We start from the raw sequence: 106,357 nt of genomic DNA, 5'->3' as shown, positions 1-106,357 counted from the left end.
TTGTATGCCCACCCAAACCCTTGATTCATGCTCATACGCTCCATGCTTGCACACACATTAACGCTCCTATGGGTCTGACTTGTGTGCCCACCCTTCTCATGCCGTGCGGGACTAACTTTTGTGCCCACCCTTCTCATACCGTGCGGGACTAATTCTATGCCCACCTTTATCGTACCATGTGAGACTGCTCACCTCTTTCATTCAGTTCGCGCTGACACATACTACTCGAGTCATTCGACCTAACACTCCCTCTGGCATCCCTTGTGGGACTCTTCGCTTAGGTTCCCACTTCTGACATACCATGTGAGTCTGACTCACCTCATTCATGCCATATGAGACTAGCTCAACACGACTCAACTCATTCCTTTCGTACCATGTGAGACTGACTTGGATGCTCCCCACACTCCTCTGCCACGCCACGGGGTATCAGTAGTCGTAGGAACCAACATTCCTGCGCTACTCCCAGCGCGGCGTGTGCAGTCCATACATACACCTATTCATTCACCCTTCTGCCATGCTTCGAGGTGACGATCTCGGTTGCCACCCGCTGCGCCATTACCTCTGCATGGGCAGACCATTCACACACTTCTTCGCGTTCGGCACTTTCGCTCTAACTTACCAATCATAAGTTAGTCATGCTTGTCGATTGTTGCTCGGCGCGCCAGATTCTCTGCAAGCTGCAGGCAATCTGAGTGGTTGCAGTCGAGACTGCGTTCCACTTCTCCACCGCTTGACACATCCTTTGGACAAGATTATCCGGAGTTGTGTCCCGGCCGCAAACGTCTAGCATTGCTCTTCTTTCGACGTCGAAACGAGGACATACGAACAGTATGTGCTCTGCAGTTTCGTCAACACCTGGGCAGTCAGGGCAGACGGGGACCTCCGCGTGTCCAAACCTGTGGTGGTACTGTCGGAAACAGCCATGGCCTGACAGGAATTGTGTCAGATGGAAGTGAACCTCCCCATGGGGTCTCCCCACCCAGCTTGATATGTTAGGAATCAGCCGGTGGGTCCACCTACCTTTCGAGGAGTTATCCCACTCGCGCTGCCATCTGGCAACCGAAGTCACCCTGGTACGCTCGCGGGCTCCTCTGGTGCCACGTAGGTCAAAACACTCCTCGTCCTCCCGGATGACCAGCCCGACCAGCGGTAGGCCGATATCACCCTGAGACACATCAAGCGGTAGGTGCTCTCCAGTTTCTGCAGGTAACTGGTTACCCCCAGTGCTTTTGCCCAGGACGGGCCGCCGTACCTAAGAATAGATGCGGCAACGCCTGCCAGTAGCCTACGTCTACTGGCGCACACCTTGGAGCTGTTGGACATCATCCTCGATAATGCCGCCACAGCAGTCGAAGCCTTCTTGCACGCATATTCGACATGGCTACCGAAGGTAAGCTTGTCGTCTATGATGACCCCAAGAATCTTCAGACTCCGCTTTGAAGTGATCGCGACGTCTCCCACGTGTACAACTGCATGTTGTGCCGACTTACGGTTGCTGACGATAACCACCTCCGTCTTATGTTGAGCGAGCTCAAGGCCTCTTGCACTCATCCAGTCCGCCACAGTGCTGATCGCGTGTTCTGCGGTTAGCTCTACTTCGGGGATTGACTCCCCGTAGACCTCTAGGGTTACATCGTCAGCAAAGCCGACGATCTTCACACCAGGAGGGAACTTTAGCTTCAGAACCCCGTCATACATCAGGTTCCATAGTACCGGACCCAGGATTGACCCTTGCGGGACTCCTGCGGTAATAGGAACACTTTTCTGACCGGCATCGGTCTCGTATAGCAGCACACGGTTCTGGAAGTAGCATTCCAAGATCCGGTACAGTCCCACCGGCAGGCTAAGCCGGTGTAACGAGAGCGCGATGGCATCCCAGCTTGCGCTGTTGAATGCGTTCTTCACGTCCAGTGTCACCAACGCACAGTATCGAATTCCTCGCCTTTTCCGTTGGATCGCTACCTCTGCAGTCTTGAGGACTGAATTGATAGCGTCCACCGTGGACTTACCCTTCCGAAAACCAAACTGGTTACTCGACAGGCCATCCGTACCCTCTGCATACGGGGTGAGCCTGTTGAGGATGATCCTCTCGAGCAGTTTACCCGTCGTGTCGATCAGGCAAATTGGTCTGTACGCCGATGGGTCACCCGGAGGCTTCCGGCCTTCGGCAGCAGTACCAACTTCTGCCTTTTCCATCTCTCAGGGAAACAACACTCATCCAGGCATCTCTGCATAGCTAGCCTGAACATGTTCGGGTTCGCTATGATCGCTGCCTAAGTGCACTGTTTGGAACTCCATCGGGGCCTGGAGCTTTGTTCATCGCAAGGGTGTTAGCCACTGCGAGTAACTCTTCGTTCGTCACCGGAGCCACCATTTCGGCCACACTCCCAGCGCCTTGCAGCGCAGGAGGAGGCCAGGGACTTGTGGCTCGGGATGGAAGAGTACTTCGATAATCCTCGCCAACCGGTCCGGTGACCGTTCGGGGGTGAAGAGCCCCTTTGGTCTTGGCCATCACGATCCTATAGGCGTCACCCCACGGATTCGCATTGGCACCCTCGCACAGGTTGTCGAAGCACGCTCTCTTGCTGCTCTTGATGGCCTTGTTAAGGGCCAGTCTCGCAGCTTGAAACACTTCCCGGCGGACCGCTCTTTCCTCCTCGGTGCGGGCTCGTTGCGTCCTACGTCTAGCCTTGAGGCAGGCTGATCGTAGGGCTGCAATTTCGGCACTCCACCAGTATACCGGGCGTCTGCCATTTCTTGGCAGGGCTTTCCTCGGCATAGTAGCGTCGCACGCGCGTGATAGGACAGCTATCAGCGCATCCCCGCTTAGACTGTCGGTGTTGGCCTCCAGTCCCAGGGCCGCGGTGAAAACTTCGCTGTCGAAGTGAGTGGTCTTCCACCCACGGACCTGACAGGGATCCCCAGCCCTCGGACGCTGCACACCATAATTGATCTTGAAGCGAATTGCTAGGTGATCACTATGGGTGTAGCCCTCGTCTACCCTCCAGTCTAGGTCCGAGACCAGACTAGAGCTGACAAACGTTACATCTATCCATGACTCGACCCCATTCCTACGGAATGTGCTACTGGCTCCGTCATTGACAAGCACTGCGTCGAGTTTTGCAAGTGCCTCGAGTAACGCTTGTCCCCTCTGATTGGTGCAGCGGCTGCCCCATTCCACTGCCCAAGCATTAAAGTCTCCCGCTATAACGAACGGGCTCCGACCTACTAGGTCGGCCGATAGCCTGTCGATCATCTGGTTGAACTGTTCCATTGGCCACCTTGGTGGGGCGTAGCAGCTACAATAGAACACCCCGTTGATCTTGGCTATCGCGACACCCTCCGCGGAGGAGTGTACAACCTCTTGAACGGGGAACCTTCCCGTTGTGCAAATTGCCGCCGACATAGACCCGTCCGCCACCCAGTTGCCGTTGCCGGCAGGGACGTTGTACGGGTCGGACAGGAGGGCGACATCGATCCTCGACTCCGAGACCGCCTGCCACAGCAGCTGCTGGGCAGGTGCACAGTGATTCAGATTCAGCTGTGTTACTTGCACGGCTTTTTCCGATTGGCTTCTCCGAAGGGACACGCAGGCCCGCCCATAGCATGGTTCCGGGCCTGCTTCTTACTGGCGCAGATAAGGCACCTAGGTGCCTTGTCGCATTCCTGTGCTTTGTGTCCCTCCTCGCCGCAGCGACGACACATCTTGCTTCGGTCTGGGCCCTTGCAGTCATAAGACTTGTGCCCGGACTCAAGGCACCAGTAGCACCTGTCCACTGAAGTTGGCTGGAGCACGCTTACTGGGCATACTGACCAGCCGATCTTCAGCTTCCCTTTCTCGATGACCTTTTTTGGCGTCAGCCACCGGTAGTCTGAGATAGGCTACCTGCGTACCAAAGAATCCCCTCTTAGACGTACAGAGGACCGCTCAACCTCTGTGCCGCACTGCTCTTTGACGGCAGAGACGACGTCTTCCGCGGTCGTGACCTCATCCAGCTGCTTACACTGGAGGGTCACTTCCGCACCCAACGACCTAACCTGAGCGCCGTCACCCAAGACCTCCTGGGCAAGCTTTTTGTAAGCCACCCCGCTGGATTGCGCGCCACGCTTCAGTACCAAGATCATTTCACCGTTCTTGGTACGTCTAACGCTGCGCACAGAGATTGCTTCTGTCAGGGCCTTTGCAGTCCCATTGCTGGTGCCCCGGTTCCAGGCACTTGAAGCAAACTTCGGGTTGCTCGTATATGGCCACAAGGCATACCGACCATTCCACCTTGACGCTCCCTAACTTGACTACCTTGGAAGCGTCCGCTGCAGATAGCCGAACCAATGCTACCTGCGTCCCTGCGAAACTTTCCGAAGCCGAACGGCTGCGGTGGGTGTCTCCACTTCACACTGTCGCCGCAGTGCCGTGACGAGCTCTTCGACTTCGGTGATTTCGTCCAGGTCTTTAACCCTTAGATTCACCTCCGTAGTGAGTGCCCTCACCTTGACCGTCTCGCCTAGAACTTCCTCCGCCAACTTCTTGTAGGCGGCGCCCTTTTGCGAGACGCCGCGCTTCAGTTCGAGGATCATCTCGCCCATCCGGGTACGTCTTATTCGACGTACGTCGGCGCCGAGTTCACCGAGCTTGACGTCACTTCTCATCGCCTTCAAAACGTCCGAGTACTTAGCCTCGTCCGCCGTGATGACTATGGCATCGCCCCTGGAGCGATTGGCGCCTACCCTAGACTTCTTGCTACCCTCATTCGCCTGGGCCTTCTTTTCGGCCCTTGACGTCTTCAGTTTCCTCTTGTTCTTGACCAGGGTCCAGGAGGCGTCATCCCCCTCTATTTCCCTGGTCTGGTGCGGCTGAGAACTTTCAGCCTGCCGTAACCCCTTACCACCGTCTTTCCTGAGTGGACGGACCTTTCCAGGTCCTTCCTCCCCCGGTTTTGGAGGTATCTGGCCGGGGTTCAGCTTACTCGCTCACTCACTCATTCTTAGTCACTCACTCACTTACTCATTCACTCACTGTTACTCATTTACTCCCTGTTACTCACTTTCTCAGTCTTATTAACTCACCTACTCTTACTCCCTCACTCCCTCTTAGTCACTCTTATTCGCTTACACTTTTACTCGCTTACTCACTTTTGCTCACTCGCTCATTCATACCTCTCACTCACTTTTACTCGTTCACTTACTCTTACTTCCTCATTCTATTTTACTCATTCATTCACTCTTACTCACTCTTACTCACTCAATTTTACTCATGCACTCATTCTTACTCACTTACTCGCTCCCTTTTACTCACTCACTCACTTTTACTCACTCGTTCACTCTTGCTCACTCACTCACTCTTACTCACTCACTCACTTTTACTCACTTACTCACTTATTCTTACTTGCTCACTCTTACTCATCCACTCAACCACTCGTCGATTCCAAGGCCACGCTTCATCCATAATCCGTTGCTTTTACTACACCGACAAAGAAGCAACTTCAACCTTGTTGCTCTTGTAGCCATGCTGACGTTGACCGCAAATGCCTCCGGCTCTCTACATTGTGCATGAAAACGTGCTGCACAATCTCCCCCTACCCTTCAGGACTCTCAGGGCCGAAATATATATAGGATAAGGGCCGAAAACATCGAAAATAAAGACAAAATAGTTATAAATTTGTATTGAGTAATTTTTATTGATGTCGTAGAGTCGTGTTTTATATCTGCCTTTTCGACCTACCATCTTTTTTGCCCGGCAGGAGACAAGGGTGGATATGATTTCATGTATCAATTCGGGTATTTGATCGCTTCAAGGCACGGAAAGGTATGATTCCTTCTTACAATGAATGCATTTGACTGGCAGAAAGCAAATGGAGATGTGATTGCTTCATTGAATTCAAGCATTTGCTCGATTTTAGGCAACTGAAGACATGATCCCTTCTATCAACGTGTCCATTTTCCGGCAGAGGGAAAGAGAGGATAGGGGTCGTACACTTATTACGTAAGCAATTTTTCTGGGTTTTTCGACACCTCCTCCCCCCATGTAAGATTATTTTCATACAAATGATTTTTCATTTATATGGAGAGTAAGATATTGACCGACCCCCTCCCCCCATAAGTGCTTACGTAATATGTGTACGGCCCCATACGACTCCTTTTTTCAATTCAGGCATTTACTCGATTTAAGGCAAGGGAAGATGTGATCCCTTTTTGAAGGTTGCATTTTCCCGGTAAATAGCAAAAGAGGATATTTCTCCTTCTTTCGACCTAGCCATTTGCTCGGTTTAAGGCAAGGTGAGATATGATCCCTTCTTTGAAAGATTCATTTGCCCGGCAGAAGGTAGCGAGGATACGACTCAATCTTTCATTACAGACTTTTCTCCCGGTTTAGCGCAAGGGGATCTATAATCCATACCATTCTTTCAAGGAATGCTTTTTCCTGGCAGATGATAAGAGAGAATATGACTCCTTCTTTCAATTCAGGCATTCGCTTTGTTTAAGGCAAGAGGAGATATGATCTCTTCTTGAGGGATGCATTTAACCGGTAGAAGGCATGAGACGATATGATTCCTTCATTCATTTATTCAGTTTAAGGACAGGGAATATATGAACCCTACTTTCGAAGACTACATTTGCCCGACTGATGGTAAGGAAGGTATGAAGCATATGGTGCCAATGGTGAATAAGATAGACAAATAGAAGTAATGTCTTCATGTATGAGCGAATGAGATTTCTTCTCAAAAATATTTTTCAAAACGCATGAGCGAATAGGATTTATTTGACTGATAAAATCGGGGTCTCCAGTAGCCTTGCGAGCAGAGGCGTAGGATTGCCAATCCAGAGATAGCGAGCTCGATTCTTAGTCCTGTCTAGGAAGTTTTTGGGTTAGAACTTTTTTCGACACCTTGGGCGTAGTGTATCCGTTAACGTACAATTGTACTGCCTCACAATATGAATATCCGTTCAATGGTGTTTATTGGCCCTGACGGCAGCGCGAAAACAAAATGGGGGCTGGGTGATGCTTTTTTATTTCACCCGGCAAGGCATATAGGACGTTAATTTCAAAATGCTTGTTGAAACTTTGAAACACGGTTTAGCCGAAAATGGTTTGATTTTTCGGGTTAGAAATTTGATTTACTTTCAAATTAGCAACATTAAAGTTAAATATTTTGATTAAAAAAACATGTGCTGATAAGTAACCAGACATGTAGTTTTCAAAAAAACTAACCCTGCGCATTTAAAAGTTTTCAGTATAACGCTGATAAACACATTTTAAAAGCATTTAAAAAAATACTTCCTATCTTCACCATGTCCAAATACAGTGATTTCACGCACACGTCCATCTTCACCAGATGGCAGCAGCGCAGCTCCGTCAACGGGAATTAGTGTCTTTCGCATCGGGCCGTTTGTTGTTTTTTCTTCTGATAATTCATTCAAAAAACATTATTTCAAGACCTCGAAAATTTGTTCTGAATAGCTCTATTGTTAATATTCGCTGTAAGTCTCGCTTTGTTATAATTTGTTGTCCTTGGAACGGGCAGTGAGCTGCTTAAATCGTTAAAAATATTCCGACTACGATCATATTGAACAATAACAGTTAAATGTAAAAAAAATAAAATAAAATGGTGGGCATAGAAAAGCTTCCAATTAATAACTGAGGAAATGCTTATAGAAAGCTAAGTTGAAAAGCAGGCGAAGTTCCAGATGGAATTGAAGAAGAAAAAGAACTCCTGAAAGGAAGAAATGCACAATTGGCAGGTTTTCTTTACATGGGAAATAAGACTAGCTACCAACGTTAAATTAATTCAATGAAGATTTATCTTGCTAGAAGGTGTGTTAACATTTGAAATATTTCAGTCTTTACAGGCACTTTCTTTATTGTTCTCTTGCCGCATCTTACAATCATGCGTCTAAAGTTTCGTAGTAGAATCAATGAAGCTGAATGACTGAATGTTATTCATCATTCACTAAGCTTTAATAACAAATTATGCCAAAAGACTATTATGCCAAACGACGGGTAAACATAATAATATAGCAGGTATTGCACACTTTCCTGCCTTGTCACGGAATAAAAATTGATAATATTTTTGTAGCATACTTTTCATCTTTCACGATTCTATAGAGAATGAGAGGGGCAGAATTCTAATTTGAAAAATCACCTACTAATGTTCTTTCCTTTTCATAAGTGACTGTAAGGACGTGACCGACGTACTCTCATACAATAGTCCAGGCTTGTACCACCTACGAATTTGTGCGAATTGCTAATGCTAATGCTAATGCTACTGATTTCACTGATTCTGGTCAATCACGGAGTAGCAACCATTGACCTAACCCCTGAGAATGATACCACAATTCACTGGTCATATTTATACATAATCGAATTCTACGCAGATGTACATATTCTTTCAAAATGGAACTCCCAATACCAGTTCAATACCATCTAACGATTGAACGTTATTCTGTAACTATGATGAATAGCACTTAACTGACATCGTTAAAACTTATCTGCTCAATGATGATGTGCCCATCTGGCCTTTCGCAGCACTTCTCACCATACAAGTACCCGTTAGCGCTTTCCAGACTTTTCAAGTCCATCCGATGCTACTATTTTCTTCTTGGAAATTTTCCAACTATACCATTGCTCTGCTTCATCCCTTTGGCATTACATCTCAACTGGGACATGATATGCTCTTTACTGTCTATACTCGGTTCTTTTCGATGCTTATCTGCGAACATGGAAACAACAGTCCAACCCTTTAATTTCTCGAACCCATACCAAGCTATCATGCTTTGCAGCGCAGACGAGCCGAACAAGGTAGCTTGCTCCCGTTTCTAGGCATCATAAATCTGAAAGAGATCAGTTTTATGCTTTCACCATGCCTCGGGATGAATAAAAAGCGCACAGTGAAACGGCAAGAATGAATGTAACGCTAAGAAGAGAATCGCCCCTGCTTGAACAGGTTTCAATATCTGACTTCTTTCGCCACCGATTCCCTTATCCACCGCGAGGATGCTTTCCGATGGCTAGAGTGTTCAACAGCTTGACAGCCACTTGATGGCTGCAGCTGGTAGATGAGAATTTTATCACTTCATTGCTGGCTTTCGTGGTAACTCTCACACTGCCCTCAAAGGTTTGGTTTCGTTGATGCGGTGTTCGCAACATAAATTGAAGTTGGTTCAGTAGTCACAATCACGAATGTAATATCTCATTTCGTATGAGCACAGTTTGTGTGCCAGTTGCTCATTTTAGAAGCTCAATCCCGGAACATGATATTATCACGGGGAGTGGGTAACCAGCCAACACGTGTGTAAGTAATTAAACTCTCATGCTGATATCCTTACTTTCGACGCGAGTAATTCCTTGTCACTTGTCTTAGAAGAAAGGCAGATTGAAGATTTTTTACGACTTATGCTCTTAGTCCCTGCCATTAGATTAAACCACCTACGAAATTAAACTATCGAGTTCAATCAAGAATCAGTTATTACTAGGCTGACCAGATCCTTTTAGTGGAAAAACGGGACAAACGCACTTGCAAAAACGGGACATGTCAAAAAGCTTGTGACAAAATTAAAGAGCTGTAGAAATTTCAAAATTGATGGGCATAGTTTTAATTTTTCCGTGTAAGAATTTCAGAGAAAAGTTTTTACAGTGATTTTTTTCACAATTATAACCTCTTTTAAGAATCTTAACTAACCTTCTAAGCATTAAGCTAGTTGACAGCTAGCCTCGGTATCGATAAGAGTTACTTTTGTTAGCGGCTAGTGGAAACGTAACAAACATAAGAATCGTGTTACTCGACAAAGTCCGAAGAGGCGTTTTGCCAAGAACTACGGTTCTCGTGAAAGTGTCCAGTTTACCGTACTGATGGAGGACTACCGCAGAGACTCCGTCTATCTAGACTTTAGCGGAATGCCAGTCCGCCCTAAACTAGACAAAGTTTACGAACTCATCAGCAAGCAAATCAAGCTCGACGTGGCCAAAGTGAACTGTATCCAGCCAAGCATGACGAAATCTCGAGTCATAATAGAATTAAAATCGCAATCATATGTGGAACAATTAGTAGCTGAGCATAGCCTGAAGCACTCCATCGAGCACAACAATGAGCAGTATGCTATTCCCATAGTTCCATACGACAATGCGATTGAGGTTAGGGTAGCTGATTTGCCTTCCTACGTTTCAACCGAAACAATCACCAAGTACCTAGGCCCCTACGGAGAGGTACTCTCCACGCAAGATGAGGTTTGGAAGAACTTTTGGCCGGGATTGCCGACCGGAGTAAGGCTAGTTCGTATGCGAATACAAAAACAAATTCCGTCTTACATTCCGATACACACGCACACCGCTTACATTACTTACCGTAATCAAATTCGCACCTGTAAGTACTGTGTCCGACCCCTCCACATTGGCCGTACTTGCAATGAAGCACGCAAAGAGCAGGGAGTGGACATCAATAGTCGCCTCACGGCAGCACAGGTAGTTAAAGGCATAATCCCACCACAGGCATCTGAATCAAAAACCGATGCTCAACCACCACAATCAAGTACCCCAAATGCGATGGAAACGATTGATAACCAGAGCACTATCACCAACAAAAGCCTTGTCACGGCAATAACAGATCGCATAATGTCATCAGCAGCGGTGCATGCTACGAGATCCAGATCTTCGTCTTCCATGCGTCCCCCTCTAGGAACATCACAAGCGGCTGGTTCTAGCCGAACAAGCTCTCCAATGAGCGCTGTATAAAACCAAACTTTGAACGCTAACACAAGTGATTTCTTCATATCTGATGATGCTGATGGGGAAATAGTAAACACAGCAGCACCAAAAAGGCATCGATCACCAAAAACATCAGAAACACAGGAAGCTGCATTCTTGGAGGTGAAGCGCAAGAGCAGGAGCAGCAGTAAATATTCCTCTTCTCGGTAAGATTAGCAGGTATATGCCTAGCCGAAGCAAATCTAGATACTGCCACCTTTTTAAAAAAATCTCTATTCGCACTATTGACATCACCGCAACGAACAAGCTATCACAATCGACGACTATCCAAAACAATCACCGAACACTTACATAGACGATTGCTGGGAATGCAGCAAACATTCAGGACTAATTTCAACGAGGGCTTTTATCTCCGTGAGGTAAGCCCTAGTATATGTCTTGTCGAAGTCTACACAGTTACTGCCACCAATCTCAATCAATTTTCAACTCTATTTAATGCACCATCTGAGCAACTCCATTCATCTCGCATCACAACAAACAACAAACGCAACCCATTCACAACGGAGACCGACGTCCAATATACTACGTTTGATGATTATTCTTTTTGTTGGGTAGGCTGCACTAGTATATGTCCGGTCGAAGCACATTCGGATACTGCCGCACTAGAACGAGACTCACTTCTTGCAGAAACGGAACATCTATACACGTCAGCCCGGCGAAACCTGATCACTTTACTCGACACACGACCGCTGGGATTTGGGATGTTTTTAGTCACTTCATTTTCGACACCGGCCGCGACGACACTTACTCCCGGCGAACAACAAGATCAACGTTCCTTGGCGAGCAAACGAACAAATCTGCAGGTAAACAACAACAATAATCTGGATGTAGGAGTATATCTCATGAAATGGTATATGTATTCCTCCGCAAATATGGGTTCCCCGGCTGGGCGTGGAGTATGGCGACTTCAATCGCAAATGCTTGATGACATGGACGTGATGAACGAACTGGCTAGAAAATGGGTTTACTGGGTCAGAGCTAAACGGAATTTTCGAAGTTGGATGGAGTGGTGGGTTATCCATACCAAGCCTAAGCTTATCTCTTTCTTGAAATGGAAAACCTCTATTGTGCACCGTGAGTTTAGAGATGCGATGGAACTATATCGATCTCTGTTGAAGGATGCTTACGAAAATTACCTAGATAACCCGGGGCAACTTAAAACGATAAACCATATAAAAGCTCAAATGCTCTGTCTTCAAAGAAAATTTTCAATGAACTTTCGGAAAACAAACGAGATGTTTTTGTCCGGAGAACCTACGACCCTTTTCCATGTTGCGCAAATACATGGGAAAAGAGCAAAGAGTTTGATATCAATACTGGAGGGTGAAGATGGGGAGGAAATACGAGAACAGTCTCAAATAAGGAGCACTATCAGGTCATACTTTGAAAGTATGTATTCTGTTGCTGATTCAGAAGAACAAAGACAATTTCTGCCAAAAAAAGGATACCGGACAACAATATAGCCAATGAAAATCTGATGCGAACCGCACCTGACGAGGTTAAGACTTAGTAGCTGTGCTAGGAAATCTTCAGGCGTGGATGGATTGCCAAAGGAGTTTTACATGAAAGCGTGGGACATTATCAAAACAGAGTTTACAAATGTTATCAATGACGCTCTCCAAGGCAACTCAATGAAACAATTTCACGATGGGGTTATTGTTCTTGTTCGGAAAAAGGGAAATATCAAAAGTGTTCAGGGATATCGACCAATATCTCTGTTAAACTTCGACTGCAAAGTTCTTTCTAAAGTCCTAAAATACCGAATGCATGATTTACTTCCACTAGTATTGTCAGATCATCAGAAATGTTCGAATGGTAAACGGAGTATATATGAGGCAACATCTCGTATTCTGGATAAGCTATGTCAATTGAAACATCATCGACAAAATGCATTACTCGTATCCTTTGATCTAGACCATGCCTTCGACAGAGTCAGTCACCAGTTCCTACAACGAACTCTGTTGGAGATGAACTTTAATCCTCTGCTGATACAACTTCTTGCAAACATTTGGAATCAATCCTTCTCCAAAATTTTGATAAATGGGCACCTGACGCAGGAATTCCAAATCAAACGTTCCGTAAGGCAAGGAGATCCTTTGTCGATGCTTCTATTCGTTCTGTATTTGCAACCGTTACTTGACGCTATTTCGCAGAAACTCCCAAGAGCCATCTACAATGCTTATGCTGATGATATCTCTATGTTTTTCGATAACGAGCAACAATTGATCCAAGTGACCAATATCTTTTTGGAATTCGGATTAGCATCTGGTTCAATTCTAAACAAGCAAAAAACAAAGGCAGTCATGATTGGAAACTTAAACTTAACAGCGGAAACGGGTGGATTAGTATCGAGAATTTTGTGAATATTCTTGGAGTGCAGTATGGAGATAACATAAAACAAGCACAGAAACAAAATTGGCAGTCCGTTCTCAATGGAATTCGATCACGTCTCTGGCTCAACCATCCAAGGAAATTGAATCTCATTCAAAAGACAATTCTGATCAATACCTACGTCAATTCGAAGGCTTGGTATATGGCTTCAAACTTGACGATCAGCATGGGTTTTGTTAACAAAATTAAAGCAGAAATCGGAAAGTTCATATGGTATGGTCAAAATTTGCAAAGAGTTGCCTATGGAAACATAATATTACCGAAACTTCGAGGTGGATTGAATTTGCATTGTATGGAAACAAAATCAAAATCACTGCTAGTTAACCGTCTGATAAGTCTGGTTTCGCAACTTCCTTTCCTTAGCAGCTTCCTTGAAAATCAAACTGTTTCGGTACCTCTGATCTTTAGCCATATACTCCTAGTAAAACGGAAATATCTAGACTACCGGAAATCATATTGAACGCACCATCGTCATCAGAAATTTATCGGCATCTTCTGTCCTTGGCACCTGATCCTGGTTTTGTATCGGCGGAACAACGTGATTGGAAAATGGTTTTCAAACATCTTCATAGCAGAGAACTTACGTCTAAGCAGCGTTCTAACTGGTACATGGTCATGCACTCCAAAATCAAACATCGGGAATTGCTGTACCGACGAGGCATTATCGATAATCCGTTCTGTGAAATTTGTCCTGAAGAGCCAGAGTCTGTAGAACATAAACTGTTTCGATGTCAAAGAGTGCGAGACATCTGGAGATCCCAGAGAAGACATTTACTGTCCAGAGTACACAATTTAATCAGCTTTGAACCACATGATTTTATTTATCCTGTGCTTAGAAACGTGAATAGGAATTCGAAAAAGTTTATTATTACTACACTAGGAAAATTCTACACTTACCTTCTAGAAACGCCAGAAAATGAATTAGGATTAGATAATTTTGTATTTTATATGGACATTAGTAACTAAATAACAAGACGAAATATAAGGTTTTACAAAAAAAAAACAGCTTGACAGCCACTTGATGGCTGCAGCTGGTAGATGAGAATTTTATCACTTCATTGCTGGCTTTCGTGGTAACTCTCACACTGCCCTCAAAGGTTTGGTTTCGTTGATGCGGTGTTCACAACATAAATTGAAGTTGGTTCAGTAGTCACAATCACGAATGTAATATCTCATTTCGTATGAGCACAGTTTGTGTGCCAGTTGCTCATTTTAGAAGCTCAATCCCGGAACATGATATTATCACGGGGAGTGGGTAACCAGCCAACACGTGTGTAAGTAATTAAACTCTCATGCTGATATCCTTACTTTCGACGCGAGTAATTCCTTGTCACTTGTCTTAGAAGAAAGGCAGATTGAAGATTTTTTACGACTTATGCTCTTAGTCCCTGCCATTAGATTAAACCACCTACGAAATTAAACTATCGAGTTCAATCAAGAATCAGTTATTACTAGGCTGACCAGATCCTTTTAGTGGAAAAACGGGACAAACGCACTTGCAAAAACGGGACATGTCAAAAAGCTTGTGACAAAATTAAAGAGCTGTAGAAATTTCAAAATTGATGGGCATAGTTTTAATTTTCCGTGTAAGAATTTCAGAGAAAAGTTTTACAGTGAATTTTTCACAATTATAACCTCTTTTAAGAATCTTAACTAACCTTCTAAGCATTAAGCCAGTTGTGGAAAAAAACAACAAATATTTCACTCTTCAAAGGGGAAAACACGAAGGAACAAAAAATTACGTATTTCTCCAATATTAAAAAAAATGTGGAACTTTGAATATTTATTTTAATCTACTTATAAACATGCATTAAGGTCTAAGGATTTTATTACTGACTAATATGAAAAACTTTTACAATTTTGATCCCTAAATCCCGCCCTACAAAAATGCATGGGGAACCAAATCCCGTAACACGATTTCCGAACTGTAAACCAGCCTTTAAAGCTGGTGTGGGCATTAAAAGATGAAAAAATAATTTTAAGAAAAAATGTCGAAAGATAAATGCGAAAAGAGTAATAGGGTGGGATTATTGATTTCCCGTGCTAAAACCCTTTTCCATTAATATATGTGTGGAAAAATCTGCGGAACCAGAACCTGAACAAGGAAAGAACATTATTAAAAAGTAATTCTAATTATTTCCATGAATATGGTCGGCGCATGTGAATAAATATGCTAAAAGTAGCATTACATCTCGGAAATCTTGTCCATTAATTTTGTTCATATGTGCTTTCAAAAAGGCCCATACATATGGAAGCTCCTGATCTGTACACTAGTCTTAAAGTACGTGAGGACTGAAATCCGACCAAATTTGCACTCGGTTTGAAACCGCCTCAAACTCGATTTGATTTTGTTCAACTGATTTATTGATGATTATTATTATTTAATATCATCGTTTTTTACTGTGGATGAACTTGAAATATTCTGAATTATTCAGAAAGACTTTGAATGATTCTTAATGTTTCGAAATGAATCAAACGATTGAAAAATATGTTCTAAAGCTACCCTGAAAAAAATAGAATTGTCCTACTTCGCAATATGTAAAAATATCGAAAATAAACTTAATCTGGATATCTGTTTGCCTCTGCGTTTCATTATATTGAAGTTGAGGCGTGGCCTGGTTTTCAGAATATACTTGCCAACTAAGTTACCGATTCCGTTAAATCCACTAATGAAATTTGTCAAATTTTAATGCCATTCTGGAGCTCTTTGGAAGAATCGATGAAAAAACGGGGGATTTTTTAGATTACGACGGGACAGCACAATAAGGTATAAAAAACGGGACTGTCCCGTTAAATACGGTACGTAGGTCAGCCTAGTTATTACTAGCAACAAGTTCTATTCGACGGAAAATACTGCCCCATTCTTTGCTGTTGAGAATTGGCCAGATTGAACTATGGGATCAGAAGTTATGGTCAAAATGGTATTTTTTATACTCAAAACACTCATTAATTTCTTTGCTTTGATTAGAAAATTATTTTGAGCTTTGCTTTTTTTTTGCACGAGAAAGGCACGAACACCGCTAGGTGGATTAAACAGGGTTTTTTGTATAAGAATCTAGCAATTTTGTATATGTCCAGTTTGTAAACCGATTATTAGTTTTAATTTTTCTCTTGTAACTTACTTAATTAAATTAAAATATATAATATGACTCACTTAGTCGCATTCACGAAACGGAGGATGGTTTAACTCAGTACCCCACTCCAATCCCACTTGTTATAAAGACGATAATTATGTTCATATTATGTGTTGAAGTATATGACAGAATTTGTCAAACCTGGATTAGTGATATTTTTAAATTAAAGCATAACTTCTATCTAAAACAGATTAATTTATTTCAATGTTTTAAAAACATGTTCATTGATTAATTGATAGTCACTTTCACTGTTCATGTTTTAGGATTTCCGTATAGTTTCAAGTTTTTGATATTAACCATGAGTTATTCTTGCAGTGATTTGATAATAACGTTATGAAAAACTGTTTCCTTCAATTAATACGATTACATTTACGTACAGCAACTCTGGAGTGAAATGACTTGATTTGTCGGAACGCCTGTTATTCACTTGACAACAAAGTTTCTGCTGGCTTAAGATTGAGTTTTCTATACTGTCCTGAATAAGAAAGAGCAGACTGCACCTCCTTATGAATGTCGCGGATCCTTAACGGTGAGGTTGAACAGTTTCTGGGCAATAATGGAGTACTCGATGTCAATCGGTTTGGTATCGTCGTACAACGAGGGTGCTTCACAGAGGATTGCAAATGTGCCGAATAATGACGCTATTGTAAATAACCATAAAAATAAACGATCCAATACCATCGCCACAAAGCCCCAATCTTGATCCTCCTGCATTAACGTTGGTCGCGTTTTATTTTCGTATCGTAGCAACATTTCCGGAGGTCGAGGTCGTCGGTCAGTGCATGCGAATAGAATAGACCGGAAATGAGTCGAGCGAGAAGGATATTCAGCTGGTGTATGAGATTGTAATTATTCAAAGAAATGCCTTTCTACCGTTTTTGTCTGCCCCCTTAATTCAATAAAATGTACGCTCGGATCGGATGCTTGAAAGTATGGAAAACGTGAATTGATGGTCGCATGGCGGCGAATAAATAAGGGATTTAAATTGTAAGATAATGAGCGTGGCGTATAAAAAAATCAATACAGCGAGTGCTAGCATCGTCGTTCTTGGAAACACTGGTAGCTCTTAGGAGAATGAAATTGGTTCAGGGGCTAGAGTAAATTATTTAAAAAAATATATGTTATGTACTGCCGTCATCTAGTGATGTAACGTATACGCTAATGAGCAATATAACTGTTTTTTTTTTTTTAAATTTTCTCTTTTAAAAAAACGGTGAAAAATATTCGCAAACACAAAGCAAAAAATAAAACAAAGTCAAAAATTGCAATGTTGTTTCATAAGAACTACTACTGCAGAGTATAGTGCCAGTGTACTTTTAAGTGCTAGTGTACTATCAAGTGCGCAAAGTGAGAAATGAGAAGTGAGAAATGAGTGGCGTGAAGTAAGAAGTGAAAAAGGTGAGTGGGAAGTGAGTAGGAAAAATAGATGAAAAAGTGAGCAGTGATAGTGAGGTAAGTCAGTGAGATCTTGGTAGTGAGAAGTAAAATGACTCATGGTAAAATGACTCATACATGGGTAGTGGATACTGTGGGTTTTGAGAAATGATTCTGGGCCATTGAGCCGAATGGCCATTAGGTCGAGTGGTCATTAGGCCGAAAGACGAATGAGAAGTGATGAATGAAAAGCGAGAAGTGATCAATGAGAATTGGGAAGTGAGAAATGTGAAGTGAAAAGAGAAAAAAAGATAAGTGAGGAAAAAGAATTGAGTGTTGAAAAGAAAGAAGTGAGAAGTAAGAAGTAAGAAATGAGAAGGGAAAAATTAGAAGTGATAAGTGAGAATGAGAAGCGAGTAGTGAAAAGGGAAAAGTGAGAAGTGCGATGCGAGAAGTGAGAAATGAGAAGAAATATGTGAGAAGTGGTAAAAGGGAAGTGAAAATTGATAAATGAGAAATGATAAGTTAGAAGTGAGAAAAAGAAGTAAGAAGTAAGTAGGGAAGTAGTGAAAATTGAGAAACGCATTTTTTGAGTAAGAAATAAGGTGCAAGAAGGTAGGAAGTAAGAAGAAGGAAGACGGAAGAAGAAGGAAGAAGGAAAAAGGGAGAAGGAAGAAGGAAGAACGAAGAAGGAAGAAGGAAGGAAGAAAGAAGAATGAAAAAGGAGAATAAAGAAGGAAGGAAGGAAGGAAGAAGGAAGAATGAAGAAGAAAGGAGGAAGCAGGAAAGAGGAAGAATGAAGAATTAAGAAGGAAGGAGGAAGAAGGAAGAATGAAAGAGGAAGAAGGAAGTAGGATGAATGAAAAAGGAAGAATGAAGAAAGAAGAAGGAAAAAGGAAGAAGGGAGAAGAAAAAAGGAAATGTAAGAAGAAAGAAGGAACAAGGAAGAAGAAAGAAGGAATTAGGAAGATTCTTTGAATTTTCCACCGTAAATTATTTGAAATTTCTTCGGGAAACTATTCTAAAACTTCACGGAAATTTCTTCGGAATTTCCACGGAAAATTCCTCGGTATTTCCATGTAAATTCTTTGGAGTCATCGGAATTTCCACGAGAAAATTTTCACAATTTCCACGGAAGATTCTTCGGAATCAGTACTGGAATTTTTCATTTTCAATTAGAGATGTCACGCGATGTTTACATATCTGCCCCTTTCAATATCTATAGAAACGAGAAGGATGAATGGCAAGCTACAAAAATCTCAAAAAATATTTGTCCCGTGACAGGGCATGAAAGTGTGCAATATCTGCTTTGGTTTTGTGTTTATTACCACTTTCACCCCGGTGAATTAAAGGAATATGATTAATTTATCGACTAGTAATTATTCCTTGCTTATATGAATTAAAATAATTTAGAAATTTTAATTTTAAAATAAAGCACAACATCCTTTCATGACTGCCTTTCATGCGAAATTGATCAAAGAACCCACGATTCTTTCATTTGGTCGCCTGAAATAGAAAAAGGCGCTTTGCTCTCTGTCTTATGACGATCACGACTTATTCCAGTACTGTTCGGAATCACAACGGGGAATGCTTTGGATTTTTCTACAAAAATGCCATGAACTTCCACGGAAAGTTTTTCGGTATTTTCACGGTTAATTCTTCGAAATTTCCACTAGAAATTTCTCGAAATTTCTACGGGAAACTATTCGGAATTTGCACGGGAAATTCTTCGGAATTTCGTTGGCGGATTATTCAGAATTTGCACCGTTTTTTAATGAAATTTTTTGGGACTTTTACCGAGAAATCTTCAGATTCTCACGGGAAATTCTTCACAATTTCCACTGAAAGTTATTATTTATCATTATTAACAAGACTTTCGGCCTTTGGCCGGCTCATCTCGTATACTGAAAGTTCTTCAGAATGGCTGAGGGAAGTTCTTTGGTGTTTCCACGCGAAATTGTTAGGATTTTTCACAGAAAAATCCTTTAAATTAAAACGATTAACTCAAACGATTTTTTTAAATTTCCGCTCTTTGGAATTTCGTTTACAGGTTGTTCAAAATTGGAACGGCCTTTTTTTTTGAAAATTCTTTGGAATGTTTACGGCAACATTTTTGTAATCTCACAAGAAAAAGTTCTTTGAAATTTCTTAGGAAAGTACTTGGGTATCCACGGGATTTTTTTTCGCTATGTGAGTGTTGGTTATGTTAAGTGATGAGTGTTGTACAAAGTTGTACCGAAAGGCTATCATTTCAAAGTTGTACCGAAAGGCTATAATTTCACTCCAAAATCGAACTTTTTATAGAAGTCTCGGAGACCCATGATGTCATATACCAATCGACTCAGCTCGTCGAACTAAACAAATGTCTGTCAGTCCGTGTGTACATATATGTGTGTGCACACGAAAACTGAAAAACATTAGCCAGTTTTTCCTATAGTTATTCTTAACCGATATTCTCGCAACAAGTTGCATTCGACATTTGATAACGATCGACCATTGCGTTTAAAAGTGATTAAGAAAGTGGAATCGAGCTATATAAAATTGGTGTCTTGGCTAAATGCGAGAAAGACAGTCATCACTTGGTGAATTAAGTTGGGTTTTGACATCACGATCGATTGTAATCATCGATCATGCATGTAATAAAATACTTCCATCTTTTATTCTTCTGTCTTTTCTCTTCTAAGAAAGCACAAAAAATACATATGCAAAAATAATTAGAATTTCTCGATTCCGTCGCTAAATTTAAATATTTGAAACTATAGAGGAATACATTTTCTACTTAAATGATCTATATTTAAGTAGAGTTATATTGTGCAGCAATGATTAGGTGTTTAGCGAAATTGTTTAATTACCACGAATCTATCTTTGACACAGACAGTTAGTTATTAAATAACGTTGAGAATAAGTAAGAAAGTAATCATCCGTTATTTTAGTTTCTGGATCCTTGTTGCTGCCTATGCAATACATATGCATGAAAGTGGCTTCAATAAGCAGTGATATTGGAAAAAAGCAAAAAGCAAAAAAAATGTATAAAGAACATAATACGAACATTCTAGTCTGAAAGCCTAGCGGTTCTGTATAGCAAATCGGTGGGTGAGCGGGTTAGGGTGAATAGCGAGGCGTTTCTACTTTGATTGAGTTGGCGAATTGCGATGCTAGCACTGGCGTGGTACTGGTAGAGAAAGACTTCTTTTATTTATATAGTTCGCTGTGTTATATGTACCGGAAAGAGAAAAAAGCCGTACGAGGAATACTTACCGCATTAAACTCGTCCTGGCGCTGCATGTGATGCTGTATAAACATAACGTTATGAATGGCCTTCTCCAGTTCGAATGGGTATTTCTTCCTCGGCGCCACATCGCTCAGCGATTCATCCAAACCAGACATTACCGATGGAAGCCCGTTGTACCCTCCTAAGCTACTGAGCCCTCCTCCGAGGGCTCCAACCAGTCCGCTGAATCTGTTAGGTAGAAAGAACACGACCCGACGGAGTCAGATATATAAGCAACAAACTTGAAATCAGCCGTTAGCAGCCCTCGACAGAACGAACCATGATGGTAAAAGCAATTTAATTCTGACGCTGGCAGGGGTTAGACTGGGCTTAGAATTTATCCCATTTGGAGGGCCAATAAATCATCGAACTAACCTATTCGTGGCAGTCGTTGAGTGTAGACCGTTGCACCCCCCAGGCCGGCCTTGCATGTGTCTGATTGAATCCGGGCTTGAACCTCCCGAGTTCGGCTGCATTTGAGAGTGGGCCGCCAGTGCTGCACCAAATTTGCTTTTGCTGATTTTGATTCCGTAGTTTATTTTATTGGCTGCCAGCTCCTGGAATTGAATTTACGTGCAATGCAATTTTTATTGAATGTTAGCTTTGGATAAATAAGACATGCTCCAATAGAGGAACTTGTAGAAAATGGTTTTAGGCTAAACTATATCTTATATTTCATATTTTACCTTAAATTCTTTTTCTTTACAATCATTTTTATTTGATATTTTTGGTAAGAATTCTTGACGCCCAAAATTCATTTACACTGGGGTCGCCTTCTATGTGGTTTATTTTTAGTTATAAATGACCTTGCATTCATTGAAACATTGAGATACCCCACGAAATCGAAGCAAAATCAAGGGGTATTCAAAAAGCTGTGGAAATTGAGGTAGACCGAGACATTTTTGAAAAATTTCCTAAATAAAAGACAACAACAAAAAAATAATTATTTCTCCGAGCGGGTACTGGTGCGTTGGACGATCACTATTGCAGTCGGAAATTCAGTTTAAATATTTTGACAAGTTTGTCTACTGCTATAAATCAATTTGAAAAACATAGTTCTGGAACTATTCAACTGGATATTAGTAGCGAAAAAATGGACCAAATCTTGCTTGCTATAGAAAATATTTTTACCAATATGTAATGGTACAAAAGTTATGTTTAATAGCATTCCGGTAACTACACAACGGATCTCTGACCCTTTTTTATTTTAGAGTGTTCCTAGATGAAATGTTGAGATCACAAATTTTAATATATATTATAAAGGTCTGCAGTCCTTGACTGATTTGCCTAGGAAATCACAGATTATTTGCCCCCTTGTTCTCATGCATGACACCAATAGGAATCATGCGAATGTTACCATCATTAGATAATTTGTCCACGCGCAATTGGATCAGACATCTCGTTTCGGTTTAAATTGCATCTTCAATTATCGAGAACCGGCAGGCAGGGGCCATTAATGATTCTAAATGTGGCTGGCAAGCGTCTGAATTACGAATGCGCTTGATGCACTTCCGGCGCTCGGATAGATGCATGTATGCCTAGGCAAAGCTGTTGCAAATGGCATGAAGGTTCAGCGCCTGACTGTCGAATGTTGTTGGGTTGTATGGTAGGGTTGTTCTCTTTCCGATAGTTTTGATCTTTCTCTTCCGTATTTTTTCAATATATAATTATTTGAAGTCGGTGCTCGATTTAGATTTATAGACGAATAAACAAACGATCTAGTTACCACTGAGCTGTTTTTTCTCCCTCAAGAAAAATAAAACGACAACTGTTTTACCGTTAAGACCTAGAATAGGACAATATCAGACCTCAATTTTCCTAAATCGCACTGCGAGCTTAAAACATCGTTAATTTCAAAATAATCTCCGTTAGGGTCAATCCAAAAACGACGTGATTATATTTTATGTAGATTTGTATCCCATCAACCTTTTCCCAAATGTGGTTTATCGTGGTACTTTGCTAAACACTCTCTTACGACCACGTGTTGTTTTAACTGATGCTCTTGTTTTCCGACGTAATAACATTACTGAATTACTGAATTATTAATATTGACTGCAAAATAAAAATGTTAACTGTTCTTTTCCGGATTTTTTACTGCCACCCCTAGTGCAGACTGTGAAGACAGGATCTGTATCTTGCAATAGAAAAGAGAGATGCTGCTTACCTTAAGCAAATCGTTTGGCACCCGCATCAGGAGCAATTTTGGCAGTCGCAGTATGAAGAACTTCCTGACCCACGGTGCCATCTTGTGTGTGCTCGGCTTGCGATAGTGAATGTTCAGTATAATAATGGTGATCACGACACTGAATCCAACCAGTATCATGGTGAACAGCAGGTACTTGCCGAGCAGGGGCAGAGCCAGCGAGGTAGAAGGTATGATTTCCGATATCAGAAGGAAGAACATGGTCTGCGACAACAGAATGCTGATGCACAATGCAATTTTTTCGCCCGAATCAGCTGGCAAGTAGAACACCAACACTGAGAGGTATGAGATGCCGACACACGGTATTATCAAATTGACTGTGTAGAATAGTGTTTTTCGTCTTAATGTGATGTTGAAGAAAATATCTGCAATGGGAAGGAATAAGTAGAAAGCATTAGAGCGCAATGAATACAAGTAGACAAAAATGCAAGATACGTGAAATTGATGCAGTGAAAGAATGCGTCCCTCGTGAGTCTATGCTTTTAGCTTGGCACCTGGGTATGTTAGATAGATGGGACAGCGATGTTCATATGGTGCACTGTACGTACATACATCATCCAGGCACTCCCAATGTTTCAAACGAATCAACTTAGTAAATAATTCATATATTCGGTAACCATTTTTAAGCTTACTAATTTACTAAACTGAAAGCATTTATGATTCGAGTTAATATACTAAATAAGTTTTCATTGATCAAAGCAATGGATTTTCGTAGTTCAATATGATTTTCACCGAATTCTAAACAGTAGAACTCCCTTCTTCAATTATCAAGAAAATAGGAAAATCTATGTTTTTTTACCGAATAGTTCTGCTGTTAGGATTTTTTGTAAATTTCATTTAAAGTTTTCATTAGGTTCCCGTTCCAGTTTAATACATTGCTCAACTATTCTGGGAAGAGTATGTTCGTGTTACTCACATGTTACATAAATGCATAAATTGTATGTACCGTCAACTGGGGGGAAGATGATCATTTTTAAGACAAAACATGCAATAACAATGTGTGTTTACATTTTGAATCGAAACAAATATTTTCAAAACATGTACTGCTATACGTTGCAATAATCAACAACTTTAGTTTTCTGAAATGCATACGCATTTATTAAAATAAATTAAATTATCACACATTTTTTTGAGTAATCTGGTTTGGGGTGAAGTTGATTAAGACAGCTCTACTAAAATCATTATGACCTAGTAGTCAAAATACACTAGGTTGTTTGTATGAATGTTGAATTTACTACGTAAAGAAGTCTACGAAGTCAATATTTGAAATGAAAATAGCGTCATTTATGACTATCTCTCTCTTTTTTCCACAAAATACACTTTCATGGTTATAATCGAAAAACTCGGATTTCTACCTAGCGGTAACATTACTTGAACGGAGAATATTGTTGACTGCCGTTTCATAAAAAAATTTGGCACATTTGACTGACACATCAAATGATCATCTTCACCTCAATGATCATCTTCCCCCCAGTTGACGGTACTTGACTTTGAAGCCTCGAGGTCACAGCTATGAAGAGCTTATTATGTCTTTCAAAGAAAGACAGAAAAGCTTATTATCTATTAAGCAGTGAGGCGGCAAAATTGTGGTTTTGGGTGTGACAGCAGTTAAAGAAGAAGCGGAAGGAGGTGTGTGTAGGCAAAGTTTGGTTTTACTAACATCATTTTTAATGTCAGATTGGACAATAAGACTTCATCTTTATCATCTTTCGCGTGCACCCGTGTCATTTGTTTAGTGCATGTTTTTCTGTTGGGAGAACCATCCATCATTCACACCGCGAAAATCGGAAGACTGCGGTGGGCCGGGCACGTAGCCAGAATGTCGGACAGTAGTCCGGTGAAAATGGTTCTCGACAACGATCCGGCGGGAACAAGAAGGCGAGGTGCACAGTGGGCAAGGTGGATCGATCAGGTGGTTGGCGAAGTGCAGCCATGGACCGAGCTGAATAGAGAAGTCTTTTATGTGCAGCACAGGCCACTCCGGCTTTAGTCTGATAATAAATAAAATAAATAAATGTTTTTCTACTTACTTCTGTCAACTTTCTTTCTATTGTATTTCTTCTTCTTTCTTCCTATTTTCTTCTTCCTTCTTCCCTTTTTCTTCTTTTTTCTTTCTCCTTCCTTGTTCCATTTTTCTTCTTCCTCTTTCCGTCTTCCAACTTCCCTCTTCAATCATTCTTCTTTCTTCTTTGTTCCTTCTTCATTTTTATTTCTTCCTTATTCCTTCTTCCAACTATCTTCTTCCACTCCCTTCATTATTTCTTCTTCCCTGCTTCTTCTTCCAACTCTAATTTCTTCTTCTGTACTAATTCTTTCTTCCATCTTTTTTCCTCCTTTTCACTTTCTGCCTTCTTATATTTTCCTTCTCTCTTTTTTCTTCCTTCTTCTTCCGTCTTTTTTTCTTTCTTTCTTCTTCCTGGTTTCTTTTCTTTTTTCCTTTATTCTTTCTTCTTTTATCTCCCCTATTCCTTCTTCCTATTTTCTTACTTCTTTCTTCTTTATTCTTGATTTTTTATTCTTTATAATTTATTCTTAATTCTTAGTTCTTTTTTTTAATTTCAATTCCTTATTCTTCATCCTTTATTTTTGTTTCTTCATTAATTTTTCTCTATTCAACCATTTAACTTGCCATTGCATCCCACCGATTTCAGCCTATCGATACATGCAGCCTTCTGATACCTTTCGATACTTTCAGCCTTGTGAGACTTTCAGCCTTTTGAGATTTCAGCCTTTTGGGTTCAGCCTTATGAGTATTCATTATGTGTTTCAGCCTTTCGTAGGATATGATAAGATTTGTTTTCATCGGGAAAAGCTTCGGATGCGTCTCCCGAACACCCAAAACAATTATTTGTGGCATTCGTAGTATTGAGCGTATTGTATCAATTTCGCACGCAAACCGATCAGAGAATGACATACTTGTTAATCCAGCACATTGCATTAAGTCGGTTTATTTGGTTTCGATCAATACATCTAAACGACACTCATTGGCTCCTCCTAAAACAAGTATATGCATCGTGTACAGTAATTTAACTTTGACCCACACAATTTTCCCGATTCCATTTAGCTTGATGATGAAAAAGGATACAAGTTTGTATGATGCCAATCCCACTTGTATCACCCATTGCTATCCAGGGATACCCTTCCATTTAAGATTATATGATGATTCTCATATCCACATAGCATGAAATGTGGAGTATGATAGCCTTTGGTCGCATCTTTCCTCATCTGGTATATAGAAAGATAGCGCGTCAGTCGAGATGCGCTAAGTGTTGAGGGTCCAGGTTGAACAGCCGACTTCGGTCGATTTTTTTGTAAAGTATCTAAAGTTGTCGAAGTATAAAGCATTCCACTCCTCGATGGGAGTATAAAAAATAGATTCAGTATACACACAACACATAACCAAATTTTATTTTCTCGTGACCGGGTACGTAATACAAGGGTCTGCCGTTGACTTAATACAAGCTGTGGATATGTCGTAAATTATGGCAAATTGTACGCGGAATTAATGCATGATTGTAATAAAATGTTGGAGTCTCTGGTTGAGTGAAGAAAACAAATCCTATGTTTTCTGTGCGCACGCAAGAGAACGACGATTAAACGTCAGCAAGCCTTATATTACCACTATACAATGATATACAATGCTCAATTGTGCAATCTACTGTATATTGTAGTAAATGGTACTTGGGGTTAGTACCTTTTCCTTAACAGTAGCAGTTGTATACCTGGCCACGTCCTCACAATCACGGAAGGAAGGGAAGGAATATAAGTACAACATTTACTAGTTTAGATGCAGGGAATTAACCCATACTATCTTCATAGATGTCTAGAAGTTTGTATTAGTGGGTATGGTAAATAATAAGGAGCTCTATTCGACACCGTAAGTATTAAAATAAGCAGTACGTGCGACTATAACGCTGCCACAGAGCTAACAAACTTTATACAGGCTCTATAATAGCCCTATATAGCCGAAAAGGCGAAATAAAGTGCTAATGGTTACCTGGGTATATAGCGTTTGTCAATAATTACACTTATTTAGCTTACATCTAAACAGATAACACTAAATCAACAATTTGGCGCCAATACATTGTTCGAGGCCGCATCTCTCCATTCTTGAATGCCCCTACGCGTGCCAAGTCTTTCTGGACCTGATCAGGCCTGTGCGCAGCTTTCCACGCCGTCTTGTACCTGCCGGATCGGAAGCGAGCACCATCTTTGCAGAGTAGTGGTCCGGAATTCTTGCAACATGCCCTGTCCATCGTACCTTTCCGGCTTTAGCTACCTTTAGATGTTGGGTTCCTTAGCCGTGCGGTAAGACGCGCGGCTACAAAGCAAAACCATGCTGAGGGTGGCTGGATTCGATTCCCGGTGCCGGTCTAGGAAATTTTCGGATTGGAAATTGTCTCGACTTCCATGGGCATAAAAGTATCATTGTGCAAGCCTCTTAGACCTGTTCACCATTTTCAAAAGTGATCCAGATTCAAAGTGCCACCCCTCTATTTCAATGAGTATCTCAAATGGAGCCTCCTGACCAATTTTCAGCCAAATCCATGGAAATTTAGAGGTGCATCAAATGAGATTTGTGATTTTTCAGACTTTCCCATGCAAATGTCGTCTGAATGCATCAATTTTACTCGACATAATAAAAGCATTAGTCCTTAATAGCTTCTTTAGACTATTATCTACCACTTTGTCATTAATACTAAGATGTTTAGAGTGCTTATTCTATGACTTTTTAGTAGGTTTAGCTGAAAAATTTGCCTAAAAACTAAAAAAAAAAATTGGGTGCTTCTGGGGGTAGTGTAAATTTTCAATATATGCCCAATTAAATTTTCCCGTTTATTTCCTTCGAGTGTTGCGGAAGTTTCGTCCATACATCACTTTATTCTGAAAAATAATCTTCGGCATGTAAAAATGCAGTTTTCATAAAATACTCAAAATTTCAATAGGGTAGTCAAGCAAGACCATTCCCCCCATGCTAGATCAAAGTTGACTATGATTTATGAGCAATGTCATCCAGTATGCTCAACCCACTAGTATAGATCTAGAGTGGACTATGTGGTAGTGTCAGGGCCTACAGATCAAGAGGTCTACGGCTCGAAGCGCAGAGTAGATACAATTTGAAAATGGTGAACAGATCTGCCTCATGATATACGAATGCAAAAATGGTAACCTGACTTAGAAACCTCGCAGTTAATAATTGTGGAAGTGCTTAGTGAACACTAAGCTGCGAGGCGGCTCTGTCCCAATGTGGGGATGTAATGCCAATAAGAAGAAGAAAGATGTTGGTGTTATGATGATGAGTTATCTCCCTCGCTGCCTTGACTTTCACTCTCAGCGACAACCTTATTGGAATCGGTCGCAGAGCAGTAAAGGAGGCTTTTGTCCCACTGAAGAGGGAGACGGCGAGAATAGGCTTAACCATTAACTCTACTAAGACAAGAACATGGAGGCAGGTAGATGTAGATGAAGACCTAGTGATGTTGAGGTAGTGCTTGATGGGGATGTGTTTGAAGTTGTTGAAGAATTTGTTTACCTTGCAACGCTTGTGACATGTGACAATGACGTTTCCCGCGAAGTGAAAAGACGTATTGCTGCTACGAATAGGGCCTTTTGCGGATTACGTAACCAGCTTAGGTCCCGCAACATGCAGACGGAAACGAAATTTGCTCTATATAAAACTCTGATTCTACCAGTGGCCCTTTATGGACATGAAGCATGGACGTTAAAAGAGGTGGACCGCTGAGCTTTAGAGGTTTTCGAGCAAAAAGTGCTGCGTAGAGGGAAACTAGCCACACACCGTTTTGTCGTAGACGCATGAATGATGAGCTGTATAAAGTGGTCGGGGTTCTGCCAAACCGCACCAAGCGGCTTTTTGACTGACTTGTGGTATTTTGTTCGTACAAGGAAAAAGGAAACCATTTCATATCAAATCACTCGTACATTTGTAGCGGGATATCCTCAGTTATGGCGTAGAGGGCTATCCGATATGATTTGCGAGCAATCAAACCTGCTAAACAAAATCTTGGCCAGAAAAATGGGAATTTTTTTGGTGGCGCTTGGTGTGATTTGACTGAATCCCGACCAAGTATACAAAAAAGAAAATATTGTGAATCGTACGGCAGACTTCATTGGGCTGGTTACTTAGTGCGAATGTAAAAAAATAGCGAAAACAATATTCAACAAGATCCAGATAGGCGCCGGCGACTTCGTGGAAGGCCACGAAAACGCTGGCTGCACGCGGGGGAATCGGACCTGGGGACCATAAACGTTCGGGGAAACTGGCGGAACATCGCCCAAGACCGACGATTATGGATCTCTATAATACGTCAGGCATAGGTGCATCGACGCTGTAGCCAAAGTGATGAATCTCTAACGCTGAAAAAAATCACTTTAATAAAGAATAAAAAAAGTCGCAGTAGCCAACCAGGTAGGTAGGTACTCTCAGCCACATTAAATGTTCCCCGTAGTGCTGCTTTCACCATTCGATCACCACAAGTTCGTGCATCAAGATGCTCCCCTTCATCCCTCGGCTCGCGGCACGAAGCTTTTGCGGGATGCGTTGAGCTTCTGATGGAATTTGCGTGTTTCTTGAGAACGGCACAGCTGTTCCATCTCCTCGCACTCTGCTTCTTCCAGGCGGCGTTTTTTCTCCTGAAAAGGCGGGGTTGCTGTCTCCGCTTCCGTCTATAACGTTACACGTTCTGCCGGGTACCTTGCGGCAGCGCGACCGCCCACGCTGCGTCGTTCTCCTCCAGAATCTGTCTACACTCTTCGTCGAATCAATCGTTCCGTCGACTTCGTCCCACATACCCGACGTTGTTCTCCGCTGCGTAATTAATGGCTGCTGTGTTCCAACAGTCCCCAAGAGGGGCCCCAATGAGCTCACCCTCTTCCGGCAACGCTACTTCGAGATGGTGCGCGTATACAGTGGCGACCTCAGATTTCCTCAGTCGCCCAAGGTCGTACCGTGATGGCCGTCGATATCGAACATTGTTGATGACGGATAATTTTGGGCGCTGTTTAACCATCACCAGATAGTAGTCAGAGTCGATGATAGCGCCACGATATGTTCTGACGTCGATAATGTCGGAGATGTGCCGTCTACCAACAAGAACGTGGTTTCATAAATAAAGCCTTAAAAAAGCCAGAACGTGGTCGATTTGTGATTCTGTCTGCAGTGCACTATCTCTTAGAAGGAAGCAATGCACTTTCCAATAGTCGAGATCTGTCCTGGCAACGTCCTTGCGAATGCTGAGGAAGGGGAAGGATGATTTGTTGGACAACTACTTAAGAAAGATGTAGAGAACTCTACGACCTCTCATAGGTGCCATGGGAGGTTTTTGGGTTTGTGTGGAAGGTTGTAAACAGTAGGGATCATTTTGGTAGAACGTGAAACACAGAAAGAACTAAGATAGAATACAAAGTAGGAAAGGGAGGAGCCTGGAATTGAACCCACGACCTCCTGCTTATAAGGCAGAAGCGGTAGCCACTAGACCACCGAGCTCGTCAGTTCTGCTCCTAAACATGTACTTCCTCTAAACGTGTACATATTTGTCAAAATGTATGAATCTTGCGGTGAAATTTAGCTCTCAACCTATTTTCGCCAATAAGAATTGTTTTGACCAGTGCCAATTTCTCATTCTAGTTTATAATTCCGTTCAGTTTTCAAAAAAATATAATCTCAAGACCGTAGAACTCACAATACAAAACATCTTTTTTTTTATAAAGTCAATCCTTATTTGCACACATTGTTACTTTTTCCAGTGAAATTGATTCACAGGTGACCATTATAATACAATCAAACTTCCATTTTTAATATTGATGTATCGGACATTATTCTAATTAAATATTCAACGACCAAATAAAGAATAGAAACATGAAATCATATGTATTATAAAAATGCGGCTTCAAACCAAACAATTTTGGAAGCGTTCTTATTATCAGTAGTTCATCACTGTCAACGGGCTTGGGAGCCACCATTACTCGTTGAAAAGAATTCGATTACTTACCGGGGTACGGTTCTGCACAGCAGGGATAGTATTTTTCGTGACGTTCGGCTGGCACCCCCAGTATGTCCCATTCCACGCTCGGGTAGTATTCACGTAGGTCTATTCCAATCTTTACCATATTGTCGGAGTTGTTAAGTTGATTTTTATGCTTCAGATCGATCTGTCGAGTAAAAGAAATGGTAGAAAGGAAATGTCTCAGGGCACTGATTTGAACGAGAAAAAGTATGAAGGATTGTAAAATGTGTACGTATACGTTTCTATATAGCTATCGTAGGTTGGAAGGTCGGTTGGTCGGTATATCCGTTTCTTTTTCCGGAAGCTGTGTTATGAATCTTTCATGGTTTCGTACGAGATGCATCGTATGAAACCACAATTGACACATGCTGACATACGAGCGTCAGCAAATTGAACAAGTTCTGCGGACAAGTTGGGTTTATTCCATCGATGGGCGGCTCTCGAACAACAGGCTCGTGGAATTGGCAGCACGTTAGAGGTAGGAAATGTGTGGTTTGTCAAGAGGTTGACATATTTGCCAAATTGTGGTTATGAGAGATCATTATTTGCTGATATAATGGATACACCATTTACACTAATAAAATCCTTCATATTATGTATCCTTATTTAAAAAAATAATGAATAGATTAAATTCAGTGTTTTAATACTGAATCAACATAAATGTACTTTTAATTACTTCTATTGACATTTGATTCCGCTTCTTCTTCTTATTGGCATAACATTTCCCATTGTGACATTGCCGCTTCGCAGCTTGGCTTTCATAAAGCAATTCCATATTTGCTATCTGCGAGGTTTCTAAGCCTAGTTACCATGTTTGCATTCAAATATTATGAGGATAACACGATGATACTGTTATGCCCAGGTAAGTCGAGGAAATTTTCAACCCGAGAATTTCCTAGAGCGAACCGGGAATCGAACCCAGCCACCTTCAGCATGATCTTGCTTTGTAGCTGCGCATCTTACCGCACTACTGAGGTAGGCTCCTTTTATCTTCAATTCATTTGAATATTTGTTTTGTTTTGTAATTTTATTTGTTTTACATGTCTACTATATACACTATTTTTCACAAAAAAAAAATAACCTAAATGAGACCGAGCGCCCTAATTACTGGCTGGTCTGACATGACGCTACGGACCCTAAACTTTTCCTTACACTCACCAAAGCGCTCGTGTAGTGTTTCAAGTGGAGATTTATATTGAGGATCATCTTCAGGAACTTGATTTGAACTCGTTGAAGTTACAAAACGTGGAGGAATTAATTGGAATAGTACTGCTCGTCCTATGATAGTTGAATGGATGATGTGTTTTCTTCTTCAAGAAACGCGTATTCTACACGGTTGCGGCAAGGCAATAGTGGATGTGATTCCTTTTTTTAAATGTAGGTACTTGTCCGGATTAAGGCAATGGCGGATGTGATCGCTTCTTTAAATGTAGGCGCTTGCCTGGATTAAGGCAATGGTGGATTTGATCCGTTTTTTTAAGTAGCCGCTTGTCCGGTTTAGGGCAATGGTGGATTGAATCCCTTCTTTAACAGTAGGCACTTGACCGGTTTAAAACAATGCTGGATTTGATCCCTTTTTTAAAGTAGGCACTAGTCCGGTTTAAGGCAATGGTGGATGTGAACCCTTTTTTAAAAGTAGGCACTTGACTGGTTGTAGCAATGGTGCATTAATTCTACCTTGCATTAATTCTACCGCTGCACTAGGCACGGTGGCTCCGGATCAGAGAAACGAATGGTATGACGGCGAATGTGAGCAGTTAGTTGAGGAGAAGAATGCAGCATGGACGAGATTGCTGCAACACCGCACGAGGGCGAACGAGGCACGATACAAACGGGCGCGGAACAGACAAAACTCGATTTTCCGGAGGAAAAAGCGCCAGCAGGAAGATAGAGACCGTGAAGAGACGGAGGAACTGTACCGCGCTAATAACGCACGAAAGTTCTATGAGAAGTTGAACCGTTCACGTAAGGGCCACGTGCCACAGCCCGATATGTGTAAGGACATAAACGGGAACCTTCTTACGAACGAGCGTGAGGTGATCCAAAGGTGGCGGCAGCACTACGAAGAGCACCTGAACGGCGATATGGCAGACAACGGTGGCGGTATGGTAATGAACCTAGGAGCACGCGCGCAGGGCATGCGACTTCCGGCTCCGAATCTCCAGGAAATCCAGGAGGAGATCGGCCGGCTGAAACACAACAAAGCCCCTGGAGTTGACCAACTACCAGGAGAGCTGTTTAAACACGGTGGTGACTGGCTAGTGCGCTGCACTGGGTGATTACCAAGGTTTGGGAGGATGAGGTTCTACCGCAGGAGTGGATGGAAGGTGTCGTGTGTCCCATCTACAAAAGGGCGATAAGCTGGATTGTAGCAACTACCGCGCAATCACATTGCTGAACGCCGCCTACAAGGTACTCTCCCAAATTTTATGCCGTCGACTAACACCAATTGCAAGAGAGTTCGTGGGGCAGTACCAGGCGGGACTTATGGGTGAACGCTCTACCACAGACCAGGTGTTCGCCATACGTCAGGTATTGCAGAAATGCCGCGAATACAACGTGCCCACACATCATCTATTTATCGACTTCAAAGCCGCATATGATACAATCGATCGGGACCAGCTATGGCAGCTAATGCACGAAAACGGATTTCCGGATAAACTGATACGGTTGATCAAGGCGACGATGGATCGGGTGATGTGCGTAGTTCGAGTTTCAGGGGCATTCTCGAGTCCTTTCGAAACCCGTAGAGGGTTACGGCAAGGTGATGGTCTTTCGTGTCTGCTATTCAACATCGCTTTGGAGGGAGTAATACGAAGGGCAGGGATTGACACGAGTGGTACGATTTTCACGAAGTCCGTCCAGTTATTTGGTTTCGCCGACGACATTGATATCATGGCACGTAACTTTGAGAGGATGGAGGAAGCCTACATCAGACTGAAAAGCGAAGCTAAACGGATTGGACTAGTCATCAACACGTCGAAGACGAAGTACATGATAGGAAGAGGCTCAAGAGAGGTCAATGTGAGCCACCCACCACGAGTTTGTATCGGTGGTGACGAAATCGAGGTGGTTGAAGAATTCGTGTACTTGGGCTCACTGGTGACTGCCGATAACGATACCAGCAGAGAAATTCGGAGACGCATAGTGGCTAGAAATCGTACGTACTTTGGACTCCGCAAGACGCTCCGATCGAATAGAGTTCGCCGCCGTACCAAACTGACTATCTACAAAACGCTTATTAGACCGGTAGTTCTCTACGGACACGAGACCTGGACGATGCTCGTGGAGGACCAACGCGCACTGGGAGTTTTCGAAAGGAAAGTGTTGCGTACCATCTATGGTGGGTTGCAGATGGCGGACGGTACGTGGAGGAGGCGAATGAACCACGAGTTGCATCAGCTGTTGGGAGAACCATCCATCGTTCACACCGCGAAAATCGGACGACTGCGGTGGGCCGGTCACGTAGCCAGAATGTCGGACAGTAATCCGATGAAAATGGTTCTCGACAACGATCCGACGGGAACAAGAAGGCGAGGTGCACAGCGGGCAAGGTGGATCGATCAGGTGGAGGACGACTTGCGGACCCTCTGCAGACTGCGTGGTTGGCGAAGTGCAGCCATGAACCGAGCTGAATGGAGAAGTCTTTTAAGTGCAGCACAGGCCACTCCGGCCTTAGTCTGATGATAAATAAATAAATTAATTCTACGCATGGGCGTAGCCAGGATTTCGAGAAGGGGGGGGGGCAACTTTTTTGGTCTTCTAAATCGTAGTTTTATAAAAACACATGAATATTTACACATGAAACCAAATCCAAACCAAATCAAAACAATAATGATTAAAACAATAATGGATTTAAAAATGCGTGATTTATTACTCATCACATATTTTTAAATAAAGCGAGAAAAATATTAACGAACTTAGTATTCAGAAAGAATATAAAATCGGCTATAACAATTATTATACAAATCCTGCATTCTTCCATAAGTTTAAGAAAACTAGAACCATACATCTGAATTTCTAAACAAATCCTCTCTGAAATAATATTAATTTTTTTTTGTCTTTATTTAGGAGACTTGCAGCCCGAGGCTGGCTCGTCTCCGAATAATATTTATTATAAAATAAGCAGAAAAATCAATATGCAAGCTTTCTCCAGGAATTCCTTCGAAATTCTATCAGGGACTCTCTAGGAATGCCTCCAGCAACTTATTCGGCAGTGTCTTCAGGAATTCCACCATAAATTTTTCCGGGAATTGATCCGAACATTCCACCATAATGTTCTCCAAGAAAATCTTCACGAACTTCTTTATAAGTTCTGCCGAATTCCCTGCAATAATTCAAATAATTTCGTGCTGTTTCCCATAATTTTTAAGAATAAGAATATTCGGTGGAAATTTCGCAGAATTGCCAGTAAACATTCCTGAGAATTTCACGAAAAATCTTCGAATTTCTTGTGTAAATTCTATAAAATTTTCCGTGAATTGTTTCGAATAATTTCTTGTGAAAATTTCAAAGAAACTTCAAGATTTCCACTGGGAGATCCTCCAGGAGTTTCTCCGAAAATTCCTCATGGAATTCTTCCAGGAGTTCCACCGGCATTTCCAATTTCTCTAGGATTTCCTTCGAGAATTATTCCGGTAGTTCTATCGGCAGTTCCTCTGAATTTTTTTCCGGGAATTTCGGCAGAATTGGAATTTACTTAGGCTTCTTCAAGAATTTATATAGATTTACCACCAGAAGCTCCTCTGAGAATTTCTCTGCGAGCTCCTCAGGGAATTCTCCGGGAGGTCCTTTGATGATGATGATGATGGTCCAGCTACAAACCCCAACAAAGGTTTCAGCTAAACGAGATTTGTCTATAAGATGAACTCTCTTGTTTCCGAAAATGCTTCTGGTAGTTTCCCCGGGGTTCCTTTGAAAATTCTCCCGGGAATTTCTTCAGAAATTCTTCCAGAAAATTCCTTTGAGAGTTCCTCCGGTAATTCCACCAGCAATTCGTCCGGGAGTTTCTCCGGAAATTCCTCCGGGAGTTCCACCAGAAGCTATTCCAGGAAATTATTCAGGCTTTTTTTCAGGAAATCATTTAGGCTTTCTTCAGAAATTAAGCTGGAAATTCCTCCAGAAGTTCTTCCGATAGTTTCTCTGGGAGCTCATCCAGGAGGTCCTCTAGGAATTCTTCTAGGAGTTCCTCCTGAAATTCCTCCGGGAGTTCTTACGGGAGCTCCTCCGGCAGTTCCTTCGGGAATTCCTCCGGGAGATCCACCAGCAGTTTCTACGAGAATCCCTCCGGGAGTTTCACCGACAGTTTCTCCGGGTGTTTCTCTGAAAAGGAACTCCCGGAGGAACTCCCAGAGTAATTTCCGGAGGAACTCCCGAGGGATTTTCTATAGGAATTTCCGGAGAAATTATCAGAGGAATTCTCGGAGGAACTGCCGGTGGAACTTCTGGAGGAATTTATTGAAGAACTACAGTAAGAATTTCCGGAGGAACTCTCGTAAGAATTCTAGGATGAACTCCCAAAGGAACTTCCGTAAGAATTCCAGGAGGAACTCCAGGAGGAATTCTTAAAAGAACCTCCCGGAGGAATTCCCGTAAGAACTTCCAGAGAAATTCTCCGAGGAACTTCTGGAGGAATTTGTAGATAAATGCCTAAAGAAATGCTAAATGAATTCCTGGAAGAAAGCCTGATTGAATTCCCGAAGGAACTACTGGTGGAACTTCAGAGGAATATCCGGTGGAATACCCTAGAGGAAGAGAAAAAAATATTTCTGAAGGAACTTCCGAAATCCCATTTCCCGTGAAATTCCTGCCAAATATCGTCCAGGAATTCCCTGTAAAGTTCCTGAAGGTATTACCGGAGAATTTCTTGGAAAAACTCCTGGAAGAACTCCCGGAGGAACTCCCACAAGCACTTCCGGAGGAATTCCCACATGGAAGTCCTGAACTAATTCTTAGAGAAGTTCCTAAAGGAATTTCCGAAAAAATATCTGAAGGAATTCCCAGAAAATACCAGGAGGAATTAATGCAGAAATTCCCAGATGAAATCCTGAAAGTATTCCCAGATGAATTGCTGAAGAAAATCCCTGCGGATTGTTCCTTAGAAATTTCTGGAAGAACTCTTGGCAGATATCCGAGTAAATTCCGAATGAAGTCCGGAAGGAATTCTAGTACACTTCCGCGGAAAATCTCCCGGAGAAATTCCTGAAGGAATTCCTGGAGAAGTACCTGAAGAAACTCCCGAAAAAATACCTGTAAGAATTTCTGGGGAAATACTTGGACGAATTCCAGGAGAAATTCATGAAGATATTTCTGTAGGATTTCTTGAAGGATGTTCTGAAGTAATTGCGAAAAGAATTCCAGATTGGAATGCTAGATGATTTCGCTATTGAATGTTTGGAGGTATTCCCGGAAAATTTCCTGGAAGTAATCCCGGAGGAATTAAAGGAAGAGTTCCGAGAGGAATGCCCGGAGAAGTTCCTAGAAGAATTTCCGAAGGAATTTCTTATAGATTTACAAGTGAAATTATGGAGCTAAATCGGAGGATCTCCGTCATAAATTTTTGAAGAAACTTCTGGTAGAATTTTGGGAAGAAATTCCGTATGTGTTCTTGACTTTGAACTCTCGAACGCATGCCTGATAGAAATGCCGGATTTTTCCTGAAGAGAGAATAGCCGAAGAAATATCTAGAAGTAAATCTTGGAGAGAAGAAAAGAAATCTTCAAGGAATTTCCTCGTGAATTTCCTAAAAAAAACTTAGTGGGGGGCTTCTAGATAAGGAGGAATTACAATTACATGAGAAGGATTTTCGAAAGATTTTCAGAGGAATTTGTGGATAACTTACCGGAGGAATTCAGAAGTTCCCTGGGGAGCTTCTAGAAGGATTTCAAGGAGAATTTTTGAGTCCGAAATGTTTCGAGTTGTTTTGAACTTTCATATATTATGGATTCTGGGTGCCCTAATAAGTTTTTAGAATCTTTTGAATTTTAACCACCTATTTCTGTATATGATTGGATCGTAAAGTGCACATGTTTGAGGGAATTCATCTCAGTACCCGTTCAATCTTTCCACAATTTAGGGGGGGCGACGGCCCCCCCCTGCCCCCCCTTGGCTACGCCCTTGATTCTACGTACAGTTTGTCATAATTTGCGACAAATGCACCGACTGCATTAAGTCAACGGCAGGCCCTTGCATTAAGTCCCCGGTCACGAGAAAATGAGAACTGGTTATGTGTATGAGTATACACTGATTTTATTTTTACAACAAGGAATGATCCATTGTATATATACCATTCCAAACATAACTTACTTACAAAAAAAATACCAAAGACGAGTGTAGAACTTAGGTCCCCTTCATCAAGCTACACGCTAAACGGAATATTTATCAGATTAAAAGACATTGATAATCCTCGTTCTATGTTATGTGAATGTGATAATATACTCTTAAGCAGATGGGTAACAAAGTCAATGCAATGAGCTGACCAGACCCACCATAGAAGCTCAAAGAAGTTATCCAGTACTATACCAGCCAGTAAATTTATTGTTCTAAAATCATTTTAGTACAGAAAGATACCCAGTGCCACACTAGCCAGTAAGAATATGATCTTACAGGCTAGAGTGGAAATTTCTTGGGTTTCCCTCAGAGTTTTCCCAGAGTACCCAGTGAAGTTTTCCTGAAGAGATTTTCCACGGCTAATAGGTATGAGCCAGTGAGGTCGAGGTCACTGGATATTAATAAAAATTATTCGAATCAATCATTTTTTGCCACGGCTGCACATCTCACACCTAACTTTTTTGAGCTGGCTGGTTATGGTACTGGATAACTTCTTTGATCTCACTATATAAGCGATTTTTAGATGATGAACATGCCAAAAGAAGAAGAAAGAAACAAAAAGAAGACCTGCTCGAAACAGTGGTGGCATTGTGCATCTCGATTCAAACGAAATTGCTATATTTTTTTCTGTACGTGAAGACAATCAATGTTTTATTATTACATCCCGAATGAAACAATGCCATTAGTATGTCTTGTTTCAAAGTTTCAAGGAAATAAGCTATTTCCATTTATTTAAATGGATTTTAAGTGTGGTGTAATACGAGTAAATCTTCAGTTATGTTGGCATATTCGTTTAATAAATCATAAAAAATATTAATAAAGTGGGCCAAAAAAACTTTGTTTAGTATTGTTGATATATAAAGTACTGAAGTCGCTGTTTATGTGTGGAATAAAAATCACGTTAATCTCGAGGTTCATGTAAGAAACGATTTCAACGAAAATATTTTGTTTCTTTATTTTTACGTATTTTCAGTCGCTTTAAAAAAATACATAAAAACATCAGAGGAAAAGCCGCGTAGGTAGGGGAAGGAGGGGCAATATGCCCTAGCTAAGCAAACACTGCTTTGTTGTCTTATTTGTAACGCTATTCATGGGTATTTTTAGATTATGCAACAGTTCAACAAGATAGCTAATTGATACCATTCAAAAATTGACAAAAATCTCAATCATATTGATAATATTCACATTTCAAAAAAGTGGTGATATTTTGTTGCCGGAAAACTCATGAGGCAAAACGCCTTTTAGCTGGCAGCTCCTAGGGAACAAAGCACCACGCGTCGGCGAATCAGCATTCTGGTATGGATAGTACGCAAGTACATTGTAGGTTAGAGCCACTAGGGCATTTTGCCTCGCCAACATGTTAGATGTTTCTACAAAATGTGGAAATTTTCGGTTTTTCCGACCTTCCCATACACCATTTTGAAACTTTTTTCGCGTAATCTACATAATTTTAGATCTAGTTTTGTTACGGCCATCTCAATGACGTCACCGTCAGCATCAATAATTTGCCAATCCATGCGCTGAAGGAAGCCTTTCGAACGGGCTTTATTAATTCTTTACGCAGATAAAGTTATCTCATCTCATACATCGTAAATACATGCGTTTAATAAGCATCTTAATGGCACAATATAAAATTTTGGCTTCACTTTGACAACCAAATCGATTCTATTCCTATCCGCACCACCCAGATGCGGGCAGCATATTAAGCACGGAGACAGTTATCTCTTTTTCTCTCTGTTTAGGGGAAGTGCTACCCCACGTTAAGGAAAATGCCATTTTTATCAATGAAAACCACCATTTCAGCCAGTTTTCATCAGCGCATACTGAAGAACAGCATATCTGCGACTGACTACCGATGACAGATATCTAATTGTACATTTTATTGTACAGAAATTTGATTTTTAAAAAGCACCCGAAAAAAAATTGATTTTGAAACCATGCGGGCCAGTGGATGGGTTAAAACGCGCATGTGCTTATCGTACTGATTTTCATTTTAATTGCCTACATTAAGGCAATTAACCGAATGTTTCAGCTGTTTCGGTCATACGAAATGAGCATGAGCGTACTGCCCCACACCGACCTCAGAAGTTTGAAGGCCCATCAAATCGTTTTAAGACCAATTTTGACGACGATTTCGTGTGGAACATAAAGAACACGAGTAAGCAGCATGGCTCATGGCTCAATTTTTAATTTATCAATGTATAACAGCGATAGAAAGACTACATTTCACCGAGCTAGAATTGCATCAAAACACGCAAAAATCGTTTTTTCGAGTTTTTCATGTGTAACTAGAGAAAAATCATGAAATATATGTATCCAATGTCAATATTTTTCATTACTTTATCGTATAGACCATTGAAAATAATCACAATGGGGATATTTAACCTTATTCAGTGGTGGCGCGTTTTAACCCCTATGGGCGTGCTACCCCCACTTCCCCTACTGCGACTGGATGAAGTCGAACGGAATTATGGCGTTTGAGTGGGTCGCATAATGAACGCAAAATGAACTTTTGTTCGAGTGGACGACCAGCTCAAATGTCAAAATCCATGGGGTGAGTGAATTTGATCAACTCCTGCACAGGTCTATGCCGCAGTTTTCTCGAGTGCAAAAACGTATTGCGCAGATTCCGCCTTATTAGACTCCTGCGCGAAAATTATTTGCGTGAATATTTTCCCCGTGTCACTCACACAATTGAATTAACACGGTTTGCTTTCTTTCGAGTAAACAAAAACACGTGTGTCCGATGAATAACAACAACCTAAAAACAATTACAAAGATAGTTTGAATATATTGGTGTGCACGCTCAAAATTCGAAGCAAAACGAATTTGCGTCAGAGTCTAAAAAATGATGCAACGGGCAATATAAGACCGCATCGTGCTTTCGTGCTGTGCGGTTCTTTTCTCTCTTTGCTAAAGGAAGTTTTTAATACTACCCGAAGTTATTTTAATTTCAATAGTGCTTTTCAGCACTTTTTGTACCTACTGATCCCGTTACGATCTTTGCTTGGACCCGTGCCTTCGTTTTACGTTGGACCCGTTTGTGGAAGTAAAATTCCGACAAGCGGTGGTAATCCTGCATGATTTCATGAAGGAAAAAAAAAATACGTTGAAAACACTGAAAATTAGATGTATTTTCAACTTTAAAAGACAGCCACTTTTTTCCCCCGCATTTCCCCGCGGAGATATTTAGTTGGGGATCATATTTGGGATGTGTAATTTCAGATTCCCACGGAAAATCTTGCGCAAACTTGCGCCATTTAAAAAAAACGCCGTTTTGAAAAAAACGCTTGTGCTCTAAAACTTGTTTGTTTTTCCTTAGTGTGCATCATTGCAACACAAATTTCAATATTCTATTATGATAAACGTTCTTCCCTATTTGTTCTTGATATTTTGTGAATTATTGATACATTATTGATAAAAATGTCAAAATATTAAGCCCTTTTCAAAAGTTAGTCGCGAAATGACTGGAATTGATTTTTAACAACATTTTCCTGTTATGACAACATTAAAAACATCTTATATGCTCGAAAAAAGGAAGAAAATAGTTTTGTCCGCCAGTTTGTAACGTTCGTTCTGACGACTCAGGTAGCATGTCTGCTTCCGACTTTGATTTTCTAAATGAACAATTGCATCACATGATTGATGCAATGTTCAAAGCAAATACCAAAACTGAAGCTGTTCAGGTTGGTATCAAATTTACCCAAAAAATTGTTATTGGACTTCGTTTTAATGAATCCAAATAATTCATTGAAAATTTAAATAGAAATGCCCGCTCTTTAAAGGGTAAGGAAGATTAATTATTCAACTTCCAATCAGTTCACAATGTGCACATTGCCATTATAACTGAAACATATTTAAATCCTGGTCTTTTCATCAAAAGAGATCCAAATTATTTTATTTACCGCAATGATCGTCTTGGCCGTGCCTGTGGTGGGTTCGCCATTGTACTTATTAGACATATTAAGCATAAATTATATTCTTAGTTTGAAACCAAAGCTTTCGAAACCTTGGGAGTTTCTGTTGAAACAAATGTTGGACAATTTTCTTTTATTGCTGCCTGCTTGCCTTTCCAGTGCAATGGGCAGCAAAGGAATTTGTTGAAAGCTGATCTTCAAATTCTAACTCGCAACAAATCCAAATTTTTCATAATTAGTGACTTCAATGCCAAACACCGTTCATGGAATAATGCTCAAAGCAATTCTAATGGTAAAATTTTATTTGAAGATTGTTCTGCGGGATATTATACTATTCAATATCTTGTTTTTCTTCTAGTCGAAATCCTTATACAATTGATTTAGTTTTAGCGGATTCAAGTCAGCTGTGTGGCTAATTGGTAACTCATACTGACCTTGACTCTGATCACCTTCCTGTTACGTTTGAAATCTCAAAAGAAACCATTAACAATCCAATCAGCTCTACTTTTAAATATCATAGAGCTGATTGAGATTTATATAAAACGTATATCGATTGGAATTTTGATATTGATATTCCTCTCGATACCAAAAGTGATATTGATAATGCTCTTGTATCTTTGACAAATTTAATTGTCGAAGCCAAAGGCATTGCAATTCCTAAATGTGAAATTAAATTCAACTCTATTATTATTGACGACGATCTTCAGCTACTGATCCGTCTTAAAAATGTGAGGCGAAGGCAATACCAAAGAACTCGCGATCCCGTATTGAAAGTTATTTGGCGAGATTTGCAAAATAAAATTTTAAAACGTTTCGCTATTCTGAGAAATACCAACTTTGAGAATAATAATAAAGTTGGATCGCAGTTCGAAACCCTTTTGGAAATTAACGAAAAAAACCCTGATTAATCCACCTAGCGGTGATGGTGCCTTTCTCGTTTTTTTCGAGTGAGTCATTTCTACGCACTTTTGGTGAAAAAAAGTATTTTGGCCATAACTTTTGAGCCCATAGTCCAATCCAGCCAATTTTCAATTCTGCATCGAATGCCACTTGTTGCGAGTAAATTCTTTAAAGATAAGTGCCTGAAAAATGAGTGAGAATTTTGTATGTGTTTCTTATGTAAAAAATGAATTTTGGCCATAGCTTCGAAACCCATAGTCCGATCTGTCCAATTTTCAATACGAAACAATTGGACAAGATTCTACGTCGAATGAAACTTGTTGCGAGTAAATCAGCTAAGAGTAAGTGCCTAAAAGTGAGTGAGCTTCGAAGCTTCGAAGACATTCTCAATCAAGAGAATGTTTTTGACCCTTCATTGGGAACTAATTTGGAGAAAGTGAGAACTATTACTAGAAAATTAAAAAATATGAAAGCACTGGGTGATAATGGTATTTTCTACATACTTGTCAAAAAACTTCCTGAGAGCTCTTTATCCTTTTTGATTAATTTATTTAGCAAATGTTTTCAATTGGCATACTTTCCAGATAAATGGAAAAACGCCAATTGTTCTAATTTTGAAGCCGGACAAAAATTCAGTTGATGCTTCTAGTTATCGCCCAATCGCCTTGGCATTCAACCAGTCAACCACTCATTAGCAATTAACAGTTACGAATTTAATTCGGCTAAACAAATCTGAAGGATATTCGACTGCTCTTCTTGATATAGAGAAATCATTTAACAGTGTTTGGCATGAAGGTTTGATTGTAAAATTGATGAATTTTAATTTTCCCCTGTACATTATTAAAGTGATCCAAAATTAATTATCACTGTAGGTAAACTATCAAAATTCTAAATCTGATAGATTACCTGTAAGAGCTGATGTTCCCCAAGGCAGCATACTGGAGCCCATATTGTATAACATTTTTACTTCTGACTTACCTGATTTACCATCAGGATGTCAAAAATCTTCGCTTGCAGATAACACGGGCCTTTCCGTCAAAGGGCAAAGCCTTCTTGCCATTTGTAGTAGATTGCAGAAAAGATTAGATACTTTTTCAACTTATTCGCAAAAATGGAAAATTTCCTCGAATGCTTCCTAAACGCTTATTATTTTCCCACATAAGCCGAGAGCTTATTATTTAAAACCTTCTAGCAGACATACTATCACTATGAATGGGATTTCAATCAATTGGTTTAGCGTTTTGCGAATCTAAATATTTAGGACTTCTGCTAGACATTAACTTTCGAAAATCACATTGGAGGCATTCACTTCAAATGTAACACATTTAATGTATCAAGTGTTTATTCACTGATGAATATAAAATCAAAGCTTTGTCTTAAGAACAAGCCATGTTGTACGCTATGCCAATATGGACTATTTGCTGGAAAACCAGAAAAAAAGGCACTTCTGAGGGTTCAAAATGAAATTTTGAAAATGATTCTGAAGTTGCCTTCCTGGTGTACTGCCAATGAACTTCATAGAATTTTTAATATTGAAACATTGCAACAAAAATCGTTGCAATTTGTTATTTTATATCTTTATATCTTAAGCTAACGACTTTCTCCGCTAGGTTGATTAATCCTCATTTTTAATTTGCAAATAGGCAAATAACAAATAATTCTACAATTCATCAGACGTTCTACAGTCAAACTAAAACTTAATACAGAATGGAAGCCTGCTCTCGATGCTCACATAAGGGACATCATATCCGCTATAAAATGTTGATAAGAGTGCATATCTTGCAGAGGGTTTCATATGTGCACATTTATTTCTTTTTCAGTCTACACCCTGCCTACGGAATGGTTCGGTTACGCCTCTTATCCATTCGCAAAGTGTAGGGCAGTGAAGTTAGATCGTTGATTAACAAGAACGGGACAGATCCGCCATGTGTCGCAGCCGATTGTTGATTATTTTGGCCGGTTTATTGCTGCTGCTGACGGTCGTAAAGCGATGCGGGGCCATCGTCGGTGGAACACGTTCGGCGCCACCACCGCTCGATGATCCGGTAGTATTCGTACGCTATGTTGGGCAATCCTCCCGGGTGGAAGGTACGCGGAGTCGGCAAACGGGTTTATATTCCTTTCGTGGCATCCGTTATGCGGAGGCCCCCACTGGAGAGTACCGTTTCCAGAGGCCGACCTTCAAAAGAATGAGTGGCGACGTGAACGCTATCAATAATGGTCCACCCTGTCCTCAGCCTGAACCTAACAACCCTTACAAAGTAATTGGAAACGAAGACTGTCTGCTGTTAAACATATTTACGCCTCAGATGCCCGACGAAACAACTGGCCTACCGGTTGTTGTGTGGATTCACGGCGGGGGTTATCGCTATGGCTCAGCAGCGCAATACGGCGGAGAACCATTAACTCAAAATGCAGTCATATTTGTACCAATTCAATACCGTTTAGGATCATTCGGTGTGATAGGCGATGGTAGTCGAGATTTTTCTGGGAATCTTGCTCTTTTAGATATGGCATCAGCGGTGCGCTGGGTGAAAGATTACATATCTTGGTTCGGAGGAGATCCCAATCAGATAAAAGTAATTGGGCACGGATCAGGAGCTACCGCTGCCATGATTCTAACATCTTCCACAATGGCTCGCAGTTCAATATCTGGAGTGGGTGCTATGTCTGGATCTTATTTGCAACCAGACTCATATGACAGTGATCCGGTTACGTCACTAAATGAAATAGTGACAAAGCATGACTGTTCAGCAGGCAACGAGACAGAGGTTGTAAAGTGTATGAGAGGCAAAACAGTTGAGGAAATAATAAAAGTTGACAGTGATTTACAAGTGAGTAGATTGAGTGGCCAAAGGGCAGTTCATGCACTGACGGGAAATGTTGGTGTTAGCCCAGCTGTTGAACAGAAAGATGACAGCCGTGGATTACCGGGTGTAATAACTGAAAAACCTGAAGAATCTTTAAAGCGCGGAGATTTTCCAAAAATTCCTTTGCTTATCGGAGTAACTAAAGACGAAACAGCAAACTACATTGATTTGAAAGCAATCGAATCAGTTTTCTCTTCTACAACGAACTTTCTGCAAAGGACTAGTCAAATCGTTGGACTTAATGATTTTCTCAATCCAAACAAATCGGTTGCTCTACTGGATTCGTTAGGCACAGTTTTAGGTTTATCACGCTATCTGGAAATCCCGAGCACATGGGATGTAACACAAGTATTTGGAAAACTTGTGGAAGCAACCACTGACGCGGTGTTCAATCTTCCTGCGGTAATAACTGCTCAAGCATGGAATAAAATGTCGAAAGCGTTTTTCTACAGTTTCGAGCATCGATCGGATAACACCAGAGGGAGCGACTTCCTCAAAGGACTTCCACTAGTGGCAAAATCAAATAACGGTAAGCAAAGCACTCGCATCGCTCATGGAGACGAGCTTGGACTTCTTTTCGATACACATGATGTTCACGGCAACCCTATTGAAAAGGCTGCCGTGAAATCCAAACGTGATATCAATGCGAGACAAGCCTTTGCCACGTTTATTGCCAAATTTGCCCATTTGAATATCAGCAACACGAGGGATGACAGTCTATTTCAACCCTTCATTAGCAAGGGAACTCCATACATCAGGCTAGGTGAGCAAATGACTCTCGAGAACAATTTCAGGTCTGTAGTGAATTTGCGCTGTTCGAGTCAAACATTTTCAATTTTATATGAAATAATTTTCACAGGTATTGCCAACTTTCCATCTGGGGAGCTAAACTGGAAGCACTAAATTCGATTCCGTGTAAGTCTCTGGCCGATGGACTTGGAAACTTTGGAAAAGTTGTAGGCACACTCACCGGAATACTCGGACGACGTCCTGCTTGATCGAGTTCGGAATAGTTTGATATTGTACTTTACGTTTGCATTATGAAGAGACATTGGTATAGCCACGATAAAATATACGGAAATATATTCAATTATTTTTGCTTTAGGCTTTCCGAAGCTATTTAACCAAATGGCCTTCAAATTCTCCGGACCGGTCAAATAGATTATTTTATCTGGTCGATTTATGAGTCCAGAACCTGGGCTAAGCAAACGTCAATTAGCATTTAAAAACTAGCCTAACCAAGTTGCTAGCATTTTTGGTGATTTTCCTAATCATTATACCCTTTCTGTGTGTTTTTAGGCGGCAGATTACTGCTGAAAGAGATCACAATCACAAGAAACAACACATTTTGGAATTCAATTTTTGCATATCGACTGTGATAATTATGAGAATACACCAGAACTTTCTTCAAGGAGCAGTGATAAAAAGCCTAATTAATGGCATTTTTACAAATATTGAAGCTATAGGGTAACGGTGACAATAGTGGAGGTAGTAGATAAAAAATAAATATTTTTCGAAAATTGATAATTATGGGAAATTTACAGTTTTAACAACTTAGCCAATAGATAAACTAATAAATTAGCTAATAAAAATGAGATTGATGTCATATAACATCAACAACTACCAAATATACCTTCCACCACTAGTGGGTACACCGTTCCATTAGTGGCGGTAAAAAATAATTTTGGTTCCCATAGTGGTGCTATCCATTAATTTCTTATGAGACTCGCCACTATAGGTGCAAGGGAGTCAATTTTATTAAGGAAAACCATTGTATTCAATAGTTTTTCAAGTGAAATCTTAGGATAAGTTGCATTTAACATGTTATTCAAAGCACGACGCATCTGCTGAAACCATCGTAAAGTGTATAATTATGATTAATCTCATTAAAACCCCACTACCTCCACCAAGGATACGGTTACCCTATGCACAATTGACCTTCATATTTTTCTTTCTTCATTCAGTTCTCCCCTTGTCCTTTGTTTATATTCAATTATTTTGCAACCGACTTCTAACGCTCACCGATAAGCAAAGAAGCGTATGAGATGTTATCTCATCTGCCCTATACTTTTCCGAATGATGCCAGTAATTCACTAGGCTAAAAGACTGCTGGCTATGGGGTCGCTTTGTCCGGGAAATCGTTCCAACGGGCCGCTTCCCAGCTACTTCATCAACCGAGCCCACCAACTTAGTTTCTTCTTGGATAGGGAAGCTTTCCGGTACGCTCGCCGGTCTTAGTAAATGGACAAGCAGAGCTCCAACTGAACTGAGACTCATGGTTGACGATGGCATTAGATAACAAGATAACAACCATTCAACCAGTCCAGCCAGGATCTGTGGAGAGGGAATGAATAAAAATGCCACCCGGAATTATGCTGGATGAAGGATCCCTTCCTGTACCGTCTGGAGTATGCTTGAAGATGAATACTATCAGATAAGAAAATGGAATCTGTTTATGCTTGCACCCTCCAGTAGTGGCTGTGGAGTTTATCTTGGAGAAAAATATGATTGAATTTGTGATTAACAACAAGCGAGAATCAGGCATGATGTTGGGAAAATATGTAAAGCAAAGATAGGTCTTTTTCTTATCATTACTCAGTGGCTCTACATTCCAATTGAAGCTTGCCCAGCTTTTCAATTAGTGTTCTTTCATTAACACACCCAAACACAAATCGTACAATTATTGTATAATATCTTAAGATATACAATTCTGCAAGGTTTTAAAACAACAAGTGTAAGCTTTTAATACATATATTTACTGTATAAAAATATTTTAAAAAAATAAAAATTTCAATCAATACAACAATTGTATTAAAGTCTTCCGAAATTGTGTATGCCGCATTATTCAGAACTGTAATAAAATCTGCCATCCGCTGGTTGGGTGCAGTTTTTTCTATGTATGCCATTGGAGTCATCATGCCCAGGGAGGGAGTCGAGAATGTTCCCCACAAGAAGACATCCTTGACCGGACCGAGAATCGAACGCACATTTTTCGCAAGAATCGCAAGGTCTGTTGGAAATGAATCAGAAAGCTAGCTACTATTAACGTATATTGTGAAATGAAATGAGAAATACACACGAGAGAGGGAAAAATAGCCCTTCAGGGGATAGACCCGGTGACGGTAAATGACATTTCGGTGTCATGTGAATAATTTTTCACAAGTTATTTTCAATTGTGTACTATATATAAACATGTAGCTCTTAAAGGATTCTATAACTTTGTATAATAGTTCATTGCTCTGAATTTGGAATTGGCGACGTGAGAGTCGAATTATAGTGTAAATGACATTCATATCGTGATATTTCGTAACATTTTTCTAAAATTCCGTTCTCATGCCTCATACTTTGTATTTAGAACAATGACCTGCTTGAAAAAGTTCTAGGATCCCTTAAGCATTACATGTTGATCACATTTTCGAATTATAAATAACTTTCAAAACAAGTTATTCGCAAATTAGTAATAGCAATCCAAATTACTATTTTTCCCCAAGGAAAAAAAAAATTAAAATCGAAACAAAAATTTTTTTTTCGTTTGGAGGAAACATGTTTAGCAATGAAAGCAAACAAATGGGAATTGAAAATTATGGGATCTATCGCCCTAAAGTGTTATTTTTAACTATCTTATGTACTTTTCTTAACACTTTTTATGATGCACGAGAAAAGCACCATCGCTGCTAGGGGGATTAATATGGTTTTTTATCATTAATTCACACTTATTTGCGTTCATTTGAATGCATTGCAGCAGGTTCTGATTATTTTTGATTTTGATTTTTTCTAAGGGGAGACAAAAAAAAACAAAGTTTTGACAAAAACTCAAGAACTCAATGACCGATCGGGCCACGTGGATCACAGATAAATGATAAATTGAAATATAATGGTATTTAGACTATAATTAATATTAAAAATAGCTTCTCACAAAGTCACACTTGCTGCATTCCAACATTCCATGTGTCCAAAAAATGTGTTTAATTTCCTCACTCTTCATATTATTTCCGGTTTCACTTGACATGATAAACGAGATGGGAAATTTATGCTCTACGCTTTTTGTCAGTTCCGCTGAAAGATGCTATTCAACAATATCGAATAAATTTTCCGTCGTTACATTCAGACTCTGAATTTCAGAGACGTACTCTCGGGCGGCCATCGAGAATATAAACAGAAGGCGTCAATCAGCGTCCGAATCATCTTGTTCCGAGAATCCGCAATGCCCTGGAGTTCGCTTGGAGGAAAAATTAATAAGCAATGTCAGAGTAAAATATTCAGCTTATTACATTGTCAAGTATTCATTGGGGGAAAATTGGAACGAAAGTAGAAACTTTATAAAACTTGTCTATAACAGTCTACGTTCCCCGGCAACAGCAACCAAGTGTAATCCTGCAGTGTGGTTTCAGTTCCGGTTAGAGGAATGTGATGCAGGCAGTGGAATGTCGGGGATGTCGTCAACACGAGCGCACCCGCGAGAATTCAACAGGATGATAAGTTGTTATTTGCTGCGTGGAAGTGTTTTGATAGAAAACGCCGAGCGAGCCACAATAAATAATAATGAATTATGGCCTGCGGGATGATGGAGTGTGAGGAAATGTTATTATTCGTGGACTGGAAAATAAGAAAATAGGCAAAGGCCATTTTGTTTTGGTTGGTGGGTGCTGAATACGAATACGTAAACTTTACGGTAAAGCTAATCATATTTCGATTCAGTTGATTAGTTTATTTAGCTTTTGTCAAAGTTTACATTTACAATAATAATTCACAGCAAATTATGTGGTGGTCATCTTCTTTCCATGTGGCTTTATATATTAAGTTGAAGAGAACGAATGGGCCTTCCTCAGCCTTGCAGTGAGATGTGTGGCTTCAAAGCAAGACCATGCGGAAGGTGGCTGTACTCCATTAAGGGATTGGTCTAGGAGATTTAGGATAGGATTGCCAACATGGAAATGGCGAGTTTGATTCTGCCTAAGATGTTTTCGGGTCGGAAACATTCTCGACTCCCTGGGCATAATGTATCCATTGTACTTTGCTACACAACATAATATATTCATGCTCTTTATTGTAATTGCATTTATTTTTATTTATTTATTGACATTTGTCAATAAAAGTACTTAATAGCTGCTCTCATATAGGATTACTTCTTATATATATATATATATTGTATATTAATTGTACCAACTGTTGTATCAAATTAACCATTCACAGAACTTTGAATCGGCCGTTAATCCTTTTCAGAAACGAAACTGTGTTGGTGGTCCTCCTTTCAACACTGTGTCAAAAAATTGTCCGTTCTTTGAAGGCTCAGGTTTATAAAACACATTTAATAAATTCAAACAAACGTCACTTTCGTTTCAGGAAAAAGTACAATGTATGCTTATGTCTTGTCAGCGTTGAATTCAACAAATAAACAATCCAATTTTTTCATTAAGCTCTTTAGGAGAAGAAAGTTACAACATAAAAAAATGACCAATTCGTAAAGATCATCACAAAGGGCAGGGATTTTTTAAACACAATTCATTGTCACATTCTGTGAATGGAAAACACATGTTCTGGATCTTCCAGAGAACCAAAAAAAAATTGTTCAGGAATGTATGAAGACATTTCCGCTTGTTTGAGAAACTACATATGTTCAAAGTACGAAGAGCCATTATGGAGTACTGCTTACAGTTTTCGCACTGAAGGTGCCCCAGGGTGTTGAGTTTTGCCAAAAACTATCGATCTGTATCGAATAAATCAAAAGATTCGGTAACTATTTGTTTAAAAACAGTTTTTTTTGCAATTCCTGATCATAATACCTGGTTTACAGTTCGTCTTTGAGTGATAAAACGGCCTACTTTTCCATACCAACAAAATGGGTGCTTTAATGAACATTATGCAACTCAAATGGGTTGCATAATATCCATTATAGCACTCATTTGGGTGCTTTAATGAAAAACCAACATCGGAACAGTAGTTACATGACTACATTTTGCTGAATTAGCTTGGGATAGTGTTCAGATAGTGTATTCTCTGCATCGCGTAATAAATGAAATAGTTTGATGGACATAACATCAGAATTTTCCAAAGGCGACTTCATCTATCGCTTCAAGGCATGTAGAGCTATGCGATGTGGCACGATAACAAAGAATCTGATTGTTCTCTGCAGAAACATTATTTATTGGCAAGAATTATCATGTGGAGTAAATATTCTTTACTATTTTGGTACAGATTTATCATAACAAAGCTCATTTTTCGTCATTGCAAAAAATAGCGTGTGCAACTCGTTGCAAAACTCGATTTTTTCAGCACTCGTAGTATTTATCCAACTCGGCAAGTCTCGTTGGATAATCGTACAACTCGTGCTGAAAAAATCATCTTTTTGCAACTAGTTGCACAAACTACTATTTGTTGTTTTCTCGAAATTGAGTAAATTGGAGTATGCAGTTTCTCAAACAAATGATTCAAATGGTTCTAAACGATCCCGGTGTTCTGCGTTGAAATTTACGAATTGTCAATTTTTACGGATGTTCTTCCAGGTGGCCACAATGGTCCGTGTGTGAATCACAACAATTCCACACTCAGGGTTTGACGAGAAATGGTTCGAAAAAAATCCTGGCGCTCTAAGATGACATTTTCGAATTTATCACTTTTACGGATGTTCTGGAGTTTCCAGTGGACCACTGGGTGATCAAAACGGTCCGTATGGGGGTCACAACATAAATTGCATATTAAGGTTTCGTCAACAATGGGTTTTAAAAAATCGAGGCACTCTATGATGAAGTTTACGAATTGACTATTTTTACGGATATTCCGGATCTTCCGTGGGACCATGTCTGGGTCACAACATCAATTCCATGCTCAAAGCTTGACGAAAAATGGATCTAAGAGATCCCGGGGCTCTGCGTTGAAATTTACAAACTGTACATTTTTACTAATGTTCTTCCATGATGGCCCAAATTGACAGTGTGAGGTCAAAACATCAATTCCATACTTAGGGTTCGACAACAAACGGTTTAAAAAAATCCAGGTGGTCTACGATTAAATTTACCAATGGAAGGGGTTTCAAAAAATATTTTTTTTTTCGTTTGGAGCAAGAATGTTTAGCAATGAATGCAAACAAATGGGAGTTGTTTAAAATTATGGGATCTATCGCCCTAAAGTGTTATTTTTACCTATCTTATGTACTTAATACATTTTATGATGCACGAGAAAGGCTCCATCGCCGCTAGGGGGATTAATAAGGGTTTTTTGGAAGACAATCAAGAAAAAAATATAGCAAATATAGTGGAATCAAACGAAATTACATAAGTATTTTGGACTGATTCAGGACTTGTGGCAATAGACTGAAGCCGTGGGTTGACGTCGCAATTTTTTAAAGCGTTCATTTTTAGATTGTTTTAGGAGATCTCCGGATTTTTTGCAAGACTTAAATGGAAGAATTTTTTGAATTTTTCCAGAAAAATGTGATGAATTCACTGCAGTAATAATCTGAATTTCGGCGTAAAACTATCCTGGTATTATGAATTCTATTATCGGTATTATGTATAAGTATTTAAAAAAAAATCAGAAAACTTTTCAGTATTTCTACTTTTCTTTTATTTACAGATTCCACGAGAACATTTTCTTTACAGATTCCACGAGAAAATTTTTGGAGTTTCCACAGGAACTTCTTTGAAAATTACACAACACATTTTTATTAGAATTTTCACGGGAAATTATTTCGATTATCAAGGGCTTTTTGCCTTTCTCGTACAACAAAGTTGTACCGAAGGGCTATCATTTCACTCTGATAATGAACTTTTTATAGAAACCTCGGAGACACATAGTGTTATAATATCAATCGATTCAGCTCGACGAGCTGACCAAATGTCCGTGTGTATGTATGTGTGTGCATAAAAACTTGGAAAAACACAACTTTTCATAAAGTACCGTGCGGGACCGAAATCCATACAGCACCGAAATCCGTCCACCTCATGAGATATCAATAAATTAAAGGGGGTTGAAGGTGATCAATGAAGAAATAATTTATCTTATCCTTTTCAGATACGTGGCAGTAAGCTTTTAGGGCCTAGAAATGGAAAGAAGGCTTTGAAATTAAAACAACAAAAATAAAAAAATCGCCGCCTACCAAACGCGGAGTTTTTGCCGCCATTTTGTTTTCGTGTAAAGCATAATTGCACCAAAACTAACTGTGTTTTAATTGGTAATTGCGAATCATTACATAAGATAAGCGGAATACAAATCGATGGGATCGCTTCTCAAAGTGCGTTTCGAACTATTTACAGTGGTAGTTTAGTCAATCAGAATGCTTCAATTTAAATATTTAGTTAAAAAATAGCAGTACGGATTTTGATCCTTTGATTCGAAATCCGTCCACGGTGGACGTACGAGCTAAATGCGAGAAAGGCAGTATCACTACTCGGTGAATTAAGTAGGGTTTTCTTTTTAAATTTCTGCTTGCAATTGTTTGGATATGCACACTCATGGTGAATTCTTCAGAATGTCCTAGGAAACTTTTTTGACATTTCCACTAGGAATTCTTCGGAATTTCAACGGCAATTTCTTCGCGATTGCTGATGGTAATTGTTTGGAATTATCCATAGAAAATCTTCAGGATTTCTGAAGAAACTGTTGAAAATAAATTTCCACGTTTTTTTTTGTATTTCTCACCAAGTTTCCACAAACAAATTTTCTACAGGACATCCTTTAAAGTTTTTATGGAAATTATCTAAAATTAATCAGAATTTCAACGGGAAAACATTTGAAATTTAGAACGATTTTTTTTTGATTTGGAGAATTTCCACTGTAATATCTTCTCATTTTTAGATCAGTGGTGGTGGTAGAAGTCATTTTGCTACAGAACAAATAATGTGGTGCTTAAAACCATTCAAAAATGCAAAAAAAAGTTTTATTATTCGCCTTATTGTACTTGTAATCACTAACAAAGCTATCCTACAAAACTCTGCATGCGCAAGATTTTGATGAAATGACAGATCATTGTTTACTGGACAAACTTTCCAAAAAGTTATTAATGTACGTACATTTGTTTTTTCGTCGGTTTAGTTACTTTTTAGGTAAATAATTTCAATTGTTGATTAGACCTACTTTCAAGTACTGAAAAACCAGGGTTCTTTCACAGGAAGGTTCATTTATTTTGTATGGGTCGTAACGCTCGGCCTGACCCCCTTTTTCCTCCTAGAGCGTTACGTAATTTGTGAGAGGCTCCAAAGGGGCCTTACTAGACGCCGAATAAACCAAGGGTGCAACAACACTGGGTAATGCATGTGTTTTGTATAAAGGTATATGGGCATAACTGATTTTTTTTTATAATGCGCATACGCTGCACGGTTGTTTTTTTTTTGACACAGTGTATGTTTATCATTGCTAGACTTAAGGACAAGCCTTCCGGAATCCAAAATAAAATTCACTCGCGTTTTCAGGGGCACGCCATTCAATATGGAAACCACACCCAACTGTCATTTTCATTATTTCATGCTGCGTCACAGCATGCGTGGAATAATAAAAATGACAGTTGTGCGTTGCTTCCGTTTTGAATAGCGGGCTCTTGAAAACGCGAGTGCAGTCAGTTTTGGATTCCGGGAGGCTTGTCCTTAAAGTTTTTCCTAGGGCTGTGGGATCCGTTCGGTCATTAGCACCCACACGTATCTTTAGACAGAAAGCAGATGCTGTCATTTTAATAACTGTCATTTGTTAAACTTTGCAATATGGTGTTTCGTACTCAATACCAAGCCAGATAGGCACCTTCACTTTGCACTAAAATGATTTTTTTTAAAATAAAATGCATCATGAAAGTTTTTTTGCCTTTAATTGAAAAAAAAAAAGTGTTTTAAAATGCGTATTGATGCAGTAAATTTAATCTATTTTGAGATTCAATGACAATTGCCATCAACATTTTGGCACGAACATTTTTTCATCACATATTTGATAAATCAAACAAAATCTCTGAAGTTGTTATCTCACTTATTCTAACGACGTTTTTAATGACAGGATTTTAGAATTATTCAGGTATGATTGAATGAAATAATGAAATTCATTTAAATTTTTCTTATTTTTAGGCATGTTAGACAATACACTTTTTGCAACACAGCATCGACCGATTTACGCGCAAAAAGTATTTTGTTCCATTGTTTGTTTTTGAAAGTGGTAACGATAGGTCACGTTTGCCTTCTAAAGTTTTTAAAAAAATCGAAAAATTTCGAAAGAAACGCGAGATTTCTTGAATGTTTTTTAAATGTGGTGTATATGAATGAATGCAATAAATGTAAGTCAATAAACAAACCCAACTACCTTAAGTATTATTTTTAAACTTTTTTTTATTAGATTGTTTTTACTAATCTCCATTACGTACGAGAAAGGCATAAAAAAACTGCAGTGTGGTTTTCAGATTAATGAGTGCTAATTACCTATAAATTTACATTTTTGCGAAAAAACGCGAGGTGAGGGCTTGGATGGCCATTGTGGCAGCCATTTTTAGACTCTGTCGTGATTGTCCTCAAATAATTCATTCTTCTTCACTTTTAGCCGGGTTTTCAAGGGTGCTCACAACCCAACCAATGTTTTTGGCAAAATACAAAAAGGCTTTCCATGACCGAACCTCTCCTCTATTATTGGTTTCAAAATGGATTATACGAACACCCAAAAAACAAATCTTACAATTATTGTATACAATCTTGACGTATACAATTCTCTAAGGTTTTAATACAAAAAAAAGTGAGATTTTTATACGGATACTGTGTTGCAATAATACAAAACTGCAAAATTCCAATACACCGATTGTATTGAAATCTTCCGAAATTTGTAAATGCAAAATTAATATTTAGTTATACAGGTTTTTATGCAGAACTACATTAAAATCTGCCATCCGCTGGTTGGGCGAATAATATTAATATTCCATAACGCGTTGTTAGTGGAGCCAGTATCGATTTTTTCGTTTTGTCATGTTCTGCGTCTTACCTGATTTCCATCATACGTCCACGATCCGAATTTCATGAAGCACGTCTGCTGATCAAACGGAAAATATCGTACGTCAATTTCGCATGATGACTTGAAAATGGCTGGCGGTGTCCAAATCACTTTTCCGGTGTAGTGTAAGATTGCCTTCGTCAAAGTTGTCACTACGTACTCGCCATCAGCACTGTGGAGATATAGAGTTGGAAAACATATTTACGGGTTTGTCGGAAGAACGATATTTTTAAAGTGCTTTTTTGAATTAATATTTTATGTATGCGTCAAACGGAGTTTTCTTGAAATGAAGGAATCGCATCCGATATTTATCGTTTTGTCGACTCTTAGAAGCTATGTTGAATAGCTCCTTTATTGACAAACTTATATTCTTTGTTCGAAAAAAAAAAACACAGGTTTGGTCTTCTAATAGTCCGCCACAGTGAAAGCAAACTATTTCAAAGGACACGGGTGAATTAACGTGGTCCAACTTCCTAGAGCATGAAAGAAAAAGAGGGACAACAGCAAATGCAGATGAATATGATCTTGCCCATGGGAAGCATGGCCGGATTCATAGTTGCCATGTGACGAGTTAGTACTATCCCATTTAATTCCATCACCTGATTTCTAATTTCATAGATACGTATTTCGACCTCAACGGTAAGATTGTCTTCAAAGTTTCGTACTTGACTTGACTAACTCATCTTATGACAAGTGAAGACGTTCTACTAAAAAGCTCTAAATAATTATATTTGCATCTTTCCGAAAAAACGGGAAGGAAATTTGGCGACAATTAGGTAGACATATATGCAAAAAAAGGGGTTGGTGTTGCGCATTTGGATTTTACATTTTACACATTTTAAATTCGATCAACAAAATATCAATTGTTGCAAATATGCGATTATGCAACCAGTTCGGACTCGATGGATCACTTGAGCAATTATGAACATCGGCCAAACAATACTACAGACTGTTTTCCAAATTATCATTATAATTTAATACAATTACTTGTGCTTAATTTCGTAATGGCGTATCTGTATTGATAGATTTCGCTTCGTCAGAGATTATTATATGGTTTGTTGGTATGCCGAAAATTGTTATATGAATTGTTGAGATAAAGGACGATTGCATTCATTCCATTCCACCAAAAGCTTACAATAATCTTATTGTCAATCCCAAGCCTTTGCACACAAGGCTACTTGCAGATCCAGTATATGATTGGATCGGATCGGGGGTCTGATATTTTGGTTGTGTTTTCGTAGTATACAGATGCAGTCTTCTGCTTTTCGTTTATGGAACTGTCAGTGTGGACCGCGGTTATCTCTTTCTTTCCCGTGATTACCCTTATGCGGAATTTTCAATGCTGTGTACGAAACAAACTGTGGTGGATGAATACAAGTGTTAGTCCCGTGGATCGGATCAGATAGGATTAAAACATTATGATTGGGGCCCTCCTTAGCTGTGCGGTAAGATGCGCGGCTACAATGCAAGACCACGCTGAGGGTGACTGTGTTCGATTCCCGGTCCGGTCTAGGTCGAGGCGGCAATGTCCCAGTGGGAGATGTAAGGCCAATTGAAAAGCAAAAAAAAAAAAAATCGAGACCCAAAAGCTTTTTCATAAAATGTTGCTATGTTGGCGTGGCGTTAATAGGCGCAAAAGTAAAGAACCATAGGTACCACGCCAGAATTGTATCCCATTTGCGGCAGATGTGTAACAATCGAAAATTATCGGCCGAGTATTCACATAAACAAGCAAAAGCCCGAAATGTTTTGTAGCTGACGCGACGGTTGCATGGAGCTTCATAAATAAAATCCGAGTTAAACAAAAACGATTATCGAGAACGTTCAGGAAGTTGTTTTCGCTTATCGTAAACGGGCAATCCATTGTGCAAACATTTCTGCACGCACCACGTTCTTGCATTGATTTTGGTTTTGAACGACAGTGTGTGCGCTTGGTGCGACACACATATTCGATGATATATAAGAGAAGCTCCCATGAAACCAAAAACCATTGTGCTTCAAACATGGTATATTCATATTTACTAGAATGTGAACAGTTCAAGTATTGCATAAAACAATTTTAGTATGCTGACAGGGTTTATTGCTTTTGCCTAGGGACATAGTGTTCAGAACGACATATTGGTGACATAGTGAATTGATGCATATGAGCAATTTAGTGACTTTCATAAGATTTGAAGCTGTTTTAACGAATCATGCAACTGGCGTTAATCTTAACTTGTTTGCCCAGGTAATAAAATGTAATGTAATAGGGTTTCTTACCCCATTCCTGGCCTAACATGCGTGCGACTGCATTACTCAATTGATATTTATGACAGGAAGCAACTTTTTCTGAACTTTGTTGGCCGTGTAATACTGTAATGGGGTTCACTTCTGCTTAAAAAACAGCTATTTTTTCTGAACATCGTTTGAAAAAGCTTTTATTTTATTTAAATTAACGAGGTGCACCACTCATTTTGTAAAATTGGAAAGAATCGCTCCGGCTCAGTGGTATTGCAACGAGGAGCAAAAGTTTGAAATCAACGTTTCTATTCTCTATAAATAATTGAATTAATAAGGAGTGAAATAAATAGTTGAAGAATATTGACTATTGTCCAAGATAAATGGGAGACTTTTTTAAAATGATCAATCATAAACCTGCGGCTTCCAAACAGTATAAATCATTAGTTTTCTGTGCAATGAGCCGGAAATCAGGTCCATAGGCACAAGTAGTGTCCCATGATATATCTGATATTAATATTAAAACTTTTTTCAAGATAAAACATAGAGCCTTTATTCTATTGTATTATTGTTATGTACAGACAGACATATGCTTTTGCTTGCTGCGAAAAATAATCAAACAATAAGAATCGCCTTCTTTTCTAAACTCGTTTACTTTTGATGAATAATGAAGTGCTGATAATGATTTGAGGTATACAAATTAGTAGGAAGAAAAGCCAACTTTTATTAGCTTTTGTTAACTCTACCTTCTACCTCTACCTTCATTTAAAGCAAATTTTCCTCTCTCATTAGTCTAGTTATTCCCTCAGGTCAACCGATTAGCATTTATAAATAAAATGGTTGGATGCATTAGTTCCAATTGAAAACCTGGGATCAGAGATCAGCGGATACGCTATTTTCGTGATTTCCTGTCGATGATGTCATTTTTGTCGTTCTCGTATTACAAAGTTTTAAAATGATGTACTTAGCTTTTATACGATTTTTGTATTTGACATCCAAGAATTATGTATACCATTTCATGTACACCATTTTAGGTACACCATTTCAGTTCAACGAGATCTTTAGGGGCGCATTAGAACAGTTAGAACATGAAAAATGATCGTTTTGTTTTGTTTGTTTTTCTTCCAAAAAAAAATCTGTGCCGACATTTTAATTTAATTTAGTGCCCAATCAATAAGTGAGATGGGACACTAGACTGGCCCAGGAAACAAAAAATTGTCGAATTCCACGGGACATCCCCCAGGATTGTGTCTTTTGGTGAAAAAATCAATCTCCGAAAATTTCAGCTCAATCGCTCGTTGCATAAGCTGGCGCATTTGATTTAAAGTTTGTATACATGGGGGATATGGGGATATCCCCATATATGGGGATTTCAGTCAAAATATATAGGAAAATACACCTCCAACACTCATTCGATCTGAAAATTGGTTCTGATTGCTCGATTGAGCTCAGAATTGCAAAAGCGGCTGTTGGTATGTTACAGAACAATTCCACAGAACATTGAAAGATGATTAAATGAACACGGCGTAAAAAATTGGATTATTATCGAAGTTTCATGTACCTTTGATTTTTTTTCACAGAAAGTTAGGCAAGATCATTAGAAATGAGGTACGGGGTGTTTTAAAATATTTCATCGGCGATTTTTTGAAAAAAGTTATTTTTATTGTTTTCTTCTCTAATATGCCGTACAAAAAGTCAATTGATAACCCAACATTGCATCAATCATTGTAATGTACCCCTCAAAATTGATTATATACACATTTGAAGCCTTTTTGCGTTTCTCGTATCTATATAGTTAACCTGTTTTATACACGGGTATAAAGTATTGAAAAACATTTTTAAAGTTCAAGCGTTCCTAAAGTATTTTCAGTGTTATTTTTTATGTTTTGAAATCTTTGCTAAAACAATAATTTATCTCTGGCATCTATATTGTTCTCTGATGAATGTTGGTTTTGTAATTCTATCTTCTGACATTTTTATCAGATGACCTGCCCACAGGAGTGCGTCGTATTTTATGAGATTCAGAATGTTTTCTCCTTTGATGATGGATTTTGCTTGTAATTCATGCGTATGAGCCACATGTCTTTTTTGGCCTCTCACCGAGTATTGCACGCTGCATCTTTCGTTAGAAAAATCTGAAAGTATCCGAGGCTGCTTTTAACGTTTCATGTCCATAATTGCCCACCCGAAGAATTGAGAAATTATAAAAAGCGAATTTCATTTCCATCTGAATCATTTTTCTTCACCTGTATTGTACGAAACCTAACTTAGTCTTAAAACTGGTTATGTACGCCAGAGGTAACCCTATTTAAAGCAGACATTCTTCATAGGAAATGTCATTGCCAGTGTTTACAGCATTGTTATTGTTTGTCAGCATTTCAAAGGTTAATTTTGTTTATACATCTTCAAACATATCCCCTTTACTTTCTTAGCACAAACAATACTAAGCTTATCTCTGTCTCTGCATGTAACCATGTACTTCATCTTGGTAGAGCTTATGCATATGCTCCTAGGTTTTGCAGATGAAATTAAGCTCCTTATGAAACGATCGCAGAGTAGTGGTGGAGACTTTTGTCTCACTGAAGATAGAGATGGTGAGAAAGGACATATCCACTCACACTACCAGTATGAAGTACATTGTTACGGATAGAAATAAAAATAAGAGGATGTACAGGAGATGATTGGAAGCGTTGAAGAAATAGTTCACATTGGAATGCTTGTGAAATGGGATAATGATGATCCCTAGTAACATTGTTGTAGCTACTAATGTATAACGGTTTCATAGCACACATAAAGAGTAAATAGTTATCTTCAAAAACATTATTAAATCATAATTATTACTTGGGTGCAAAAAGGGTTTTTTACAGCTTACCAGATTACTTCTCATAAAAGTATAAATGACCCACACAAACATGGAATCAATCAAATATGAGACAGTTGTGCTTGTAGCAACAATATAGCTTCCGTAACATGCAACCGGAAATGGAGTTTGCTCTGTATAACTCCATCCAATAGCCTTTTTCGGACATGAAGCGTGGTAATTACAAGAAGCAGGCCAGTAAGGTTTTGGGGTTTTTAAGCAAAATGTGCTGCGAACAATATTCGGTAAGGTTATTGTACATGGTATGTACCCCACAAATGATGAGACACTGTATCTAGAGGAAAATATGAACCCTTTTAAATATGGCAGACTGACAATGGGCTGGTCTCATAGTGCGAATGTCGGATGAAAGAAATGTGACTACAATATTCAATAGAGAACCATATTTGGACTGGAAAAAGATGTTAATTGCTAAAAAAATGAAAATAAAGCAAAAATAAAAAAATAAATAAAAACATAGTTTAGGAAGGCTTAAATTACAGAAATTGATATTTTTTAAATATTTAGATCTATTTCAAGATAGATTTTCTACTCCAAAAAAGCCTACAAATGTGTACATTTTCAATTTTGAGGATTAATTACAATGATTGATCCTTTATTGGGTTATCAATTGACTTTTTGTACGGTATATTAGAGAAGAAAACAATAAAAATAACTTTTTTCAAAAAATCGCCGATGGAATATTTTAAAACACCCCGTACCTCATTTTTAATTACCTTGCCTAACTTCCTGTGAAAAAAATCAGAGGTACATGAAACTTCGATAATAATCCATTTTTTTACACCGTGTGAACTTTTATTTAGCTTTCGGCTGATTTATTAGGGTCTGATTTGTGTAATTTTGGATTTATTGATCGAATCGAGTCAGACACAATCCTGGGGGAGTGCCCCGTGGAATTCGACAATATTTTTTTTCCCAATCTAAGCTGGGCCTGTCTAATGGGACACCCTACCTATCAGAGGAAAGGCGTCAACACCCGAGCAGGAGGACGAGGGCGAGGACGACCTCGATAACAGTACACCCAACCAGAGATTGTAACACTTTATTGTAGTCTTGCATTAACTCCGCGTACAGTTTGGCGTAATTTGCAACAAATGCATAGATTACATTAAGTCAACGGCAGGCCATTGCATTAGGACCCTGGTCAAGAGATAATAAGAAATGGTTATGTGTTTGCTTGTCTCATTGAATTTATTTTTAAACTCCCATCGAGGAATGAAATGCTGTATGCTTCGACAACCTACAACCCAACCATTATTCCATGAGCTCGTGGTGAAAATTCCAAACCAAAGAGTAGCAGGTTCAACACAACAGATAGAAACGCCAGTGATGAGCGCCATAAACTTGGTGCTTGGGTGTACTTTTTTTCCACTGCTGCTAGCTGAAAGTGAAATTCTCGCTTAACTTTTCAAAAGGACCTAAGTCACATTTTTTTCATGAATTATTTTGAATAGCGCAATCAACAGAACATCATGACAGTTATTGATTGCTGTATTCAAATTAATTCATGAAAAAATGTTACTTAGGTCCTTTTGAAAAGTTAAGCGAGAATTCATCGACGTTAACAGTCGATACCTTGTTGTATTTGCCACACAAGTTCCATATTCGTGCAATGGCAGGCATAGAAAAGCTATCAATTAATAACTGTGGAAATGATAATAAGGAACGTCCATAAATTACGTAAAACTTGAAGGGGGTTGTTCGAAGTGTGACGAACCATACCAAATTTTTAAATGCAGATTGTTGCGGGCAACTCGGTTAAGAGATTTTTTACGCGAAGAAAAGAGAAAATCGGTACCATCGGACGCGTACACACTTCTAGTATTCTGTCCCCGAAACCTCAGATTGACCCTTGGCCAACTTGGATGTTCCTGGTTTTCAGATGTAAAAAAGCATATTTTCTTCGGCGTTTCATTTTATGTGACGATTACTCCCATCATGTTTTATGCTTTCTTCTTTCTAAATGCATCGTCTTGAAAAAACATGAAATTTTAATCCATATATGCATGGTTCTAGATAGTTCCAAAGCCGGCCCCTCCTCGAAGACCCCAGGAATCTGAGTGTGGTGGAGTGTGAAATTATTCTGTAATCATTGCTTAGCTGAAGTTTTGAATGGGGATAGCATATTAGAAGAGTGTCCGCGTCCGATGGTCCCAGTTTTATGAAAAATAGACAGCATGACCCAAGTAACATTTTAATTACTATGTCTGAAACTTGATTATGCATATGTACAACATGTGATAGATTTAGTTCGGAAAAGGTATTGGAGGGTAACCACCTTCGGTGGGGTTTGATCCCACGACCCCATTTTAAGTTTTATAACGCTCTTGAAGACCATAATTTACTCTTCAAGAGTAGAGTGTTATAAAACCAGTATATAACTAAAATGTTACTAGGGGAGTTAATCGCCAGAAATATGTATGGCGAAAAACATCTAACGCCAATTTTCAAGAAAGTAGGAACTTTTCCGATACTACGCTTACCAAATACTTTTTCGAATAAGAGAAAATTCGAGAAAATCAATCTTTGATGCCTTTCGTCATACTGATTTCTGAGCTCCTGAACTCCTTAAGTGCCGCTGTATCGATCCAAAGACTCCGGGTGGAGATAGCTTCCGGTTTAATGGTGCCCTAACGCCCCAAATCCGGTGCATTCGCTTGCCGCATCTAAGATCAAGGCATCGTATAAACCTGGGCCTGATGGTGTTCCAATTGTATTTCTTAAGAAAAACATCACTTTGCTTCTAGAGCCACTCCTCTAAATCTTTAAGCTCTCTTGTTGCAATGGAATTATTCCATCTTGTTGGAAATTGGTTGACATGTTTCCTGTGCCCAAGAAAGTAATCATACGAGACATCAATAACTACCGAGATATAACTTCGCTATGTGCTATTTTCAAGCTATTCGAGATTGTTGTCATGATCATGAAGACCCTCAACACGCATTGCAAGCAGATTGTGAACGTCGATCAGTTTCAAAGCAGGACGCTCAATGGCCACTAACCTGCAATGGCATACAAACAACGTGACCACCCCACCGTAGTCTGCCGTGTTGAATAAGCTTAATAATATCCAGCCCTTTATACTCCTGGTACAAATCGTGATTAATGCCACGCCGCCAGATACCGTTCTCCTGTTTACCGCCGAGTATTGTGCGCAGCACCTTACGCTCAAACACTCCGAAAGCTCTCCGATCAGCCTCCTTTAACGTCCATGATTCATGCCCGTATAAAGCCACCGGAAGAATCAGAGTAGTATACAGTGCGAGTTTTGTTTTCGTTTGCAGACTACGGGACTTAAGCTGGTTACGAAGTTCGTAATAAGCCCTATTTGTAGCTGCAATACGCCTTTTCACCTCGCGGGTAACATCATTATCGCATGTCAATAATGTTCCGAAATACACAAATTCTTCCATCATTTCAAATTTTCCACCATCCAGCACCATTTCGCTACCACCACCACTAATGAACCCACGTTGATTGCCAGCGACCATGTACTTCGTTTTACTGGTATTGATCGTGAGTCCAATCCTCGCTGTCTTCTTCTTAAAAGGCACAAAAGTCTTTTCCACGGCACGGCGATCAATCCCGATAATATCGATATCGTCCACAAATCCCAGGAGCATATGCGATCTTGTGATAATGGTACTGCTTCTTTGCACACCAGCTCTCCTGATCGCTCCCTTGAACGCTATATTCTACAGTAGATTCAAGAGTGCATCACCCTGCTTTAATCCATCTAAGGTAACAAATGACGTCGATATTTCATCCGCAGCCCTTACACTAGATTTCGATCCGTCCAACGTTAAACGAATCAGCCGTATCAGTTTCGCCGGAAAACCATGTTCAAGCTTAATTTGCCATAATTCATTCCGTTTCACTGAATCGTACGCTGCCTTGAAATCAATAAACAGATGATGTGTCTGCAAGTTGTACTCCCGGAATTTATCAAGGATTTGTCTCAGGGTGAACATCTGATCCGTTGTCTGTCACTCTCTGACACTCCACATCGAACCAACCCGTCCTGGGTCGCCTCTGTGCAGTGCCTACGACTTCTCATACTGTTGTGCTCACTGCTCCATGGATCGACTCCCATAGATCGTTGATGTTGTCGCTAACGTTGATAGCACTTATCCGTTCGTCGAGCTTCTGGCGAACGGATAAGTGCTAAGGTATAAGGTACTCAGATACCGAGTTTCCAATCATAGTCCTTATTTCGTTGCCGGGTCGGTTGCCAAAAATAACGTTCTCTTTCTCTTCTATCTCCATTTTTCGTGGTATTTGAGAGGCTTCAGTAAGCTCCCTTACCGAGGTCGCGTTACCTACATCGCGCTGGTGGGGCTGCCACCTTAGGTATAGCTGACGCGATACAGCATTTCGTCGATCAGCCGCTAGGTACCAGGCAGACTTTGTTTGAGCCGCACATCCTGGTGAACAGGCGCTCGAGGCGTACCCCTTCTCACTCTAGCTGGTGTCAGAAGGAGAACAGTGCCCAGGCTGCACTACCAGCTAAGTACACAACCTTTAGCTGGCGGTCTTTTGTGATCGGACGACCCGTGGAAGCGTGAGATAGGAACTTGTGGGGAGCAGAGCTCTGTTGGGCGCTCCGGAGTTAATGGTAACCTTTTCAATTGGTTCCGATCATATACATCTCGGTTCGTTAATTGATAGCTAACCTAGGCCACATCAGGTATTCCTCAAGGCAGTCGATTCATCGAGCGAGTAACTTGCGTGGAAGATTTGGATGTACTGCTGGATTCGTAATTAACCTACTGAAACCATTACAACGGAAACTATTACAACTCGACAACGGACCAGATCTTTACTGTACGGCAAATCCTTCAAAAATGCCGTGAATACCAGGTCCCAACGCATCATCTGTTCGTTGATTTCAAGGCGGCATACGACAGTATAGACCGCGTCGAGCTATGGAAAATTATGGAAGAGAACAGCTTCCCTGGGAAGCTTACCAGACTGATCAAAGCAACGGTGGATGGTGTGCAAAACTGTGTAAAGATTTTGGGCGAACATTCCAGTTCGTTCGAATCGCGCCGGGGACTAAGACAAGGTGATGGATTTTCGTGCCTGTTGTTCAACATTGAGCTAGAAGGTGTCATGCGGAGAGCCGGGTGTAACAGCCGGGGTACGATTTTCAATAGATCCAGTCAATTTATTTGTTTCGCGGATGACATGGACATTGTCGGCCGAACATTTGCAAAGGTGGCAGAACTGTACACCCGCCTGAAACATGAAGCAACAAAAGTTGGACTGGCGGTGAATGCCTCAAAGACAAAGTACATGCTTGTGGGCGGAACCGAGCGCGACAGAGACCGCTTGGGAAGCAGTGTTACGATAGACGGGGATACCTTCGAGGTGATCGAGGAATTCGTCTACCTCGGATCCTTGCTAACGGCTGATAACAATGTCAGTCGTGAAATACGAAGGCGCATCATTTGTGGAAGTCGGGCCTACTACGGGCTCCAGAAGAAACTGCGGTCAAAAAAGATTCGCCACCGCACCAAATGTGTCATGTACACGACGCTTATAAGACCGGTTGTCCTCTACGGACATGAAACATGGACAATGCTCGAGGAGGACTTGCAAGCACTCGGAGTATTCGAGAGACGGGTGCTTAGGACCATCTTTGGCGGTGTGCAAGAAGACGGTGTGTGGCGGCGAAGAATGAACCATGAGCTCGCCCAACTCTACGGCGAACCCAGTATCCAGAAGGTGGCTAAAGCCGGAAGGGTACGATGGGCAGGGCATGTTGCAAGAATACCGGACAGCAACCCTGCAAAAATGGTGTTCGCTTCCGATCCGGCAGGTACGAGACGACGTGGAGCGCAGTGAGCGAGATGGGCAGACCAGGTGCAGAACGACTTGGCGAGCGTGGGGCGTATTCGAGGATGGAGAGATGCGGCCTCGAACCGTGTATTGTGGCGTCAAAATTTTTGATTCAATGTTATCTGTTTAGATGTAGACTAAATAAATGAAAATGAACCATTAATTTAACTTATGTTATTGACAAATCATCAGGAGCTCTTGGATTAGTATTTTGAGTAACAAAGAATTTTACAACAACGGAACCGAGTGAATCAAATCAGTCCAGCGTCGTTTACTCATCGTTTACCTGACTATGGACTACGTTGCCAATTGATTGATCTACAACCCCTGCACATCCACTGAGATGTTTGCGCGGCATAGACCCTCGCCGACATGTTGCAGGGAAGGATGGATCGTGAAACAATCTTCCAGGAAATACATATAAAAGTTCAACCCTGACCGTTGCCTAATAATTCGATGCTGCGTCTCTCTCATCGCCGTACTAATAGACGAATGCAAGTAAAAATAAGAAGAAGACACACGACGGTGTTAACTTTGACAGATCCTACAGCACAACATAGGAAGATAATTTTAAAATGCTTATAATAAATTCTAGACAAATTGTGATTAAAAAAAAGGAAATTTGCAAATCGGGTTCGTGTCGCGTTTAGGTTTGCTAAATGTGAAACCCGACCATCTCAATTACTAATTCTAGAGTTTGGTAGTTCGCCAGTCTCTAGTTTTAGTGATGCTAGTTTCAATTAATATCTCTATGCATTGATGAAATCGATGAATATGCGATGCATTGATCACACCTCCCCCAGTGTTGGAGGAGAGAATCTAATTTAAATACCAACAAGCTTGAAATTAGGACAACTTCAATCAAATGTATCGCAAGCTTTCTGTGTCCACACACCAATCGATTTAAAAATGACTAATGAATATATCGACTCACAGTCTAGTCACCATTGCATTTTTCAATATTATAAGGTAAAAGTTGAATGTTTCCTTAATTGAATCTAATTTAGACGACACATCCAAACGCCTACGGTTTGGTTGAAACAATATGGTTAGAGTTCCTAGACTTTTATCTATTACAAATGGTGATGATTATGAAAAGTACTAAAGCACAGCCAGAAATATTATTCAAATTTACATTTATTTTGATGCACATATTTGTTGCATGTAAATAAACACAAAAAAAAGAAACAGCCGTAATTTTGAAACGATATTAATTCAAAATTACACGATCATGTAAAAATAAAGTAGCATAAATTTTTAATTTAATTGAATATAAATCTAAATTTACACGACGGCTCTAATTACATTAGAGCTCTTATGAATTAGACACTATATAACATGTCGATCAATTTTCATTGTTTTTTTCAGTGAAGGCTCTGGAAGAATACATTGTATGTTCTCTTCTTAAACCGAAATCATTGACACATGTATCGCGAAATTAAAAATGTTTCTTCATATACGCACGTAATAGAAAAGTTCGTCAATATCTTCTCCTGCCGTATTTTAACGCTTGCGAAGCTTTCCTGTGTTTGGTTTTGCTTGGCTAAAGCCCAACAGTTGGCAGTAGTTTGCGTTAGGTAGCTAGTGGTTACAGCAGCGAAATCACATTCAAATATCAGACGGTGTAACTTTCTCTTCCATGTCGTGTATATGAAGGATTGCGGTTTGCAATCTGGGAATTAATTAAATCCCAACGTTCAGAAGTAACGCGAGCGTAACAAAGATAACAAGCTGCTCTGTTTGGCTCTGCTTTTGACTCACCGGTTTTGCTAATCAAGTAAAGAGACATTCGACAGTCAATTCCAGGTGGGTTGGCTACAATCCAATTAGTCACTCACTTTGTCAGCGTATTCCAGTAGTTCTCGGCAATTCAGTTCTATAGATGTTTTCGAAACGAAATCAATCCTTCAGATGATGCTTCACTTTATCATTATAAAAGGTATCAAACCAACCTAGGGAGGAGACCGGTACAATTATCCACATAATTTTACAGGCAAGATTAATGGTCGAACGAGTAAATTATATTTACCTTATTTGTAAATGTATTCTACATTGGGATGCCAAATTCAGCGTGGAACACAACTTGTTGCGTGCAAATCTGGTGTCTGAAGTATTTGTGGGATATAGCACACCATACCCAAACCTGTCTTTATCTTTTATAAACGTGTAAGATGGCTTAGGAATGGCAAAAACTGTCTGAAAAAAAAAATTACACTCATACTTCCAATCCGTTCTAAGGACTGTCGAATACATCCTAGATCCTATTAAGCCCAACTTTCGTAGGCCTGGATTATTTCGTCACAAAGTACAAATTTGCTAAGAAATTACTAATTTGTCAGCCGATCATTTCTGGAACTATAAATTGCAAAACATATACATAAGTGAGAGTTTCTTTAAAAGCCACTTTTGCCATACCTGAAGAATTACGAGGATTTTAGGCTATTTCGGTCTGATCTTGCTTTATGCGCCCATATGCTAGGATCCTGTAGATGTGATACAAGGGAAATTGTGCCAAAGGTCATAAATTATCTGATATAAACGCAGAGCTTCCCCCGATTGGAATTAAAAATATTTGAGATATCATTAGGCCAGCCCTTAAAAAAAATCCCAAATATTCGAAAAAAATAAGCTCCAAATTTACCACGCTGAGTCTGGGTCAAAGTGACCAAATAGATGGCAAAAGATGTTGTACAGTACTTGTACGCATCAATCCAAAGTAACATTTTCCTTGCTTCTCAGTTTCATGTAGGTTTCAGATAGAGTTTATCTCAGCAATTCACTATGCTAGCCTATCTGTTTTATGAACGTGATATTTGGAAAAATATTAGGAAATTATTATAGGTATTCTGCAATGCTTGCTGAAAACACAACATAAGAACAATCCTTTGCTTAGCAAACTATGCATTCATCATTGTTTCAGTACTAGGGTTGTGTCCTTTTATTTCTATTGTTTTGCGTTGCTGGTTGAAGCATGCCGAAATAAGCACGTATGTGTAGAAGTGGCCAAATACTAGCGTTGTCGTATGTTCACCTTAATTAGCGTGTACAGAATGATTTAAACCCTTACGATCTAAGACTAAACACGTGATGCTTTACCCACCATCAGCAGAAAGATCTGAGATCGAAATGCATTATTCATCACACATTGGTAGTACGGGTACTGCCCTATCATTTTTTATTGTGTCCAGTTGACCAACTATCACTTTTGCTATGAAACAACGTTCATTTCCCTTAATTAAAAATAATAAATTAATGAGAAAAGTTCACGTTGGCGCTGTGCTGCTCAACATCCAAACGTTTTTTTTTGTGTCTCACTCTGTTCATTCTCTTAATTGAGAACGCAGCATTCTCTGAGCTCATTTCGAAAGCTAACATCCGAACTTCTAGCCATGTAATCATCGCCACGTATAATTCAATAAAAAATACTGTCACGATGGATCGAGATTGTGACAACGAGCGAAAATTAAGTTGACTCAAACTGCGTTCTCCAGGGACGAGAGGTTTCGAGTAAGGACAATTGCCGTTTACATTTGGCCTTATGGATATTATATGTCTACTTCATTATGCTTTCTTCTTTTTTCAATACAAAACGAACTTTTTAAAATGTTTGAGAGTCAAGCTTCATGTACCATTGAGGTTATGTATGTTTGCAAAAGTGTATCCCTGGCTGCCGGCTGGTCACTGTGTGATTTCACACTGCGTTCCACTTTATTGGTAATAGATAGGCTTTTGAGATATTGGTTGTTATTTTCTTAGTTTCTGTTTTTTGCGGAAAATGCACGTGCTTACGTGAATCAAGCTTCTTTTGCGAACAGTTTAATTCGTCAGATGTGTCACGCCGTTGCATTCTTTATTGGTGTTTTACAATTAGACAATAGGCAAGATTTTTAGAAGTCCAGCATTTGACGATTTTGCTAAGTTTTTAATTCTATATTTAATCATTTATTCGTATTCGAAATGTTTTTAAGCGGCACGGGCGATTTTCCAATGGATTCTTTCATGATAATATTGCTTTCTTTTTTTTCGACCAGTTAGTTTGTAATTGTTTTTATTTAATAAAGGGTGTACGGAATCAAATTGCATCACTTTGAACTACTCGCCAACAACTAGTCTATCCACCAATTGTAATGAAATTTTCAGGGACCGAAATACAATACGTAAGCTTTGACTACGTATAACTGTTTCACTTTAATTCTTAAATACGTCCAAATGCTGAAGCTTTTTCCTTAAATGAATTCATAAGATTTTGTACATGTCCTTAACTAACATTTTTCATCCTGCAATCCATCCCAACTAAAAAAATTAACTAATTTTATTGTCTCAGTCGATTGTTTAACTTAAAAAAAGTCAACTTTACCAAAGAAACCATATTTTTTGACGCCTCTAACTATTACAAAAATCGAAAACAAAAAATCAAAAAAGTGTTGCAGTGTGACCCGGCCTGAACAATGAGATTGAGGCTCTCCCAAAATCTGACAAATATAAGTCCAAAATCGGATTTCAGCGCTTTTCTGATTTTTCTGATTTTGGTTTTTTACTATAAAAGCGACAAAACAGAAAGTTTTTTGGAAAGTTTACCTGTAATAGTCGGATGATCGAAAATGTTGACGTTGGAGTTAGAAACCAATACGAAATGTTGACGCGAAGGCCAAATCAACACTTTATGTTCCGTAATGATCAATTTCTGAGGCTTTCGAAGCTCGTGTTTTCATTCCAGACCACTATCTTTCGATCGGCCGATTCTGGTGATGTTGGGGTCAAAGGCACAACATTGGATTACTAACATCTTTTTATAAGATGTGGAATATGGAGGTGAATGCGCAAGATTTATTTGCACACATCCTGTTCCTTCGGCTGTTTTTTTCGAACTACTGGAAATTCCATAATGAAATTCACGCAGTGTGAATAACACATGCTGAAGCCGTCTTCCACAAAATTTCGTTAAAATCAGCCCAGGAGGCGAAATGTTATCGACTTTTGGAAGTGATGCAATTTGATTCCGTACACCCTTTACATGCTTAGTGAACAATTAAATTAATTATATAAAGGTCTGTCTCATTTTGACATCGATGAAAAATGATTCGATATCTGTCAAAGCTGCATCCCCATTCTTAAACCTCTTTTGTGCATCCAAATTTTAGTGATGTTTTTGCTCTAATTCATTCAATTTTTGACCGATTTGTTTGAAATTTTTTAGACATAAACTGAAAATTATCATAGTTTCAGAAAATCGATCGATTGGACATGTTGGTCCTACGGTTCCGGATTTATACGGAAACCTAGTGGGGTCTGTCAATGGGTGGCCATTTAGGACATTTTTGTCTTTTATGTTTGTTATGCGTATCAATATTGTATCAATATATTCGTGAAGAAAACTTATTTGCGATGCTTCTGAACGAATTTGGAGGCATGATGGCCATACTGGAACCGCTTCCGGGGTTCTAACTGGGGACGTATAACCGAATACTTCGAAATGTATTATAAGCAGGGCTGACAATAGTCATTCTCGTCGTATGACGGACGCGAAATTAAAGTCTTTGTCATAACATCGCATGACGCAACACCTATTCGTTTTCTTCACGATGCATGCCTATCACGAATATAGTCCCGGATCCAAAAGTTATGGCGATTTTCGTCGTCACTTCTACACACAATTGATTGTATGTCATTATAGACGGACTGGTTAAAAACATAATGGCGTCTCAAATAAACAAATAATGGGAACTTTGGTAACATAAATGTATCGATATCATTCATAACGCTTTCATTTATTTATTTATTACCAGACTAAGGCCGGAGTGGCCTGTGCTGCACATAAAAGTCTTCTCCATTCAGCTCGGTCCATGACTGCACTTCGCCAACCACGCAGTCTGTGGAAGGTCCGCAACTCGTGGTTCATTCGCCTCCTCCACGTACCGTCATATGGGGGGAAGATGATCATTGAGGCGAAGATGATCATTTGATGTGTCAGTCAAAAGTGCCTATTTTTTTTATGAAACGGTAGTCAACAATGTTATACGTTCAAGTAATGTTATCGCTAGGTAGAAAAATTGAGTTTTTCGATAATAATCATGAAAATGTATTGCGTGGAAGAAAGAGAGAGATAGTCATAAATGACACTATTTTCGTTTCAAATATTGACTTCGTAGACTTCTTTACGTAGTAAATTCAACATTCATACAAATAACCTAGTGTATTTTGACGGCTAGGTCATAATGATTTTAGTAGAGCTGTCTTGATCAACTTCACCCCAAACCAGATTTCTCAAAAAATGTGTGATAATTTAATTTATTTTAATAAATGCGAATTTCAGAAAACTAAAGTTGTTGATTATTAAAACTAAAGTTGTTGACAACATATAGCAGTAGATGTATTGAAAATATTTGTTTCAATTCAAAATGTAAACACCCATTGTTATTGCATGTTTTGTCTTAAAAATGATCATCTTCCCCCCAGTTGACGGTACCGTCCACCATCTGCACTCCACCATAGATGGTACGTAACTCTTTCCTTTTGAAAACTTCCAGTGCGCGTTGGTCCTCCACGAGCATCGTCCAGGTCTCGTGTCCGTAGAGAACTACCGGTCTAATAAGCGTTTTGAAGATAGTCAGTTTGGTACGGCGGCGAACACTATTCGATCGGAGCGTCTTGCGGAGTCCAAAGTACGTACGATTTTCAGCCACTATGCGTCTTCGAATTTCTCCGCTGGTATCGTTATCGGCGGTCACCAGTGAGCCCAAGTACAAGAATTCTTCAACCACCTCGATTTCGTCACCACCGATAGAAACCCGTGGTGGGTGGCTTACATTGACCTCTCTTGAGGCTCTTCCTATCATGTACTTCGTCTTCGACGTGTTGATGACTAGTCCAATCCGTTTAGCTTCGCTTTTCAGCCTTTTCCTCTCAACGTGGAATGATATCAATGTCGTCGGCGAAACCAAACAACTGGACGGACTTCGTGAAAATCATACCACTCGTGTCAATCCCTGCTCTTCATATTACTCCCTCCAAAGCGATGTTGAATAGCAGACACGAAAAACCATCACCTTGCCGTAACCCTCTATGCGTTTCGAAGGGACTCGAGAATGCTCCTGAAACTCGAACTACGCACATCACCCTATCCATCGTCGCCTTGATCAACCGTATCAGTTTATCCGGAAATCAGTTTCCGTGTATTAGCTGCTATAGCTGGCCCCGATCGATTGTATCATATGCGGATTTGAAGTCGATAAATAGATGATGTGTGGGCACGTTGTATTCGCGGCATTTCTGCAATGGACCTGACTTGCGACAGACCTGACGTATGGCGAACACCTGGTCTGTGGTAGAGCGTTCACCCATAAATTCCGCCTAGTACTGGCCCACGAACTCTCTTGCAATTGTTGTTAGTCGGCGGCATAAAATTTTGGAGAGTACCTTGTAGGCGGCGTTCAGCAATGTGATTGCGCGGTGGTTGCTACAATCCAGCTTATCGCCCTTTCTGTAGATGGGAAGCACGACACCTTCCATCCACTCCTGCGGCAGAGCCTCATCCTCCCAAACCTTGGTAATCACCCAGTGCAGTGCTCTAGCCAGTGCCTCACCACCGTGTTTAAACAGCTCTCCTGGTAGTTGGTCAACTCCAGGGGCTTTGTTGTTTTTCAGCCGGCCGATCTATTCCTGGATTTCCTGGATATTCGGAGCCGGAAGTCGCATGTCCTGCGCGCGTGCTCCTAGGTTCATTACCATACCGCCACCGTTGTCTGCCGCCACCTTTGGATCACCTCACGCTCGTTTGTAAGAAGGTTCCCGTATATGTCCTTACACATATCGGGCTGTAGCACGTGGCCCTTACGTGAACGGTTCAACTTCTCATAGAACTTTCGTGCGTTATTAGCGCGGTACAGTTCCTCCGTCTCTTCACGGTCTCGATCTTCCTGCTGGCGCTTTTTCCTCCGGAAAATCGAGTTTTGTCTATTCCACGCCCGTTTGTATCGTGCCTCGTTGGCCCTCGTGCGGTGTTGCAGCAATCTCGCCCATGCTGCATTCTTCTCCTCAACTAACTGCTCATATCAGTCGTTTCTCTGATTCGGAGCCACCGTGCCTAGTGCAGCGGTTGCGGTGATTCCAATGGCGGATCGAATATCTCTCCAGTCATCTTCAAGAGATGCTGCGCCTAGCTGCTCTTTCGCAGCTCTGTCGCAGCCTGCGAAGCCTAGCGACTTGTAGTTCTATGTTCCAAGCTTCCAATCGTGATCCTTTATTCATCGCCTAGGTCGTTGCCGATTGTATCGAGTCGTATTATCTTCTATGTCGTTCGTAATAGTTGTTTTAAAGGCGGCTTATTGGGCCTGCGCAAACCTCCTGTCTCGTCGGAGGGCCGTCGTGTCAGGGCTGTTTAGTGTCCCACCTTTCGTGCGTTATTAGCGCGGTACAGTTCCTCCGTCTCTTCACGTTCTCGATCTTCCTGCTGGCGCTTTTTCCTCCGGAAAATCGAGTTTTGTCTATTCCACGCCCGTTTGTATCGTGCCTCGTTGGCCCTCGTGCGGTGTTGCAGCAATCTCGCCCATGCTGCATTTTTCTCCTCAACTAACTGCTCATATCAGTCGTTTCTCTGATTCGGAGCCACCGTGCCTAGTGCAGCGGTTGCGGTGATTCCAATGGCGGATCGAATATCTCTCCAGTCATCTTCAAGAGATGCTGCGCCTAGCTGCTCTTTCGTTGGCAGTGCCACTTCCAGCTGCTGCGCGTAGTCTTGGGCTAGTCTACCGTCTTGTAGCCGGCCAATGTTTACCCAGCCAACACAAAGTCGCATATGCTGGCGAATAAGTATACATGGTGTAGGCGATTCAGGTGCATGCCTCCATTTGACTGCATGCAAAATGTATCTATATGACCTCCACTTTGTACACTTATTCGCTATGATATACGATCTTGTGTTTGCTGGGTAGCCGCGGCGGACAACTCCGAAGCGTGTTGTACACCGTCGAGAGTTTCAAGCGCAGGCATACTGCAACGAGGTAGTGGTCGGATTCAATATTCGCACTGCGGTAAGTGCGTACGTTCGTGATGTCGGAGAAGAATTTACCGTCGATTAGAACATGGTCGATTTGGTTTTCCGTTACTTGATTAGGTCATTTCCATGTAGCCTTGTGGATATTCTTGCGGGGGAAGAAAGTGCTTCGGACTACCATTCCGCGGGAGGCTGCAAAGTTTATGCATCGTTGGCCGTTGTCGTTCAATACGGTATGCAGACTATCCGGTCCGATGACCGATCTATACATTTCCTCCCTTCCTACCTGCGCGTTCGTGTCACCGATGACGATTTTGACGTCCCGCAGTGGGCATCCATCGTATGTCTGCTCCAACTGTGCATAGAACGCTTCTTTTTCGTCGTCGGGTCTCCCTTCGTGTGGGCAGTGCACGTTGATGATGCTATAGTTGAAGAAACGGCCTTTTATCCTACGCTTGCACATCTTTGCGTTGATTGGCTGCCACCCAATCACGCGTTGCCGCATCTTTCTCAGTACTATGAAGCCGGTTCCCAGCTCGTTGGTGGTGCCACAGCTTTGGTAGAAGGTAGCCGTTCGATGCCCGCTTTTCCACACTTTCTGTCCTGTCCAGCAGATTTCCTGCAGCGCTACGACGTGGAAGTTGCGGGGATGTAATTCATCGAAGCGAAGCCTAGCGACTTGTAGTTCTATGTTCCAAGCTTCCAATCGTGATCCTTTATTCATCGCCTAGGTCGTTGCCGATTGTATCGAGTCGTATTATCTTCTATGTCGTTCGTAATAGTTGTTTTAAAGGCGGCTTATTGGGCCTGCGCAAACCTCCTGTCTCGTCGGAGGGCCGTCGTGTCAGGGCAGTTTAGTGTCCCACCTAACACCAGGACTTGGGCTTTCATACGTTACTTAAAATTCATTATTTCAAAGGATTAATAAAAATCTTCGCTCGGCAGCTGCCGCTTGAAGAATAACAGTATGAAGTCTTCGTTCTTTGATGTCGTCATGACGATTTGGTTACACGACGAAAGCTAACGTTGTTGCCGGAGACGAGCCAGCCTAGGGCTGAATGTCTCCTTAATAAAAAAAAGATGACGTCGTGCGCGTCATTGACGATGTGTCGAGTAGTAATAAAGACACTTCAAATCGTCGCTACTGTGGCATTTTGTGCTGTGACGATGACTATTGTCAGCCCTTCATGAGGCATATCAATCATCGGTAATTTTTGCCGAAAGTTATATTGAAACTATTTTTTGATTTCTGCTATCAATTTTGATCCTTTTGATCCTGTTGATCCAAACACCTGGACACCTGGAACCAATTCCGGAGACCCTGTGGAAGACTTGAATCCGATTTTCGAAAAGAACATAGCATGCGACATATCAAACTTCATAATTCTCCATGGCAAAAATGTAGGTTAACATTGTTTAGGTCTTGATTCTACTTCTGGCCAATTCCGGGAAAATCCGGAACTCGAAGGAAGCGGTATGGAAGTTTGTTTTATAAGTCAAGGTTCGTTACTAAATCTATTAGTTGTACGCTCATTTTGACTTTTCGAAATCATATCGAGAAAAAACAATCATAGGTATGCCTCTAATATAATTTTCGTGCACCCGGAGCTGAAGGAACTTCCGGCGAAATTGCTGAAGAAACTTTCGGAGAAATTGCTGAATGAGCTTCCGTTGCTATTCATGAAGGATCCGCCGGAGGTATTCCTGAAGGAACTTCCGAAAGAAATTCTTAAGGAACTTCTAAAGGAATTGGAATTGGAATTTCTGAAGGAATTTCCGGAGGAATTGCTGAAGGAACTTCAATAGAAAATCCTGAAGGAAGTTTCGGAGGTATTCCAAGAAGGAACTTACGGTGGAATTCCTGAAGAAACTACCGGAGGAATTTCTGAAGGAACTTCTGGAGGAATTTCTGAAGGAACTTCCGGAGGAGTTGCTGAAGGAATTTCCGGAGGAATTGCTGAAGAAACTTCAATAGAAATTCCTGAAGGAACTTTCGGAGGAATTCTTGAAAGAACCTCCGGAGGAATTTCTGAAGGAACTTCTGGAGGAATTCCAGGAGGAACTTCCGGAGGAATTCCTGGAGGAACTGGGATTGTATTAACTCGTCTTATAACAGGTGAAAACATTCCACTAAAAAGCTCAAAATAATTTTCTTATCAGGTGATATTAGGTTATATTAAGAAATACTCATCACGTTAATATAATTTGCTACTTTAGGTATTGATTTGGTGGCCATACAACGTTTTGGAGCAATAATCCAGATCCAGGTTTTAGCATCTGGAAGGGAAATCAACGTGAGGAAGTTTGAAATGTATTGCATGGAAACAGCGAAGCTCTTGATTGCTGTATATCCCTGGTATTATTTACTCGCAGCCGTACATAAAATTCTAATACATGGTGCACAGATTGTTGACTGCTTCTCGGTACCGGTTGGGCAGCTATCCGAAGAGGCACAGGAGTCGCGAAATAAAGATTTACGGCATTTCCCAGAACATCATACTCAAAAAATATCAAGAGAAATGACCGACATCGATATAACAATTAATTTAACGCTGATTGCAAGCTTGCGCAAGATCAAACCGAGACCTGTACAGCCATTCGTATCTGACGCCAAATACATGCTAGACATTGAAGATACGGATGAAGATTAAATGGTTGAGAAATGAACTACTTAATAAAACTATATGTTATTGCAAACTTAAAAACGTAAACACTGTGGATATATATTTTTGTTGTTGTTTAATGATATTCCCCATCTTCATTGTCTTCGTTTTTCATGAGGGAGCATCCACAAATTACGTAACGCTTAAAGGGAGAGGTGGTGACGGTCCATACAATATTTTCAGATGTTTCATACAAAATGTGTGACATAGAGGGGGGGGATTGGTTGAAAATGCCCTATTTTTGCGATACGAAATTAATGGATCTTCCCTGAATAAAATTGAAAACGATTGTAGTAAATATAAAAAAAAATGATATTTTTGGTTAACGTATAGGCGTCGACGATACAAACAGATTGTTAAGAAAATTATTTTGAGCTTTTTAGTGGAATGTCTTCACTTGTCATATAAGACGAGTTTGTACAATCCCATTTAATTCCACCACTTAATTGTACCATGACAGATACGTATTTCGACCTCAACAGTAAGGTCGTCCTCAGTGTCTCGTACGAGACGAGTCAAGTACGAGACACTGAGGACGACCTTACTGTTGAGGCCGAAATACGTATCTGTCAAGGTACAATTAAGTGGTGGAATTAAATGGGATTGTACAAACTCGTCTTATGACAAGTGATACAAACAGATACAAATGAAACTAATTGGAAAAGGATGCTTTTATACTAAACCTTTGAATAAGCATTGATTCGTCTGACACTTTTTGCAACCTTGCAAGATATTTTGATATAAAAATAAGTTATTTTTTATGTAAAACGCGATTTTTCTTAGGAAAAATTGAGTAATTGACTTGATTTTTCGGTAAAACTAGCGTTTTTTTAGGTCCCACTTGCCCCGGGGTACCTTAATTACTTTTTATAATGGACAGTCACTTTAGCTCGGAGAATTAAGTGACAGAAAAGTACAAAAACAAACTTTTAATGATAGTATAATTTAATTATTGCGAGAGGAGTTCACACCTGGTGTATTTACTTTTCTTGCACTATTATTCTCTATTTTACACGGTACGTTGTTTCTTCAATATAAGAGCAGAGGTCGATAAAAAAAGGTTTCTTTTCGTGCTCTATCTAACAACGTGTTATTGGCCGGGAGCATCTTGTAAAACGTTGTTTCGCGCCAGACACAGATCCCGGAGGAAACACGGAAATGGGCAAAGTTTCTTTGGTTGACTTTTGGCTTTGCATGAGCGCTAACAGCAGCACGAGCTGTTCGTTGAATTTTCGTGTATCCTGTAAGAAGTATGTCCCTTATGGGATTCGGTTGGTAGGTACCAGAAGACGAAGAGATTTAGTAACAGAAAACTAAAAGAGTTTATGAAACATATATACTATATAGACATTTATGTTGCAATATCGTAAATAAGAGTCCGCTCGTTTTATTTTTATTTTTGAATAATAGTTTCTTCTTCTTCACTGCTTCAAGTTGAAACTCGCCTAACTTTCAAGTGTTCTATACTCCTGTCAGCCTCGAGAATAAAGGCGTATGTTTGCCAATTACGCGAGCTCAATTTTTGGTCCGATCAAGGATGCTTTCGGGTGGAAAAAATTCTAAAATATTCGAAAAGTATCATAAAACTTTGAAGGGAATTATAAGTTTGAAAATGATCCCTGAATAAACTATATTTTGCGAAGAGATAACTTTTATACATATTGAACACGAAAATATTAGTTTGTGCAACTAGTTGCAGAAATATGATTTTTCAGCACAAATTGTACGTTTATCCAACGAGATTTGCCAAGTTGGATAAATCACTCGCGGCTTTCGGCAGTCTCTTCGTAATACTGTGAAGATAGTAAATGTCACTAATGAGCGGGATTGAATAACCACAGTACCACCTAGAGGTAAAAAAGTGAAAAGTATTCATTTTCCCATATATTTGGTCGATTTTTCCATATAAACTTCATGCTTATTGAGCATTCACTTAGACTTGACGGATCTGGCTGAATTTTTTTTATAGTACTGCCGTAATCTGACAAAGTGACGTATACGCCATTTTCTAAAAATAGTGTTAACGAGTAGTAAAGGTTTTTATTTTTTTTCATATAAGAGTGGTCTCATACCGAGGATTATATTCCAATGAAGCGTTTGTATGAGTGAAGTGAAGCGTTTGTAACGAATTCGTTTCCAGTAAACTGTATCAATACGCGAAATATGAAAAAAATGGTTGCATTTATTAATTCAATTATACAATTCTGAAATAAAATAAAAAAATCTAGAAGAAATAAAAGAGGCACAATTTTATTGGGAAAATTACCTTTCCTTATACTTAGTGTATAAGAAAGACAAAATCGACCTGGCGGAGGTGGTGCCTTTCTCGTGCATTATAAATTTTATTGAGAAAAACAAAAAGGCTAAAATAGTATTTTAGGGAGATAGACTTTATCATTTACAATGAGTTCCCAAACAAAAATGTATCCAAATGAAAATGTTATGAATTTCTGGGAAACTATGAGCATAAGCATTTTAACCGTGCAATTCATTGTTGCTACTTCCTGCTACATATTTTTGCAACTAGTTGCACAATCTAACATTTTCGTGTATAAGAGTTTTTAGATTTTTTTCAACTCGTCGACGCAGACGCATGGCTGTTACTGGAGCAACTCCAAAGCTTTTTTTTCCTGTTCGGGTGTGCCACTGCGACCAATTATTAGATCTATTGTAGCGTTACCCGTATCCTTAGTGTTTAAGTGCATGTCGAATTACTCCAGTGCTATTGAGAAGCAATGCAGTATCGGTTTCGATACAGTTGTTGTTTTGTTTTCTCAAGACCACCATGACAAGGTCCCGCTATTTAGACCCTCATAGAGAGCAATCCCATTGAAGGCGCGCCCCTTATCAATAGGAAATCAATCCTTTCTTGAGAAAACAGAACAGTAATACTGTTTTTGGCCATGCATCGGAGCCCTAGCCACATCTTTGTCTTGCTTCTAGAATATCACCAGTGAAACTCTTAAAACCCTTTTTTAGCTCTGTCTACAAGACCATTTCAAGCAAGAGAATTTGTTCAGTAATAAGAACTTCCGTGTGTTCCTCTCACTACCATTGTTCACCAGTTCAAGAAGAGTTAATACGTATTTAAACCCCTAACTCGATTTTTCCAGCAATCAGTTCAGCCTAGGACCGGGTATCGAGGTTTTTTAACTAATTCTTTTAAAAAGTTGTTTCCGCTGCTTACAGTTTAGCCTCAAACAAGAGGAATTCGAGTCTTTCAACTGTCTGCAAGGTAACATTAATTATGTTTTATTTCTGAGATTGCTGTTGGTAGCGAGGACTATATACGATGAATCCTTAATTACCACAACTTATTGCCCTAGCTAGAAAAATGGATTAGGCTAGGGCTCTGTTTGGTAGATCTTACAACGCAACACACTACGTCAAAGTGATCTACCGTGTTACGGGAAAACTCCAAAGCTTAGTTAGGTCAGTATGGCAACCGACCTGAAGGAAGCTTGCACCAAGCCAGTATTGCACGAGAAGAAGGCTACTAAGATCCGTCGGGAGAAGGTTGAGCATTAGGGTGGTTCAAAAAATTGATTTTGCTCCACAGCGCGAAGGCGCCATTGGCCCAGAAGGGGAGTGCCCGTAGAGGAAAGGGCACACCTTCCAATGGTAATGGCAGGAAGGACAGAAGCGAAGTAATTATCGTCAAGGCTGATGGTAAGAGCTATGCTGACGTTCTGAAGGCTTTGCGGGGCGATAAAAAGCTCACTGGCCTAGGGGATGATGTCAACCGCATCCGCAGAACGCAGAAGAGCGAGATGATCCTCGCCCTGAAGCGGAATGCTGCGCGGAAGAGTCCCGCGTATAAAAAATTGGCAGAAGAGGTGGTGGGTGATGCAGTTCAGATGAGAGCCCTATGCCCAGTAGAGGTAATCCAATGCCGAGGCCCGGACGAAATAACCGAAGCCGGTGAACTGGTAGCTGCACTGAGAGATCAGCGTGACGTTGAAATCCAGGATACCGCGATTCGGTTGCGAAAAGGTTATGCTGGAACGCCTCCTCCTCCTCCTTATTGGCATTACATCCCCACACTGGGACTGAGCCGCCTCGCAGCTTAGTGTTCATTAAGCACTTCCACAGTTAATAACTGCGAGGTTTCTAAGCCAAGTTACTATTTTTGCATTCGTATATCATGAGGCTAACACGATGATACTTCTATGCCCAGGGAAGTCGAGACAATTTCCAATCCGAAATTTGCCTAGACCGGCACCGGGAATCGAACCCAGCCACCCTCAGCATGGTCTTGCTTTGCAGCCGCGTGTCTTACCGCACGACTAAGGAGGGCCCCGCAGGTTGCCTTATTCCAGGTCCTGTGGCTGACGCCAATAAGGTACTGAATAAGGCCAAGCTGAAGGTAGGTTGGTCGGTATGCTCGGTGAGCGCAAACCAATAACACCAGGCCTGGTTCAAGTGCTTCGATTACGGACATAAGCCATATGACTGCAAAGGTCCTGATCGGAGTCGGCTTTGCCGGAGGTGTGGAGCTGAAGGTCACAAGGCTCACACCTGCCAGGGCGCATCGAGGTGTTTGATCTGTGGTCCTGGCATGGACAACAAACACCCATCCGGTGGGCAGGCATATCCGACCTCCAGACGGGCTTGGTCAAGCAAATAGCTCAGCTAAATCTCAACCACTGCGAGGCAGCGCAAGCGCTGCTACAACAGTCGGTGCATGAGAATAAGACTGATGTTGCCTTGCTATCCGACCCGTACCGCATCCCTGCTAAACATAGCAGTTGGGTTGCGGATAAGTCTGGAATAGTGACCATCTGGACTTGCGGGAGGTAGCCCATCCATGAGATAGTGTCATCTCCTGATGATGAGGGTTTTGTTATAGCAAAGGTAAACGGAGTTAACTTTTGCAGCTGCTACTGTCCTCCAAGATGGAGCATAGAGCAGTATACTAGGGTGTTAGATAATCTTGTAGCGAGACTAACAGGTAGCAGGCGACTTCAATGCGTGATCAGTGGATTGGGCCTCTCGGTTCACTAACGCTAGAGGTAATATCCTGCCAGAGTCTCTAGCGGTACTGAACGTAGTCATGCTGAACGAGGTTCAAGCGTCAACGTTCAGAGGACCGAATGGCGAGTCATGTATCGATGTGGCCTTCTACAGCGCGGGACGGACGGTGGAGCCTGAATGGAGGGTATACGTTTTATGGTCAGCTATACCGCCAATAGAACCACGCAGTTCGACCCAAAACTGCTGGAAGAATAACTACGGTGGGAAAATTGGACTCTAGGCCTTAGTGGTGATGAGTTATCCGATGTCCTTACATGAGCAAAAAAAGGTTGCGACGTGCTAGAGCCGAAACGGACAGGCTGAAAAGACGCAGGCTGTTCCAAACAGCGAGCAGAGCTCTGAACTACGAAATCAAATGTAGTAAGAGAGCCTGCTTTGAAGAGCTGTGTAGGATGACCAATAATACTCCATGGGGGATGCATAGTGATGGCTAGGACCAACAGCACACCTCCCGAGAAATCCACGGAGATGTTTGTTCCCGGTTTGTTCCCGAAGCATGACTCATCAGACTGTTCCGCAACACCGTACGAGTCAGTGAACGTGGTACCGCTAGTGACTAACGATGAGCTTATCGCCGTTGCAAGACAACTTAAGCTAAACAAGGCAGTAGGGCCGGATTGTATTCCTAACATGGTCCTTAAGCATGCGATTCTTGCCGCTCCAGATATGTTCAGGAGCTGCCTCCAACGTTACTTGGACGACGGAAACTTCCCAGATCGTTGAAAACGGCAGAAGTTGGTGCTATTGCCTAAGCCTGGGAGAACCTTCGGCATACAGACCAATTTGCCTACTCGACACAACTGGTAAGTTGTTAGAGAGGGTGATCCTGAATAGATTGATGGACTATACGGAGTGTGCTGGTGGCTTATCAAGCAACCAGTATGGGTTCCGTACAGGCCGTTCTACCATCGGAAGAATTCGGTCGGTAACGGAAACGGCTAAGATAGCGCGTGGTTTGAATAGGAGAGGTATTAGGTACTGTGCATTGATTACACTAGATGTAAAGCATGCATTCATTACGGCTGGCTGGGCAGCTATAGTTGATTCCCTGCATCGCTTGAGAGTCCCAGATTATCTGTGCAGGATTCTGAAAAGCTATTTTCAGAACAGAATATTGTTAGTCGACACCGACGCTGGTCAGCAGTCGATTGAAGTGTCAGCAGGTGTTCCACAGGGATCGATTTCCGGACCGGTTCTGTGGAATATCATGTATGACGGAGTATTACGCTTAAATCTCCCGGCTGGTGCGAAAATAGAAGGTTTCGCGGATGATGTAGTGCTAGAGGTCACAGGCGACACTTTCGATGGAGTTGAATTGAAAGCTTCGTACGCGATTAGCAGAGTCGAAGAATGGCTCAACTCAAGGAGGTTGGCGTTAGCACATCACAAGACAAAGGTTGTTGTGGTGCATAACCACTAGACTGACCCAGCTTAGTATGGGGAGAAAAAACAGTTGTCGAATTCCACGGGGCACCCCCAGGATTGTGTCTTTTGGTAAGAAAATCAATCTCTGAAAATATCAGCTCAATCGCTAGTTGCATAAGCTGGCGCATTTGATTTGATGTTTTATGGGGATTTCAACCAAAATATATAGAAAAATACACCTCCGTCACTCATTCGATCTGGAAATTGGCTCTGATTGCTCGATTGAGCTCAGAATTGCAAAAAGGGCTGTTGGTATGCTACAGAACAATTCCACAGAACATTGCACGATGATTAAATTTTGTTTCCAGGGCCAGTCTAATAACCACCATGGGTTGCAGCAAGCGAGGATAAACGTAGGGACCTGCATAGTTAACTCCGTGAGGTCATTAAAGCATCTGGGCGTGATGATCGACGATAAGCTCAATTTTACGAGCCACGTCGATTATGTATGTCAAAGGGCTTCAGTGACAATAAAATCTTTATCGCGAATGATGTCCAACGGGTCGGCGGTGCAAAGTCAGGTGCGTAGGCTTATAGCGGGTGTAGCATTGTCTATTATCCGATACGGCGTACCAGCATGGTCCAAAGCACTAGAGGCCGGGTGCAATGTTAAGAAATTAATCAGGGTACACCGGCTGAAGTGTCTGCGGGTTGCGAGCGCGTACCGCACCATATCTTATGATGCGGTGTGCGTCATTGTTGGGATGATGCCGATAGATATACTTCTGGAGGAACTGGGTGCAAGTGCGATGTGTCAAGAGAGCAGCTTCGTTGCTCAAATGACAAATAGCATGGGACGCTGCAGTCAAAAGTAGTTGGACTCCGGAGGTATCGAATTGGATTAGTAGAAAGCATGGTCAGGTCAACTTCCACCTATCACAGGTGTTATCTGAACATTGCTGCTTTAAAAAGTTCCTGCATAAGCTGGGCCAGATTTAGGGGTGGTGGGGCGTGGCCCCGGGCCCCCACAATTCTTATGTACCAAAACCAACCTTTTTTTGTACATTTTGGGGCCCCCACAACCTGTTGGCCCCGGGGCCCCCTTCCGGCTAAATCCGGCCCTGTGCATAGGGTTCGCAGATTCTGCGGAGTGCCCGGAATGTGTAGGTGAGGTAGAATCGGCAGAGCATGTGATGTTTGCATGCCCGCGATTCGATGTTGAACGCAATGCCATGTTGCTTGTCAGCGGCATGGATACAACCAAGTTTTTTTTATGTACAGGTTATCCGACTTCGTCAGTAGATGGGAATAACCAGCGCGGGGGGGAAACATACATTTTCAGTGCAAAACGTAAACAAACGAGCATAAATTCCATACAAAAATCCAAGATGGCTGAGTTGGGGATATTGACAAGTCGGATAACCTGTATGTAGGATATATAATTAGTACGATCAAATTGAATACCAAATTGGTTCCGACCTCTCATAGTTAAGAGCGTTTCCGGTATATTTGCGTTCAACGACCCTTCAGAAGTATCCGTTCAAAGTACACAGTTATATAAACTATTCATAAATGTTTAAATTTGGTATTCAGGTTATATGGAATGCGGTGAACACAGTGTCTCAACAGATTATGTCGAAACTACAGCGCGGGGGGCGTCTTGAACAAAACCAGCAGCTGCAGTAGAGACTACTGTGATGCAATGTACACCATGCGCAACCCAACAACAAAAATGTCGCGGGTGGGCTGGTGGGCGGGTATGTAGATATAGAGGTCATTGCGGCTCAAGGGTGGCGTTTGTTGTCGGGGTGCTCGTCTCCTACGCGAGTTAATGATACAGACCGATAGGTTACTATCATAGCTTGCGATCGACGTGAGCGTTCTCAATAGTCCTCCCCTGATGTATTGCTTAATTGCGGGACGGGGGATACGGACTGGCGAAAGGGTTTTGGTTTTAGTGGGTGGGGTGATCCCATCCCCACACTACCTGAGTTAACCTCCTCAGGTGTCTGTTTGGGCCCTCCTTAGCCGTGCAGTAAAACGCGCGGCTACAAAGCAAGACCATGCTGAGGGTGGCTGGGTTCGATTCCCGGTGCCAGTCTAGACAATTTTCGGATTGGAAATTGTCTCGACTTCCTTGGGCCGACCTGCGCACACCAAACACTCGGGCGAAGCCGAGCAAGCCAGCTGCTTTACCTGCACTTTGATTTTGCAGCACGCTTAAACGCCGGGCACATCGAGCCCCCCATGGGGTGCTTGCTGTTCACAGCTTAGCTGGAACAAATCAAACAATTAGGAGGGTTCGTGCAGCATTGTGCCTTATGTCCCTCCAATCCGCAGCGTCGGCAGAGATTGCTTCTGTCAGGGCCTTTGCAGTCCCATTGCTTGTGCCCTGGTTCCAGGCACTTGAAGCAAACTTCGGGTTGCTCGTATATGCGCACAGGGCATACCGACCATCCCACCTTGACGCTCCCTAACTTGACTACCTTGGAGGCGTCCGCTGCAGATAGCCGAACCAATGCTACCTGCGTCCCTGCCGGACCTTTCCGTAGCCGAACGGCTGCGGTGGGCGTCTCCACTTCACACTGTCGCCGCAGTGCCGTGACGAGCTCTTCGACTTCAGTGATCTCGTCCATGTCTTTAACCCTTAGATTCACCTCCGTCGTGAGTGCCCTCACCTTGACCGTCTCGCCTAGGACCTCCTCCGCCAACTTCTTGTAGGCGGCGCCCTTTTGCGAGACGCCCCGCTTCAGCTCGAGTATCATCTCGCCCATCCGGGTACGTCTTATTCGACGTACGTCGGCGCCGAGTTCACCGAGCTTGACGTCACTCCTCATCGCCTTCAAAACATCCGAGTACTTAGCCTCGTCCGCCGTGATGACTAGGGCATCTCCCCTGGAGCGATTGGCGCCTACCCTAGACTTCTTGCTACCCTCATTCGCCTGGGCCTTCTTTTCGGCCCTTGACGTCTTCGGTTTCCTCTTGTTCTTGACCAGGGTCCAGGAGGCGTCATTCCCCTCTATTTCCCTGGTCTGGTGCGGCTGAGAACTTTCAGCCTGCCGTAACCCCTTACCACCACCGTCTTGCCTGAGTGGACGGACCTTTCCAGGTCCTTCCTCCTCGGTTTTGGAGGTACCTGACCGGGGTTCAGCTTCCCAGCCCCACTACCCTTGTTCGGGGTAGTAACCTCCGCGTTTTGGAGCGGCCCCAGGGAGCTCATCCCCTGGAGACTGTCTCCCCGTTTTGTGTCTGCTCCGTTGGAGTAGTCACCCCCGACGTACCCGCAAATACTTGAGCCTCAGTCTGGGTAGACTTTAACACCACCGTCTTAGCTGGCACGCCTTCGGTCGACTCGACCTTGCCCGAGTCCGCGAATCCTTGGGCCTCAGTCTGGGTAGACCTCGACTCCACCGATTTCACGGGTTTACACTTGGCCGTCCCGACCGCCCTCTCCAGCTTGGCGTCCAGCATCGACTTTCGAAGTTTCTGCAAGCTCCTCTTGAGGTCCTTGCTGATATCATGCTTCGATGACGCAAAGTCGATGATGGCGTCCAGCTGTTCCGTCGCCACCTCGAAGGCCGAAAGCCCATCGCGTTTGCGGTTCATCGCCTTCACAAGCCATGGGCCATCAATAACCCCTTCCGGCGTTTTTCTAGCCGAGAGGAAGGTTGAGTGACCCACGCTGGCGCTGCGCACTGAGCTGCCGACTATTGCCTCTGGCCTCCTAGGCGGAGACCTGAACAACCCACCTCTTGCGAAGGGGTTGTCGCCTACACTACTACCACTAATTGAAGAATTGACTTGGTTTTCCATTTTGGTCCCACGAGTTGCTCGGGAAAAGAGGTCCACCACGCCAGAGCCCAGCATAACGCGGTAAGGGACAATTACTGTGGAGGGTGCCCAGGTACCCCACAGGCTCCGTTAAAGGCCTAGCTTATTATTTCACCCCCTGGCCATGCATCCCCTCGGCACGGGTCGCTTGACGCCTTGGGATTAGGGGTTAGGGACGATGGTCCCGGTCTAACTCGCAGTGGCCATGGGGAGGGGTCGTCAAGCCCTTGGACAAAGTCCCTGCTGCCCCAAAGAGGCTTGGGGTTATGCATTCTCAATGTACATGTTTCGGAAGCCCATTTTTTTAAGTCAATAACGGCGGCGGCCTCGTCCTTTCGGTCATATAGGAAAGGAAGGATTGTTAGTCCGACTGTAGTTGCTGCTAGAGCGCACTAGTTAATAAATTTGCCAGCCGCACAAAGCAGAACAAAATAGGCAAATTTAATAAAAATCTATCCCAGAGTGCGCTGCGTTAGATTGAGTGAAACCGGCTTGTTTACATTCTAGTTTGAATTTTCGATCATCAAAATTATCTCAATATTTATTCAACACACCTTCATTTTCCATTGGCAATGGGTTTTTCTATCGCTTATTTTTCTACTATGACCAATCCTGTGTGATTTCGATCGAAATTAACGATTCCGGGAGTTCATAACCTTTGGTCCGGATCGACTTTTTTTCACATTTCTCTCGAAAATTGTATGTAACAACTACCCGGATTGATGTGGATTGCAAAGAAAAAATAATTTATCTTCAATTTCCATAGTTTCTGATTTCCCAAAAAGTATATTTTGATCAGAAAATGGGAAAATGTTCGTCTTTGGCAAGTTTCCATTGGAATATGTTTAACCCATCACCACAGACAAACAGACGTAACAGCTAGAACAATTTGTTTTAAAATCCATCGCCCAGTTACTTTACTACCACCTCACGTGCATGTTGCACGAAATAAAGTTTAGTACGACAATGTCAACAGAAGGCGCCAGTGTGAGATGTCAAATACAAAGGTATACGATGTGAGCGCCCCTGGATGTGGAGCTCGCAAGCAGTTGAATTTAAAACAACCGTTGAGCTCATGGTGGATGGGAATTTCATCAGTGTTACGTCTTTTTGTCTGTGCCATCACGTTTTTCATAGTTTTCAATCTGACTACCAGATGTCGAAGGGATCGCTGAGTTTCAACTAAATTTGCCTATATATTCGGATGATCGTATGATCGTTCTGTGTACTTCTCGAAAACACTAGCACGCTCTCTTCTCTTTATTTATCCACCGACCGCACAAACTCGGATCTTGCGACTTTTCTGCGTCCCAATATGAACGCGTCCAATCTATTTTTTGTGAGTGACGCTGTCATTTTTTTATCGCACAAATTTTAATATGTTTCTAAAATAAAATACAGAATAAAAACAGAATAAATGTCAATAAAATTTAAAAAAAAATACTAAAATTAGTGAAATAAGTGACAGCATGAAATTCCTTGGTGCTAAAGAACAAGGTTCCGGAGCTGGTCAGCATAATTACCACAGCTTTAGCAGCAGTAGTATCATTCCAAGTCCAACGATGAGCTAAACCGAGCAAGGGAATTCGACTGAACATTACAAGCCCGGCTTCGGATGTCACTGATACCCTTCAGTTGATGAAGAAGAATACCATTTCCGTGAAGAATGTATGGAAGAGCCATTTTATTGAGCACATGCAGCGATAGAAGATCGTGTAGGTGATATTGAAATTATTATGATCAGGAATTGCAAAAAGTTTTATTGAGGATTGTTTTGCATTGTGATGTTGACTTGAAATTATTATAACAATCGTCCGAGCATACGATTCGTGCAGAAGCCTATCAGAAGATTTCTATCAGCTACTACAATCTAAATCCCAACCATGTGACGCATAGGTGGTATGTAGGATAGAAAAATCCCCAAATAGTGACAGCTTAACATCCGACGCTTGAAAAACGCGAACTAAATGAAATTAGATTATCGCATCGTGAGATGGATGGTGGATACTCACTTGTTGTAAAGTACGATATCCGGCAACCAGATGTGTTCGGACGGCACGTACAGTTCCGTCACACCACCGTACTCTGCTGGATCCCATTTAAATTTATGATCCTGCCACTCCTGCGAAAGAGAAAAAAAATAGGGGTTTGCTGTATTCATACACTTATGCATGGCACCGTATGGCTGCTGCAACGGAAAGTTCCAACATCGTGGTCTATTCTCTTTCCGTGTGATGCTGTCGTTGTGCTGACGTTCGTGATGGCCAGCATGATAATAGAAATGGCGGGTGGTTGCGAGCACGAGGAGCGAAGCTTTTGGTTTCAGAGTGTTCCACATACACGGTGGAGACGTGGGGCGAGAATGTGGTATTCTTGGTCATTCGTTGGTCTCATCGTCGCAGCCAACTGTGGACAGAGGCACAAGCATTTCGTTCGGACCCATTGGGGCACACATCTCTTGAAATGGGGTGAAATATTCGGAACAGGGCAGAGAAAGTACGGGCATAAACATGACATAAATTACGGAGGACAAAGAAGATTGCAGGGCATGTTGGGATGCTGTATGTTGTGCTTGATTTTTATGCTAACACAACATGTAACCAAGCGAACGCAGTTGTAGGAAATGAGTACCGAAATTAGTGGGTGGTGCGGTTTATTGTTTACTAGGAACATGTTGTGCAAAGTGTCGATAAGGATCTAGATTAGAATTAGGTAGTATAGTAGTAGTTAAATAGTTTTAGAGCTTTTTTGTTTTGTGATCTCGTCCTTTGAACACAAATTTCTAAAATAAACCTAGAAACAGAAGAGCATATCCTAATAAGCTGTCGTATCGTATTCGAAGATTGAGCTATTTTATGTCCATTCAATAGCAGTTTCTTAACCAAATCATTTTCTATACACGGGTTTGAGGTTATCGATTAGTCCTTACGTGGATTCATTCTCAGATTAATTTACTTTTGTATGTTTTGTTCAGTCTATTGTCTAGCTGCGGAAGTCCCCTCTGCATTGTGCTTGTACATAGGGTCCATAGTTAATCTTTTAATTCCGGATTTTTTCATATATTTTTGTAACTTCCATAAAACATTCGAAAAGTTTTGGATTTTGGTCAGTATTGGCTATGAAGCTCATGCATGTTTTGGTGTTATTTAAAACCAAGTTTCATAATTCTACTTTGTGATGAAGAAAAAACAATTTAATTCACGTAGTAGTGACACTTCCTTCATCGCATTTAGCCAAAACAACAAGGATCCATAAAGTACGTCACGCAAAAATAGTAATTTTCAACCCCCCTCCCCCCTCTCCTTCGTCACGCTTGACGTACTTTGTGGATCCCCCAACTGTTTTGGTTCAGTACACCATTTCCTTCACAACTTCTAAACTTCATTATCAAATTCAACAGCGATCTACAAGGTTTTACCACATTTCAAAAGCTTGCGATAAAATTGGTTAACCCGAAATAGGCTGTTTTGTCACAGAGTTGCGATATACTTACATGTTCGAGCCATATATTTGTCGTAAGTATCTGATCCTTGAGATTCTGGAATGAAAGAAGAAAAGAAAATTATTTAAAAATATCAGCTCAGTTATGGGTGATTTAGCTTTCCGTTTTTTATTATTATGTATTATAGATTTATTTTCTAAAAAAATACATATATTAATAAATATATTTTTTAATTTTGGTCCACCAACTACCCATACGCCAGAAAGCCCATGGTTTAATATTCGGAACATAGGCTATTAACTTTGATTGAACTGAACCTGAGTTGCGAGCACAAACAAACCTCACTTGATCAGTACAATTGCTGATGAAGAATGTGTGTAACCGCCAGACATTCTAAATACTCAGGCTCCTTTAATGTGAACGTGTACTATACACATGTTGAAGGGTTGGCTTGACAAATGGATTGTGAATGATTCGACTATGCGTCCAATTTGGGAATCTCGGGCTCAATCAGTAGCCGTTAAGTTGAGAAGACCAACGGAGGTCCTTCGTAGCTTAGTTAGTTAAAGCACAAGTCTAGCGTACTGAGGGCCGTGGGCTCGAGTCCCATCGAAGGGAGAGTGGTTACCTCCAATACATTTTTCAAATCAAAATCTTCCACATAATGTGCATATTCACATCTGAGTTTTCAGAACATTGTAAATTAACATCAAGTTTCCACGTGGAAGTGACATATCTCAAAATATTAATATTAGATGTCGTAATTGAATGATTTTCGTGATATACGTGTTCAGCTACATTGGATCCAAATTCATAATTGAATCTCTTATCAGTTTCCCCATTAGCCTTACTTATTTCTGCAATATGTTATTTGAACCTTATATCTAAAGATCTTTTTGTTTGACCTACATATATTTTATCACACTGTGAAAAAACAGTTGAGGTCGAAATACGTATATGTTAAGGTCAAGTGGTGGCATTTAATGGAATTGTACGAACTCGTCTTATGATAAGTGAAGACATTCCACTAAAAGCTCAAAATAATGTCCTTATCAAATATCGACTGTTGTGCGAAAACTATGGATATACGTGTCTTTGAAAAAAAGTGATGCGCAAAACCAATCATTGCGGATAAGATGCCATCATAAAAAATCTAATTAAACGATATTAAAGTGTTTCATATTATAAACAGATGAAACACGGCATATTTTTTCAACTTATCATAGTATTGTTTATAGATTTAGAATCAATTGCACAGACACGTAAATCGAAGAGTATATCCGGGCATGTCAAAGCGCAAAACGTCTAACTAACCCATACCCTTTCTTATTCATCCATTTTAAATTTGCTGTTTTATGTTTGGTTATCTCTGTCACTTGCATTTCTATTTAGACTATCAGATTCAGTTCAAATGCACTCAGCTGTGAATGTAAATGCATGCTCTTCTATTTCATATGCACCATAATGGGCATCGAAAAATCCGCCTTTCATGTGAGTTTGCAGAAGTGCTTACAGATGAACGGGCACGGTAGAAAGGGATTGAAGAGCCAGATTTAGCCGAGTTTCTACTACTTTATTATCGTTTTTTTCTTCACGCTTCACTAGCATTTTGCCAAGTACATGCAGAATATTTCTAGGATTTTTTTTCAAATACGCGTAACTGTATTTGACCTTGAAATTTGAAACGACTCCTTCTCTCTCTATTCAGCATATTTCGTTCAACTGACGTTACGACCTAATAGATCGCAATCTATTCTTTCTGTTGGGTACATTGATTGACCAAAATAGTTTGAATTAAGATCACAATCGCCATTCAAAAAATCAAGGTTAGAATCAATTACGCTCATTGGAAAAAAGTTCCTAGATTTTTTTTTACATTCGGCTAGTCTAAAATGTACGAATTCTTCGTCGTAAGTAATTCAATTGCATTAACTATACGAACTACACAACCAGGAATAATTTGTAAATTTACGTTTGATTCAATTCACATATTTGGAGCATGGAAATAAGCGTAAAAATAAATGAATGCGCTATAATTTTGAATCTAAATGAATGTAAAATTACACGATCGTATAAAAATTAAGCAGATTAAATAGAAACCCAAACAAAAATTTAGTAAAAAGTAAACGTCACATAAAATGACAACCCGAAGAAAAAAATCCGGAAAACCCGGAACATCTCCGGTGTTCATGAGTCGTAGAAGGAAATCTAGAAGAGTTTCTGGGTCCAAGGGGCCCGGTTTTCCAAAATCGGAGTATTTTATCCTAAGTTATGCTAATTTAAAATGCGACAAGGTTTTGCCTATCTCAACCATTTTGTCTAGCCCCTGTAGATAAAGTTCTTTTTTGTGTGGCGGGTCCGTGCACACTGTTACGGTGACTACATATTTAACCCATTCGATTCCACTATCGAACATTTAGTGCAAGCCTTTTCCATAACCATGTCATAACTTGTGTGTAAATGCGAGATAAACAAACTCCTTTCGTTAAGAACCAACGAGGTGGCAATCTACCGTGTGGAATTCAAAGCGCACTAGTCAAATCTTGATGTGGGATGGGATTCTAAACAGACCTAACATGATGCCCCCAGGCACCAGTTTACCAAGGAGGTACATACGCTGTTATGAGCCAGAATCTCATGTTTGGGGCGGCCCGAAACAATCGACGAAGACCGTGATCGGGTGTTAATCGACGTCCATAGCTTGCACTCCGAAAGCACTGTTGAAGACTGTTGATGACGAGTACGACAGCTGCCCTAGCCACGGCGTTAAAATCACCAAGATTTGAACGCTTAGGTTGGCCAGAAGGAAAATTTTAGACCGACCATTGGAAAGATCAGGGCCCATCGGCTTCAAGAATACACGGGTAAAAATCCATTCCCAAAAATGAGAAAATAATTCATGATTCCATGAATCCGTCGTGTTTTCATGCTATGAAAATACACCATGAATATAAATCATGATTTCATGATTTATTTTCGCGTAACGCAACAAATGCGTTACAATTTGGTTGTTAAGATCGACATAATTAAAAAAAATCAGCAGGGAATTTGCACTCGAGTACACTGAGCGAGAGTTCGGCGTGCTACCTCTCAACCGTTCTTACTTCTTGGGAATGGAGTGTTCGAAGTATAACCGGTTATGCATACTGTCGACTGATGAGGATTGCCTAGTACCATGAAAAATGTTCCTGAAATCATGAAATTTAATCATGGTTTCATGAACTGGTCTGATTCATGATTTCATGATTTTTTATTCATGCCTGTGGGTATGCATTTCCTTCCCTGTATGGCCATTTGCAGCACCTACTTCCGGCACAGCCTTCCGAATCGTTACACCTAAAGTTTATCACTACAAATAGAATCACAAATCGACCACGCTCTGATTGTGATACTCCGACATTATCAACTTCAGGATCTAGGGTAAAGTTCCCAATAGTTGACCCCCAACCAATAGTGGACCCTCCAGCCATGTTTGCATTATTACAGCACAATGTAAACATTTTGCTATAAAATTCCATCGGGAAAACCTACCTTACAGTCTTATGATTTGATTACATGCATTGGAAATGCCAAGAAATCCAGGAGGAGATTGGCCGGCTGAAGGACACCAAAGCCCCTGGGGTTGACCAACTGCCAGGAGAGCTATTTAAACACGGTGGTGAGGCACTGGCTAGAGCGCTGCACTGGGTCATTACCAAGATTTGGGAGGAGGAAGTTTTGCCGCAGGAGTGGATGGAAGGTGTCGTGTGTCCCATCTACAAAAAGGGCGATAAGCTGGATTGTAGCAACTACAGCGCAATCACATTGCTGAACGCCGCCTACAAGGTACTCTCCCAAATTGTATGCCGTCGACTAGCACCAATTGCAAGGGAGTTCGTGGGGCAGTACCTGGCGGGTGTCATGGGCGAACACTCCACCACGGACCAGGTGTTCGCCATTCGCCAAGTACTGCAGAAATGCCGCGAATACAACGTGCCCACACATCATCTATTCATCGACTTCATAGCCGCATATGATACAATCGATCGGGACCAGCTATGGCAGCTAATGCACGAGCACGGATTTTCGGATAAACTGACACGGTCGATCAAGGCGACGATGGATCGGGTGATGTGCGTAGTTCGAGTTTCAGGGGCATTCTCGAGTCCCTTCGAAACCCGGAGAGGGTTACGGCAAGGTGATGGTCTTTCGTGTCTGCTATTCAACATCGCTTTGGAAGGGGTAATATGAAGAGCAGGGATTAACACGAGTGGTACAATTTTCAATAAGTCCGTCCAGCTATTTGGCTTCGCCGACGACATAGATATTATGGCAAGTGACTTTGAGAAGATGGAGGAAGCCTACATCAGACTGAAGAGGGAAGCTAAGCGGATCGGACTAGTCATCAACACGTCGAAGACGAAGTACATGATAGGAAGAGGTTCAAGAGAAGACAATGTGAGCCACCCACCGCGAGTTTGCATTGGTGGTGACGAAATCGAGGTGATAGAAGAATTTGTGTACTTGGGCTGATTGGTGACTGCCGAAAATGATACCAGCAGGGAAATTCGGAGACGCATAGTGGCTGGAAATCGTACATACTTTGGACTCCGCAAGACGCTCCGATCGAATAGAGTTCGCCGCCGTACCAAACTGACAATCTACAAAACGCTCATTAGACCGGTAGTCCTCTACGGACACGAGACCTGGACGATGCTCGTGGAGGAGGCGAATGAACCCCGAGTTGCATCAGCTGTTGGGAGAACCATCCATCGTTCACACCGCGAAAATCGGACGACTGCGGAGGGCCGGGCACGTAGCCAGAATGTCGGACAGTAACCCGGTGAAAATGGTTCTCGACAACGATCCGACGGGTACAAGAAGGCGAGGTGCGCAGCGGGCAAGGTGGATCGATCAGGTGGAAGATGATTTGCGGACCCTCCGTAGACTGCGTGGTTGGCGACGTGTAGCCATGGACCGAGCCGAATGGATAAGACTCTTGTGCTGTAATTATATGCCGCACAGATAATACTGCATACATGAAACATCTCAAGGTAGAATTGCCGGAAAAGGGTGAGTTCGATGGAGCCCTGGAGTACAGTCAAAGCAGCCAATAACGACATAGCGTAGATCAACGTCGGGTATGTGGGACGAAGTCGCCGGAACGATCAGTTCGAAAAGTTATATAGACATATTCTGAAGCAGAAGGAGGCAGCTCCTGTGGTCGCACTGCAGCAAAAGACCTGTCAGAACGTGAATCGCTTTAAATGGAGTCTGATACAGAAAAACCGTCTTTTTCAGGAGAAGAAACTCCGCTTGCAAGAAGCGGAGTGCGAGTAGATGGAACAGCTGTGCCTTCATCAAGAAACACACAAGTACTATCAGAAGCTCAACGCATTCCTAAAAAAACTTCGTGCCGCGAGCCGAAATGCTCAGTGACAAGGATGGGAGCATCTTGAAACCTCCACGATTTTTCAGATAATTTCAAGAGTAGTTCTAGCCTACAGGAATTCTTTCGAAAATTATTTTAAAATTCCTTCGGATTCCATTGGATACGTTTCTACAGAATTTGATTTAGGAATACTTCGGGATATGTTTTAGAAATTCCTGAGCATGAGCATTATGACCGTACAATTCGTAGTTGCTACTCCGTGATTGACTGAACTTGCGAAATTGTACAGAGAACACAATGAATGGGGCTTGGGATTAGCTACCCATTCTCAATGTACACGTTTCGGGGTCTCAAATATAGTCAATAACGGCGCCGGCCACGTTCCTTATAGGAATGGAAGGATTATTAGTCCGACTCTCGTTGCTACTAGAGACCGAGTATACCTCTGCATCTCCACGATTGTCTTGGGATAGGATATCGTTTTAGTTACAAAGGATAATTTATCTGGATGCTCTTTGGTAAGCGATGCGATCTATGGGATGGGAAATAACACTAATACGAGTTAATAGTTAAAACATGCACGCCCGGTGGCATATAAAGACTGAGGAGATTCGTGTTTTGGACGACCGCACGGAAGCGCAGCACTCTGTACTCACTTGTTCGATTGCTACAGCAAACTATTGAAGAACGCGCTTTTTTCGACCGCGCACGACATGCGCATGAGCCACCGAATACAAGATACATATTTTATTTCTTTCTCGACGACTAAAACACGCACTGCACTTACTTGTTCGATGGCTATTCTTATCACCGGCCGCGCAATGCAGAACAATATTTCGGCAGATCGCGCGATCGTTCTGCTGTCCGAAACAAGAGAAAACAAGCACTGAACTGAACTTCGAATCTTTCCTCTAGGAAACCCTATAAAACCATACAACATTCCTTCTGAAATTCATGCAGGAATTATTCCGGAAATTTTGTTGGAAGATTTTTCTCGGAAATTTATTACCATTTATAAAATGAGAAATACTAAAGAAATTTTTGGAAGAGTTTCCAATTGAAATATCAGAGGAATTTCCAGATGAAATTCCTAAATGAGCTTCTGAAGTTATTCCCGAAAAAAGTCTTAAAGGTATATCCGAAGGTCTTAGAAAATTTCTTATTAAATTTCCGGAGGAATGAGGCAATTCCTAATAAAGAATTGAAAGAATTCCAGGATAACGTTCTATAGAAGAATATGAATTTCCTTGAGAAATATCCGAAATAATTGCTGAGGCAATTCCTGAAAAAGTTCGAAAGAATTTCTAAATCAATTTCCGCAGGAAGTCCTAAAGTAATTTGCAAAAAAACTTCTCAAGCAATTTCCAAAGTAATTCATAAAGAAATTTCCGAAGGAATTCTCCCAATAATGTACATGGCATTCAATATTCTAAAGGAATTTTGAAAAGTATTTCCGAAGAATTTCTCAAGACACAAGGATTCCTTAATGATATTTCGTAGGTTTTCCTATTGGATTTTTTGAAGGGATTTCTTAAAAAAATTCTGAATGGGTTTCAGAATGTCTCCTTTGATTTTCCGAAGGAATATTTTTTTATTTCCAAAATAATTTCGGGAAATGTGATGAATGATGAAATGAAAGAGAGAAAATTAAAAAATGTCGGGAATTCCTTTAGAAGGCAAGGAGCCAAGGGAATGGAATTTCTTATGGAATTCATGAAACAATTTCTAAAAGAATTGCTAAAAGAACTTTATGAGAAAGTTAAGGAGTTTCTTAAAGAACTCTTGGAGCACTCTTTAGCCGTGCGATAAAATGCACGGCTACAAAGCAAGACCATGCTGAGGGTGACTGGGTTCGATTTCCGCTCCGATCCAGGAAATTTTGGGAATGGCAATTGTCTCGACTTCTCTGAGCATAAAAGTATCATCGTGATCGCCTCACGTTATACGAATGCAAAAATGGTATCTTGGCTTAGAAACCTTGCAGTGAATAACTGTGGAAGTGCTTAATGAACACTAAGCTGCGAAGCGGCAATATCCCACTGGGGGATGTAATGTCAATGAAGAAGATGATGAAGAAGAAAATAATTCTTAGATTTTTTTTTGTAAGAGTTTTCGAAAGTATTCTATAAGAAACTTCTGAAGTTATTTCTAGATTTATTCGCGGAGAATATTCGAAGAATTTCTTTGAGAAACTTAGGAAAGAATCACTGGAGGAATTTTTCGATAGATTGTCTAGAGGAATTTCCGATGGAATTCCTTGAGAAGTTTTTGAAGGCATGCCTGAAAGAATTTCTGAATGATTAATTAAATCAATTTGTGGAATATTTTTTACCAAAAAATGTCTGGAAAATTTTCCGAAAGAAATTTTGGATAAATTAATGAAACATTACCTGATTGAATACTTGAAGCAATACCTGAAGTAAATCCTTGATGATATCTGAAGAAGTATGATGATGGATCGACTGCAATCCCGATATTTTATTTTTTTTGCTAAATTCCAGATTCAAAACAGGGTCCGAATTTTTGGAAGGAGAAATTCCTTCAGATATTTCTAAAGGAATTGTTGCCGGAGTTTCTGAAGAAATTCTTGCAGAAATTTACTTGATGGGCTACAGCTCTTCGATGAACCTACGTCGAATTGAGTATCCTTCTCCACTGGACTCGATGGCAGAAATTTAAGAATGTCAAAAATTCCTTCAGGATTTAACCTGGAAATTCTATTCGGGAATCCCTTTACCCCTTTTAGAAATTCCTTTGAAAATTTCTTACTTACCTACGGAGATCGTTTTAGGAATACCTTCGGAAATTCTTTTAGGAGAAATCCTTCGGAAATTTGTTTAGTTACACCTTAGAAAAGTTATTTTTTTCGGAAATTCCACCAGAGATTCTTTTAAGCACTCCTCTATTTAATCTTTAGAAATTTCATCGAAAATTATTTTAGAAATACCTTCGGAAACTACTTTTGGAATTCCTTTGTTAATTTCCTAAGAAATTTGCTTGAAACTCTTAAGGGAAGTCACTCGGAAATTCCTTTAAGAATATCTGCGAATATTATTTCAGGAAAGCCTTCCGAAATTCCTGAAGGAGAATTCTTTTAATGAATTTCGTTATGAATTCCTTTGGAAATTGATTTAGGAATTCCTGCGGGATTCAAGGAATTGCTTCAGCAATTAGTTCAGAATATTCTCAAAAAAAAAAATCTTTCAATAATTTCTTAAGAAATCCTTTCCGAAATTCTAGGAAATAAATCTTGGAGACCATGCTGAGGGTGGCTGGGTTCGATTCCCGGTGTCGGTCTAGGCAATTTTCGGATTGGATATTGACTCGACTTCCCTGGGCATAAAAGTATCATCGTGTTAGCCTCATGATATACGAATGCAAAAATGGTTACTTGGCTTAGAAACCTCGCAGTTAATAACTGTGGAAGTGCTTAATGAATACTAAGCTGCGAGGCGGCTCTGTCCCAGTGTGGGGATGTAATGCCAATAAGAAGAAGAAAAAAATCTTGGAGAAAAATCTTCTTAATTCCTCTTAGAAATTTCTTCAGGAATCCAAGAATTCTTTCAAAAAATCCTTTAGGAATTCCATTGTACGTTCCTCCGGAAATCTAATTAGAAATTCCTCAGGACCTTTGGATATTCCTTTTAAAATTCTTTCGGAAATCTCTTCATAAATTGATTCAGAAAAGAAATTCTTCAAGGAAAATATTTTAAAATTTCCTTAGGATCTTTCATTTGGAAACTCTTTTGATATTTCCGTTAGAAACGTTTCCGAAAATTTTTATTCCTCAATAAGTTACATTCTTCAATAAATTTCTGGAAAAATCTTCCAACAAAATATCCGAAATAATTCCTGCAGAAATTACTGATGGAATTTTTTATGGTCTTACTAAAAGAAAAAAATAAGTTTCAAAGGAATTTCCGGATGAATTTGCAAAGGCCTTTCTATAGGATTTTTCATAGGAATTCCTCGAGGAATGTAAAACGGAATTCCTACATTAATGAATTTCCAAAGAAATTCCTAGATTTCTTCAAAGTCGAGTCAAGTACGAGGCACTGAAGACGGTCTTACTGTTGAGGTCGAAATACGTATCTGTCAAGATACAATTAAGTGGTGGAATTCAATGGGATTGTACAAACTCGTCTTATGACAAGAGACGACATTCCACTAAAAAGCTAAAAATAATTTTCTTAACGGTTTCGGAAACATATTTTCTAATAATTCTGTGTTAGAACCTCCCAAACCCTGTATAAGAACTGGGCGTATGCAAAAATGCTAGATTCTCAAACAAATATTGTATTAGAGATATTGTATTGTTTGTGAGCTTACATTTTGTGTATAAGAATTTAACAATTTCACATATGTCCATTTTTTTAACAGGTTTTGGTATGTTCTTATAATAATATGTTAGAAACTCTAACAGTCGTTGGTTGGCTGTAGTAAAATAACTTTTTTCTTAGAACGAAATAACTTAGGCGAAAGTTATTAAATTTCGGGGAAAATATCTGGAGGGCCACGTGCCTCATTGTGCCCCAGCTCAACTCCGTCATTGGTCAAAACCTACTGATTTGCCTATCCTCATTAGCAATAGATGTTTGCCAATAGTGCAGACAGCGACAATCTTCCGCTATAGTTAATTATCTTAATTACATCTATTGTAAATAGTATAAATCAATATCAATTGAATCGATCTGCAGATGGTGTTAGTCACATCATCAACTAATCAGACACAAACAAATTTTGGTTCCTCCTTTGTGTAAGAAGATTAACGCTGAAATCGAATCTTGTTGAATACATTATATACAAATTTTGATTGTTATAAAGTAATTGTTCAATTATTACGCGATGGAAAGCCGTGCCTATTGTTGAACAGTCCGTGTACTATTTGTGAAGTGTGCAGTGATAGGCAAAGCTCTTGACGTGAAGTAACTCGAACATTACCGCAGGCATCAACTCACCAGATCTATCAGCTGTGATAACCGCAATCCCAATTTCACTAAAACTGTGTCTGTGTTGTTGCTTACTGGTCGTATCAGCCGATTATAATTGCTGAGTAGATCGTCGTACAGTCGTTTTGCATCGGGATTTGCTTCGCACAGGTCGATTAACGTCGCCAACAGGTAGCACAATATCAGGATACGTAACAAAAAGCTTGACCTTATCATTTTGAATGAATTGAGAAAGCACGAATAAATATCGTATTTCTTCATCCGATGCGTTCTGTCACTTCTATCAACATCCGGAGCTGTCATTTATTCACGCGTCGATTCTTTTGCTTCCACATTCATGCGCTTCACTGCAGGTGAACTTTTCTTCACATTTTGTTCGATTCCATTAGCATTGTGTTACCCTTATCGTTTTACATAGGATTGAATTAGCATCAATGTCACTCACAATTGAATTTTAACACGTTTTTATTTCCTAAATTAATGAATCTAACGAAAACTTACGACACTCTTCCGACCGACAGCATAGCTTAGTACGACTAGTTGGTAGTGGTTTCGAAGTACACCAATAGAGGCGTTGTCATCGTGTAAGCATCCAACGAAATTTGTAAAGGGAGCCTAGTTCAGTATAGGTGATTCGGGACTATGCCTTGCTCTTGATACTGGCTGGATGCTATCAAATACTGGGACCAAGAGATTGTTATTCCAGAATCAGCTTCCGTCTGCGCATGATCTCGACAGATGGAGTAAAAGTGGATACTGGGCAGAGAGCATTCACAGATACTCGTGAGCGGATGCTGGAAAGTTTTTGTAAAACCAGCGGGCCACGCCAAGGATTCCACACCGTGGTTAAAGGATAACTGAACCGCTGCTGCAGCTCACATTCCTATGGTGGAGCGTGTATCAGATGGTAGGAGCTGTGTAATCTACTCGGATGGCTTCCGTGTATTCACTGGATTTAATGAGCAAACAGAGCAGCACTGGCGAAAATGCTGTCGTTATTGTTAGCTAATTTACTTTGTAGGATGTTTTAGAGTGTTACCTAAAAGGGAGGAAAGACCTGAATATGGTACATGATTTGGGGCATCTACTAGAGAAAAAATTTCTCAAAAAAAAAGCTGTGCAAGATTATTTCTCATGATAAGCACGAAGTTGCCTTGTGAACTGATTACTGTTTAAAATTGATGAATGATAGAATTTTCCATAATTTGAAACCTAGTAACCTCTGTAGATGCGCGTGTCCAAAGCAGCCAAGTAGTTAATTACACGGAATACAGAAAACAAGGTTGTTCGAAGATAACAGCGACGTCACATGTTTCAAACCGAATGTTTACAAACGTGCTGAGCATCCTTGTTTTTGTATGCCGTGCTTTAGTATAAATAATAACAATCAGCTTCCTGAGAAAGTTATCTTCTATTTATGGTACATCGTGAATATGGATATTCTCATTCCTCCCAGCGAATACAATAAATGTCTAACTTTTATCATGGCGCGAATTGATGCATGTCGTAAGCGTGTCTGTTTGTCATGATGGCAAATATTTGTCTAGGCTAACCGAAATCCATGGCGATGTCGAATCAGTCTGCTAGATGCATGTATGAAGTCTGCAAATATTTGACGATTAGACAAAGAGCAGACTACGTGATTCACGCCAAACTTCAAAAAGCTCTTGAGTACAGACCGGATTCAAATATTTTCTGTTGGGGAATATTTCCGTCTCCCATGGCGTAGAAGTATATCCTGCAAAAGGTATGATATGAGCGTATAAACTGTAATTTTGCTCAAATCACAGTTAATTATTGTAGATGTACCCAATAGAACTCCGTCTCTCATTAGAGTAAAAGGAAAAGTGTGACAGAAATGCTGTATTTAGTTTAGATAATACATATTATCGTAATCTGATTCGAATTGTCTAGGAAGAAAAAAAATAGGGTAAAAGTTCCCATAGTCGTGGGTGTTCCTATAGTTGCGGTAGTGTTATTTTCACATAATCAACGTATTAAACGCAGCAACCCATGTGAATATTCAATTTGTTGACCTGTCATTAAGTGAAATAAAATAAAACAGGTTGGAAATCGCATCAAAATTGGTAAAGTATCACTAAAATACCTTATATTTGTCTCTGCTTTGCACCAATAATTGCGGTAGTGTTCCCATAGTTGCGAGTATCATATGAAAACAATGGGATTCGCAACTATATGAACACAAGTTAAAAAGTACCGCAACTATTGGAACATTGCACCAATAATTGGATGTATCATTTTAGGTAACAACGATGGATTCTACTGCGACTAGACCATTTTTAGATAGAAATATGATTGAGAAGCTCTAAAGTGCAACGCTTCAATAAGCTTATCTATTGAAAGTTGAACGCAAAAAATACAAACCCGAGCAAGATCGGGCGTGTTCTACTAGTCTATCTATCTATATAAACATGAGTTTGCCGTTCCTTTAAGGCAATATAACTCACGACCGTATGATCCGATTTGCAAGATTTCCTCGCCAATCGATTCGTCTCGGGGTCAGCTGTGTTAGAGTTGTTCTGAAAAAAATCATCAAGCTCAAACTGAAATCGATCTAGAGTGCGACACTACAATCAACTAAATGATTGACTGATCGAAAATAAAACCCGATCGATATCGGGCAGGTTCACC

The 106,357-nt window shown here is 40.7% G+C and overlaps 2 protein-coding genes across 2 annotated transcripts; one reads left to right on the top strand and one right to left on the bottom strand.

The window, feature by feature from the left end:
• Positions 1–16,456: 16,456 nt before the first annotated feature.
• Positions 16,457–104,535, bottom strand: LOC134224126 (acetylcholine receptor subunit alpha-like 2). Its single transcript, XM_062703383.1, has 9 exons — positions 103,715–104,535; positions 93,437–93,481; positions 91,956–92,065; positions 57,111–57,291; positions 31,139–31,298; positions 23,091–23,494; positions 21,302–21,483; positions 20,914–21,115; positions 16,457–16,989 (listed from the first exon to the last, which is right to left on the bottom strand). The coding sequence occupies exons 1-9, from the start codon at positions 104,006–104,008 to the stop codon at positions 16,786–16,788; spliced, it is 1,782 nt and encodes a 593-aa protein (XP_062559367.1). The 5' UTR covers positions 104,009–104,535; the 3' UTR covers positions 16,457–16,785.
• On the top strand, positions 45,141–47,260 carry LOC134224125 (carboxylesterase 5A). The gene is made up of 2 exons (XM_062703382.1): positions 45,141–46,963; positions 47,029–47,260. Exons 1-2 carry the CDS (start codon positions 45,225–45,227, stop codon positions 47,165–47,167), a joined length of 1,878 nt encoding a protein of 625 aa, XP_062559366.1. The 5' UTR covers positions 45,141–45,224; the 3' UTR covers positions 47,168–47,260.
• Positions 104,536–106,357: the final 1,822 nt, after the last annotated feature.

This window comes from Armigeres subalbatus, chromosome 3 (assembly GCF_024139115.2).
Source record: "Armigeres subalbatus isolate Guangzhou_Male chromosome 3, GZ_Asu_2, whole genome shotgun sequence".
NCBI classification, from domain to species: domain Eukaryota; kingdom Metazoa; phylum Arthropoda; class Insecta; order Diptera; family Culicidae; genus Armigeres; species Armigeres subalbatus.
This window is presented reverse-complemented; position numbering and strand designations above follow the sequence as displayed.

Bases quoted from the DNA above. Each gene is read 5' to 3' on its own strand.
- LOC134224125 (XM_062703382.1), top strand. From the start codon at position 45,225: ATGTGTCGCAGCCGATTGTTGATTATTTTGGCCGGTTTATTGCTGCTG. The intron at 46,964-47,028 runs GTCTGTAGTGAA...TAATTTTCACAG, and splicing joins ACTCTCGAGAACAATTTCAG to GTATTGCCAACTTTCCATCT.
- LOC134224126 (XM_062703383.1), bottom strand. From the start codon at position 104,008: ATGACAGCTCCGGATGTTGATAGAAGTGACAGAACGCATCGGATGAAG. The intron at 21,116-21,301 runs GTTAGTTCGATG...TCTACCTAACAG, and splicing joins TCAACGACTGCCACGAATAG to ATTCAGCGGACTGGTTGGAG. The intron at 16,990-20,913 runs GTAAGTATTCCT...ACGTTAATGCAG, and splicing joins GCCAGGACGAGTTTAATGCG to GAGGATCAAGATTGGGGCTT.